The 121601-nt window shown below is 44.9% G+C and overlaps 2 protein-coding genes across 5 annotated transcripts; both read left to right on the top strand.

Moving 5' to 3' along the window:
- Positions 1-54499: 54499 nt before the first annotated feature.
- LOC106570694 (importin subunit alpha-7) lies at positions 54500-90701 on the top strand. 2 transcript variants are annotated; one of them, XR_006759015.1, is made up of 13 exons: positions 54500-54693; positions 68746-68879; positions 73939-74134; positions 74509-74603; positions 74884-75015; positions 75647-75735; positions 75862-75961; positions 81605-81768; positions 81879-82083; positions 82343-82470; positions 85735-85925; positions 86240-88599; positions 88630-90701. XR_006759015.1 is itself a non-coding variant. In XM_045695057.1 (12 exons), the coding sequence occupies exons 1-12, from the start codon at positions 54690-54692 to the stop codon at positions 86425-86427; spliced, it is 1626 nt and encodes a 541-aa protein (XP_045551013.1). In that variant the 5' UTR covers positions 54500-54689; the 3' UTR covers positions 86428-90701. The 2 variants fall into 2 exon arrangements, 1 of the variants encoding a protein (XP_045551013.1); XM_045695057.1 differs by having other exon boundaries at positions 86240-90701.
- Positions 90702-94860: 4159 nt separating this feature from the next.
- LOC106570693 (alpha-taxilin) lies at positions 94861-118324 on the top strand. Of its 3 annotated transcripts, none has more exons than XR_006759013.1 (13): positions 94861-94967; positions 95683-95858; positions 97661-98035; positions 98698-98789; positions 101085-101255; positions 106031-106096; positions 106277-106405; positions 107767-107886; positions 110407-110481; positions 110631-110723; positions 113976-114071; positions 115092-116156; positions 116217-118324. XR_006759013.1 is itself a non-coding variant. In XM_014143163.2 (12 exons), exons 2-12 carry the CDS (start codon positions 95693-95695, stop codon positions 115398-115400), a joined length of 1692 nt encoding a protein of 563 aa, XP_013998638.2. In that variant the 5' UTR covers positions 94861-94967; positions 95683-95692; the 3' UTR covers positions 115401-118324. The 3 variants fall into 3 exon arrangements, 1 of the variants encoding a protein (XP_013998638.2); XR_006759014.1 differs by having other exon boundaries at positions 115092-116516; positions 116577-118324; XM_014143163.2 differs by having other exon boundaries at positions 115092-118324.
- Positions 118325-121601: the final 3277 nt, after the last annotated feature.

The raw sequence follows: 121601 nt of genomic DNA, 5'->3' as shown, positions 1-121601 counted from the left end.
AAGCACACAAGTTTTGACCTCCTTGTCGCAATGAATAGAAAGCCCTCTAAAATTCCCAAATCACGTTGAAAAATTGTTTTCTTATTTTTTTCTCAAATACTGTATAGCTCAACACTTACCCAAAATATATTCGCTCTGACAGATGATGCTAAAATACTGTTTTCAAAATATACTTTTTTTTTTTTTTTTCGGGATTCAATAATATCTAATATCTTGAGAAGCATATCTCAATCGTATTTACTCCTGAATAGAGAGGTTGACTACAGTGAGTAGCAATCAGTCATTTCACTCAGCATTCGTCGGGCTGAGCTGTGCTTTGCCTTGTCAAGGGCACAATATATGTGATTTGTTAATGCCCTAAAGACAGTGTTAGTCTTCGTGTTAGCTAGTTTGTATCTGTACTGCTGCTATAGTAATAAGGGTGGCATAACGTTCACTGGGGACGTTCATTCTGAAATAGCCTTTTTGTCCGTCCCCCCCCCCTAGTTTTATCGTTGTAATGTGATACAAAAAAAGGCAGCGGTGTGTTTTAGGACCATGCAGACACCTCCGAGCGGTCAGGTAGGCTGTTTGGAGTGTTTATCCGACTGGATAAAAATAGAAATATATCCATATGTTAAGTCCTGCCGACTACCTCTGAAACCAAAGTAGCGTCCCTGGTAGCAGGCCTACCCATACCTGAGGTAGAGAGATCAATAGGCCTACCCATACCTGAGGTAGAGAGATCAATAGGCCTACCCATACCTGAGGTAGAGAGATCAATAGGCCTACCCATACCTGAGGTAGAGAGATCAATAGGCCTACCCATACCTGAGGTAGAGAGATCAATAGGCCTACCCATACCTGAGGTAGAGAGATCAATAGGCCTACCCATACCTGAGGTAGAGAGATCAATAGGCCTACCCATACCTGAGGTAAAGAGATCAATAGGCCTACCCATACCTGAGGTAGAGAGATCAATAGGCCTACCCATACCTGAGGTAAACAGTTCAATAGGCCTACCCATACCTGAGGTAGAGAGATCAATAGGCCTACCCATACCTGAGCTAGAGAGATCAATAGGCCTACCCATACCTGAGGTAGAGAGATCAATAGGCCTACCCATACCTGAGGTAGAGAGATCAATAGGCCTACCCATACCTGAGGTAGAGAGATCAATAGAACTCGACCAAAACAATGAAAATGCCATGGAAACGTGTGATGGAAAGAACCCAAATCTCCTCATTGCCCTCCAGCAAAATTAGCCTAAATTTAGGCTATTGTTAATATGTGTAATTCACACTAAGTTGAGGTAAAAAATACATGTTCATATCTGCTAAATTGCTAAAATATAATCGTCATCAATCGACTGCATTACAGTTAAAAATGACTGTGACTACAATTTGTGTATGCTAGTTATGCTACCAGTCTATACAAACAGGAGTTAGCATTTAGCAGTCACTTCTAAACCTGAAAAAGGGACATCTTCTAAATGTTATGCAGCAAAAACAGACAAATATATTAAAATCTGACTTTAGTAACCACATTATGGGGCCTGTTACAATACACCAATCATTACAAGACTGTTACAATACACCAATCATTACAGACTGTTACAATTCATCAATCATTACAGACTGTTACAATACATCAATCATTACCAGACTGTTACAATACATCCATCAATCATTACCAGACTGTTACAATACATCAATCATTACCAGACTGTTACAATACATCAATCATTACAGACTGTTACAATACATCAATCATTACAGACTGTTACAATACATCCATCAATCATTACACTCTTACAATACATCAATCATTACAGACTGTTACAATACATCAATCATTACAGACTGTTACAATACATCAATCATTACAGACTGTTACAATACATCAATCATTACAGACTGTTACAATACATCAATCATTACAGACTGTTACAATACATCATTACAGACTGTTACAATACATCAATCATTACAGACTGTTACAATACATCCATCATTACCAGACTGTTCTATTCATTCTATTTACCAGTCATATTACCAGGGTTAGAGGTTCCCAGCCTGTTCTATGCATTCTATTTCTATGTCTGCTGCTGCATTACCACATCTATAATACCTTCCCATTGGGACCTGAGACACAAATAGGCTTACCTCATGCTGCTGGGATAATGGTCAGTATTGTCAAATAACAAAGGTAAACAAAATCAACAACAATGGTACAGAGAAACTTGGTATTGGTTGGAGTTTGCCTTCACAGTGTGGTGCATTGATCTGGGTGGTCAAACTCTTACAGGTAGAATCCAAGTCCAACAAACTCTCTCAGACAAACCAATTACAAAAGTTAGATTCAAAACTTCCTATATCAGACCGACTGGCAATATTCTGCACATTGTTCCATTTTTAAATCATTGAGTATAAAAGTTTGCCCTAGACACCTCTCCAATTGATTAGCTTGTTCGTTTTGGAAGAAAATAACCAAATAACAAACAGAAACTGCTTCATTTGTTGTTATCAAGAGTAATTATCAGGAAGGCAATTAAAGGCTCTACAATGATGAAACTACCCAGGAAGAAATGATAAATGTTACACGGAACACTAGATAACGCACTAGACAACACACACACACACACACACACACACACACACACACACACACACACACACACACACACACACACACACACACACACACACACACACACACACACACACACACACACACACACACACACACACACACACACACACACACACCACACACACACACAACACGCATTCAGAGCACTAAACGCACACACGTACGCACAGACACACACACACACACAGATTCACACAGACACAGCCACAAACACACACACAGCCACAGTCACCGCAACACACACAGACACACACACACACACAGACTCACAGACACACACACACACACACAGATTCACACAGACACAGCCACAAACACACACACAGCCACAGTCACCGCAACACACACAGACACACACACACAGACACACACACACAGACACACACACGCAATTAAACACTGCAGATAGTAGAAACAATTAACAGGCTGATAAAGATAAAAGCGATTCTGTGCTGAATGGGCATGTTTACATAATAACAGGTATACGGAGAAAAGTGAGCTGCATCCCAAATGCACCCTATCCTCTATATAGTGCACAACTTTTCTAGTGCACTACATAGGGAATATGGTACAATTTAGGATCCTAACATAGAGTCACCCTCCAGTCCGTTTGGAGTGCGAGGGGGGGGGGGGGGGGTACTGTCACGTCCTGACCAGTAAAAGAGGTTGTTTGTTATTGTAGTTTGGTCAGGGCGTGGCAAGGGGTGTTTGTTTTATGTGTTTCGGGGTTTTATGTTAGTATATTTCTATGTCCGTGTTTAGTTTTTCTATTTTTATGTTTAGGGTTTTTGTTTGACCTTCAATTGGAGGCAGCTGTTTCTTGTTGCCTCTGATTGGAGGTCCTATTTAGTAGAGGTTTTTCAGCTTGTGTTTGTGGGTGGTTGTTTTCAGTCTAGTGTTTTGTACCTGACGGAACTGTTAAGCTGTCGTTCGTTTCTTGTTTTGTTTACGTGTACAATAAAAGTTAAAAATGAGCACTCAACCCGCTGTGCCTTGGTCTACTCCCTTCGACAGCCGTGACAGCCTAGCTATAACTCTGTCAACTACAGCCTAGCTAAACTCTGTCGACTACAGCCTAGCTAAACTCTGTTGACTACAGCCTAGCTAAACCTATGTCGACTATAGCCTAACCGTAACTCTGTCGACTATAGCCTAGCTGTAACTCTATCGACAATAGCCTAGATATAACTCTGTCTACTACAGCCTAGCTATAGCTCTGTCGACTATAGCCTAGCTATAACAGGTGTTTCAGCCTAGCTCAGTGCTTTCTGTGGTGGTGGGGCAGAAAATACGGAGCACAGGTGTTGGTAATGTTCTCTAGATGTGCCATTATTAGCTCAGTGTTCTGTCACTCGTGGGAAAGTATGTCACCGCCAAGTCTAAGGGTATACCTCGAAAATTCAAGCCCCTTGGGTGCTGCCGTAGAGTTACTGTAAGGTTCTGTATTTATTTTCTTAGTCAACCATGTGTTCTGTTTCTTTGTGTTCTTGAACGTAGCCCTGTCTTTAATTTTTGTTCATTGATTTCACCTGTGTTAGTTACTCACCTGGTCTCATCAGCTCCTTATTTAGTTCAGTTCATTCTGTTTGGGCCTTTGTGAGGTATTGTTTGTTTTGACACTACTAAGCCTTTTCCTAGCTCGTTTGTGAGAAGCAGTTATAGCCTTCAGTCCTAGTTTTCACCTGTGTCACAACTTCCTCCTAAGTCGGTCCCTCTCCTTGTTCGGGCGACGTTCGGCGGTCGACGTCACCGGTCTTCTAGCCATGCGTCTGACTTCTCTGCCGCCAGTATGCACCCCTTACAACTTGCCTGTTTGCCTACCTGTGCATGACCATTGCTTGCCTGTGACCACGATTCCTGCCTTCTGCGAGGGCGAAATAAACACCTGCCGCACTCTGCGCGTGAACCTTTCCTCCCTGAGTTTTCATTACAGAATACCTCACCTAAAAACAGAATTGATTCAGCGGAGCTACAGTGGCGCCTAACCCTGCAAGAGGAGCTCATGGAGGAAATCTGTCGTCTTCTCTGCCAACCTATCCCTACTCCTCCAATGCCAGGTATCGTAACCCATAGCCCTCCTTCATTCATATCCATGCCTGGAAAATATGACGGTTCACTTGGGAAATGTCAGGGATTTCTGATGCAATGCAGCAAATACATTCAGCACAACCCCACTAACTTCTCCACCGACAAGAGCAGGGTGGATTATGTTGCGTCTCTACTCACTGGCAAAGCCCTGGATTGGGCCACCGCCTGATGGACTGCCAACAGCACACACCTCGGATCCGAGACCCATTTCCACACCAAGAGGTATTCGATCACTCTCCTTCCGGTCATACTATAGGAGACCTCCTCATAGAACTTCAACAAGGATGCAATTCAGCTGCCGAATATGCCCTCGAGTTCCGCACCATGGCTGCAGGGAGTGGATGGAGTGAGGCTGCTTTACTTACCATCTCCCGAAGAGGGCTCAACAGGGAACTTCATGCGGAGCTGGCCTGTAGAGGTGACTTTCAGGATTTAAATCAATACAGTCATATGTCCATCTCAATCGACCACCTCATCGCCGACTGCCGTAGAACTCTGCCACCCAGGAACCCGAAACCTTCTCTTTCCATGATTCCGTCATCCCATCCGAGTCTTCCAGAGCCCATGCATTTGGGCCATGCTCCTCTCCCATGTATCGAATGTCAAAGACGGATCCAAGAAGGCCTCTGCCTCAGCCATTACACTGTTCGCCCCCCAGAAGCAATTCTCCATCCCTGTCTTGATAACTGGGAAGGGGGTTACTGAGTACTTAGAGGGATTGATAGATTCGGGAGCAGGAGGTATGTTTATCGATCACCAGCTAGTACAAGAGCTTGACATTGCTCTAACACCTGTCATCCCTCCCTTAAGGATTAACACCCTGGACGAGTAGCCATTGGGCACAGGCTTCATCACACACCTGACACAGAGCGCCACCCTCCAGATTGGAGTCTTCCACACCAAAATCATTCAAGTCATGGAACTCTCATCCCCCAAACAGCCACTCATCCTCGGACACCCCTGGCTTTGTCGTCACAACCCTGCCATCTCGTGGCGACAAGGTGAACTACTGTCCTGGTCGTCTACCTGCTTCTCCAGTTGTCTCAGCCTACCCTGCAGAGTCACCACCATTGAGGACTCTGCCTCTGCTGTGCCACCCACCATACCATCTGAATACGCCCAGTACTGCAATGTCTTCAGCAAAATCAAGGCCTCCACTCTGCCACCACATCGCCCAGAGGACTGTGCTATTAACTTACTCCCTGGAGTGTCCCCACCGAAGGGCCGTGTTTACCCCCTATCTATCCCAGAAAATGAGACAATGGAGAACTAGTCGAAAATGGTTTCATTCGTCCTTCTTCTTCCCCGGCTGCATCCAGCTTCTTCTTCGTTGGAAGAAAGGACGGTGGTCTCCATCCATGTATTGATTACCGTTCCCTGAATGACGTCGTGTTCAAGAACCGTTTCCCTCTTCCTCTGATCCCAGCGACCCTTCTATACAAAACTCGACCTGCGAAGTGCATATAACCTTGTCCGTATACGTGAAGGCGACAAATAGAAGACTGCCTTTATCACCGCACGAAGGCACTACAAATAACTGGTCATACCCTACGGCCTTACTAACGTCTTCCAATCCTTTATGAACAAGGCTTTCCAGGATATGATCAACTACTTTCTCATCGTCTACATTGATGACATCCTGATTTACTCCCACTCCCTGAAGGAACACATACGGCATGTGCAAAAGGTTCTTCAACGGCCCCTTGACCATAACCGTTATGTGAAGACAAAGAGTGCCTTCCATGTAACCTCGGTAAACTTCCTCGGTTTTGGTACTGACACCTGGAGGGGTCAGCATGGGTTGAGAACAAAGTCACCGCCGTCAGTAACTGGCCCAAACCCACGACCATTGAGGAACTCCCAACATTTCATTGGGTTCTCCAACTACTATCGCTGGTTCATTCGGGAACTTCAGTTCAGCTGCCGCTGCCCTTACCAGCCAAAAGACCCGGACCCTTCAATGGACTGATAACCACCCTGACTGCTTTCAACAACTTGAAATGCCTCTTCACCTCAGCTCCTGTCCTTCGCCAAACTGATCCGACCCTCGCTTTCATCCTGGAGGTGGATGTCTCTGAAGTAGGAGTAGGAGCCATACTCTCTCAGCGGGTGGGAACAATCGAAATTACGGATTGCATTTTATCCTGTCACGATTCTCTAAAGCTGAACCCAGAAGCAGACCAGGACAAGGTGAGTAAAATGAAGGTGAGTATTTATTTACAGACTCGTGGTGAAAATAGAATAATCCAGGAGACGGAGCGGCAGCGGAGGTGAGTTGATGAGTGAATAGGCAGATCCAATGATGTCACTGAAACCACCGACGACCAGGCAAGGGGAGTGAATGTTCCGGGAGGAAGACTGTAGACAGAGTAAACGGGGGTGAGTAACCGGCAAAAAGTACAGAACAACAAAACTAACTCATCAGATGGCTGATGAGATGCAGCTGCGGGTAATCGAGAGATCACCCGCCTAGCTTCGTCGCCCGACAACCAGACAGGGTGTGTTCAGAAACCTCAGGAAACAACTCCAAAACAGAAAACAGGCAGCTCAGGCAGAAAACAGACTCAGGAAACGGAATTCATGACATATCCGCTTGTCGTCTCCTTATGCCATAGTTTGTACATCTCAATTGTCATTAGAAACTACATTTATTTAAGCAAGTCAGCCATATCAGATATGTTTTTTTTTAAAGGCAGAAAATAAGGCTGAATGAACTTTTTTGCTGCCAGACGAGGCTGCATTGATAACCAGGTGTAACAGTGGTAAGGTGTTGGAACTGTTGTTAGCCTTAACAGTTTGTGGGCACTGTTTGCCAACGTTATAGTGCAATTCATGTATTGCTTAGTGTTGCGTTGTGTAGTGGCTTTGCTGGCATGCATCCCACTTGTATTTTTTTTTTAATTGCCCCACCAAGATGTACATGCTAAAATCGCCACTGTTTGTAACATCCGACCAATGTCGGACTCTATAGAGACCCATTCTAAAATCAATTGTCTTTCAGCTGTGTGTCATTGGTGCCCGAGTCAAACACTCACAGGTGGAGAAAATAGGATGTTATGCATCCCAAATGCCATCCTACTACCTATTTAGTTTACTATTTTTGACCAATAGGCCGATAGGAATTTGAGTATCAGGATGCCTCCCAAATGGCAATGAGTTCACCCCTGGCTGGCTCAGTTCACAAGGTGTCACCAACCAACGTTAATGAGGGGGATTTATGGAGGGAGGTGACTGTGATTATCAGACCAACAACCTCAGGGTCAGCAATGACTGTGTGTGTGTGTGTGTGTGTGTGTGTGTGTGTGTGTGTGTGTGTGTGTGTGTGTGTGTGTGTGTGTGTGTGTGTGTGTGTGTGTGTGTGTGTGTGTGTGTGTGTGTGTGTGTGTGTGTGTGTGTGTGGGGGGCTGCTCTACTCTAAGACCCTCATTAACACTACCTCCCTCTCCAATCACTGAGAGGATTTATGACCACTGTTATAGCAGAGAGGATTTATAACCACCGTTATAGCAGAGAGGTTTTATAACCACTGTTACAGCAGAGAGGATGTATAACCACCGTTATAGCAGAGAGGATTTATAACCACTGAAGCACAGTGAACAGCCACTGATCCAGTCACTGATCCATTTGATTACAGCAAACCTGATCTCAGAACATATAGCATTATTCTGTACGTCAAATCAAATGTTATTGTTCACATACACGTGATTAGCAGATGTTATTGCAAGTGTAGCGAAATGCTTGTGGTTCTAGCTTCGACAGTGCGGTAATATCAAGCTAGTAATATCTAACAAATTACACAACCAATACCCAATACACACAAATCTAAATAGGAACGAATTAAGACTATATACAAATATGGACGAGCGATGTCAGAGCGGAACGGACTAAGACACAGTAGAATAGTATAGAATACAGTTGAAGTCAGAAGTTTACACACACCTTAGCCAAATACATTTAAACTCAGTTTTTCACAATTCCTGACATTTAATCCCAGTAAAAATGTCCCTGTTTTAGGTCAGTTAGGATCTCCACTTTATTTTAAGAATGTGAAATGTCAGAATAATAGTAGAGAGAATGATTTATTTCAGCTTTTATTTCTTTCATCACATTCCCAGTGGATCAGAAGTTTATATACACTCAATTAGTATTTGGTAGTATTGGCAACTCCAATACCTTGACTTTGTTGTCCTTAAGCCATTTTGCCACAATATTGGAAGTATGCTTGGGGTCATTGTCCATTTGGAAGATCCATTTGCGACCAAGCTGTAACTTCCTGACTGATGTCTTGAGATGTTGCTTCAATATATCCACATCATTTTCCTCCCTCATGACGCCATCTATTTTGTGACGTGCACCAGTCCCCCCTGCAGCAAAGCACCCCCACAACATGATGCTGCCACCTCCGTGCTTCACGGTTGGGATGGTGTTCTTCGGCTTGCAAGCCTCCCCCTTTTTCCTCCAAACATAACGATGGTCATTATGGCCAAACAGTTCTATTTTTGTTTCATCAGACCAGAAGACATTTCTCTAAAAAGTATGATCTTAGTCCCCATGTGCAGTTGCAAACCGTAGTCTGTCTTTTTTATGGCGGTTTTGGAGCAGTGGCTTCTTCCTTGCTGAGCGGCCTTTCAGATTATGTCGATATAGGCCTCGTTTTACTGTGGATATAGATACTATTGTACCTGTTTCCTCCAGCATCTTCACAAGGTCCTTTGCTGTTGTTCTGGGATTGATTTGCACTTTTCGCACCAAAGTACGTTCATCTCTAGGAGACAGAACACGTCTCCTTCCTGAGGAGTATGACAGCTGCGTGGTCCCTTGGTGTTTATACTTGCGTACTATTGTTTGTACAGATGAACGTGGTACCTTCAGCCATTTGGAAATTGCTCCCAAGGATCAACCAGACTTGTGGAGGTCTACAATGTTTTTTTTCTGAGGTCTTGGCTGATTTCTTTTGATTTTCCCATTATGTCAAGCAAAGTGGCACTGAGTTTGAAGGTAGGCCTTGAAATACATGCACAGGTACTCCTCCAATTGACTCAAATGATGTCAATTAGCTTATCAGAAGCTTCTAAAGCCATGACATCATTTTATGGAATTTTCCAAGCTGTTTAAAGGCATTGTCAACTTAGTGTATGTAAACTTCTGACCCACTGGAATTATGATACAGTGAATTATACGTGAAATAATCTGTCTGTAAACAATTGTTGGAAAAATGACTTGTGTCATGCACAAAGTAGATGTCTTAACCGACTTGCCAAAACTATAGTTTGTTAACAAGACATTTGTGGAGTGGTTGAAAAACTAGTTTTAAATTATTATTTTTTAAACATTTTTTGACATTTTAGCAGACGCTCTTATCCAGAGCGACTTACAGTAGTGAATGCATACATTTCATACATTTTTTTTCCCCTGTGCTAAGTGTATGTAAACTTCTGACTTCAACTGTACATTTGAGATGAGTAATGCCAGATATGTAAACATTAAGTGACTAAGATACCAAAGAATAGTATAGAATACAGTATATACATATGAGATGAGTAATACATAGACTAAGATACCGTAGAATAGTATAGAATACAGTATATACCTATGAGATGAATAATGCCAGACATGTAAACATTATTAAAGTGACTAGTGTTCCATTCCTTAAAGTGGCCAGTGATTTCTAGTCTATGCCTATAGGCAGCAACTTCTAATGTGCTAGTGATGGCTGTTTAACAGTCTGATGGCCTTGAGATAGAAGCTGTTTTTCAGTCTCTCGGTCCCAGCTTTGATGCACCTGTACTGACCTCGCTTTCTGAATGATAGCGGGGTGAACAGGCTGTGGCTCGGGTGGTTGTTGTCCTTGATGATCTTTTTGGCCTTCCTGTGACATCGGTTGGTGTAGGTGTCCTGGAGTGCAGGTAGTTTGCTCCTGGTGATGCGTTGTGCAGACCTCACTACCCTCTGGAGAGCCTTGCGGTTATGGGCGGAGCAGTTGCTGTACCAGGCGTTGATACAGCCTGACAGGATGCTTTCAATTGTGCATCTGTAAAAAGTTTGTGAGGGTTTTAGGTGACAAGCCACATTTCTTTAGCCTCCTGAGGTTGAAGAGGCTCTGATGCGCCTTCTTCACCACACTGTCTGTGTGGGTGGTCCATTTCAGTTTGTCAGTGATGTGTATGCCGAGGAAGTTGAAGCCACCTTCTCCACTGAGCTCCCGTTTATGTAGATAGGGGGGTGCAGTATGATATGTTACGCTTGGTGTGGTTAGATGAGGCAGGACAACTTTAGTATTTAAGCTAATTAGCAACATTTCAACTACTTACTTCTTTTTAGCTATTTTGCAACTACTTAGCATGATAGCTAACCCTTCCCCTAATCCTAACCTTAACCCTTTAAACTAACTCCTAAACTTAACCTTAACCCTAACCCCTAACTCCTAGCCTAGCTAACGTTAGTGAGCTAGCTAACGTTAGCTTCTTAGCCACCAAGCTAGAATTCACAAGATATCATCCGTTTTGTAAATTCGTAACATATTGTACGTTTGGAAAATTTGTACCATATTATATGTTTTGCAAATTCGTAACATAAAATACGAATTGTAATTCATAAAATATCTTACGAAATGGGAATGGACAACCCCAAATTAATACATACCTTGTATTAATGTAGCATATCATGCTAAATGGAGTGTGTCAGATTTACGTACAGAGTAATACGAAATGCTCTCACAATATATCAGCAGCGAAAGGTCTAAGATAAAAACATTCCAAAGGGAAAGAAAATTATGACGCTCTTTGCTAAGTAAAACATTTAGTACAGACATAGAAGATAATTTCCAAAAGTCTGTTCATGTCTGTCTCTTAGTACATTATACCACTAGTGTGAGACACAAAAAATAAACCTACTTCGATGGTTGAATACCAATATTTGTTTATATATTCTAATGAAACCATGTTGCAAGTACACAGTAAGCAAGGTGCCTATAAAACCCCAGGGTTGAGTTGTGAAGACGCCACGTCAGCAGCCTCTTCCCTCTCAGGAGGTTGAAATGATTTGGCATCGGCCCTCTGATCCTCAAAAAGTTCAACAGCTGCACCATCGAGAGCGTCTTGACTGGCTGCATCACCGCTTGCTATGGCAACTGCAAGGTAACCGACCGCAAAGGCGCTACAGAGGGTGGTGAGTAGTACATCGCTGGGGCCGAGCTCCCTGCCATTCAGGACCTCTACACCAGGCCGTGTCAGTCAGAGTCAGGCCCAAAATGTTTTAAACTCCAGCCAGCCAAGCCATCTCTCTGCTATCGCACGGCAACGGGTACTGGTGCATAAGGTCTGGATCCAACAGGACCCTGAACAGCTTCTATCCCCAAACCATAAGACTGCTAAACAAGACTGCTAAACAAGACTGCTAAGCAACACTGCTAAACAACACTGCTAAACAACACTGCTAAACAACACTGCTAAACAACACTGCTAAACAACACTGCTAAGCAAGACTGCTAAACAACACTGCTAAGCAAGACTGCTAAATAGCTAATCAAATGGCTACCCGGACTACCTGCATTGAATCCTTTTTGCTCTGACTCTCTTGCACTGACTCTATGCACACACACTGGACTCTAGCCAACACACTGGACTCTAGCCAACACACTGGACTCTAGCCAACACACTGGACTCTACCCACACACTGGACTCTAGCCAACACACTGGACTCTAGCCAACACACTGGACTCTAGCCAACACACTGGACTCTAGCCAACACACTGGACTCTACCCAACACACTGGACTCTAGCCAACACACTGGACTCTAGCCAACACACTGGACTCTAGCCAACACACTGGACTCTAGCCAACACACTGGACTCTACCCAACACACTGGACTCTACCCAACACACTGGACTCTACCCAACACACTGGTCTCTAGCCAGCACACTGGACTCTAGCCAACACACTGGACTCTAGCCAACACACTGGACTCTAGCCAACACACTGGACTCTACCCACACACTACATATGCCCCCACACACATAGCATGCGCACAAATGCATACTGAAGCCACACACACACCCATACACACTCACACACACATTCACACTCACCACATACGCTGCTGCAACTGTCTTGTTATCTATCTTGTTGGCAAATACTTTACCCTTCCTACAGTATACTGCTGTTACTGTCTATTATCTATCCTTTACCCCTACCTACAGTATACTGCTGTTACTGTCTATTATCTATCCTTTACCCCTACCTACAGTATACTGCTGTTACTGTCTATTATCTATCCTTTACCCCTACCTACAGTATACTGCTGTTACTGTCTATTATCTATCCTTTACCCCTACCTACAGTATACTGCTGTTACTGTCTATTATCTATCCTTTACCCCTACCTACAGTATACTGCTGTTACTGTCTATTATCTATCCTTTACCCCTACCTACAGTATACTGCTGTTACTGTCTATTATCTATCCTTTACCCCTACCTACAGTATACTGCTGTTACTGTATATTATCTATCCTTTCCCCTACCTACAGTATACTGCTGTTACTGTCTATTATCTATCCTGTTGCCTAGTCCCTTTACCTGTATCTATATGTACATACAGTGCCTTTAGAAAGCATTCATACTACTTGACTTATTCCACATTTTAAGGACTCTGAATCAGCCTCCTTGTGACTCTCAGTCTTTCCTTTATATATATATATATATATATATATATATATATATGCATTTATTATATAGCGGTTAGAGGTCAAACATTAATCAGAGGCTTTCCTAATATGGACACCATATTAATTACAAGCTGTTCCCGGCATTCAGTCCGTACTGGGACTCAAGTCTCAGTATCTAACATCCTGCTGGTGGTATTATCGGTATTATCACTATGCATACTATCTTAACATCTTTGTAAATACACAGAACAGGAAAAGACTGGATCGATTCCATTTCCTTTTCCTGTCAGGAAGTTAACTCATCTTTATATGGATATTTTAATGGCTGCATGTGTTCCATAACATAACATTGTATTTAGAAAGAATGTTACACAATATACAGTACAACATAAAATTATGGATAGATTCAATATTAGAATGTTATTGTCATGTAATGATTAGTGCCAACATGGAGGACAGTTTTCTGAATCCTTTTGGCTCTGTCTATCTATGGCTGTGACCATTCCAGCCCTGGTGTGTGGTGAGATGCAAGTGTTCAGTGTTTTCTCATACCAGTCAGTCAGTTATTTTCAGTATTGAGAAGTGATTGAACGATCTGGGAGAGTATTTTAAATTCACTTAGTCAGCATCACTGCATCACTTATCTATTCTACCACCTGGCAGAGACTGAGATGGAGAGAGAGCGAGAAAGAGAGATTCATTTATTTATTTAAATACTTTCAGTGACCCAATAGCTACATCATTAAAAGCACAAACTTTACTTCAATTGAACAGAACTAGAAAGTTAGATCCAAGCCACCCTTCTTGTCCACTGTACATAAAACTCCCCTGACCCCACTATAAAGTCCCCCAGACGGTTCACCAGCCTCCCATATTCACGTCCTTACACCCCGCCCCCCTGTATCTCATGTTTCCTGGTCTTCCACACTGACATTTTTTTGCCTGCCCCAACAGGTAGTTTACTAGGCAGTCACTTTGTCTTTTAGCTAAGCTGTATCTAGGCCCTGTAATGTATAGGTTCACAGTTAGCCTTAACCCTAGGCCTGTATAACATCCACTCAGGACAGAAAACAGACTTGTCAGCCTGGAACACTAGGTTGCAATGGTAAAAGCAGGAAAGTTTGTGTCATTGGTGGTTAGATGGTCCAGTCTCTGCCTACTTCCCAGCGGTTCCCTGAATGAGTGTGGTAGTGCAGCATGGACCTCCTCCACCAGCTACTGCAGCAGCCTGATTGACTTTATGGAGGAAGCCTCCACCATGTCGCTGGCAGATATGCACCCAGCCTCTTCTTGCAGGTCAACCAACTTAGTGAACCCAGCCTTGGCCCGCAAGCTGGCAGAGGTCAGCACTCTGGTCTGGATGAGTGAGTTGTGAAACAGTGGCTCCTCCATTATCCACACCCAAAGCAGAGCACGGTAGAACGCAGTAAAGGCTGGAGAGAGAGAGAGAGAGAGAGAGACAGAGACAGAGACAGAGACAGAGACAGAGACAGAGACAGAGACAGAGACAGAGACAGAGACAGAGACAGAGACAGAGACAGAGACAGAGACAGAGACAGAGACAGAGACAGAGACAGAGACAGAGACAGAGACAGAGACAGAGACAGAGAGAGAGAGACTGACTTTCCTGAAACATTCTCATTTCATTTAAAACTCACCACCCAACCTCCCCCTTAAAAATAAAACCAAAAATACATCCTGTAATGCATACATGTACCATACTCGCCTTTCCAGCAACCACATGATACAAGCCAACATCACAATACTCAAGACAATACCCACTCCTACAACCGTATATCCAAAACATCTTCCCCAGCTATACAGACAGCCCCCCCAACACACCATATCTCCTGAAACATCTCCACACTTTTTATCATTTTATAGAACTCAAACTCAACCCTAAGGCGCGCAGAGACCATCCCATTAAACACTAGTAAAGGGTCTGTTATCCCCCCACCTTTGACCCTGTTCCTCCTTGTTAGCCAAATAGCTAACTTTGCCTGAGCAAACAGAAAATTCAACAAAACACATTTTTCCTTCTCCTTACTTGAATACCTGTATCCCATTATGAACACCCCAACAGTAAAGACCACCCCCAACCTCTCACACAGACATTCCAACAGAGACATTAATGGCATTAATCTGGTGCACACAGAAAACACATGAATCACAGTTTCTTTCATTTTACAGAAATGACACTCCTGCCCGACTCCCGGTTCAACCCGTGCCAACCAGCTGTTAGTGGCCAGGGCTCCATGTAGAACCCTCCACTGGAGGTCCCCTGACCTCTTTGGTACTGGGGGTTTGTAGAGCCCCCTCCATCTAAAACCCACCATACTCTCCACCCCACATACCCCCTGCCACTGATGTGCCTTCACTCCTGTTAGGCTCCTAATGTTCCTCACCTTAACACAGAGGTTGTAGAGGGCTTTACCTCCCACCCCTTCAAACTCCCCCAGGCTCGGAGTGTTAAAATCTAACAAGTCCTCCAGACCCCCTTGCCAGTCTCCAGTCTCTGCCGTCACTTGCAGTGGCGGAAACATTGGTGGCCCCTCTCCCTTTGGCTGCTCAAACATCCCCCTTACCGGCTCAGACAGTACCTCCTGGACCTCCTCCAGGAATCTCTCCAGCAGCCTAAGAGACGTTATTCCTGTTTGCTGTGCCAAGACTTCCGGGCTTTTCCACCCCTCCTCTCCCAGGAGTCTCAAGTCACCCATCCTTTTTACACCCCCTGCCATCAGTTGCCTCTGCAGGGTGGCCGACTGGACCGATCTCAAAGGGATGGCTGGGTTGTGGAAGATAGGCTCCTCCCACACCCACAGCCCAGGCTCCACACCCCCTTCTCGTGTGTGCCTTAGCAGCTGCCAGGCCCTCAGCACCGCAGAGTAAAAATCGGAGAGACCTGCTGTACTCAGCCTCTCCAGCTTCATGAGGAACAGCTGCCGGTCCAACCCTAAATCTCCAGCTCTCCTCAGCAGCGCATGCTGGTTCCCTCCAGCCAACATCAGTATGGTACAGCACTCTCTGTGCCGCCTTTAGCCGGAAAGCAGCCATCCTGCTCTCCAGTTCCACCAGGCCCTGTCCTCCTTCGTGGACGGTCATATACAACACCGCCGCCCTCAGCCAGTGATGGCCCGACCAGAAGAAGTCCACCAGCTTGCGTTGCAGGTCTGCGAGCAGACCGGCGGGGGGGTTGAGGACAGCCAGTTTATGCCACAGGGAAGATGCCACCAGGTTGTTAATTATCAGCACCCTCCCTCTATATGACACTTGGGACAGGAGCCACATCCACCTGGCCAGTCTTGACACCACTGCCTGTGACAGCCCCTCCCAGTTCTTCCTGACCCACCTCTCCGAGCCCAGGTACACCCCCAACACTTTAAGCCCTTCACAACCCCACGCAAACCCCCTGGAAGCAGAGGAGGAGCCCTATCCCCCCATGCCCCACATAACAGAGCTTTGCTCTTGCCCCAGTTTACCTTAGCTGATGAAGCTCCCTCGTACACCTTCAGACTGGTCTCCAGTGCCTGCATATCTTGACCATCCCTGACCATCACAGAGACATCATCTGCATATGCTGACACTGCTATGCCTGTCACCACACCCATACCTGTCCAGCACACTCCCTGCAGTCTCCTGCGTAGCAGGCCTAAAAAAGGCTCAATGGCTAATGCGTACAACTGCCCAGATAGAGGGCATCCTTGTCTAATGCCCCGTCTCACCCAGACTGGCCTACTGAGCCCCCCTCCCACCTTAACCATACATGATGCCCCAGCATACAACAGCTTCACACAGGTCAAAAAACTCCTCCCAAACCCAAACACAGACATCACATTAAACAGATATTCATGGTCCACTCTGTCAAAAGCCTTCTCTTGATCTAAAGAGACCAGTCCAAAGTTCACATTAGAACCTCTCGACAAGTCCAACATGTCCCTAATTAAGAACAGGTTGTCCGTGATTGAGCGTCCCGGTACACAATATGTTTGGTCCTTATGTACTATCGATTCCAAGTGGGACTTCAGTCTGTTAGAGAGGACCTTGGCAAATATCTTGTAGTCCGCACAGAGCAATGCCACAGGCCTCCAGTTCTTAAGTTCACACAAGTCCCCTTTTTTGGGCAGGAGAGTCAGAGCCGCCCGACGGCAGCTCATCGGCAACTCTCCTACCCCGATGCATTCACGCAACACGCAAAAGAAGTCCTGTCCAATTATTCCCCAGAATTTTTTATAAAACTCCACTGGGAGTCCATCGACCCCCGGTGCACGACCGGGGGACATCTGGGTTACGGCCTCTGCCAGTTCATGGGACAACAGAGGAACGTCCAAATCGTCCCTCTGTGCCAGAGAGAGTTTAGGGAGTTCTGTGAACAAGACCTGAGCACACAAAGGATCACACTCTTCTGCCCTATACAATTCAGTATAAAACTCCACAGTCCGCTCCCGCATCTCACCCACCACAGAGGTCACCCGCCCATCAGACAGCCGTAGACAATGCATACCCTTGGCTTCACTGCTCTGTCTTTCCAAACCAAAGAAGAAGGAGCTGGGAGCATCCATCTCCTTGAGCATGGAGAATCTAGCTCTTACAAGTGCTCCCTTTGCTTTAACCTGGAAAAAACTACCCAGGTCCCTGCGTAATTCAGCTAAATTAGCCTGGAGGCCTACATTGCCTTGCCCCACCATCTCTACCTCCATCTCACTAATACACCGCTCTAGTTCCCCCAATACTCTCCTAGCCTCTGAGGATGAGAGAGCTGTGTATTGTTGACAGAAAAGCCGAATTTGGATTTTCCCCACATCCCACCATTGGCTCAGAGACTCATACTCCTCTATTTGCTGCCTCCACCTTTCCCAGAAGGTCTGGAAACCTGCGCAAAAAGTGGCATCTTGTAAGAGCTTTACATTGAATTTCCAATAGGATGCCTGCCGGGGCCCTGGTGAAATAGACAGCCGAGCCATGGTTATGTGATGATCGGAAAACCCCACCGGGAGAATGGTAGCGCCCAACAGCCTATTGCTCCGATTCCTAGACATATAAAACCGATCAAGTCGGGCTGCACTCACCCTAGCCCCAAAAACCTTCACCCATGTGTACTGTCTTGTGTTCGGATGTTTAGTTCTCCAAACATCCACTAAGTCGAACTGATTAATAATGTCCCTTAACACTCCCACTGACACTGAATGAGGCTCTTCCCCATTTCTGTCTTTTGTAAAATCCATTGTGCAGTTCCAGTCCCCTCCGACCACCAGTGTCTCCTCAGGCGCTACCTGTGAGAGTTCCTGTCTAAGACTCCCAAATAGAACCCCCTCTTTCTCTCCCTGTGTTAGGCGCATACACATTTATAAAGACAAAACCCATGTTGTTAATTTCTGCTTTAACAACAAGGAGCCTACCCCTACACACCTCCTTTGAGGAGCACATTTTTACAGACAGACCCGGTGCAAAAAGGACTGCCACTCCTGCACTAAGATTTGTCCCATGGCTCAACACACTTGCCCCTTTCCACCAGAGCCCCCAATCGACTTCATTCAACACATCACTATGTGTCTCCTGCAGAAACAACACCTGTACTTTTTTTGTTTTACATATTCACCCAACACACTCATCTTTCCCGCATCTCTGGCGCCATTTATATTGAGCGAGCCTACCCGTAGAGTCTCCATAAGAAGTGGGAGAAAAGCCAGCAGAGAAAAAAGACCAATAGCAAAGCTCAAAAGTCCCAGTGTCAGAAAGAAAGTATACATCTAAACAGTGTCCGAAGGTAAACCCTTACGCACTGTTGTGACCCACTTCCTCAACCTAAACCGTTTCCTGGGTGAGAGGACACCATGCCCCTCATTTTTCACAGCATGTTGTACTGATCGTACAAACTTTCTTGAATCAGGGAAAAAAGCCTCAAGATTAACTTTTTTCCCTTGGTCTCATTCAGGAACCTTGTCAGTTCTCTCAATGTGTACTTAGACCCCTCTGCTTGACTGGCTGTCAGCTCCGGGCCTATTGAAGAGGAGTCTGAAAAAATATCTCCTCATCCTCTTCCTCAGACTCACTTTCCTCCTCATCTCTATCTCCCACCCTGACCACCTGCTCTTCCTCTCTGGTCATGGCATCTCCCACAGCAACAGGCAAAATTTCCATTGTGCCTTTAACCACACCCTTTTTCCTTTTCCGCTTGGCACCCTCCTCCTCCCCCCTAGTCTCTTACACTTCCCCACTATACTCTCCTCATCCACTAGCATAACCTGACTAGACCTAGCATCCTCTACACCACCCTCCATAGCATGACTAGGCCCAGCATCATTTACACCATCCTCCATATCATAGCTAAGCCCAGCCACCCCACCATCTCTAGCCTGACTAGGCTTAGCCTCCACTACCCCACCATCTCTAGCCTGACTAGACCCAGCCTCCGCTACACCACCATCTCTAGCCTGACTAGACCCAGCCTCCACTACACCACCATCTCTAGTCTGACTAGACCCAGCCTCCTCTACCCCACCATCTCTAGTCTGACTAGACCCAGCCTCCGCTACCCCACCATCTCTAGCCTGACTAGGCTTAGCCTCCACTACCCCACCATCTCTAGCCTGACTAGACCCAGCCTCCGCTACACCACCATCTCTAGCCTGACTAGACCCAGCCTCCACTACACCACCATCTCTAGTCTGACTAGACCCAGCCTCCTCTACCCCACCATCTCTAGTCTGACTAGACCCAGCCTCCGCTACCCCACCATCTCTAGCCTGACTAGGCTTAGCCTCCACTACCCCACCATCTCTAGCCTGACTAGACCCAGCCTCCGCTACACCACCATCTCTAGCCTGACTAGACCCAGCCTCCACTACACCACCATCTCTAGTCTGACTAGACCCAGCCTCAGCTACCCCACCATCCCTGGTATGACTAGGCCCAGCCTCTGCTGTCTGCATCTCATTTCCCCCTGCACTTTGACCTCGATTTCCCCCACCGGCGCTTGTACCCTCACTTTGTCTACGGCCTTTATGTGGGCACGCAAAGCTCTTATGCCCCAAATCCCCACACTCAAAACACCGTAGACTGTCTGTGCTGGCAAACCCTGCATAGAGCCCCTCCCCATGCCTCACTTTAAAATGCACATTTAGCTGTTGCTCATTGTTGTTCAGGAACATAAACACTTGCCTCCGGAACGAAACAACGTGCTTAACAGCAGCTGCCTGAAAACCTGCCGACAGTACACGAAACCCGCTAGCAAACTTACCAAAACGACTCAGCTCTTTCCTGATTTGATCGTCCGTAATAAACGGAGGTAAATTTGCAACAACTACTCTTGTCGAAGGGGTAGAAAGAGGTAAAACTGGCACCAACACATCCCTTACAAATATTCCGCTAGCAATTAGCCTACCAACCAAATTTTCTCTTTTCATGAACACCACCACCGCTTTGTTCATTCTAGAAGCAGAATGTATGAATTCAGCTCCTACCTGTTCGCTGACCGCGAGCAGAACCTCCTCCACCTTAACTCCATTCTCAGGAACACACCTGAATCCATGCCGTATCGACAGCGTCTCCTCCGCGCTAGGCTGAGAAGCCATCGCGCATACCACACCTTGCAAACCCCAGAAACCTTACTCTGTCTTCTTCCACCCTAACTCTGAAAAAAAACGGTGGATACCGCTAAAACAAATATTGCATTAACCCTCCACCATAGAAAAAAATGTAAGAAAAAGATCAAGAAAAGAGTCTAGAAAGTTAGTTAGGACAGAGTCCTCCGCACCAAACACTCAAACTCCAAAAAACTCCCAGCATGCAGAGAGAGAGAGAGAGAGAGAGAGAGAGAGAGAGAGAGAGAGAGAGAGAGAGAGAGAGAGAGAGAGAGAGAGAGAGAGAGAGAGAGAGAGAGAGAGAGAGAGAGAGAGAGAGAGAGAGAGAGAGAGAGAGAGAGAGAGAGAGAGAGAGAGAGAGAGAGAGAGAGAGAGAGAGAGAGAGAGAGAGAGAGAGAGAGAGAGAGAGAGAGAGAGAGAGAGAGAGAGAGAGAGAGAGAGAGAGAGAGAGAGAGAGAGAGAGAGAGAGAGAGAGAGAGAGAGAGAGAGAGAGAGAGAGAGAGAGAGAGAGAGAGAGAGAGAGAGAGAGAGAGAGAGAGAGAGAGAGAGAGAGAGAGAGAGAGAGAGAGAGAGAGAGAGAGAGAGAGAGAGAGAGAGAGAGAGAGAGAGAGAGAGAGAGAGAGAGAGAGAGAGAGAGAGAGAGAGAGAGAGAGAGAGAGAGAGAGAGAGAGAGAGAGAGAGAGAGAGAGAGAGAGAGAGAGAGAGAGAGAGAGAGAGAGAGAGAGAGAGAGAGAGAGAGAGAGAGAGAGAGAGAGAGAGAGAGAGAGAGAGAGAGAGAGAGAGAGAGAGAGAGAGAGAGAGAGAGAGAGAGAGAGAGAGAGAGAGAGAGAGAGAGAGAGAGAGAGAGAGAGAGAGAGAGTTGACTTTTTGTCTTTCTTTACTGAAACATTCTCATTTCATTTAAAACTCACCACCCAACCTCCCCCTTAAAAATAAAACCAAAAATACATCCTGTAATGCATACATGTACCATACTCGCCTTTCCAGCAACCACATGATACAAGCCAACATCACAATACTCAAGACAATACCCACTCCTACAACCGTATATCCAAAACATCTTCCCCAGCTATACAGACAGCCCCCCCAACACACCATATCTCCTGAAACATCTCCACACTTTTTATCATTTTATAGAACTCAAACTCAACCCTAAGGCGCGCAGAGACCATCCCATTAAACACTAGTAAAGGGTCTGTTATCCCCCCACCTTTGACCCTGTTCCTCCTTGTTAGCCAAATAGCTAACTTTGCCTGAGCAAACAGAAAATTCAACAAAACACATTTTTCCTTCTCCTTACTTGAATACCTGTATCCCATTATGAACACCCCAACAGTAAAGACCACCCCCAACCTCTCACACAGACATTCCAACAGAGACATTAATGGCATTAATCTGGTGCACACAGAAAACACATGAATCACAGTTTCTTTCATTTTACAGAAATGACACTCCTGCCCGACTCCCGGTTCAGGTAGGGGAAGATCAAAGCACTAGAGGGGGAGGAGCTGAGAAAGATGAGGTTTGACAGAGAACAACCCATGAAAGAGCTGACCACTCCCCCAGAGAACAGTCCACCTCAGACCCTGACCTCAGCCTCAACACCACAGCAGAACAGTCCACCTCAGACCCTGACCTCAGCCTCAAAACCACAGCAGAACAGTCCACCCCCTGACCTCAGCCTCAACACCACAGCAGAACAGTCCACCTCAGACCCTGACCTCAGCCTCAACACCACAGCAGAACAGTCCACCTCAGACCCTGACTTCAGCCTCAACACCACAGCAGAACAGTCCTCCTCAGACCCTGAGCTCAGCCTCAACATCACAGTCCACCTCAGACCCTGACCTCAGCCTCAACACCACAGCAGAACAGTCCACCCCATAGCCTCAACACCACAGCAGAACAGTCCACCTCAGACCCTGATCATAGCCTCAACACCACAGCAGAACAGTCCACCCCCAGACCCTGACCTCAGCCTCAAAACCACAGCAGAACAGTCCACCTCAGACCCTGAGCTCAGCCTCAACACCACAGTCGATCTCAGACCCTGACCTCAGCCTCAAAACCACAGCAGAACAGTCCACCCCCAGACCCTGACCTCAGCCTCAACACCACAGCAGAACAGTCCACCCCTGACCTCAGCCTCAACATCACAGCAGAACAGTCCCCCTCAGACCCTGACCTCAGCCTCAACACCACAGCAGAACAGGCCACCTCAGACCCTGACCTCAGCCTTAACACCACAGTCCACCCCAGACCCTGACCTCAGCCTCAACACCACAGCAGAACAGGCCACCCCCAGACCCTGACCTCAGCCTCAACACCACAGCAGAACAGTCCACCTCAGACCCTGAACTCAGCCTCAACATCACAGTCCACCTCAGACCCTGATCTCAGCCTCAACACCACAGCAGAACAGTCCACCTCAGACCCTGACCTCAGCCTCAACACCACAGCAGAACAGGCCACCTCAGACCCTGACCTCAGCCTCAACACCACAGCAGAACAGTCCACCCCCAGACCCTGACCTCAGCCTCAACACCACAGCAGAACAGGCCACCTCAGACCCTGACCTCAGCCTCAACACCACAGCAGAACAGTCCACCCCAGACCATGACCTCAGCCTCAACACCACAGCAGAACAGTCCACCTCAGACCCTGACCTCAGCCTCAACATCACAGTCCACCTCAGACCCTGACCTCAGCCTCAACATCACAGTCCACCTCAGACCCTGACCTCAGCCTCAACATCACAGGCCACCTCAGACCCTGACCTCAGCCTCAACACCACAGCAGAACAGTCCACCCCCAGACCCTGACCTCAGCCTCAAAACCACAGCAGAACAGTCCACCTCAGACCCAGAGCTCAGCCTCAACACCACAGTCGATCTCAGACCCTGACCTCAGCCTCAACACCACAGCAGAACAGTCCACCCCCAGACCCTGACCTCAGCCTCAACACCACAGCAGAACAGTCCACCCCCAGACCCTGACCTCAGCCTCAACACCACAGCAGAACAGTCCACCTCAGACCCTGAACTCAGCCTCAACACCACAGCAGAACAGTCCACCTCAGACCCTGGCCTCAACACCACAGCAGAACAGTCCACCTCAGACCCTGACCTCAGCCTCAAAACCACAGCAGAACAGTCCACCCCCAGACCCTGACCTCAGCCTCAACACCACAGCAGAACAGTCCACCCCCAGACCCTGACCTCAGCCTCAACACCACAGCAGAACAGTCCACCTCAGACCCTGACCTCAGCCTCAACATCACAGTCCACCTCAGACCCTGACCTCAGCCTCAACATCACAGTCCACCTCAGACCCTGACCACCAACAGCAGACCACAGCCCCAATGAAAACCCCTCGACACCCACCGAGGACACACAAAAGCCACAGATTGTACTCCTTATGGACTCGAATGTGAAATACACACAAGAAAAAATGTACTTTTCCCCAAACAAAGAGAGGTTAAACTCTGATGGTCAAACAACCCAGTGTACCATAGACCTGCTATCTGAGGACCAACTAGGGCCAGCCACATAATAATTCACACGGGTAGAGATTGGGCGGGCTGCCGAAGCAAAACATTTCTAATGCATATTTATTTTTGTACTACATTTATGTGATAGAAAAATGCTTAAAATGACTAAAAAACATATATAAAGATTGTTGAAAAGATAATGGACCTATATATATTTTTTTATAATATAATCTTTGACAACTAATAATCACCAGAATAAAAGATAAGACAGTCAGGGAGAATTGAAAATTACAAAAACAATTATTTTTGTTGTTGTTATGTTTGAGCATAGAACACAGCGTTATCCATGGCAAAATGCATAGAATTGCAGGAAATTATCTAAAAAAAAACAGCTAAATTTACTCTCAGCTGCATGGCAAAATATGTATAATAGTAGGAAATTAGCTTTAAAACTGCAGAAAATAAGATATAAAATGTATCTCACCCCCTCCTCCATAATGTATCTCACCCCCTCCCCCATAACGTATCTCACCCCTTCCCCCATAACGTATCTCACCCCCTCCCCCATAATGTATCTCACCCCCTCTCCCCATAATATATCTCACCCCCTCTCCCCATAATATATCTCACCCCCTCCCCATAACATATCTCACCCCCCTCCCCATAATGTATCTCACCCCCTCCCCCATAATATATCTCACCCCCTCCTCCATAATGTATCTCACCCCTCCCCCATAATATATCTCACCCCTCCCCATAATGTATCTCACCCCCTCCCCCATAATGTATCTCACCCGCTCCCCCATAATGTATCTCATCCCCTCCCCCATAATGTATCTCACCCCCTCCCCATAATATATCTCACCCCTCCCCCATAATGTATCTCACCCCCTCCCCCATAATGTATCTCACCCCCTCCCCCATAATATATCTCACCCCTCCTCCATAATGTATCTCACCCCTCCTCCATCATGGATCTCACCCCATCCCCCCTCTGTATCTCACCCCCTCCCTCATAATGTATCTCACCCCCTCTCCCATAATGTATCTCACCCCTCCTCCATCATGTATCTCACCCCCTCCCCCTCTGTATCTCACCCCCTCCCCCATAATGTATCTCACCCCCTCTCCCATAATGTATCTCACCCCTCCCCCATAATATATCTCACCCCTCTTCCATAATGTATCTCACCCCCTCCCCCATAATGTATCTCACCCCTCCCCCATAATGTATCTCACCCCTCCCCCATAATGTATCTCACCCCCTCCCCCATAATGTATCTCACCCCCTCCCCCATAATGTATCTCACCCCCTCCCCATAATGTATCTCACCCCCTCCCCATAATGTATCTCACCCCTCCCCATAATGTATCTCACCCCCTCCCCCATAATGTATCTCACCCCTCCTCCATAATGTATCTCACCCCTCCTCCATAATGTATCTCACCCCTCCCCCATAATATATCTCACCCCTCCTCCATAATATATCACACCCCCTCCCCCATAATGTATCTCACCCACTCCCCCATAATATATCTCACCCCTCCCCCATAATATATCTCACCCCTCCCCATAATGTATCTCACCCCTCCCCCATAATATATCTCACACACCCTCCCCTCTACATGTACCTCACACACCCTCTGCTCCCCATAGTCTCTCTCTCTCCCGTTATTAAAGCAAAGCGCTCTAAGCGGAGTCTTTCAGATGGTCTCTCTCTCTCTCCTGCATATGAGCCGTTTGTTCCCCAAGATTCTCACATTTCAATGAAGTGTACCTATTAGCATACTGGGTGTAATTGAATTAGGAGATTATACCGCGGGCTGCGTTTGAGTACGCACCACCAAACAAACCGTTTTAGACTGTTCAGAATCATGTAATTATCCCACTTTGAGTGGTTGGTTTGTTTCGTCTTGACGTGATTAGGCAATATGTAATGTGATTCGATTTATTTTTTGGGCCGAGCAGATTTCAACAATCATTTAAATCATGATGCAAGTACAGTACATGGGGGAGGTTTTTGTTGTGTAATTTACCCCCGGAGATTTGAGGCTTCATTGCTCAAAGATGGGTTATAATAAAATAAGCTGTTAGAGCCATCATGTAAAAACAGAACAGAGTTATAACGTATTATGCAAAGCTTCAAGATGTGTATGGTACCCCAATAAAGCCATCCAAAGCTTTCTACAGCCCTGGAAGTGTTGATCCCACAACCAAAAGGTTGGGAAAAAAATTGACAGCATCTAACGAGATGTAATTTAATATTTTATGTACTTCAGATCAGACCACCTACTCTGTATGCTGGGGATTTAGCTACAGCATCACACTACAGTAACAACCACATCCCTGCCTCTCACATAAAAAGCAGACTTTTGAAATCAAGTAGGCTATTTTCCGTAATTCTATTTTTCCTCTATGTCAGAACACAATTGCTACTATGGTTACAGGGGCGGCAGGTAGCCTAGTGGTTAGAGTGTTGGGCCAGTAACCGAAAGGTTGCAAGATCAAATCCCCGAGCTGACAAGGTAAAAATCTGTTATTCTGCCCCTGAACAAGGCAGTTAACCCACTGTTCCAAGGCTGTCATTGTAAATAAGAATTTGTTCTTAACTGACTTGACTAATTAAATAAAGGTTAAAGAAATAAATACTTGGAGCTCACGTATATGCACTTAGCAGTAGGCTATATTCCTTCAAATAAAGTATCTTTCAATACCCACATTCCTTATCTACTCTGTTTCGGACGAGATTACCATACTGGTTAAGCTGACAACATTCTGGAAATTATGCTCACCCTTCAACGGGGCAGAAGTCTGTGTGTTGTCGTGGTTCAGGATGGCCAGATAGCTAGCATCAATAACAATAAACTGTTATGGTTCTGGATGGCCAGATAGCTAGCATCAATAACAATAAACTGTTATGGTTCTGGATGGCCAGATAGCTAGCATCAATAACAATAAACTGTTTTGGTTCTGGCCAAAAAATAAATCGAATCACATTACATATTGCCTAATCACGTCAAGACGAAACAAACCAACCACTCAAAGTGGGATAATTACATGATTCTGAACAGATAGCTAGCAACAATGACAATAAACTCGTAAGTGGCTAGTTTTAGCTAGTTTAATCTTTTTCTTGATAACATGTCTTTGTCACGGATCCCTCCGGAACTTTCATTACGCACACCTGTCCCCTATTCCCACTGATTAGTACTTGTATAAGTGTGCCCTTTGGTTTCCATTGGGCTGTCGATTATTGTTACAATGTCCGTTGGTGCGTGTGAGTACCTGTGCTGTGTGTTTTGCGCTTTCGTGCCCTTGTGTATTGTGCAGATGGTTACGGATCTCGTCCCGTGTGTTATTTATTTGTTGTAATCCTCGCTCTTTTGTTTGGGTTTATTTGTGTTTTTGTTATGTGTTTGTTTGGTCTTCGTCCCTGTGCCTTTACACGGCACGCTGTAATTTGGGTACAATAAAAAATATATATTACGCATTCCTGCGCCTGTCTCCCGAATCATTCATACCAACGTGACAGTCTTACTATGAGACGTTTTGACTGATGCAATTTTTTAACTATTATGGCAAATATTCGCTAGCTAGCTAAGCAACAACTGTAACGATGTATTTGAGAGACAACAAGTGCTCATTGTGCAAATGTATTTATGTTTTTAATAAACATTGAAGACAAAATATGGTTTACAATTGTCAGTAATCTAAGCACACCCCATCTGATTTGCCCCATAGTTATGCACGTGTCGATTGTTTTTGTTAAACAACCAACCCATCTATATGGATACTGGAAACTTAGCTACAGTACCAACCACATCCTTTCTTTCCATTTTAGACTGCCTGTACTAGTTTGGAATGGGCTCTGATATCCTCAACAAATTATACAGCTGCACCATTAAGAGCATCTTGACTGGCTGCATCACCGCTTGGTAAGGCAACAGCGCTACCCTCCATCGCATGGTGCTACAGAGGGTGTTTCGGACAGCGCCTTGCGGTCGGAGGCCGAGCAGTTGCCGAACCAGGCAGTGATGCAACCTGTCAGGATGCTCTCGATGGTGCAGCTGTAAAACCTTTTGAGAATCTGAGGACCCATGTCAAATCTTTTCAGTCTCCTGAGGGCGAATAGGTTCTGTTGTGCCCACTTCACGACTGTCTTGGTGTCCAGTACATCACTGGGGTTGAGCTCCCTGCCATCCAGGACATATACAGTACCAGTCAAAAGTTTGGACACACCTACTCATTCTAGGGTTTTTCTTTAGTTGTACTATGTTCTACATTGTAGAATAATAGTGAAGACATCAAAACATTGTTATTGATTACTGCATTGTTGGGTTTAGAGCTGCAAGAAAGGCCTTTCATTGTACTTGTGCACCTGACATTAAAACTTGAAACTATAGATCCCTCCCTATTTAGTGTATTTCAGACTTACTATATAGCGACAATAGCCCTACAAACCACATTCCTTCCTTCCTTCCTCCCTTCCTCCCTTCCTCCCTAATCTAAATCCTCTATTAACCTCCATACATGGCTCTGATCTGCCCTGGTCCCCTCACCGCCTAGGCAACGTATTAATATCATAATGGCTCTGCCTCCCAGTTCTATTACAGTTGCAGGCTAGCAGCCTCTAAACCGTGACACTGACAAATGGATCTGGGTTATAAACGGTCACCTTTACAGCTCCAGAAGATGTAAGCTAGGCTACAGATGTGCTCTAATGGGCCTTTAAATGGGAAACACTGAGAAATCACACAACCTTGCTATGAAACTAGAGCCTGGGTGTCCCAAATGGCACCCTATTCATTATTTAGTGCACTACTAACCTTTTGACCAGGGTCTATAGGGTAGTAGTGCACTACTTTTGACCAGGGTCCATAGTAGTGCACTGTGTAGAGAACAGGGTGCAGCTCAGTAATAGCCATGAATAGCCTGTTCACTGCAATGAAAGCAGAGGTTTGCTTGCCAGGCTTTTAAGGCTCTGATGTTGTGAGTTACAAAGGCGAGACTAACATAGACTATTCCCCCATTCTTGTCCATAAAGCATGTCAATTCTTGCAGCATTAGTTTGACATGTAGAACGAAGAGGTGGACCATGTTCATGTGAGTAACATTATTATTTAAAAAAATTATACAAAAAAAAGAAATTTGTATTTGTTTAGTATTTTTTACACCCCGTTTTTTCTCCCCAATATTGGCGATATCCAATTGGTAGTTACAGTCTTGTCTCATCGCTGCAACTCCTGTATGGACTAGGGAGAGGCGAAGATCGAGAGCTGTGCGTCCTCCGAACCACGACCCCGATAAACCCGCACTGCTTCTTGACACACCCAGAAGCCAGCCGCACCAATGTGTCAGAGGAAACACCGTACAGCTGGCGACCGAAGTCAGCATGCATGCACCCGGTCCACCACAAGGAGTCGCTAGAGCACGATGGGACAAGGACATCCCGGCGCACAATTGGCCCAGCGTCGTCAAGGTTAGGGGAGGATTTTGCCACTGGTTATCGCCACTGGTTGACAACAAGCATTTCGCTACACTCTCATTAACATCTGCTAACCATGGGTATGTGACCAATAAAATTGGATTTGGTTCTATTTGTGACACTTGGCACACTACAAATTCCACCTCATCTCCTCATTGGTTTGTAGGAGCATATACACACGTGGGTGATTGAAAGATGAACTGAGGTCCACACTCCAGTCTGGTTGGTGGTGGTAATGCACCTTAAAGTTGGTGGCCAACCGCCATATAAAGTCCAAAGAAGAAGAAGCCTGAAGGAGGAGAGATTACTAGAAACAAACTTCCCAGTTTACCCTTTTATCTGTGGATTCATTGTTGGAGTAGAGGACCTTGTGCATTTCAGGTAAAATAACAATCAAATGTTTATATCCCAGGGCAGCTAGCTAGTTAAATTGCTATAAATGTTTAATGCTTTTCGAACCTGTCCCCATATTAATATAGTTGGTTCAGTTCGTTTAGGTATTTCAACATGAGTGTCCTGATCGCATCTGGTGTGGGTGGACAAAATCAATCTGAGTGTCCTGATCCCATCTGGTGTGGGTGGACAAAATCAACATGTGTGTCCTGATCGCGTCTGGTGTGGGTGGACAAAATCAACATGTGCATTTAACAGGGTTGGTTATGTTTCCACTTGCCTCTAAAGAAAGGTGTATTTAATGTTCAAGCATTCTAATTGGTTGGTTCAACTCTGATGAAAATAAGGCGTGTTGTGATTGGCCCCACTTGCAGATAGGGGGAGATCGCGAACGTCAGATCTTCCCAGTATGAAAATGTGATGCAAGGGGTAGGTCACGTTCTGAATACTGTTTCATATTTTATATTTTACAATGTGTACAAGTTTGCTGTACATTACTGATTTATACATGTGTGGGTATATGGTACCTGTGAGGGATTGAGGGGCTTTCTGGGATGTGCTTTGGCATATGATTGCTGTAAATAAGTGTGTTAGCTAGCAGACACCGACGTAAGGGTCACATAAGCCCACTGCTAACACAGTTGTCTTCATGCTACAGATTTTGCCATCGACAGCCATCAATACCGTTAAGTCCTGCACAACTAACGTGCTGTTTCCTATTTAACAACAGAAATAAATGATGCTCAACTGGGACCACTAGCTGATGTGATTTATTAGGAGAAAACACAACGCAAGGAGAGTACGATTTACATCTGTTACACTGGTGCCGTGACTCTTCTTCTTGTCTTCGCCGGACGTCACGTGGAGGGATCTGAGACCAGGCTTCAAGAAGTACTGTGGTTGCTGATGCACGCCAGAGGCCTAGGTTTCGCAGTCTGCACAAGTGGAATTCTCAGGGAGCTCCTGGTAGCATGAGTGAGTGGGGGAATATATAATATACTGTTTATTACTTGTATGTGGTGATGGTATGATTATTTAGTGATGTAATTGTGCTGTTACGCTAGTAACCTTCCGAAGCCAATTAACGTGAGGGCGACGCCATTTTCTACCACACGGTGGCGACAACTATGAAGGCGTTTCTTGTTACTTTTCTGTGTTGATTCTTGGTCTTGTTAGACAACTACTACTGAACTTTTATTTTGAGTGCATTATGTTCAAGCTGATTTTATAGAAGTGTTAATATTGATCGTGATAAAAAAGAAATTGACTGAATATTTACATTTTTTAAAATGTTTTATATATATATACACTGCTCAAAAAAATAAAGGGAACACTTAAACAACACAATGTAACTCCAAGTCAATCACACTTCTGTGAAATCAAACTGTCCACTTAGGAAGCAACACTGATTGACAATAAATTTCACATGCTGTTGTGCGAATGGAATAGACAACAGGTGGAAATTATAGGCAATTAGCAAGACACCCCCAATAAAGGAGTGGTTCTGCAGGTGGGGACCACAGACCACTTCTCAGTTCCTATGCTTCCTGGCTGATGTTTTGGTCACTTTTGAATGCTGGCGGTGCTTTCACTCTAATGGTAGCATGAGACGGAGTCTACAACCCACACAAGTTGCTCAGGTAGTGCAGCTCATCCAGGATGGCACATCAATGCGAGCTGTGGCAAGAAGGTTTGCTGTGTCTGTCAGCGTAGTGTCCAGAGCATGGAGGCGCTACCAGGAGACAGGCCAGTACATCAGGAGACGTGGAGGAGGCCGTAGGAGTGCAACAACCCAGCAGCAGGACCGCTACCTCCGCCTTTGTGCAAGGAGGAGCAGGAGAAGCACTGCTAGAGCCCTGCAAAATGGCCTCCAGCAGGCCACAAATGTGCATGTGTCTGCTCAAATGGTCAGAAACAGACTCCATGAGGGTGGTATGAGGGCCCGACGTCCACAGGTGGAGGTTGTGCTTACAGCCCAACACCGTGCAGGACGTTTGGCATTTGCCAGAGAACACCAAGATAGGCAAATTCGCCACTGGCGCCCTGTGCTCTTCACAGACGAAAGCAGGTTCACACTGAGCACGTGACAGACGTGACAGAGTCTGGAGACGCCGTGGAGAACGTTCTGCTGCCTGCAACATCCTCCAGCATGACTGGTTTGGCGGTGGGTCAGTCATGGTGTGGGGTGGCGTTTCTTTGGGGGGCCATGTGCTCGCCAGAGGTAGCCTGACTGCCATTAGGTACCGAGATGAAATCCTCAGACCCCTTGTGAGACCATATGCTGCTGCAGTTGGCCCTTGGTTCCTCCTAATGCAAGACAATGCTAGACCTCATGTGACTGGAGTGTGTCAGCAGTTCCTGCAAGAGGAAGGCATTGATGCTATGGACTGGCCCGCCCGTTCCCCAGACCTGAATCCAATTGAGCACATCTGAGACATCATGTCTCGCTCCATCCACCAACGCCACGTTGCACCACAGACTGTCCAGGAGTTGGCAGATGCTTTAGTCCAGGTCTGGGAGGAGATCCCTCAGGAGACCATCCGCCACCTCATCAGGAGCATGCCCAGGCATTGTAGGGAGGTCATACAGGCACGTGGAGGCCACACACACTACGGAGCCTCATTTTGACTTGTTTTAAGGACATTACATCAAAGTTGGATCAGCCTGTAGTGTGGTTTTCCACTTTAATTTTGAGTGTGACTCCAAATCCAGACCTCCATGGGCTGATAAATTGGATTTCCATTGATTATTTTTGTGTGGTTTTGTTGTCAGCACATTCAACTATGTAAAGAAAAAAGTATTTAATAAGATTATTTCTTTCATTCAGATCTAGGATGTGTTGTTTAAGTGTTCCCTTTATTTTTTTGAGCAGTATATATTTTTTATTTGTTTTATTTTAAAAATGGATAGTTTTGGGAGAGGTAGGGAGTTTTCATGTTTAACCCTTCACCGCCAGTAGATAGGGGGATAGCTATTTCTCCAGTTACTTCCACACCTCTGGCCAGGCCAACTGCACAGGCAAGTGTGCGCTTTCCACATGATTTAGAGCTACCTCAACTCAGTGCATTCGAGCCAGTTTCAGGAAGGAGGTTGTGTCTATGGATTTCCTGGCGGGCATTGTTAAGCAGATAGGTTACTCCATAGGTGAAAATATTGCCTTTTGTTTGGAATCAAAGGCTATGGGAGATGGGGTGGGACAGAAAGTTGATTATGTTGGTGGTACCAAGGCGGGGGCCAGCTCTAGTCTAAATGTAGTGGTGAAAAATGATGTCAGGGAACCAGTCTGTTTTCAGGGGGGGATGGTTCAGAGGAATGCACAGTGCATGAGTGGGAGGAGACCATGTTAGTGTACATGCAGGAGAAGGGCTATGGTGGGCAGGAGAGGTCAGATGAAGTTTTGGGGTAAGCTGTCAGGGCGAGCACGTGACGTGGTAAGAGTAAGCCTACGCAGTAACCCAGTTGACTTAAGCCAGGGCCCTAGACCGGTTTTTGACATTCTGAAGCATCACTTTAGTGACACAATCAACTCTGACATGCCCCTAGCTGATGTTTATTCTACGTTGCCAATGGAAGGGAAGACTCCATTTGATTACTGGATTAGACTGAACAGGGCCATAGAGGTGGCAGAGGACTGTTTGAAGAGGCAGAACAAGGAGCTAGACAATCCATCACGTGTTCTGACTGTCATGTTCATCAAGCACTGTCCGAACCCAGAGCTGTCATTGATATTCATGTGCAAACCATTGCATGAGTTGACGGCTGCGGAGGTCCATGGCAAGCTGGAGGAGTACCAGAAGAAGTGCAAGGCTCCACGTCCCTTACGGCTGGCCCCACTGGTCACCACACTGATGCAGGAAGTAAGTAGGCCAGTGTCGGCTGTTGCAAACTGCCCGGACCCCTTGCAGCAGCCCACAAATGGCTCATTCGAGGCATTGGATCGTGTGATGGGCATGCTTGAACAGGTCTTGGAGCAGAGGCCACAGCAACCTGTTGGCAGCTATGATAACCGTTTCCAAAGAAGGGCCCGGAGAAGGGAGAACCCGTCTTTGCAATGCAAAGTCTGTGGGGATGCGAATCACAGCACAATGGATCATTGTTATTCTAACCACCAATGCTTCCTCTGTTATGCAGCTGGGCACACACGTCAAGAATGCCCTCGCACTTCATCGGTAACTCCCGTCGCTCCATCAAACAGCAACACGACACAGCAGGCAGGAAAACTAGCTGGCCCGCACGGGGTGGGGGGAAGTACTGGGCCTTGTGAGGTGCCCCAATCAGATAGTGGTGTAGATTTAGAGTCAGTATATTCAAGTGTTTGTGATAAAGTCAAGTCGAAAGAAAAAGTCCATTATGCAAAATACACAGAGAGTGCTCCACAACGATGAACTCTTCTATACTAGTGTGTTACTGGGGGATGTTATAGAGGTGGGCGCTATGATTGACAGCGGTTCTATGGCATACACATTGAGCTCAACAGTGGTGCCACGCCTTGAGAAAGCAGGTGTGCTCAAGAGTGGTTCCCTCAGTCTGACTGAAGTGGTGTTGTTGGCTGCGGGGGGTTGAAGACCAAGCCTGTCGGTGTGTGTGAATTGAATCTGTCTGTGTATGGCAGCAGTGTCTCTGTCCCTGTTCTAGTAGTGGATGGCCAACGTGATGAGCTTATCCTAGTCAGCAACGTGATAAAACACTTCATCAGGGAGCTGAAGACGACTGGTGACTTCTGGGAGAAGATGTCATCATCTGAACGCAATGGAGATGACAAACTGTTCCGTCTGCTGGCTAATGTAGAGAGATGGAAAGGGACTGAAGTGCCAGAAAGAGTGGGCCACAGTAAGGCTGAAGCGGGCGGTCACATTGGAGCCTATGCAGGAACATTTAGTCTGGGGCCGGCTGTGTACGCCTCAAAATGTATCCGCGGGCAGTGCTGTCGTTATTGAGCCTACGAAGGCACGCTCAAGACCAAAAAAAAACATTCTAGTGGGGAGAACAGTAGCGACATTGTGGAGCGATGGCTGGGTCCCTGTCAAAGTTATCAATCCCTCACCAAAGCCAGTAACGGTGAGACGGAATGCCAAGATAGCGGATGTTTTTCCTTGCATGGCATTAGAGGACTTTGACACTGACTATATAGATGGGCCCACTGTCGAACCGGTCCCCCTGGTGCAGCAGGTACACAAAATGGATGACATTCCAGACTTTGACAATGGTAGTGGAGATAGCTTGACCGTTGACAGTACCGTCAAACCGCACAGAGTGACAAGTGAGGTGTTGCACGAGTTAGGGCAAGGTGACATTGACATTGAGTCCACTCAGTTGTCGCAACAGTGTAAGGCCAGGCTAGTTCAGCTTATAGCCCGCTACGAGTCTATCTTCTCTAGATTGCGGGAAGGCTACTGGATATGTAATTCGCATCAGACTCAGTGACACTAAGCCTTTCAGGCTACCTTACCGTAGGCTCTCCCCTAACCATTATGACAAGCTCAGGCAGGCCTTGGATGAGATGGAAGAGCGAGAGATAATCAGGAAATCCAGCAGTGAGTATGCCTCCCCGCTCGTGCTGGTCTGGAAGAAGTCTGGTGATCTGAGACTGTGTACAGACTTCCGATGGCTCAATGCTCGCACCGTAAAGGATGCTCACCCTCTACCTCACCAAGCTGATGCTCTGGCGGCCCTGGGTTGCAATGCCTTCTTCTCTACAATGGATTTGACCTCAGGCTACTACAATGTGGAGGTGCATGAAGACGACAAGAAGTTTACAGCTTTCACTTCTCCTTTTGGGTTATATGAATATAACCGTCTTCCACAAGGACTATGCAACAGCCCAGCTACATTCATGAAGATGATGTTGAGCATTTTTGGGGATCAACATTTTTCTAGCCTTCTATGCTACCCGGACGATGTGCTGGTTTTTGCCCCGACTGAAGAACTTGGATTGCAACGCTTGGAGTCAGTTTTTGAGCGTCTCAAAGCCCATAATCTGAAATTGTCTCCAAAGAAATGCCATTTCATGAAGAGGTCAGTGCGGTTCTTGGGGCATATCATCAGTGAAGGAGGTGTGGCCACAGACCCAGAAAAAGTGACGGCTATTGCAGGGATGACAGAGAAGGATCTCATGGAGGATAACACGGACGTGCCCTCCCAGGGGAAGATTCGGTCCTTTCTCGGAATGATAGTCTATTACCAGCAGTTCATTGAGGGGTGCTCCACCATCGCTAAGCCGTTGCATGGGCTGACAACGGGGACGAAGGCACCACGCCATAGGAAAGGCAAGAGGAAAAGAGGAATACATAGGAAACTCAAAGCAGCAGACTGGACTGGTGAGTGCAAACAGGCCTTTAGTCAGTTGAAACAAGCTCTCCTCAACCAGGTCATGCTAGCCCACCCTGATTTTAGTAGACCTTTCTTGCTGTCTGTAGATGCATCTAGTAATGGATTAGGTGCTGTCCTCTCCCAGGTGCCAGAGGATGGGTCTGCAGCATTCGCTAGCAAATCACTTACTTATGCACAGTCAAAGTATCCTGCCCATAGGTTAGAGTTTTTTGCTTTACGATGGGCCGGCTGTGAGAAGTTTAGTCATTGGCTAAGAGGCCAGCCTTTTACTGTATGGACAGACAACAACCCATTAACGTACATCCTGTCCAAGCCCAAATTGGACGCCTGTGAACAGAGATGGGTTGCTAAACTCGCTCCATTCGAGTTTGACATCAAGTACATCCCCGGTCCCAAAAATGTCATTGCTGATGCACTCAGTAGACAGCCATTTGTGCAGCCGAGCGCTCTCCACCGCATCACAAGGGTTCCATACAAGGCCTTGTTGGAAGAAGCTGCTGAGAAGGTGCAAGATGTGTTACGCTGGTCGAACCACCCATTCGACCTCGAAAGCTGCTCACCGTCAATTGAGGCAGATGCCTGTGAAATTGTCATGGACTGCCACACTACCTCCTATCCTTCTCCTGGTTCTCTGTCAAAGGAAGCGGTGTCAGCTGTCCTGAGGCCGCAAGGGGAGGCTGGTCTACAGAACTGTCTCGCTGCTACTGCCTCAGCTCACTCAGTCACTGGTGCCATCTGAGATGTCAGATGTGAGAGTGCTATCCCGTAACGACCTGATATCAAAGCAGCGCCAGGATGACGCACTCGCCAGAGTTGTCTTCTACGTGGACAGGGGCCGTAGACCTTCTAGGAGGGAACGTGGCCATGAACCACTCGAGGCTCTGCGGATTCTGAAGACCTGAGAGAAGCTCACTCTGAAAATGGGTGTACTATACCGCGTTACCAAAAGTTTGCTGTCAAAGAAGAAGACGTACCAGTATGTAGTACCCACCTCAATGAGGGCGACAGTTTTGAAGTGTCCACGATCAAGCTGGTCATCAGGGGCAACAGCGGACGTTGTACCTGACGAGACAGAGGTTCTTCTGGCATGGACTGGAGTCTGATGTGAGAGAGTACGTCAAGACCTGAAAGAGGTGTGTGTTCAGTAAGGCCCCCAAGCCAGAGGCCAGAGCTCCACTGAAGAACATCATCACGACTGAGCCCCTCGAGTGTGTGTGGACTTCTGGTCTGCTGAAGACTCCAACAACAAGTCCTTGGATGTTCTGGTCGACACTGATCATTTTACTAAGATGGCCCATGCCTTCTTGTGTCCGAACCATTCAGCTAAAGCAGTGGCCCTTCAGCTGTGGAACAACATCTTCTGTGTGTATAGTTTTCCTCATCGTATCCATTCTGACCAAGGGGACAACTTTGAAAGTAAATTGATTGCTGAGTTGTTGAGTGCTGCAGGAGTCCAGAAGTCGCACACAGCTCCCTACCATCCAATGGGGAACGGGGGAGTTGAAAGGTTCAATAGAACGCTGGGAAACATGATCAGGGCTTTACCTACGAGAGCAAAGCACAGGTGGCCCCAGAAGCTGAAGTCGTTGACCTTCGCCTACAACTGTACAGTCCATGAAACCACAGGCCACGCCCCTTTCCAGTTGATGTTTGGAAGAACCCCACGTCTGCCTGTTGACATGATGTTTGGTATGGTGCTGCAAGACTCAGAGGTTGTAGACTATGACGAGTACATCAAGTCCCTGACGAGAGACCTGAGGGAGGCCATGGAGACGGTACAGGTGTCGGCAATCAAACAGCTGAAGAGGCATGCAGGCCTCTACAACAGGAAGATCAGAGGAGCTCCAGTGGAGGTCGGTGATCGGGTGCTGCTGGTGAATAAGGGTGAACGTGGAAAGAGGAAGCTGGCGGATCATTGGGAGAACAACCTCTATATTGTTACGGAGAAGAATAGTGACATCCACATTTTCAAGATACAGAACATGTTGACTGGCCAGGAGAAAACGGTCCACCGTAATCTGATAATGCCTGTGAACTTCTTGCCTCTCCCTGACACTGCCTTGGAGACACCTAATACGGGAGACCGTGAGGATCCGAGTGAGGAGATGGAGGACTCATCCATGAACGATATACCAGAAGTGGACATGGGTGAGAGGACTAGTGTGTGGGTATCAGAACAGACCTCGGAGGAAACACAGTCGGAGCCCTCTGGAAAAGAGACCCCAGATGGGCCACTGGCGAGGGACCCTCAGAACTCACCACATTCTGAGGGTGCCGCTGGTGGCACAAGCATGTCAGAGCTAACCTTTGGAGAAGAAATGTCCGAACCCTCTGAGGAAGAAAGGCATTCTGAAGATGCTGCTGGTGGAACAAGTTCCAGCAACAGTCACAGAACCCTTGACCTTGACTATCCATCGACTGTGGACAGTGACCCACCAATGGTGGTTGTAGTTGAACAGGTTAAACGTAATGATAACTCTGTTAGGCCTGTCAGGTCAGGGGCTGGTTGGGTTAGGAAACGCCCAGTGAGACTCATAGAGACTAATGCAGACACACAGGGTTTTTCATACAGAATTCATTAGAATACCTGTGTGGGTGTAGGAATAGAATCCAAGTCTGTAGCCCATTTTTTTTATTTTAAGTTTTTACTTTCGAGAGACCCCATGGAGGTAATGGGTCTGAGGTCAAGTACGCCAAGGTTTTTCTGTCTGAGGTTCTTATTGTCACTGAGTGTACTGAACATGTAACAGGCATGTTTTCCTACGGGATCTTTGAATTCCCCTAATTCTCTTTAGAGAATAGTCTTTGCACTGGAAAATTTGGTGACATATGTATTGCAAGGTATTGCATACCTCATTTTGTTTCGTTATATTATGCAAGTGTAATTCAGCAGGGGAGAATGTAACAGGGTTGGTTATTTTTCCACTTGCCTCTAAAGAAAGGTGTATTTAATGTTCAAGCATTCTTATTGGTTGTTTCAACTCTGATAACAATAAGGCGTGTTGTGATTGGCCCCGCTTGCAGATAGGGGGAGATCGCAAACGTCAGGTCTTCCCAGTATGAAAATACACTGCTCAAAAAAAATTAAGGGAACACTAAAATAACACATCCTAGATCTGAATGAATGAAATAATCTTATTAAATACTTTTTTCTTTACATAGTTGAATGGGCTGACAACAAAATCACACAAAAATAATCAATGGAAATCCAATTTATCAACCCATGGAGGTCTGGATTTGGAGTCACACTCAAAATTAAAGTGGAAAACCACACTACAGGCTGATCCAACTTTGATGTAATTTCCTTAAAACAAGTCAAAATGAGGCTCAGTAGTGTGTGTGGCCTCCACGTGCCTGTATGACCTCCCTACAACGCCTGGGCATGCTCCTGATGAGGTGGTGGATGGTCTCCTGAGGGATCTCCTCCCAGACCTGGACTAAAGCATCCTCCAACTCCTGGACAGTGGCGAATTTGCCAATCTTGGTGTTCTCTGGCAAACGCCAAACGTCCTGCACGGTGTTGGGCTGTAAGCACAACCCCCACCTGTGGACGTCGGGCCCTCATACCACCCTCATGGAGTCTGTTTCTGACCGTTTGAGCAGGCACATGCACATTTGTGGCATGCTGGAGGTCATTTTGCAGGGCTCTGGCAGTGCTCCTCCTGCTCCTCCTTGCACAAAGGTGGAGGTAGCGGTCCTGCTGCTGGGTTGTTGCCCTCCTACGGCCTCCTCCACGTCTCCTGATGTACTGGCCTGTCTCCTGGTAGCGCCTCCATGCTCTGGACACTACGCTGACAGACACAGCAAACCTTCTTGCCACAGCTCGCATTGATGTGCCATCCTGGATGAGCTGCACTACCTGAGCCACTCTTAACTGCTCAACTGGGACCACTAGCTGATGTGATTTATTAGGAGAAAACACAACGCAAGGAGAGTACCATATACATCTGTTACATGCGCACGCAGACGCTCAGACAGTGTAGTCAGCATGTTAGACCGCTGCGCCACTCAGGAGACCCTTGTGAAAAACCGTATCTGAGACCAGGTTTTAATTTTAAATTTTTTTTTACCTTTATTTAACTAGTCAGTTAAGAACAAATTCTTATTTACAATGACAGCCTAGGAACAGTGCCTTGTTCAGGGGCAGAACGACAGATTTTTACCTTTTCAGCTCTGGGATTTGATCTTGCAACCTTTCGGGTTACTAGTCCAACTCTCTAACCAATAGGCTACGCTACCTGTAATCATTAGTCGGAATCTGTTGCAAAACCGTTTACTCTAAGAACCAAACGAAAGCAAACAGAGCACGAAACGGGGAGGGACCTACCTGCTTTTGTCTAATAGAAATTCTCTTTTTCATTGTAAAAGGCTTTTCCGTTTGGAGTAAACGGTTTCCGTTGCAAAACATTTTTCTAAAGGTTTTTCAATGGAATCCGACTAATGAACACACCCCAGAAGAGTCTTGTCGGCTGTCTCCATTCAGACATTCCACTCTATTGCATTTCCGGCTTAAACCCTCCTTTAGCGCCAAATTCAGATTGCAAATGTTTTCTAATGTTTATTAATGTTGTTAGCGATGTAAAACAGATGTCCTACTGCTAGTCGTGTCCCACATTTGTTAACCCACTGTTCCCCGGGCGGATGTCGATTAAGGCAGCTCTGATCCAGAGGGGTTGGGTTAAATGCGGAAGACACATTTCAGTTGAAGGCATTCAGTTGTACAACTGACTAGGTATCTCCCTTTTCCCTTATCAAAGAAACAGCTGTTTTTCTTCCATAGAGAATCATGTTAGTTCACTGCTTATACAACACTGCACCCTGCCGGTAGTTTTATATACTGCGACTCTCTGTAGGATGTCCCCGCAGGATGTCAGAGGACAAGGGTGCATCACAAAAGGGTGCAGTAATTTACCACCATCTGCTGAGGGCAAATTGACCTCAGATGCACCTCCACTGTATAACTCTGTCACATTCAATTAGTCCATAGAGGCTTGGTTATTAGCACATACAGCATTTCAAGGACAGAGAGAGCAGAGAACAGACAGGAGAGAAACAGAGAAAAAGAGAGAGAGAGAGAGAGAGAGCAGAGAACAGACAGGAGAGAAACAGAGATAGAGAGAGAGAGACTAGAGAGTGCAGAGAACAGACAGGAGAGAAACAGAGAGAGAAAGAGCAAAAGAGCGAGAGAGAGCAGAGAACAGACAGGAGAGAAACAGAGAGAGAGAGAGCAGAGTGGAGAACAGACAAGCAAAACACAGAGAGAGAGAGAGAGAGAGAGAGAGAGAGATTACTATCTCTTCATGGAATATACGGTCTGAGGTCAGCAGATATTGGGCTAAAGAGCAGGAACCCAGAAAAAACATGGTATAGAGGAGCTGGACCCACTGGTTGCCCTCTAGGTTACAGGGAGCTGGTAGTCCCATCCATCAAACATACCAGGTGTTACACAGGAACAATAATCAAACAGGAACATTTTACATTTAGTTAGAAATAAGGAAATTATCTCAACAGAGAAAAAGAGGGACAAACACCTACCTGGAAGTGACAGCATTCCCTCCCAAATATGCCCCCTTAGACACAACTATGACAATATAACGAACAAAAAGCAGCTCTGTCGCATGCTGGATCTGTACATAGTCACTGGTAGGCTTCGAGAGGACCAACAAATCCAATCCCTTTTAGACAACTGTAAAGTTTGGTGGACAAAACGTTTCACTGCAAGAGTGAAGGTGTGAAGCTGGCAGTAGAAAACCTAAACAGTATATTTCACCTCTCAGCTTCCCTATCAAATCTAAAAATGTCAAGCAGACAACCTAAGAAAAATTAACAGCAATGACAAATGGTTTGATAAAGAATGCAAAAACGTAAGAAAGAAATTGAGAAATCTACCCAATCAAAAACAGAGAGACCCAGAAAACCTGAGTCTACGCCTTCACTATGTGTAACGGCTGTCTTCTGTGGAAATGGACCAAGGTGCAGCAGGTTGCGTGTTCATCATGATAATTTATTAAATAAACGTGAACACGGGAAAAACAATAAACAAAAGAGAACGACAGACCGACAGTTTTACAGGCTAAGTACTTACATACAGCAGTGCAAAATCAACTACCCACAAAACCAAGTGACAAACATACTCCTACATATATGACTCCCAATCAGGAACAACGATCCCCAGCTGTTCCTGATCAGGAGTCACAAGACCAACACAGAACACAAGACTGCCACGTCCTGACCCCAAAACTACAACAACAGCTCCATCTGCTGGTCAGGACGTGACAGTACCCCCCCTCAAGGTGCAGACCCCGGAATGCACCTAACAACGAAAAAAACACCAACAAACAAAATCCCCAACAAAACCCATAAACAATAACCCCTAAACAATAAGGGAGGGAAGGGAGGGTGGCTGCCGTCAACGACGGCACTGTGCTACACCCTCCCTCCCCAACCCACCTATCCTGGAGGTGGCTCCGGTGCAGGACGTGGACCCTGCTCCACCCTCGGCGTCGCCCACTTCGGTGGAGCCGATAGCTGCGCCAGGCAGACGGACCCCTCGAGCCGGGCCGGAGGACAGGAGGGCCCCTCGGGCTGGGCCGGGGGCAGGAGGGCCCCTCGGGCTGGGCCGGGGGCAGGAGGGCCCCTCGGGCTGGGCCGGGGGGCAGGAGGGCCCCTCGGGCTGGGCCGGAAGGCATGCGGGCCCCTCGGGCTGGGCCGGAAGGCATGCGGGCCCCTCGGGCTGGGCCGGAAGGCATGCGGGCCCCTCGGGCTGGGCCGGAAGGCATGCGGGCCCCTCGGGCTGGGCCGGAAGGCATGCGGGCCACTCGGGCTGGACCGAAGGGCAGGAGGACCCCTCGGGCTGATCCTGACAGGCCGGGCACCCTGGCAGATCAGGGCAGGCGGGCACCTCTGGCAGATCAGGGCAGGCGGGCACCTCTGGCAGAACCGGGCAGTCCGGCCACTCTGGCAGAACAGGGCAGTCCGGCCACTCTGGCAGAACAGGGCAGTCCGGCCACTCTGGCAGAACAGGGCAGTCCGGCCACTCCGGCAGAACAGGGCAGTCCGGCCACTCCGGCAGAACAGGGCAGTCCGGCCACTCCGGCAGAACAGGGCAGTCCGGCCACTCCGGCAGAACAGGGCAGTCCGGCCACTCCGGCAGAACAGGGCAGTCCGGCCACTCCGGCAGAACAGGGCAGTCCGGCCACTCCGGCAGTTCAGGGCAGTCCGGCCACTCCGGCAGTTCAGGGCAGTCCGGCCACTCCGGCAGTTCAGGGCAGTCCGGCCACTCCGGCAGTTCAGGGCAGTCCGGCCACTCCGGCAGTTCAGCGCAGTCCGGCCACTCCGGCAGTTCAGCGCAGTCCGGCCACTCCGGCAGTTCAGCGCAGTCCGGCCACTCCGGCAGTTCAGCGCAGTCCGGCCACTCCGGCAGTTCAGCGCAGTCCGACCACTCCGGCAGTTCAGCGCAGTCCGGCCACTCCGGCGACTGTTGACTGGCGGGCAGCTCCGACGACTGTTGACTGGCGGGCAGCTCCGACGACTGTTGACTGGCGGGCAGCTCCGACGACTGTTGACTGGCGGGCAGCTCCGACGACTGTTGACTGGCGGGCAGCTCCGACGACTGTTGACTGGCGGGCAGCTCCGACGACTGTTGACTGGCGGGCAGCTCCGACGACTGTTGACTCCTGATGCGTGGGGCAGGTATTGGACGTACCAGCCTGGAGACACGCACCTCCATGCTAGTGTGTCTAGCGGGAAACACCGGACCGAAAGGGCGCACTGGCGGTCTTGAGTGCAGGGTTGGCATCACCCCTTCCGGCTCGATGCTCCCCTTGCCCTGGCACCTGCGGGGCGCTGGTACTGGGCGCACTGGGCTGTGCGTCCGTATAGGCGAGATGGTGCGCACCTCAGCGTAACATGACGCCCTCCACCTCGTACGCACCTCCCTGTAGTCACGGGTAGCTGGCTTACGGCTCTTCCCTGGCCTGGCCAAGCTACCCGTGTGCCCCCCCCCAAAAAAATCTTGGGGCTGCCTCTCGGGTTCCCTTAGCTCCCTTAACTTGTCCGCCCAGAATTTTCTTTCGTCCTGCCAGGTCCATTCTTCCATTTCCTTCTCCTGTGGCTTCCTCCTCTTCTGCTGCTTGGTCCTTTGGTGGTGGGTAGTTCTGTAACGGCTGTCTTCTGTGGAAATGGACCAAGGTGCAGCAGGTTGCGTGTTCATCATGATAATTTATTAAATAAACGTGAACACGGGAAAAACAATAAACAAAAGAGAACGACAGACCGACAGTTTTACAGGCTAAGTACTTACATACAGCAGTGCAAAATCAACTACCCACAAAACCAAGTGACAAACATACTCCTACATATATGACTCCCAATCAGGAACAACGATCCCCAGCTGTTCCTGATCAGGAGTCACAAGACCAACACAGAACACAAGACTGCCACGTCCTGACCCCAAAACTACAACAACAGCTCCATCTGCTGGTCAGGACGTGACACTATGGTGAATCACTAAAACAATACAGAAATACACTACGGAAAAAGAAGGAACAGCATGTCAGAAATCAGCTCAATGTTATTGAAGAATCCATAGAATCTAATTGGAAAACTCGAAACAAACAACATGAAGAATTATCTATCCAAAACAGAGATGTATGGTTAAACAGCTTCTCCAATCTTTTTTGGCTCTTTAACAAATAGCAAACTGCAAAAACATATACATGATTAAATACAAATCTTAAATACTAAAGACTACCAGAACCCACTGAATTCTCCAATTAAAATGAATGAACTACAGGACTAAAATCCAATTTCAGTATCATCAACCGCCAACGTCTCCTCAGCGAAAACAATGTCCTCAACAAATGTCAAATTGTCTTCTTATCAAAATACCAGATATACAGTTGAAGTCGGAAGGTTATAAACACTTATGTTGGAATCATTAAAACTCGTTTTTTCAACCACTCCACAAATTTCTTGTTAACAAACTACAGTTTGGGCAAATCGGTTAGAACATCTACTTTGTGTATGACACAAGTCATTTTTCTAACAATTGTTTACAGACAGATTATTTCACTTATAATTCACTGTATCACAATTCCAGTGGATCAGAAGTTTACATACACTAAGATGACTGTGCCTTTAAACAGCTTGGAAAATTCCAGAAAATTATGTCATGGCTTTAGAAGCTTCTGATAGGCTAATTGACATCATTTGAGTCAATTGGAGGTGTACCTGTGGATGTATTTCAAGGCCGTACCTTCAAACTCAGTGCCACTTTGCTTGACATAATGGGACAATCAAATGAAATCAGTGAAGACCTCAGAAAAAAAAATTGTAGACGTCCAATTCTGGTTCATCCTTGGGAGCAATTTCCAAATGGCTGAAGGTACCACGTTCATCTGTACAAACAATAGTACGCAAGTATAAACACCATGGGACCACGCAGCCGTCATACCGCTCAGGAAGGAGACGCATTCTGTCTGCTAGAGATGAACGTACTTTGGTGCAAAATGTTCAAATCAATCCCAGAACAACAGCAAAGGACCTTGTGAAGATGCTGGAGGAAACAGGTACAAAAGTATCTATATCCACAGTAAAACAAGTTCTGTATCGACATAACCTGAAAGGCCGCTCAGCAAGGAAGAAGCCACTGCTCCAAAACTGCCATAAAAAAGACAGACTACGGTTTGCAACTGCACATGGGGACAAAGATCATACTTTTTGGAGAAATGTCTTCTGGTCTGATGAAACAAAAATACAACTGTTTGGCCATAATGACCATCGTTATGTTTGGAGGAAAAAGGGGGACGCTTGCAAGCCGAAGAACACCATCCCAACTGTGAAGCACGGGGGTGGCAGCATCATGTTGTGGGGGTGCTTTGCTGCTGGAGGTACTAGTGCATTTCACAAAATAGATGGCATCATGAGGGGAAAAAATTATGTGGACATATTGAAGCAACATCTCAAGACATCAGTCAGGAAGTTAAAGCTTGGTCGCAAATGGGTCTTCCAAGTGGACAATGACCCCAAGCATACTTCCAATATTGTGGCAAAATGGCTTAAGGACAACAAAGTCAAGGTATTGGAGTGGCCATCACAAAGCCTTGACCTCAATCCTATAGAAGATTTGTGTGCAGAACTGAAAAAGTGTGTGCGAGCAAGGAGGCCTACAAATCTGACAAATCTGACACCAGCTCTGTCAGGAGGAATGGGCCAAAATTCACCCAATTTATTGTGGGAAGCTTGTGGAAGGCTCCCAAAAACGTTTGACCCAAGTTAAACAATTTAAAGGCAATGCTACCAAATACTAATTGAGTGTATGTAAACTTCTGACCCACTGGGAATGTGATGAAAGAAATAAAAGCTGAAATAAATCATTCGCTCTACTATTATTCTGACATTTCACATTCTTAAAATAAAGTGGTGATCCTAACTGACCTAAGACAGGGAATTTGTACTAGGATTAAATGTCAGGAATTGTGAAAAACTGAGTTTTAATGTATTTGGCTAAGGCGTATGTAACCTTCCGACTTCAACTGTACATCCTGCACACCATTATTGACAAGGAAACAAAACAAAAGCAGTTTTTTGACACAATTCGGCATGAGGGTCTGCTTGATACAAATTGATGGAAAGCGGTGTTGGGGGAAAAAACATTATGACATCATAAAATCAACGTACACAAACAAGTGTGGGGTTAAAATAGGCAATACACATACATGTCTTTCCTCAGGGCCGGGGTGTGAGACAGGGATGCAGCTTGAGGCCCACTCTCTTTAACATATAGATCAATCACTTGGCGAGGGCACTCGAACAGATTGCAGCACCTCTTCAACAACGACTACATGAGCGAAAGTTTGTGAGGTCTGTGGAGAGAAAGCAGCACCATGTAGTCAGCAGGTCTGTGGAGAGAAAGCAACACCATGTAGTCAGCCTGCAGGTCTGTGGAGAGAAAGCAGCACCATGTAGTCAGCCAGCAGGTCTGTGGAGAGAAAGCAGCACCATGTAGTCAGCCAGCAGGTCTGTGGAGAGAAAGCAGCACCATGTAGCCAGCAGGTCTGTGGAGAGAAAGCAGCACCATGTAGTCAGCCTGCAGGTCTGTGTAGAGAAAGCAGCACCATGTAGTCAGCCAGCAGGTCTGTGGAGAGAAAGCAGCACCATGTAGTCAGCCTGCAGGTCTGTGGAGAGAAAGCAGCACCATGTAGTCAGCCAGCAGGTCTGTGGACAGAAAGCAGCACCATGTAGCCTGCAGGTCTGGGGAGAGAAAGCAGCACCATGTAGCCTGCTGGTCTGTGGACAGAAAGCATTCAGAGGTAGTAAATATCAAACAAGGATTAATATGGCTGGGTGGCAGTATTGAGTAGTTTGGATGAATACGGTGCCCAGAGTAAACTGCCTGCTACTCGGGCCCAGAAGCTAAGATATGCATATTATTAGTAGATTTGAATGGAAAACACTCTGAAGTTTCTAAAACTGTTTGAATGATGTCTGTGAGTATAACAGAAGTATAACAGAACTCATATGGCAGGCAAAAAACCTGAGATCAAATCCAACCAGGAAGTGGGAAATCTGAGGTTTGTAGTTTTTCAAGTCTTGGCCTATCCAATATACAGTGTCTGTGGGGTCATATTGCACTTCCTAAGGCTTCCACTAGATGTCAACAGTGTTTAGAACCTTGTTTGAGGATTCTACTGTGAAGTGGGGGAGAATAAGAGCTGATTGAGTGAGGGGTCTGCCAGAAGGGCATGAGCTTCAGTCATGCGCGCTCCTGTGAGAGGTAGCTGAGTTCCATTGCATTTCTAAAGACAAAGGAATTCTCCGGTTGAAATCTTATTGAATATTTATGATAAAAACATCCTAAAGATTGATTCTATACATCGTTTGACATGTTTCTACGAACTGTAATGGAATTTCTTTAGTTTTTCGTCTGGCCTGCGCGTCGTGAATTTGGATTTGTGAACTGAAGGCGCGAACAAAAAGGAGGTATTTGGACAATAAGGATGGACTTTATCGAAAAAACAAAACCAATATTTATTGTGGAACTGGGATTCCTGGGAGTGCATTCTGATGAAGATCATCAAAGGTAACTGAATATTTATAATGTTATTTATGACTTCTGTTGACTCCAACATGGCGGATATATGTATGGCTTGTTTTTGTGTCTGAGCGCCGTACTCAGATTATTGCATGGTGTGCTTTTTCGGTAAAGCTTTTTTGAAATCTGACACAGCGGTTGCATTAAGGAGAAGTTTATCTAAAGTTCCATGCATAACACTTGTATTTTCATCAACATTTATGATGAGTATTTCTGTAAATTGATGTGGCTCTCGGCAAAATCACTGGATGTTTTGGAGGCAAAACATTACTGAACATAACGCGCCAATGTAAACTGAGATTTTTGGATATAAATATTAACTTTATCGAACAAAACATACATGTATTGTGTAACATGAAGTCCTATGAGTGTCATCTGATGAAGATCATCAAAGGTTAGTGATTAATTTTATCTCTATTTCTGCTTTTTGTGACTCTTCTCTTTGGCTGGAAAAATGGCTGTGTTTTTCTGTGACTAGTTGCTGACCTAACATAATCGTTTGGTGTGCTTTCGTAGTAAAGCCTTTTTGAAATTGGAAACTGTGGTGGGATTAACAACAAGTTTATCTTTAAAATGGTATAAAATACTTGTATGTTTGAGGAATTTTAATTATGAGGTTTCTGTTGTTTGAATTTGGCGCCCTGCAATTTCACTGGCTGTTGTCATATCGATCCCGTTACCGGGATTCCAGCCATAAGAAATTAACGGATTAATAACACCTTTAAATATCCCTCTAATACTCCCTAGTGCCGTCCCAAATGGCACCCTACTTCCTATACTGTATAGTGCACATCTGTTGACCAGGGCCCATATTGGGACTTCCCCCGTCTCTTGCCTCTCATCAAATGTCATCTATTTCTTCTTCTTCTCTATTCTCTCTCTTCTTCTTCTTGTTTCTCTCTTCTTCTTTATTCTCTCTTCTTCTTCTTCTTCTCTATTCTCTCTTCTTATTCTTTTTCTCTATTCTCTCTTCTTCTTTATTATCTCTTCTTTTTCTTGTTATTCTCTATTCTCTCTTCTTCTTCTTCTCTCTTCTCTCTTCTTCTTCTCTATTCTCGCCTTCTTCTTCTTCTCTATTCTCTCTTCTTATTCTTTTTCTCTATTCTCTCTTCTTCTTTATTCTCTCTTCTTCTTCTTCTTCTCTATTCTCTATTCTTCTTCCTCCTCTCTATTCGGTCTGTTTCACTGGTCTAACAGGGGCTGTGGAGGGAGGTATGGGAGATAAGACCCAGTCACAGACAAAAAACTCCCCACAGACTTTAATCTCTCTTTCCATCCTCTTTCTGTCAAAGTCTGACAGTGTTCTTTCTCCACTAGTCTTTGTGTGTGTGTGTGTGTGTGTGTGTGTGTGTGTGTGTGTGTGTGTGTGTGTGTGTGTGTGTGTGTGTGTGTGTGTGTGTGTGTGTGTGTGTGTGTGTGTGTGTGTGTGTGTGTGTGTGTACAGTGAGAGGAGAATCTGGGGACTTATATCCAGTAAGGAAGACAGAACCATCTTTACAATCAACCTGTACCTGATATTGAGACACACACATAGACACATGTTCACAGACCAAATATAAATATGATATGGAGCTGCTGCCAGGAAGTGGGGAGAGTTTTTTTTTACATGGGATCTCCAGTAAATGTCAGTTACGCCTGCTTGTATTTCACATTTAGTCTCTGTGGGACCTGCTGGTAGTTTATTTTACAGTAGGAATATAGGAAATGCAGCGTAAAAGTCATATTTTCTCCCTAACTGGTCTCTGGGGTAAATACACTACATTATCAAAAGTATGTGGACATCTGCTCGTCGAACTTCTCATTAGAATATCATGGGCATTATTATGGAGTTTGTCCCCCCTTTGCTGCTATAACAGCCTCCAGTCTTCTGGGAAGGCTTTCCACTAGATGTTGGAGCAATGCTGCGGGGACTTGCTTCCATTCAGCCACAAGAGCATTAGTGAGGTCGGGCACTGATGTTGGGCAATTAGGCCTGGCTAAGTCACCCCAAACTTTTGAACAGTAATGTATATATATTTTACCTTCACTGTATTTAACTAGGCAAGTCAGTTAGGAAGAAATTGTTATTTATAATGACGGCCTTCCCCGATGACACTGGGCCAACTGTGCACCGCCCTATGGGACTCCCAATCATGTGATACAGCCTGGATTCGAAGCAGGGACCGTATTGACGCCTCTTGCACTGAGATGGAGAGGTCTAAGATGCCTTAGACCGCTGCGCCACTCGGGAGATGCAATTATAAGCTGGGTGGTTTGAGCCCTGAATGCTGATTAGTCGTGGTATATTAGCAATATACCACACCTCCTCGGGCCATATTGCTTTAAATATAACACTTGAAATGTCTTTATCTTTTAAAAGTCTTTTTGAGTGCCATATTTACTGTTCATTTCTAGTATTTTTTGGTTGATGTTGTAAACATGTTCCCTATGCCAATAAAGCCTCTTTGAATATAGACAAAGAATTCCTAAAAATATATATTTTGGAACTTCTGTGCATGTAATGTTTACTGTACATTTTTGTTTATTTCACTTTTAACTACTTCACTTGCTTTGGCAATGCCACTTCCCATGCCAATAAAGCCCTGAGAGAGAGAAGAGAGAGAGAAGAGAGAAAAGAGAAGAGAGAGAGAGAGAGAGAGAGAGAGAGAGAGAGAGAGAGAGAGAGAGAGAGAGAGAATCCAATTGCAGATCAATAAAGGCCTCCCAAAAATGTACTTAGAATTACACTGAGTACACAAACAATTAGGAACACCTTCCTAATATTGAGTTGCACCCCCTTTTGCCCTCAGTACAGCCTCAATTCGTCAGGCATGGATTCTACAATGTGTCAAATGAGTTCCCCACGGATATTGGCCCATGTTGACTCCTATGCTTCCCACAGTTGTGTCAAGTTGGCTGGATATCCTTTGGGTGGTGGACCATTCTTGATACACACGGGAAACTGTTGAGCCTGAAAAAACCCAGCAACGTTGCAGGGTCTTGACACACTCAAACTGGTGCGCCTGACACCTACTACCATACCCCGTTCAAAGTCACCCTCTGAATGGCACTCATAAACAATCCTTCTCAATTGTCTCAAGGCTTTAAAAAAATCCTTCTTTAACCTGTCTGCTCCCTTCAAGACAAAGGAGATGATTATGGACTTCAGGAAGAAGAGGACCGAGCATGCCCACGTTCTAACTGACGGGGTTGTAGTGGACCAGGTTGAGAACTTCAAGTTCGCTGGTGTCCTCATCACCAACAAACTAACATGGTCCAAGTACACCAATAATGTCGTGAAGAGGGCACGACAAAACCTATTCCCCCACAGGAGACTGAAAAGAAAAGGTTCTACAGCTGCACCATCGAGAGCATCCTGACTGGTTGCATCACTGCCTGGTATGGCAACTGCTTGGCCTCCGACCGCAAGACACTACAGAGGGTAGTGCGTACAGCCCAGTACATCACTGGGGCCAAGCTTCCTGCCATCCAGGACCTCTATACCAGGCAATGTCAGAGGAAGGCCCTAAAAATTGTCAATGACTCCAGCCACCCTAGTCATAGACTGTTCTCTCTGCTACCGCACGGCAAGCGGTACCAGAGCACCAAGTCTAGGCCCAAGAGGCTTCTAAACAGCTTCTACCCCCAAGCCATAAGACTCCTGAACATCTAATCAAATGGCAACCTGGACTATTTGCATTGCCCCCCCCCCCACCTCTTTTACAAGTCTCTGTTGTTATTATCTATGCTTAGTCACTTAATAACTCTACCTACATGTACATATTACCTCAACTATTACCTCCACCATGGCCTTTTTTGCCTTTACCTCCCTTATCTCACATCATATGCTCACATTGTATATAGACTTATTTTTCTACTGTATTATTGACTGTATGTTTGTTTTACTCCATGTGTAACTCTGTGTTGTTGTATGTGTCGAACTGCTTTGCTTTATCTTGGCCAGGTCGCAATTGTAAATGAGAACTTATTCTCAACTTGCCTACCTGGTTAAATAAAGGTGAAATAAAAAAATGTTAAAGAAAGAAAGAAAACTAACCGGTGCCCCTGCACTCTGTAGCGGTCCCCCCTGTATATAGCCTCCACATTGACTCTGTACCGGTACCCCCTGTATATAGCCTCCACATTGACTCTGTACCGGTACCCCCTGTATATAGCCTCCACATTGACTCTGTACCGTAACACCCTGTATATAGCCTCCACATTGACTCTGTACTGGTACCCCCTGTATATAGCCTCCACATTGACTCTGTACTCGTACCCCCTGTATATAGCCTCCACATTGACTCTGTACTGGTACCCCCTGTATATAGCCTCCACATTGACTCTGTACCGTAACACCCTGTATATAGCCTCCACATTAACTCTGTACCGGTACCCCCTGTATATAGCCTCCACATTGACTCTGTACCGGTACCCCCTGTATATAGCCTCCACATTGACTCTGTACCGGGACCCCCTGTATATAGCCTCCACATTGACTCTGTACCGGGACCCCCTGTATATAGCCTCCACATTGACTCTGTACCGTAACACCCTGTATATAGCCTCTACATTGACTCTGTACCGGTACCCCCCTGTATATAGCCTCCACATTGACTCTGTACCGGTACCCCCTGTATATAGCCTCCACATTGACTCTGTACCGGTACCCCCTGTATATAGCCTCCACATTGACTCTGTACCGGGACCCCCTGTATATAGCCTCCACATTGACTCTGTACCGGGACCCCCTGTATATAGCCTCCACATTGACTCTGTACCGGGACCCCCTGTATATAGTCTCCACATTGACTCTGTACCGGTACCCCCTGTATATAGTCTCCACATTGACTCTGTACCGGGACCCCCTGTATATAGTCTCCACATTGACTCTGTACCGGTACCCCCTGTATATAGTCTCCACATTGACTCTGTACCGGTACCCCCTGTATATAGTCTCCACATTGACTCTGTACCGGTACCCCCTGTATATAGTCTCCACATTGACTCTGTACCGGTACCCCCTGTATATAGTCTCCACATTGACTCTGTACCGGTACCCCCTGTATATAGTCTCCACATTGACTCTGTACCGGTACCCCCTGTATATAGTCTCCACATTGACTCTGTACCGGTACCCCCTGTATATAGTCTCCACATTGACTCTGTACCGGGACCCCTGTATATAGTCTCCATATTGACTCTGTACCGGGACCCCCTGTATATAGTCTCGCTATTGTTATTTTACTGCTGCTCTTTAATTACTTGTTACTGTTATTTCTAATTCTTATTCATATTTTAAAATATATATATATTAAACTGCATTGTTGGTTAGGAGCTCGTAAGAAAGCATTTCACCGTAAGGTCTACTACACCTGTTGTATTCGGCGTGCATTTAACAAGTGACATCATTAAGGGATTATAGTTTTCACCTGGATTCACCTGGTCAGTCTATGTCATGGAAAGAGCAGATTTTCCTAATGTTTTGAACACTCAGTGTCGGCTGGGAATTTGTCTGCACAGCCAGTGACGTCTTTTCAATCATTGCTTGGATTTTGAATTACATTTGTTGATTTTTCATGAAAACAGTATGTACCTGTGCACGTAACATTAAGACTTTTAAACTTGATCAAATATCATAAAAAACATCCCACTGTTTGAATTTGTGACGAATGTATTGCGTAATAATTTATTATTATTATTATTATTATTATTATTATTATAATTATTTAATTAACCGTAGTGTCGTATTCGCGCCCCCTGGCGTCCGTGGGAAACAGTTGGATTAAATTTGTCCTCTCTCGCCCTCCGTATTTCTCTGACGACATATTGCCTGTGAAGAGCAAATTCTGGAAAGCCAAGAGAGAAAGAGGATTACTATTTATTTCTAAACAACACACGGAAGTATCTGTTATTTAAGACAAAAAAAACAAACAAACAAACAAACAAAAAAATGGGTAAGTTACGATGTTATGTTTCTAGGCCGTGTATGATTGTGTGCTTGATATACGGGGCGAGAGAATACCGAGCGGTCGAATACATTCTTGTCAAATCCCGGCTAGCTAAGTTAACTCCCTAGTTGACGTAGCTAGCTAGCAAGCTAGCATGATTGTTTATAATATCGTAATGTTATGTGTGTTCGTCTACAAATGATCACCTTTCCTGGTAAAAGTATTAGGTTGTTTATAGACGACGTTTCCTTCAAGAAAGTAACGTTAGAGACAGCGTTATAAGCTCATTTGGCTTATTTCAACAGCTAACGTTACATGCATCGCCTGTTAGTTAGTAAGCTTTTTGCTGTGTGTTGAGAAGGTAACGTTTACATGGAAGCTAACTAGTACGCAGGTGGTTAGCCATATAACAGGTTTTGCTAGTTAACTGTCAATTTAACTAGGTACTGAAGTTAGTAACCAGCCATACCACTGGTACCTTTATATTGACACTGTAGTTAACTAGGGCGGGCCACACCTACTTAATTTTTGTTGTTGTTGACAAGCTAACGTTAACTAGTTGGCTATCTAGCTAGCTACATATACTAAAACGTTGCTACCACATAAGGTTCATAACTGAACTAACTTAGCTTGCTCGCTCGCTAGCTATCATACTCCATTGAATTTAATGCATTGTCACATTTGTGTCACAACACTTGTGACCCAAGTGATGACTGCTGCTCAAGACCTCTAGCTAGCCAGAAGTTATTAGTAGTATATTTTATTTTGAACTCAATGTTAGCCACATGTCAAAACTCAGACACGTGGGGAAAAAGGCTCAATTTCTATTGATAGTGTAATAGAGATGTCTCAACTATTTAGGCAGGGAGGTGCCAGTTGTTTACTTCTAGTTTGAGAGGGGCAATGATAGAAAACACTGGTAGTGTGTGTGTGTCCAGTAGAGAGAACTAGCATTATCACCTAGCTATATGAGTATCATCACTTTTTTTTCAGGTTTTCTTTGTCCTCAACATATCCCTTCTCACTTGCTGCTTCTTCTATCTCCATCTTCCCCACCCTCTACTCCCTCTCTCCACTGACTAGTAGTGGTTCCCCTCTCTCCGCTGACTAGTAGTGGTTCCCCTCTCTCCGCTGACTAGTAGTGGTTCCCCTCTCTCTGCTGACTAGTAGTGGTTCCCCTCTCTCCGCTGACTAGTAGTGGTTCCCCTCTCTCCGCTGACTAGTAGTGGTTCCCCTCTCTCCGCTGACTAGTAGTGGTTCCCCTCTCTCCGCTGACTAGTAGTGGTTCCCCTCTCTCCGCTGACTAGTAGTGGTTCCCCTCTCTCCGCTGACTAGTAGTGGTTCCCCTCTCTCCGCTGACTAGTAGTGGTTCCCCTCTCTCCGCTGACTAGTAGTGGTTCCCCTCTCTCCGCTGACTAGTAGTGGTTCCCCTCTCTCCGCTGACTAGTAGTGGTTCCCCTCTCTCCGCTGACTAGTAGTGGTTCCCCTCTCTCCGCTGACTAGTAGTGGTTCCCCTCTCTCCGCTGACTAGTAGTGGTTCCCCTCTCTCCGCTGACTAGTAGTGGTTCCCCTCCTCTCCGCTGACTAGTAGTGGTTCCCCCCTCTCCGCTGACTAGTAGTGGTTCCCCCCCTCTCCGCTGACTAGTAGTGGTTCCCCCCCTCTCCGCTGACTAGTAGCGGTTCCCCCCTCTCCGCTGACTAGTAGCGTTTCCCCCTCTCTCCGCTGACTAGTAGCGTTCCCCCTCTCTCCGCTGACTAGTAGCGTTCCCCCTCTCTCCGCTGACTAGTAGCGTTTCCCCCCTCTCTCCGCTGACTAGTAGCGTTTCCCCCCTCTCTCCGCTGACTAGTAGCGTTTCCCCCCTCTCTCCGCTGACTAGTAGCGTTTCCCCCCTCTCTCCGCTGACTAGTAGCGTTTCCCCCCTCTCTCCGCTGACTAGTAGCGTTTCCCCCTCTCTCCGCTGACTAGTAGCGTTTCCCCCTCTCTCCGCTGACTAGTAGCGTTTCCCCCCTCTCTCCGCTGACTAGTAGCGTTTCCCCCCTCTCTCCGCTGACTAGTAGCGTTTCCCCCCTCTCTCCGCTGACTAGTAGCGTTCCCCTCTCTCCGCTGACTAGTAGCGTTTCCCCCCTCTCTCCGCTGACTAGTAGCGTTTCCCCCCTCTCTCCGCTGACTAGTAGCGTTTCCCCCCTCTCTCCGCTGACTAGTAGCGTTTCCCCCCTCTCTCCGCTGACTAGTAGCGTTTCCCCCCTCTCTCCGCTGACTAGTAGCGTTCTCCACATATCTAACTGTCCTTCACTTGCTCTCCCTCACTCTCTCGCTCTCTGCACTTTTAAAAGTGGTTAGATTCATCAAGCATGAGCTGAGCAACATCAACATGTCAATTGCCCGCTGTGCTTTGTGTCGTGTTTCAAGAGTTTAAGTTGTATTAATCATATGTACAGGATACACATAGTATACATAAATGATAAAATATCTGAATAAGAACAAAGTAAATGTCTTAGTAGAATAGAATATATATATTTTTAAGCATAACTATAATACAGGAAGTATAATATTTACACATATCAGGGAGGGGGGGATTTGTGGGGGCAAGTGTTTAAATTGTGCAATATTAGCAATAATAAACAAGAGTCTGGTAGCATCAGTTGTGGTGTGGGTATATGTGTACTGTTTTGTGTGGATCTAAATTGTTTTGTGTGGATCTAAACATCTAAATTGCAGTACATACATGTATATGTATGTGTGTACTGTTTTGTGTGGGTATATGTGTACTGTTTTGTGTGGATATATATATGTACTGTTTTGTGTGGATATATATATGTACTGTTTTGTGTGGATATATATGTGTACTGTTTTGTGTGGGTATATGTGTACTGTTTTGTGTGGGTATATGTGTACTGTTTTGTGTGGGTATATGTGTACTGTTTTGTGTGGATATATATATGTACTGTTTTGTGTGGATATATATATGTGTACTGTTTTGTGTGGATATATATATGTGTACTGTTTTGTGTGGATATATATATGTGTACTGTTTTGTGTGGATATATATATGTGTACTGTTTTGTGTGGATATATATATGTGTACTGGTTTGTGTGGATATATATATATGTACTGGTTTGTGTGGATATATATATATATGTACTGGTTTGTGTGGATATATATATATATGTACTGGTTTGTGTGGATATATATATATATGTACTGGTTTGTGTGGATATATATATATATGTACTGGTTTGTGTGGATATATATATATATGTACTGGTTTGTGTGGATATATATATATATGTACTGGTTTGTGTGGATATATATATATATGTACTGGTTTGTGTGGATATATATATATATATGTACTGGTTTGTGTGGATATATATATATATATATATGTACTGGTTTGTGTGGATATATATATATATGTACTGGTTTGTGTGGATATATATATATATGTACTGGTTTGTGTGGATATATATATATGTACTGGTTTGTGTGGATATATATATATATATGTACTGGTTTGTGTGGATATATATATATATATATGTACTGGTTTGTGTGGATATATATATATATATATATATGTACTGGTTTGTGTGGATATATATATATATATATATATGTACTGGTTTGTGTGGATATATATATATATATATATATGTACTGGTTTGTGTGGATATATATATATATATGTACTGGTTTGTGTGGATATATATATATATATGTACTGGTTTGTGTGGATATATATATATATATATATGTACTGGTTTGTGTGGATATATATATATATATATATGTACTGGTTTGTGTGGATATATATATATATATATATGTACTGGTTTGTGTGGATATATATATATATATATATGTACTGGTTTGTGTGGATATATATATATGTGTGTACTGGTTTGTGTGGATATATATATATATATGTGTACTGGTTTGTGTGGATATATATATATATGTGTACTGGTTTGTGTGGATATATATATATATGTGTACTGGTTTGTGTGGATATATGTATATGTACTGGTTTGTGTGGATATATGTATATGTACTGGTTTGTGTGGATATATGTATATGTACTGTTTTGTGGGTGTGGGTTTTGTGGGTGTGGGTTTTGTGGGTGTGGGTTTTGTGGGTGTGGGTGTGTGCTAAGTTGCGGAAGGTTAGGTTCAGAGAGTCACTGCAGGTGGTCAGTTCAAGTGTTCAGCTGTCTGATGGCTGGTAGATAGAAACTGTGTCTGAGGCTGTTTGTAACAGACCTCGTGCTCTGATACCGTCGGGCTGACTGCAAGGGAGTGAACAGCTCATGGCTGGGGTGTGTGCTAGTGATTTGGGGGGGGGGGGACAGGATATTATTTTATACAATATCACAACTTTTCTGCGCTAGTTGGCTGTATCTGTGCAAACCCCAGTATTTTATTCCTTCATAGCTTGTTCTAAAAACAAAACCCCCAAAAATGATGGAGCCAATTTGTTTTCAGTACTTTTATTTTCATGACTGATCAAAACTGTTTTTCTCATGGCTCTCTCTTGTCCCTCTGCAGCAGATATATGATGAGCAATATGTTTGGAACATTGAATTGCAATATAAATCACAGTATTGAATTGCAATACATATAGGATTGTGAGAATCTCTAATACAAATCATATCGGCACCTTAGTATCGTGATAATATCATATTGTGAGTTTCCTGGCAAATTTCCAGCTCTAATGGGTGTGGTCCTTGATGATGATGCTGCAGGACTTTCTCAGGTTCCGTTTCAAGTTGATGTCCTGGATGGGTGTGAATACGGCCCCGGTGATGTACTGGGCCGTCTTCACCACCTGCTGGAGGGCCTTGCGGTTGTGGGTGGAGCAATTCCCGTACAAGGCATTGACGCAACCGGTCAGGACGCTCTCGATGGTGCAGCAGTTGCTCACCTTTCCTCTGACTGGATTATGTTCGTGGTTGCCTCTGGAGATAGTCAATCAATACGCCGACTCAGTCACTGGATTCATAAAAATAAAAAAAATCCATAGATGATGTGATAAGGATAGTATCTTTCAAAACGAATCAAAAACTGTGGATTGAGAGCATTTGAGCAAGGCTGCTATGTGGTTAGCCTCTACTGGATCGGTGACCCCCCCCCTGCGGGACAGTAGAACTAATGTAGGGTCAGTCTAAAATTTTCCGCATGCAATGCTGCCATCTAGTGGTCAACATCTAAATTGCGCCTGGCCTGGAATAATACATTATGTCCTTTCTCTTGCATTTCAAAGATGATGGTACTAAAAAAAAAAAAATGTTTTATCTTCTACCAGATCTGTGTTATATTCTCCTACATTTAATTTCACATTTCCACAAAACTTCAAAGTGTTTCCTTTTCAAATGGTATCAATAATATACATATCCTTGCTTAAGGTCCTGAGCTACAGGCAGTTAGATTTGGGTGTGTTATTTTAGGTGGGAATTGAAAAAAAGGGTTGGATCCTTAATTAAGCAGGATTAGGCAGCCGCCTACAAACATGATCAAAATGATCATGATGAATTAATACTGATTCTAAATATAATTCTATGAATAGGCCCCATGGCCGGCCCGTCCGTGAGGCAGGATTAGGCACCCGCCTACAGTGGCAATTTTGACGATGACAGCGTTTTCCGAGATGTTGCCCAAGACGCACCTCCAACAAGATAAGATCTCACATTATTCTGCCCAAAAAACAATAACTTCTCTCACCCAGTGGCATTAGGGCTATATTGGTGAGCGCTGATGCTGCCACATGCAGTGCCCACTTTTGCCAAAGGCAGGAGCAAAATATTTATTTAGTTTGTCCTTGCCCAGCTTGCCTCCCCAGGGAGCTGTTGGAGAGACACAGTGCATCATCAATTTTGTTTAACATACACAGAACATGAATATGAACACAACATGTAAAGTGTTGGTCCCATGTTTCATGAGCTGAAATAAAATATCTAAAATGTTCCATACACACAAAATTCTTATTTGGGCACAACTTTGTTTACATTCCTGTTAGTGAGCATTTCTCCTTTGCCAAGATAATCCATCCACCTGACAGGTGTGGCATATTAAGAAGCTTATTAAACAGCATGATCATTACACAGGTGCACCTTGTGCTGGGGACAATAAAAGGCCACTCTAAAATGTGCCGTTTGTCACTACACAATGCCACCGATGTCTCCAGTTTTAAGGGAGCGTGCAATTGGCATGCTGACTGCAGGAATGTCCACCAGAGCTGTTGGCCGATTTTAATACGATTTTCATTTCTCTACCATAAGCCACCTTAGAATTTGGCAGTACGTCCAACCGGCTTCACAATCTCAGACCACGTATGGCGTTGTGTTGACAAGTGGTTTGCTGATGTCAATGTTGTAAACAGAGTGCCCCATGGTGGCGGTATGGGCAGGCATAAGCTACGGACAACAAAAACAATTCCGTTTTATCAATGGCAATTTTAATGTACAGAGGTCGAGGTCCATTGTCGTGCCGTTCATCCGCCGCCATCACCTCATGATAATGCACGACCCCATGTTGCAAGGATCTGTACACATTCCTGGAAACTGAATGTCCTTTTTTCTTCCATGGCCTCCATACTCGCCAGCCATTGAGCATGTGTGGGATGCTCTGGATTGACGTGTATGACAGTGTTTTCCAGTTAACTCCGTGATGCCTTGTGCTAGAAACAAGCTTTAAAATGCCCAGGTGACTGACGGGGTAGGGGTTATGTTGATTGGTTTCTGATCTTTCTGAAGCTGAGCTGCAGCCTTCAATATTCGAGGAGACAAAAGATGAACTGCTATTCTGTCCTTTTTTTTTTTTTCTTTCACTTTTCACTTTCTGAAAAGAGATGTTTAAATCCAGGCCGCTTTTAGGGAAGCATTTCTCTTGTTTGGTTAAGAAATGGACAAGTTAGCCAGCAGTTGAAGCTTGAAATTTCCATGCGTCGGTCAAGCCTCTGTCTGGGTGGAAAGGTTACTTTTGCCACCGTTTCCGTTGCAAGCAAGACACTTTGGTTTTACTTCGGAGAAATATGGCGAGAATGCCTTTCTCTGTCCATTCTTCCCTGAAATTTCTATTTTCATTATTCACCTTTTTTTCTTTTAAATTTTTTTTCATTTTCTCTTTTTATTGCAAGCTGTTTTTCAACACACAAAGTTATAAAAAAATATACATTTACATTTTAGTCATTTAGCAGACGCTCTTATCCAGAGCGACTTACAGTAGTGAATGCATACATTTCATACATTTAAAAAAAAAAAAATAATCCATACTGGTCCCCCGTGGGAATCGAACCCACAACCCTGGCGTTGCCAACACCATGCTCTACCAACCAGCTCAGTTGGTATAAGGCTAAGACCTAAGGCTCGGTGTATATACACTGCTCAAAAAAATAAAGGGAACACTTAAACAACACAATGTAACTCCAAGTCAATCACACTTCTGTGAAATCAAACTGTCCACTTAGGAAGCAACACTGATTGACAATAAATTTCACATGCTGTTGTGCAAATGGAATAGACAACAGGTGGAAATTATAGGCAATTAGCAAGACACCCCCAATAAAGGAGTGGTTCTGCAGGTGGGGACCACAGACCACTTCTCAGTTCCTATGCTTCCTGGCTGATGTTTTGGTCACTTTTGAATGCTGGCGGTGCTTTCACTCTAGTGGTAGCATGAGACGGAGTCTACAACCCACACAAGTGGCTCAGGTAGTGCAGCTCATCCAGGATGGCACATCAATGCGAGCTGTGGCAAGAAGGTTTGCTGTGTCTGTCAGCGTAGTGTCCAGAGCATGGAGGCCCTACCAGGAGACAGGCCAGTACATCAGGAGACGTGGAGGAGGCCAACAACCCAGCAGCAGGACCGCTACCTCCGCCTTTGTGCAAGGAGGAGCACTGTCAGAGCCCTGCAAAATGACCTCAAGCAGGCCACAAATATGCATGTGTCTGCTCAAACGGTCAGAAACAGACTCCATGAGGGTGGTATGAGGGCCCGACGTCCACAGGTGGGGGTTGTGCTTACAGCCCAACACCGTGCAGGAAGTTTGGCATTTGCCAGAGAACACCAAGATTGGCAAATTCGCCACTGGCGCCCTGTGCTCTTCACAGATGAAAGCAGGTTCACACTGAGCACGTGACAGACGTGACAGAGTCTGGAGACGCCGTGGAGAACTTTCTGCTGCCTTCAACATCCTCCAGCATGACCGGTTTGATGGTGGGTCAGTAATGGTGTGGCGTGGCATTTCTTTGGGGGGCCGCACAGCCGTCCATGTGCTCGCCAGAGGTAGCCTGACTGCCATTAGGTACCGAGATGAGATCCTCAGACCCCTTGTGAGACCATATGCTGGTGCGGTTGGCCCTGGGTTCCTCCTAATGCAAGACAAATGCTAGACCTCATGTGGCTGGAGTGTGTCAGCAGTTCCTGCAAGAGGAAGGCATTGATGCTATGGACTGGCCCGCCCGTTCCCCAGACCTGAATCCAATTGAGCACATCTGGGACATCATGTCTTGCTCCATCCACCAACGCCACGCTGCACCACAGACTGTCCAGGAGTTGGCGGATGCTTTAGTCCAGGTCTGGGAGGAGATCCCTCAGGAGACCATCCGCCACCTCATCAGGAGCATGCCAGGCGTTGTAGGGAGGTCATACAGGCACGTGGAGGTCACACACACCACTGAGCCTCACTTTGACTTGTTTTAAGGACATTACATCAAAGTTGGATCAGCCTGTAGTGTGGTTTTCCACTTTAATTTTGAGTGTGACTCCAAATCCAGACATTCCATGGGTTGATAAATTGGATTTCCATTGATTATTTTTGTGTGATTTTTGTCAGCACATTCAACTATGTAAAGAAAAAAAGTAATAAGATTATTTCATTCATTCAGATCTGGGATGTACACACCTAGGACATTGTTATACAATACATGCATGTTTTGTTCAATCAAGTTCATATTTATATCAAAAACCAGCTTTTTACATTAGCATGTGACGTTCAGAACTAGCATACCCCCCGCAAACCTCCGGTGACTTTACTAAATTACTCACAATAAAAAAACACAACAACTATTTTAAGAATTATAGATACAGAACTCCTTTGTGCAATCGAGGTGTCCGATTTTAAAATAGCTTTTCGGTGAAAGCACATTTTGCAATATTCTGAGTACATAGCCCGGCATCACAGGGCTAGCTATTTAGACACCCACCAAGTTTAGCCCTGACCAAACTCCGATTTACTATTACAAAAGTTTGATTTCCTTTGATGTTCTTCGTCAGAATGCACTCCCAGGACTGCTACTTCAATAACAAATGTTGGTTTGGTCCAAAATAATCCGTAGTTATATCCAAACAGCGGCGTTTTTGTTTGTGCGTTCAAGACACTATCCGAAAGGGTAAATAAGGGTGACGAGCATGGCGCAATTCGTGACAAAAAATGTCTAAATATTCCATTACCGTACTTCGAAGCATGTCAACCGCTTTTTAAAATCCATTTTTATGCAATTTTTCTCGTAAAAAAGTGTTAATATTCTGTTGATGATTAGTTATTTGAGAAGGAGACCAAGTCAAGACGTTGGACCGGGTGATTCAGTTTATAGTAAGGCAGTTTATTATGAGACAAAGATATTTGGCAAAGCATGCACGGACTCCTTCGTTTAGCTCATAGGGAACTAGCAGAAGAGAGCCCCGAAACATAGTGTGCATCTAATTTATACAATGAAATGACAGTGTGTTGACGTTGAGTCTAGTAGGTCCGCTCTCCTGACTGGTCGATGAGTGGAGGGACGGTCCAATCTCCAGGTGGTGTCGACTTCCCATTGGCCCTTGGCAGTGTCCGTTGTCCTCGGAGTCCAACACACCTAAGTGTGTGTATTTCTGGTAATTCGTGTCTGGGTGCTGACCATTGGTCAGTTCGTGTGGCTAGGGTGCTTTCATGTCTTGACATTTTTGTGTGAGTGCTTAGTCTGCCATCAGTCTCTGGGTGTGGTCGTGATTGGTATCAGTTGGTTGCTCAATATGTCTCTGGAATTTTGTTGTGTGCTGTTGTGAAACATGTTGTGCAAATGCCCTCCTTATATATCATTAGGTAAAACGTTAGATTATCTTTATTACAATTCCAACCGGGAATCTGCATTTAGGTAAACAGAGGAAAGAGAATAAAGCATTCGGTCGACTCGTGCACGCGCCTAAGCGCATAGTACTCTGATCGGCCACTTGCCAAAAGCGATAATGTGTTTCAGCCAGAGGCTGCCTCGATATCGTTCAGCTTTTTCCCGGGCTCTGAGAGCCTATGGGAGCCGTAGGAAGTGTCACGTTATTGCAAAGATCCTCAGTCTTCAATAAAAAGAGCCAAGATGAAACACAATTTGTCACACTTCCTGCATGGAATCTTCTCAGGTTTTGGCCTGCCATATGAGTTCTGTTATACTCACAGACACCATTCAAACAGTTTTAGAAACATTAGGGTGTTTTCTATCCAAAGCTAATAATTATATGCATATTCTAGTTACTGGGCAGGAGTAGTAACCAGATTAAAGCTGGTACGTTTTTTTATCCGGCCGTGTCAATACAGCCCCCTAGCCCTAACAGGTTAAATAAAGGTGTTTAAAACATTTTTTTACCTAGCATTCTCACATAGGTGTTGTTCTTCTCCAGATATTAGGATTGTGTGAACAGTTGGAAATGGCATCTTCCCCTGGATCTGTTGGAGCGGGTCCAGTGTGCCTGGCCTTGATGTGGGCCATGACCAGCTTCTCAAAGCACTTCATGATGAGTGCAACATAGGCGTTTAGTCATTTGGGCATGTCATCTTTTTTTGTTGTTTGCTTGGACACTAGGACGATGGTGGTCTCCTTGAAGCAAGTGGGGACTACAGCCTGGGACAGGGTGTGTGTGTGTGTGTGTGTGTTGGCTAGATCTGAATGCATTACATTTCTTCCAGTTCGCTGCCCTCTCAGTCATCCAGGACTTTCTGAATCTGCAGGCTCGAGGGGAGAAGTTCTCCATAGGCACAGATCTAGGATCAGCTTCATTCCCTCCAACTCTAACCTTAACCCATTAGGGTTAAGTTAAGGGTGAATGCTGATTTTTAAGTGCCAAAACGACCCTAGATCAGTGTCTGGGGGGGGGAATGACATCATCCTGCTTTGTTCCATAGGAGGGTTTCTCTCTTTAAAATCTCTTCCTGTGTCTAGTCTTGCCCGTCCTGGCTGTTTGTGAGGGCCATTACCAGAACAGGAGCATTCACATCAAGGACTCACCCAACACATGTTGGGTTAGATTTCCTAAATACTTAGAATACCCCTGGCTCAAACCAAAGTGTTGTCCCAAAGTTTCTAGTGTGGACTACAATTCTGTTGTGGGAGAAAGTGATTTTTCTTAATTTCGTTTTTTTATAATGATCTCACAGCAGACCTAAACATGGGAGACTAAACCCTCGCTCCTCACGCTGCTGTATCAGATAGAGGAAAGTCGAGGCTTCTTCCCATCCACAAGCTGTGGGCGGGCATGAGTGCATGGAACCATCTGGACACATCACGATCTCACACACACACACACACACACAATACTGCCTTGGGGTGAGGCAGCAGCATGACACAAATCATTACAGCAGGCCTCTGTGTGGGCTAAGAACTATTCTGATTTGAATGATACGTATTTTTAAGATCATGTGAACGTTATCCCGTCCCCTGTGGTGGTTGTTGTGGCTTGCAGACAGAATTCTCAAACTGGTGGCCCGCAGGTGTTTTTTTTACATTTATTTATTTATTTTCTTCCATCGCTTAGTCAGACTGCTCTATCAAATCATAGACTTAATTATAACGTAATAACACACAGAAATATGAGCCTTTGGTCATTAATATGGTCGAATCCGGAAACGAACATTTCTAAAACAGAACGTTTATTCTTTCAGTGAAATACGGTTCCATATTTTATCTAACAGATGGCAACCCTAAGTCTAAATATTGCTGTTACATTGTACAACCTTCCATGTTATGTCATAATTATGTACAATTCTGGCAAAGTAATTACGGCCTTTGTTAGGAATAAATGGACTTCACACAGTTCGCAACGAGCCAGGCGGCCCAAACTGCTGCATATACTCTGACTGCTTGCATGGAACGCAAGAGAAGTGACACAATTTCCCTAGATATAAGAAATTCATGTTAGCAGGCAATATTAACTAAATATGCAGGTTTAAAAATATATACTTGTGTATTGCTTTTAAAGAAAGGCATTGATGTTTATGGTTAGGTACACGTTGGAGCAACGAGTGCTTTTTTTCGCGAATGCGCGTGTTAAATCCCCTGTTTGGCGATGAGAAATTAACAGGCACCGCATCGATTATATGCAACGAAGGACACGCTAGATAAACTAGTAATATCATCAACCATGTGTAGTTAACTAGTGATTATGTTAAGATTGATTGTTTTTTTTTATAAGATAAGTTTAATGCTAGCTAGCACCTTACCTTGGCTTCTTGCTGCCCTCGGGTAACAGGTAGTCAGCCTGCCACGCAGGCTCCTCGTGGAGTGCAATGTAAGGCAGGTGGGTAGAGCGTTGGACTAGTAACCGGAAGGTTGCAAAAACGAATCCGCGAGCTGACAAAGTAAAAATCTGTCATTCTGCCCCTGAACAAGGCAGTTAACCCACTGTTCCTAGGCCGTCATTGAAAATAAGAATTTGTTCTTTAAATGACTTGCCTAGTTAAATAAAGGTAAAATACATTTTTTTTAATTGGCAAAATCGGTGTCCAAAAATACAGATTGTTATGAAAACTTGAAATCGGCCCTAATTAATCGGCCATTCCGATTAATCGCTCGACATCTAGTTCAGAGTCGCATGTATTTATTTTCCAAGCTATAGCAGACACTATTGTACATACAGCAGGTTTTTTTTTAAAGGATCAAAGACTTTATTCTGCTTCATGTTCAAATTTTTGCTCTGGTGCCGCTTCTGGTAACTGTTCTGGTGCCCGGTCTGGCTGCTTCTGGTGCCCGGTCTGGCTGCTTCTGGTACCAGGTCTGGCTGCTTCTGGTAACGGGTCTGGTGCCCAGTCTGGCTGCTTCTGGTAACGGGCCTGGTGCCATGACTGCACAAATGCTGAGTTGGGGCAGCTTGCCCAGTGGTCAGTCGGCTGGCTGATCAGGCACTTCCTGCTTACTCAGCAATTAACTCTCATGAATAAATGTTTTTGTCTGCCAGCTGAATGTTGGAGAATAGAGCTCTGTCTGTGGGGCAGTGTAGTCTGTGTCTGTGGGGCAGTGTAGTCTGTGTCTGTGGGGCAGTGTAGTCTGTGTCTGTGGGGCAGTGTAGTCTGTGTCTGTGGGGCAGTGTAGTCTGTGTGTGTGTGTGTATTAGGTTTGACAGTCAGAGAGAAGTTAACTTGGGCTACATGTAAGCCTCTATTTGCATATCTGGTGTGTGAGTGTGGACTCATCACATACTCTGGTGTATTTTTACCCATGTGGCGGTGCTCTGTTTCCAGGAGCTTGTTTTATACTGGGCTCATATACCCCTGTGTCCTCACCAAGTCTACACTTTGGGATCTGAGACATGCACACACACGCAATAGACTTCCTATGGAAGAGTCTTGTTCCTTGGAAAATGTGTTACTTCTCTTGACAGTGTTTTTCCTGTCCACTGTTGCTACACTTCATTTTGTTAAAGTTCTAACCTTCTATGATAACTCTTTTTTTTAAACAAAGTTTACGTCTAAGACAGTGTCTTACTTGCTATATTGTATTTACTTTGCCACCATGGCCTTTTTTTGCCTTTACCTCCCTTATCTCACCTCATTTGCTCACATTGTGTATATAGACTTATTTTTCTACTATATTATTGACTGTATGTTTGTTTTACTCCATGTGTAACTCTGTTGTTATATGTGTCGAACTGCTTTGTTTTATCTTGGCCAGGTCGCAATTGTAAATGAGAACTTGTTCTCAACTTGCCTACCTGGTGAAATAAATAAAATAAATAAAAAGATCGTATTAGTTGAACTTATTTTTTATAAAGAGGATCTAACGTGTGTGTGTGTGTGTGTGTGTGTGTGTGTGCTTCAGAGCCGTCAGCCAGTCCAGCGAAGGATAACCACAGGATGAACAGCTACAAGAACAAAGCCCTGAATGTGGAGGAGATGAGACGCAGGAGAGAGGAGGAGGGCATACAGCTGAGGAAGCAGAAACGAGAGCAACAGGTACACAACACAACCCACCTGTAGAACACCTAGCCTATAACACCTAGCCCACTGCTAGCCTATAACACCTAGCCCACTGCTAGCCTATAACACCTAGCCCACTGCTAGCCTATAACACCTAGCCCACTGCTAGCCTATAACACCTAGCCCACTGCTAGCCTATAACACCTAGCCCACTGCTAGCCTATAACACCTAGCCCACTGCTAGCCTATAACACCTAGCCCACTGCTAGCCTATAACACCTAGCCCACTGCTAGCCTATAACACCTAGCCCACTGCTAGCCTATAACACCTAGCCCACTGCTAGCCTATAACACCTAGCCCACTGCTAGTGTCTAAACAGGAGAGGTACAGAACATAACCCACCTGTATAACACCTTTAAATAAAACATGTATTTATTTATTCTTTATATACAGGTTTTTCTCATTGAGAACATCTCTTTTCCAAGAGAGACCTGGTCCAATAGCAGCAGGGGGAACAATGTTTCAGACAAAACAACTCGCATACACTAACACAACATTAAACATACATACACTAACACAACATTAAACACAACTATAAACACACATACACTAACACAACATTAAACACACATACACTAACACAACATTAAACACACATACACTAACACAACTATAAACACACATACACTAACACAACTATAAACACACATACACTAACACAACTATAAACACACATACACTAACACAACTATAAACACACATACACTAACAACTATAAACACACATACACTAACACAACTATAAACACACATACACTAACACAACTATAAACACACATACACTAACACAACTATAAACACACATACACTAACACAACATTAAACACAACTATAAACACACAAACAGTACAACAAAAATCATTTGACATTAAAAACATGAGTCTTGACTAAAAACAGCAGGCCTAAAAACAATTACACTCTTGATATATACATCGATCAAGTCATAGATATCATCCTAAATATACCTCTGCTGTTTTCAACCAAGATCTCAGCGATCACTGCCTCATTGACTACATCCGTAATGGGTCAGCGGTCAAACGACCTCCACTCATCACTGTCAAACACTCCCTGAAACATTTCAGTGAGCAAGCCTTTCTAATCGACCTGGCCCTGGTATCCTGGAAGGATATTGACCTCATCCCGTCAGTAGAGGATGCCTGGTTATTTTTTTTAAATGCTTTCCTCACCATCTTAAATAAGCATGCCCTATTCAAGAAATGTAGAACCAGGAACAGATATAGCCCTTGGTTCTCTCCAGACCTGACTGCCCTTAACCAGCACAAAAACATCCTGTGGCGTTCTGCATTAGCATCGAACAGCCCCCGTAATATGCAACTTTTCAGGGAAGTTAGAAACCAATATACACAGGCAGTTAGAAAAGCCAAGGCTAGCTTTATCTAGCAGAAATTTGCTTCCTGCAACACAAACTCTAAAGTTGTGGGACACTGTTAACTCCATGGAGAATAAGAAAACCTCCTCCCAGCTGTCCACTGCACTGAGGATAGGAAACTCTGTCACCACTGATAAATCTACTATAATTGAGAATTTCACAAAGCATTTTTCTATGGCTGGCCATGCTTTCCACCTGGCTACCCCTACCCCGGTCAACAGCACTGCACCCCCTACAGCAACTCGCCCAAGCCTTCCCCATTTCTCCTTCTCCCAAATCCAGTCAGCTGATGTTCTGAAAGAGCTGCAAAATCTGGACCCCTACAAATCAGCCAGGCTAGACATTTTTACATTTACATTTTAGTCATTTAGCAGACGCTCTTATCCAGAGCGACTTACAGTAGTGAATGCATACATTTCATACAATTTCATACATTTTTTTTTTTTGCTGGCCCCCCGTGGGAAAATGATTTCTATTTCTAAAATGATCTGCCGAAATTGTTGCAACCCCTATTACTAGCCTGTTCAACCTCTCTTTCGTGTCATCTGAGATTCCCATAGATTGGAAAACGGCTGCTGTCATCCCCCTCTTCAAAGGAGGTGACACTCTTGACCCAAACTGCTACAGACCTATATCTATCCTACCCTGCCTTTCTATAGTCTTCGAAAGCCAAGTCAAACAGATTACCGACCATTTCGAATCCCACCGCACCTTCTCCACTATGCAATCGGGTTTCAGAGCTGGTCATGAGTGCACCTCAGCCACGCTCAAGGTCCTAAACGACATCATAACCGCCATCGATAAGAAACAATACTGTGCAGCCGTATTCATTGACCTGGCCAAGGCTTTCGACTCTGTCTATCACCACATTCTTATTGGCAGACTCGACAGCCTTGGTTCTCAAATGATTGCCTTGCCTGGTTCACCAACTACTTCTCTGATAGAGTTCAATGTGTCAAATCGGATGGCCTGTTGTCCGGGCCTCTGGTAGTGTCTATGGGGGTTCCACAGGGTTCAATTCTTGGGCCGACTCTTTTCGCTGTATCCATCAATGATGTCGCTCTTGCTGCTGGTGAGTCTCTGATCCACCTCTACACAGACGACGCCATTCTGTATACTTCTGGCCCTTCTTTGGACACTGTGTTAACAACCCTCCAGACGAGCTTCAATGCCATACAACTCTCCTTCCGTGGCCTCCAACTGCTCTTAAATACAAGTAAAACTAAATGCATGCTCTTCAACCAATCGCTGCCTGCACCTGCCCGCCCGTCCAGCATCACTACTCTGGATGGTTCTGACTTAGAATATGTGGACAACTACAATACCTAGGTGTCTGGTTAGACTGTAAGCTCTCCTTCCAGACTCACATCAAACATCTCCAAAGTTAAATCTAGAATTGGCTTCCTATTTCGCAACAAAGCATCCTTCACTCATGCTGCCAAACATACCCTCGTAAAACTGACCATCCTACCGATCCTCGACTTCGGCGATGTCATTTACAAAATAGCCTCCAATACCCTACTCAATAAATTGGATGCAGTCTATCACAGTGCCATCCGTTTTGTCACCAAAGCCCTATATACTAGCCACCACTGCGACCTGTACGCTCTTGTTGGCTGGTCCTCGTTTTATACTCGTCGCCAAACCCACTGGCTTCAGGTCATCTACAAGACCCTGCTAGGTAAAGTTCCCCCTTATCTCAGCTCACTGGTCACCATAGCAGCACCCACCTGTAGCACGCGCTCCAGCAGGTATATCTCTCTGGTCACCCCCAAAGCCAATTCCTCCTTCGACTGCCTCTCCTTCCAGTTCTCTGCTGCCAATGACTGGAACGAACTACACAAATCTAAACTGGAAACACTTATCTCCCTCACTAGCTTTAAGCACCAGCTGTCAGTGCAGCTCACAGATTACTGCACCTGTACATAGACCATCCATAATTTAGCCCAAACAACTACCCCTTCCCCTACTGTATTTATTTATTTATTTTGCTCCTTTGTACCCCATTATTTCTATTTCTACTTTGCACTTTCTTCCACTACAAATCTACCATTCCAGTGTTTTACTTGCTATATTGTATTTACTTTGCCACCATGGCCTTTTTTTTGCCTTTACCTCCCTTATCTCACCTCATTTGTTCACATTGTATATAGACTTATTTTTCTACTGTATTATTGACTGTATGTTTGTTTTACTCCATGTGTAACTCTGTTGTTGTATGTGTCGAACTGCTTTGCTTTATCTTGGCCAGGTCGCAATTGTAAATGAGAACTTGTTCTCAACTAGCCTACCTGGTTAAATAAAGGTGAAATAAAAAGTGTTTAAACTCCACCAACGAAACTAGATCGTCACATTTTAAAATGTTCAGGAGAGAATTCCAGGACCACGGAGCTGAGTAACTAAAACTATTCCTACCATGACCTGTTCTAATTCTTGGTACTGTTAGAAGCAAATCAGAATGGGACCGTAATTGATATTTATTTACTGACCTGACTAAAAAAGAACAGAGATAAAATGGCATTTTACCCAATATGGCCTTAGAAATCAGTGTATACCAGTGTTTAAGCCTACGCAAGGTCAATGACGACCAGCCAACAGCGCTGTAGAGATCACAATGTGTTAGACGTTTTTGATTTGTAATGAACCTGAGGGCTGCATGATATACTGAATCAAATGCTCTCAGGGAAGTGGCTGAGGCCTGCATATATATATATAACATCACTAAAATCTAAAACCACCAGTTATGTACATCGGACCACCTCCTTCCTGGCCTCAAAGAAAAACAAGCCTTATGCTGGTAATAAAAACCTCTTTTCAGCTTGAGCTTCCTTATCAAGTTCTCTACATGCACAGCGAAGCTCAGCTTGTCATCAACCCACACACCCAAATATTTGTACACTTTAACTTGCTCTATATTATGTCCAGCCAATTTGAAAATACCATGCATTTTGTTTTACCTGAATTTAGAACCAGCTTTAAATCGTACAGATTCTGTTGTATGATGTTAAATTCTCTTTGGGCATTTTCAAAAGCTAACACCTAGCCTAGACCACCTAGCCTAGACCACCTAGCCTAGAACACAGCTAGCCTAGAACACAGCTAGCCTAGCCCTGAACACCTAGCCCACTGCTAGCCTAGCCCTGAACACCTAGCCCACTGCTAGCCTAGAACACCTAGCCCACTGCTAGCCTAGAACACCTAGCCCACTGCTAGCCTAGAACACCTAGCCTAGAACACCTAGCTCACTGCTAGCCTAGAACACCTAGCTCACTGCTAGCCTAGAACACCTAGCCCACTGCTAGCCTAGAACACCTAACCTAGAACACCTAGCCCACTGCTAGCCTAGAACACCTAGCCTAGAACACCTAGCCCACTGCTAGCCTAGAACACCTAACCTAGAACACCTAGCCCACTGCTAGCCTAGAACACCTAGCCTAGAACACCTAGCCCACTGCTAGCCTAGAACACCTAGCCCACTGCTAGTGTCTAAGCAGGAGAGGTACAGAACATAACCCACCTGTATAACACCTAGCACAGCTTACCACACATGGCCTAGGCAGAACACACACACACGCAGAACACACACACACACACACACACACACACACAGAAACTGATCTGCTGTTGCTCTCATGTATTTGGCAGCTGTTCAAGAGGAGAAACGTTGACATGTTGAACGAGGAGGGAGTCATGTTTGAGAGTCCACTGGTCGACTCGTATGTGGACTCCACAGCCACAGAGGAAGGAGTCCTAACTAGACGCCTGGTGGAAATGCTCTTCTCAGAGGACCCAGAGCTCCAACTCACTACAACACAGACATTCAGGAAACTACTGTCCAAAGGTACCAGGCTGTTCAGTGAATATTATCAGGATATTCTGTAACCTGTCTGTGTATAGCCGTGCCTTTCACTCCTTGTCCTGGGGGGGACCCTCGGGCTGTTGTCCCTCCTGGGGGGGACCCTCGGGCTGTTGTCCCTCCTGGGGGGGACCCTCGGGCTGTTGTCCCTCCTGGGGGGGACCCTCGGGCTGTTGTCCCTCCTGGGGGGGACCCTCGGGCTGTTGTCCCTCCCGGGGGGGATGTTGTCCCTCAGTCTCCATGCCCAGCACTAACTCGGCTGATTAGGCTACCTCCCTCTAGGGTGATAAAGGTTGTGAGTCCACGATGCTAATTGTTAGATCCATTACTCATATATATTCTGTCTGATCTGTTCCAAGAACCCAATCCACCTATTGATGAGGTCATCAACACCCCAGGCATTGTAGAGAGGTTTGTGGAGTTCCTCAAGATGAGCGTCAACTGCACATTACAGGTGAGACTTTTGGAAATATTAGGAAACAGTTTGTGTTGGTAAAATAGAAAAGTTAACCCGGACAAATACTAGAAACTTAGAGGATGTTCAGGCTTTTCATTTGCTACTAATACATTGTGGATGTCATTGTAAATGTATCGCTGTCTACAATAACATTTATAAAGTTTTATTACGCAATACCAATGTGTCATTAATAAAGTGTGTGTGTGTGTGTGTGTGTGTGTGTGTGTGTGTGTGTGTGTGTGTGTGTGTGTGTGTGTGTGTGTGTGTGTGTGTGTAGTTTGAGGCAGCCTGGGCCCTGACCAACATAGCATCAGGTACGTCCATGCAGACTAACATAGTAATCGAGGCTGGAGCAGTACCCATCTTTATAGAACTACTCAACTCGGACTTTGAAGATGTTCAGGAACAGGTAAAGGCCGACCCCTGTACATCTAAACAGTCACGGAAAAAATTTATTACAAGACCATCTATAATTTATACCTAGCTGTGGTGTTGGAGCTCGTATGATCAGAACCCGCTCTCTCTCTCTCCCCCGCTCTCTCTCTCTCTCCCCCGCTCTCTCTCTCCCCCGCTCTCTCTCTCCCCCCGCTCTCTCTCTCTCCCGCTCTCTCTCTCTCTCCCGCTCTCTCTCTCTCCCGCTCTCTCTCTCTCCCCCGCTCTCTCTCTCCCCCGCTCTCTCTCTCTCCCGCTCTCTCTCTCTCCCGCTCTCTCTCCCGCTCTCTCTCCCCCCGCTCTCTCTCCCCCCCGCTCTCTCTCCCCCCCGCTCTCTCTCCTCCCCCCGCTCTCTCCTCCCCCGCTCTCTCTCCCCCCCGCTCTCTCTCTCCCCCCCGCTCTCTCTCTCCCCCGCTCTCTCTCTCCCCCCGCTCTCTCTCTCCCCCCGCTCTCTCTCTCCCCCCGCTCTCTCTCTCTCCCCCCGCTCTCTCTCTCTCCCCCCCCGCTCTCTCTCTCCCCCCGCGCTCTCTCGCTCTCTCCCCCGCGCTCTCTCTCCCCCCCGCTCTCTCTCGCTCTCCGCTCTCACCTTACTCTTTCCTCTCTCTCAGGCAGTGTGGGCTTTGGGTAACATAGCAGGGGACAGTGCAGTGTGCAGAGACTACGTACTCAACTGTAACATCCTGCCACCACTATTAATGTGAGCACACACAATCACACTACTGTTTTTGTTGATGTGTCAGTGAAATCAGAGTGGAGGTCCTGTGATATCTACTACTCTACATAAGAAACTCACTCATGGTTCTTCTCCCCGCTTCCTCTCCAGGCTTCTGACTAAATCAACCAGACTGACCATGACCAGGAATGCAGTGTGGGCTCTGTCTAACCTGTGCAGGGGGAAGAGCCCCCCACCTGTATTTGAAAAGGTAACACCCTAACCACACCCACGTTCCAAACCCCCCCCCTTATAGAGATGGTTTCATTTAGACTTCCATAGGGCTCTTTGGATACATCTAATATAGAGATGGTTTCATTTAGACTTCCATAGGGCTCTTTGGATACATCTAATATAGAGATGGTTTCATTTAGACTTCCATAGGGCTCTTTGGATACATCTAATATAGAGATGGTTTCATTTAGCCTTCCATAGGGCTCTTTGGATACATCTAATATAGAGATGGTTTCATTTAGCCTTCCATAGGGCTCTTTGGATACATCTAATATAGAGATGGTTTCATTTAGCCTTCCATAGGGCTCTTTGGATACATCTAATATAGAGATGGTTTCATTTAGCCTTCCATAGGGCTCTTTGGATACATCTATTATAGAGATGGTTTCATTTAGCCTTCCATAGGGCTCTTTGGATACATCTAATATAGAGATGGCTTCATTTAGACTTCCATAGGGCTCTTTGGATACATCTAATATAGAGTTGGCTTCATTTAGCTGTCCATAGGGCTCTTTGGATACATCTAATATAGAGATGGTTTCATTTAGACTTCCATAGGGCTCTTTGGATACATCTAATATAGAGATGGTTTCATTTAGCCTTCCATAGGGCTCTTTGGATACATCTATTATAGAGATGCCCTATGGAAGTCTAAATGAAACCATCTCTATAGTAGATGTCCAACCAGGAAAGAGTCGAGGGGCTAGGGTAGGAGGATGTTAAGGTCTAGGGGTAAGGCAACCCTCTGCTTCATCGCCTCTGCATGTCTCCACTACGTTAACACAGCTTCTGTTGTCTGATTCCCCCGCCCACCCAGCTGAAAATAGACATGGTGTCAGACATAATTCACATTTGTAGAATGGTTTGGAGCCAGAGAAGCAATGTTGGTGGAGTCAGAACATTCTAATAGGATGAGGATTAGTGTTAAATACATCTGATTTGATCTCTGTGTTTGGTGGGTCCTTAATCATCCCTCTACCCCTCTGTGTGTCCTTAATCATCTCACTACCCCTCTGTGTGTCCTTAATCATCTCACTACCCCTCTGTGTGTCCTTAATCATCTCACTACCTCTCTCTGTGATTGGTGTGTCCTTAATCATACCACTACCTCTCTCTCTCTGTGATTGGTGTGTCCTTAATCATATCACTACCTCTCTCTCTCTGTGATTGGTGTGTCCTTAATCATATCACTACCTCTCTCTCTCTCTGTGATTGGTGTGTCCTTAATCATATCACTACCTCTCTCTCTCTCTGTGATTGGTGTGTCCTTAATCATATCACTACCTCTCTCTCTCTCTGTGATTGGTGTGTCCTTAATCATATCACTACCTCTCTCTCTCTCTGTGATTGGTGTGTCCTTAATCATATCACTACCTCTCTCTCTCTCTGTGATTGGTGTGTCCTTAATCATATCACTACCTCTCTCTCTCTGTGATTGGTGTGTCCTTAATCATATCACTACCTCTCTCTCTCTCTGTGATTGGTGTGTCCTTAATCATATCACTACCTCTCTCTCTCTCTGTGATTGGTGTGTCCTTAATCATACCACTACCTCTCTCTCTCTCTCTGTGATTGGTGTGTCCTTAATCATACCACTACCTCTCTCTCTCTGTGATTGGTGTGTATGCTACAATCTAAACAGTAACGCCTAGCTAAACCTAAAGAAGTAGGTTAACTCCATAATTGGTATAAAGACTTTCCAAAGCGCTTGGAGTTGAAAGCAGTGGCTCATTGAGTTCTGAATGTAAACCATAACCTCTAACTAGGTGAAGTCAGTCCTTTTGGCACCTAGACACCTATAGTGTACTACTAGTGACCAGGGCCCTATGTAGGAGATGAGGTGTCATTTGCCTCGGTCTGGGTTCCATGGTGCTTGTCTGTAATGCTGTGTTATATTCCTGCCTGTTAGCTAGCTAGCTAATGGTTTAATCTGCTAGTGACTCTAGCCAGCCGGAACATAAAAGCCCCAGTGACTAACTGTGACGCCATGTGACCCAGGGGCCGGTATGTGAAGAAGTAGGCGTTTCTCTCACCCTGTGACTCTCTCTGGGTGGGAGATCAGTCTGTGGCTGTGTCCCAATAGCCTACTCTTAGATGGTTCCCTTTTGACTGTCACCTTTCCCTTAGTGACAGTAACTCCATTTAATGGCCTGTTATAGTGTCAGAGAGGGCGTAGTATTCAGCCCTATCGGTTGTACTAAATGAGATGAGGAGGAGAGAGAGCGTGTTAAAGAGTGTCGGTTTCTCATATTGAAATCATTGACTTAGCACAGAATGCATCCCTACGCATTCTACAATGAGGATATCAGAGTTCACAGGGTGATGTCAGATCTGTCCTATCAGAATGAGGATATCAGAGTTCAGAGCGTGATGTCAGATCTGTCCTATCAGAATGAATGCTTCATTCAATATCACGTGTGACAGCTGTAATCAGCCAGCGGCATCCCCCTAACAAGCCATTACTCATTAAAAAAATCTAATTGGGGGGGGGGGGCACACAGCAAATTTCAGGTCTGCTGCAGGTCTGCTGAGCACCAACTTGAACGTTGTTAAAAATTCTGTGCAACTTCCAGTGCGTGTTTACTGTGCCTTAATTGACTGTTTTAACAGTAGCCCTGTAGACTAGTGTGGCTGGGATCATAACGTAGACCTACCGGTGTTTTATGGTAGGCCAATGGGGGGAAAAAAGATTTCCATAACATTTTAACATGTAAATAGCTGTTCTATCATTCAGCAACCAATGTGTGGTGTTCAATGTAGGCCTGCATTCCATGAGACTTCTGGAGAGAGAAAAAATAGTATTTCCTACTTAGACTTGAGTAAGGTGTCTCAAAATATAACACTGTCACTTTAAGATGTACATAAAAAAAAAAGCTCTTTACCTGACTCAAAGAAGTCTAGAAATGTAAACGTTTTGTGCTCATGCAGGAAGCAATCACTCCCCTATTGATGACTACAAATGATCTTTAAGTGGGCTAATAACTCAATAACTAGCAAAGGATATAAACAATGTGCAAACGTGGCTACATGCAGCTCTCGCTTTGATCTCTCAACAAGCACATCTACTCACGACCGCTCATGCTGTAAACTCAGACCAGTTCAGTGAATGGTACAAATCCATATACATTTGAAGTCGGAAGTTTACATACACCTTAGCCAAATACATTTAAAATCAGTTTTTCACAATTCCTGACATTTAGTCCTAGTAAAAATTCCCTATCTTAGGTCAGTTAGGATCACCACTTTATTTTAAGAATGTAAAATGTCAGAATAATAGTAGAGAGAATGATTTAGTTCAACTTTTTTTTCTTTCATCACATTCCCAGTGGGTCAGAAGTTTACATACACTCAATTAGTATTTGGTAGCGTTGCTTTTAAATTGTTTAACTTGGGTCAAACGTTTTCAGGGAGCCTTCCACAAGCTTCCCACAATAAGTTGGGTGAAACTTGGCCCATTTCTCCTGACAGAGCTGGTGTAACTGAGTCAGGTTTGTAGGCCTCTTTGCTTCCACACGCCTTTTCACTTCTGCCCACAAATTTTCTATAGGATTGATGTCAGGGCTTTGTGATGGCTACTCCAGTACCTTGACTTGGTTGTTCTTAAGCCATTTATCCACAACTTTGGAAGTAAGCTTGGGGTCATTGTCCATTTGGAAGACCCATTTGCGACCAAGCTGTAACTTCCTGACTGATGTCTTGAGATGTTGCTTCAATATATCCACATCATTTTCCTCCTTCATGATGCCATATATTTTGAAGTGCACCTGTCACTCCTGCAGCAAAGCACACCCGTAACATAATGCTGCCACCCCGTGCTTCACGGTTGGGATGGTGTTCTTCGGCTTGCAAGCCTCCCCCTTTTTCCTCCAAACATAACGATGGTCATTATGGCCAAACAGTTGTATTTTTGTTTCATCAGACCAGAGGACATTTCTCCAAATAGTACGATCTTTGTCCCCATGTGCAGTTGCAAACCGTAGTCTGGCTTTTTTTATGGCGGTTTTGGAGCAGTGGCTTCTTCCTTGCTGAGCGGCCTTTCAGGTTATGTCGATATAGGACTCGTTTTACTGTGGATATAGATACTTTTGTACCTGTTTCCTCCAGCATCTTCACAAGGTCCTTTGCTGTTGTTCTGGGATTGATTTGCACTTTTCGCACCAAAGTGCGTTCATCTCTAGGAGACAGAACGCGTCTCCTTCCTGAGCGGTATGACGGCTGCGTGGTCCCATGGTGTTTATACTTGCATACTATTGTTTGTACAGATGAACGTGGTACCTTCATGCATTTGGTAATTGCTCCCAAGGATCAACCAGACTTGTGGAAGTCTACAAAAAAGATTCTGAGGTCTTGGCTGATATCTTTTGATTTTCCCATGATGTCAAGCAAAGTAGCACTGAGTTTGAAGGTAAGCACTGAGTTTGAAGGTAAGCACTGAGTTTGAAGGTAAGCACTGAGTTTGAAGGTAAGCACTGAGTTTGAAGGTAAGCACTGAGTTTGAAGGTAAGCACTGAGTTTGAAGGTAAGCACTGAGTTTGAAGGTAAGCACTGAGTTTGAAGGTAAGCACTGAGTTTGAAGGTAAGCACTGAGTTTGAAGGTAAGCACTGAGTTTGAAGGTAAGCACTGAGTTTGAAGGTAAGCACTGAGTTTGAAGGTAAGCACTGAGTTTGAAGGTAAGCACTGAGTTTGAAGGTAAGCACTGAGTTTGAAGGTAGACACAGGAACACCTCCAATTGACTCAAATTATGTCAATTAGCCTATCAGAAGCCTCTAAAGCCATGACATAATTTTGGGGGGGATTTTTCAAGCTGTTTAAAGGCACAGTCAACTTAGTGTATGTAAACTTCAGACCCACTGGAATTGTTATCAAATGAAATAATCTGTCTGTTAACAATTGTCTGGATGAGACTTGATTGAGCCCAAACATTAACGTCTATAAATTACTTATTTTTAACTTTCATTATTCAGAACCTAAAAATGGGCCTGACTTTAAAATGGTCCTGACTTTAAAATGGTCCTGACTTTAACGTCTGGAAAATATGGATTTCCTTTCAACGTCTGGTGAAAAATATATTTTCACTTGATTCAGAACCTAAATTGAATCTAACTTCAAAGTCTGGAAAATGTGTTTTTGCCGTATTTTCAATGTAATTTAGCATTTTTTTTGGTCTCACCTAGTGCGGCAGAACGGCCAGGACCAGCCCTGACTAATGGGGAAGGTCAATCTTGTGCTTCTCTGCGAGGGCTGATGTTTCTAATAAGCTTTTAGACAGGGACACGTGCCAGGCTGGGACACTCCCACTACTGCGGAGCCTCCAGTGACGTCAGCATGGTCAACTTTGACCCCTTCAGAAGTGTTGGTCAGGTTCTCTTTAGTGACAGCTTGAAACGGTGACAGTGGACAGGTGGGGCAATGATGTAGTCAGGTGTAGACGTGTGTCAATGTGAAGATTTTGGCTGTAATTGTTCTGAGAAGTGTTGATCGTCATGTCATTATTCCTACTGAGTGGAAGAAAAAAAAATGTGGGTTCAGGGTCTCTTCGGGGAAAAAGTCAAACTTCACTCACACACTCTTAGAACCCAGACCAACAGTTCCTCTGTCCTACCTGTCTGTCCCCCCAGGTGTCCCCCTGTCTGCAGGTCCTGTCTAGACTGTTGTTCAGCAGTGATTCAGATCTGTTAGCAGACGCCTGCTGGGCTCTGTCCTACCTCTCTGATGGACCCAACGAGAAGATCCAGGCTGTCATCGACTCCGGCGTCTGCAGGCGCCTCGTAGAGCTGCTCATGTAAGTGTTTGTGTTTCTGGAGGTGCCTCGTAGAGTTGCTTGTGTGTGTGTGTGTGTGTAGACTTCAGGAGGTTCAGCGTAGTAACTTTTTTGAATGTTCTCTCTGTCAGGCACACAGACTACAAGGTGGCGTCTCCTGCTCTGAGAGCAGTGGGGAACATCGTTACTGGAGACGACATCCAGACACAGGTGGTGTTGAACTGTTCAGCCCTGCCCTGTCTGCTCCACCTGCTGAGTAGTCCTAAAGAGTCCATCCGGAAAGAAGCCTGCTGGACCATCTCCAACATCACAGCTGGCAACAGGGCTCAGATACAGGTGAGATCCAGACTTTACACACAGACATACGAACACTACAGATAAACAGATGGTTGTATTATCTCAGGGGTGAGATCCAGATACCGTTCTCTACAGTAACAGATGCATAACACAGACTGGTACAGACACTATACAGATCGCAAGGGGTCTTCAAGACCTGGGTCTGATCTCAGTCTTCAGTCTGAATAAAGGACAAAGGGCTTGTGTTGCATCTGTCTCCACTCAACCGTTTCACTTCCTCTCGTTTCTCCACTCCTAGACGGTGATCGACGCTAACATCTTCCCTGTGCTGATCGACATCCTGCAGAAGGCAGAGTTTAGAACCAGGAAAGAAGCAGCCTGGGCCATCACTAACGCCACCTCTGGAGGAACACCAGAACAGATCAGGTATAAAGCCACGCCCACCTCGCCAGAACAGATCAGGTATAAAGCCACGCCCACCTCGCCAGAACAGATCAGGTATAAAGCCACGCCCACCTCGCCAGAACTGATCAGGTATAAAGCCACGCCCACCTCACCAGAACAGATCAGGTATAAAGCCACGCCCACCTCACCAGAACTGATCAGGTATAAAGCCACGCCCACCTCACCAGAACAGATCAGGTATAAAGCCACGCCCACCTCACCAGAACAGATCAGGTATAAAGCCACGCCCACCTCGCCAGAACAGATCAGGTATAAAGCCACGCCCACCTCACCAGAACTGATCGGGTATAAAGCCACGCCCACCTCACCAGAACTGATCGGGTATAAAGCCACGCCCACCTCACCAGAACTGATCGGGTATAAAGCCACGCCCACCTCACCAGAACTGATCGGGTATAAAGCCACGCCCACCTCACCAGAACTGATCGGGTATAAAGCCACGCCCACCTCACCAGAACTGATCGGGTATAAAGCCACGCCCACCTCACCAGAAATGATCGGGTATAAAGCCACGCCCACCTCACCAGAACTGATCGGGTATAAAGCCACGCCCACCTCACCAGAACAGATCAGGTATAAAGCCACGCCCACCTCGCCAGAACAGATCGGGTATAAAGCCACGCCCACCTCGCCAGAACAGATCGGGTATAAAGCCACGCCCACCTCGCCAGAACAGATCGGTTATAAAGCCACGCCCACCTCGCCAGAACTGATCGGGTATAAAGCCACGCCCACCTCACCAGAACAGATCGGGTATAAAGCCACGCCCACCTCACCAGAACAGATCGGGTATAAAGCCACGCCCACCTCACCAGAACTGATCGGGTATAAAGCCATGCCCACCTCACCAGAACAGATCGGGTATAAAGCCACGCCCACCTCACCAGAACTGATCAGGTATAAAGCCACGCCCACCTCACCAGAACTGATCGGGTATAAAGCCACGCCCACCTCACCAGAACTGATCGGGTATAAAGCCACGCCCACCTCACCAGAACTGATCGGGTATAAAGCCACGCCCACCTCACCAGAACAGATCAGGTATAAAGCCACGCCCACCTCACCAGAACTGATCGGGTATAAAGCCACGCCCACCTCACCAGAACTGATCGGGTATAAAGCCACGCCCACCTCACCAGAACAGATCGGGTATAAAGCCACGCCCACCTCACCAGAACTGATCGGGTATAAAGCCACGCCCACCTCACCAGAACTGATCGGGTATAAAGCCACGCCCACCTCACCAGAACAGATCGGGTATAAAGCCACGCCCACCTCACCAGAACTGATCAGGTATAAAGCCACGCCCACCTCACCAGAACTGATCGGGTATAAAGCCACGCCCACCTCACCAGAACTGATCGGGTATAAAGCCACGCCCACCTCACCAGAACTGATCGGGTATAAAGCCACGCCCACCTCACCAGAACTGATCGGGTATAAAGCCACGCCCACCTCACCAGAACTGATCGGGTATAAAGCCACGCCCACCTCACCAGGACAGGATTAGGGAGGTGAACCCTAGTCCATGTCAGAAGAGGGAGGGGTCAAGGAGAGGTGGTGTTTCCTCCTGGAGTCTGAGATTCTTAGCAGTGTTTCCATGGTATGCATTCGGTAATACCCAAATTATCCTCGTTATATCAAACAGGAGCTATACTCTGGTGTGTGTGTGTGTGTGTGTGTGAGGCCTAGTTGAGAGCTTTTTGTCTATATTGAATTACGTTGCAGTTCTTTTTCCCTCCGTCAGTGGAATGTCACGAGACACTAACACACGTTCTGTCTCGGGCCGCTGCATTTGTCAGGCGTCTGGATTGTACCAAACGCATTCCGTATTCATTATCTAGGGTTCATGTTGCTGTCACTCACACAAGTCCTGCTCTCTCTCTCTCTCTCTCTCTCTCTCGCGCTCTTCTCTCTTCAAAGGGCTTTTATTGGCATGGGAAACATATGTTTACGTTGCCAAAGCAAGTGAAATAAACAATAGAAAATGAACAGTAGGCCTCCCAGAGTGGCGCAGCATTCTAAGGCACTGCATCGCAGTGTTGAGGCGTCAACTACAGCCTGGGGTTCGATCCCAGGCTGTAGTCATTACCAGCCGTGACCGGAAGTCCCATAGGGACAATTGGCCCAACGTCGCCCGGGTTAGGGGAGGGTTTGGCCGCGGGGGCTTTACTTGGCTCATCGTGATCTAGCGACTCCTTGTGGTGGGCCGGGCGCCTGCAGGCTGACCTCGGTTGTCAGTTGAGCGGTGTTTAAATTTTTTTATTTATTTTTTATTTATTTATTTATTTATTTATTTATTTAACCAGGTAGGCCAGTTGAGAACAAGTTCTCATTTACAATTGCGACCTGGCCAAGATAAAGCAAAGCGGTGTGACAAAAACAACAACAGTGTTACACATGGAGTAAACAAGCGTACAGTCAATAATACAATAGAAAAGTCTATATACAGTGTGTGCAAATGTAGGGAGGTAAGGCAATAAATAGGCCATAGAGGCGAAATAATCACAATTTAGCATTAACACTGGAGTGATAGATGTGCAGATGATGATATGCAAGTAGATATACTGGGGTGCAAAAGAGCAACAAAAAAATGACTATATGAGGTAGTTGGGTGGGCTATTTACAGATTGGCTGTGTGCAGGTACAGTGATCGATCGGTAAGCTGCTCAGATAGCTGATGCTTAAAGTTAGTGAGGGAGATGTAAGTCTCCAGCTTCAGTGACTTTTGCAATTCGTTCCAGTCATTGGCAGCAGAGAACTGGAAGGAAAGGCGGCCAAAGGAGGTGTTGAAATATACCTGCTGGAGTTTCATCCGACACATTGGTGCAGCTGGCTTCCGGGTTAAGCGGGCGGGTGTTAAGAAGCACAGTTTGGCTCTCCCGAGCCTGTAGGGGAGTTGCAGCAATGAGACAAGATCGTAATCACGAAATTGGGGAGAAAAGAAATATGAACATATGAATTTTATTTCCTTTGACGGATTAGAAGGCCCAGATCGTTCACAGCTTTGTGGTGGTGATGTTTAGGCCGAGGTATGTATAGTTTTTTTGTGTGCTCTATGGCAACGGTGTCTAGGTGGAAATTGTATTTGTTGTCATGGCAGCTGGACCTTCTTTTGGAACGCCATTATTTTTGTCTTTCTGAGATTTACTGTCAGGTCTGACAATCTCTTCTGTCTCTCTCCCTTTTTTTCTCCGTCTTTCATTCTCTGATCTCTCTCTCTAGGTACCTGGTGAACCTGGGCTGTATCAAGCCTCTGTGTGACTTGTTGACGGTGATGGACAGTAAGATAGTCCAGGTGGCTCTGAATGGTTTGGAGAACATTCTGCGACTGGGAGACCAAGAGGCCAAGCAGGATGCAGGACCCAGCGGTACTGGCATCAACCCTTACTGCTCTCTCATAGAGGAGGCCTATGGTACGTACATACATCAACCCTTACTGCTCTCTCAGAATATAGCGTTAACGTAACAAAATGTGGAAAAAGTCGAGGGGTCTGAATACTTTCTGAAATGCACTGTATAATACAAACAACCGCTACTGTTCTGAGGTACATGTAAACAAACACATTCGTACAGTATAGGTACATGTGCACCACCACACACACACACACACACACACACACACACACACACACACACACACACACACACACACACACTTACGCATACATACATACAATTGCATAATCTACTGTGGTGTATGAATAAATAAAACTCTCTCCGTCTCCAGGTCTGGATAAGATCGAGTTCCTTCAGAGTCATGAGAACCAAGAGATCTACCAGAAGGCCTTTGATCTGATAGAGCACTACTTTGGAGTGGAGGAGGAGGACCAGAGCCTAGCTCCTCAGGTAGACCAGGTCAACCAGCAGTTCCTCTTCCCGCAGCAGGAGGCACCCATGGAAGGCTTCCAGCTATAACGCCCTCCTTTCTCTTTGGTTCATCCAAACATCACTCATATACCCATAGGATCCCATTGGAAGGCTTTCAGTTAACTTCTTCCCCCCCCATATCCCCTACCAATGGAGGGTTTTGAGGTAAATTAGGGTCCCTGTGTCCCTCCAACCACCACCCATCCTTTATGCCCCAGCCCGTGGCTAGCTCTGCTACCCCAGGGTTTCCAGGGTTTCCTGTACCCCATCCTTTCTCCACTGTGACCTTCCAGGCTTAACCATGGAAGATAGAACGTTGTCCTCTCCATCCTATCCCCATGGAAGGCTTTATCCAACCTAATATTCCCCAATCCCCCGTGAACACCTCATCTCGTCTGAGGAGCCAATCGGAGAGCTGAACTCCTCCACCACATGACCTGATGACAAAGCTCTTCCAGATCAGTGATCACACACCAAGGCAGGTTTGAAACGCACAGATACATTGAGAAATACCGCCAGTACTGTTGAGAGTCCTGATTTTTCTTCTGACAGTAGCAGTGGCTTGTTGTGGTTTTTACTGCTTCCTGTCGGCCCATAGGGATGACCTTTAGGATGTGGGGGGGGGGGTCAAATCTGACCTAGTGTGAGGAGTGTTATTTCACTTATTTATCCTTTCCCCTTCATTTTAGCTTTTGTCAGCCCTGTTTTTTTATTTCCTTCTTGGCCTGTTGTGAAGCACATCTCAGTGTACCACCTGAAGGCCTGAAGACTTCTTTATTGTTAGCAATAGAACTGAGGCCAAACCCTCATTCACATTGGTTTCTGTCTTATCAAACATACAGGGTTCCACTAAAACAATTCTGGGGATTCTTAGTAATTCTAGAACTATTGTTTGGAGTGTTGACCCAAGGTTCTCTCCTTCTAGAACTAACAGTCCTTTCTCTACAATTTTATTTCCTACAACTTTTAGCAACTTTGTTTGCGTCAGATGATTTCTTGGACCTGGGGAGGGATGACAAGGGTGGATCAACATGTTGGGGTCTAAATCGTAAAATCAGGAAAACTTCTGGGCTAACGGATGGCGTCGAGTGGGATGGGGAAGGGGATTTAAGGTGGGTGGGTGGGTGGGGTCCATATTGAACCATATAAACAGTTAAAATACCTAGGTTACTAGCTTGATCTGAAGTTGATATAGCTAGAGATATAATGTTCGTTGTGTGCTGTGTTCTTAATAACGATAGATTTGAATTATGACGTGATTCTAACTATTAAAATGGCATACCGCTGGGGGGGGGCTACACTAATTTGAGAAAAAACATGTAACTCAGCTTCACTTAAATCAGACATTGATGTCAGATTCACTGTAACATCCTATTTACTCACCTGCATGTATGGTTTTGGGCTTTTTTTTTTTCTTTCTCTCTCTGTTCCATCGAAGCCCGGGATGCATTCTGAATGACACGCTAAGCCCAATGGGCCCTGGTCTAAAGTAGTGTACTATATAGGGAATAGAGCCCTGGTCTAAAATAGTGCACTATATAGGGAATAGGGCTCTGGTCTAAAGTAGTGCGTTATATAGGGAATAGGGTGTCATTCGGAACAGAGCTCCAGTGTAAATAGATATGTTGGTGCTGGCTGAGTTGCAGTAGGCCCTGGGATTTGGTGTCCCCCCCCGGTGTGTATGTATGCTAGGGTTTGCATGGTGTTCCTATTGCCCTACATACAGTCACGCACTATCCTTTTGCCAAACACCTGGAATTATTGTTGGGAGAGGGAGCGAGAGAGGCAGGGTGAGAAAGTGCCGTAATTTAAGTCTCTCTTTTCGAAAATCGAACAAGATATTATATTTAAGCAATAAGGCCCGAGGGGTTGTGGTATATGGCCAATATACCACGGTTAAGGGCTGTTCTTAAGCACGATGCAACGCGGAGTGCCTGGATACAGCCCTTAGCCGTGTTATATTGCCCATATACCACAAACCCCCGAGATGCCTTATTGCTATTATAAACTGGGTGGTTCGAGCCCTGAATGCTGATTGGCCCGACAGCTGTGGTATATCAGACCGCATACCACGGGTATGACAACATGTATTTTTACTGCTCTAATTACATTGGTCACCAGTTTATAATTAAGCAGTAAAGCCTGAGGAGGTGTGGTGTATATGGTCAATATACCACAGCTAAGGGTTGTGTCCAGGCCCTTGGCGATGCGTCGTACTAGGTATCATTGTGATGGCGATATACGTACTAGGTATCATTGTGATGGCGATATACGTACTAGGTATCATTGTGATGGCGATATACGTACTAGGTATCATTGTGATCGCGATATACGTACTAGGTATCATTGTGTTGGCGATATACGTACTAGGTATTGATATGTATTATTCACTGTCACATTAGAAAAATGTACAACTCCCCTTATTCTTCTCGTAGGGTGCATTTTAAATGGCACTGTATTGTTCTTAGTGCACTCGTTTTGACAGGAGCCATCCTGGGAGCCTCTGGTCGGAGGTAGAGGCACTATATCAGACAAGGTGTCATGCATCTAACGACAACCAGGGTTTGGCAAGGGGACAAGTCTTTTTAATTTAGACCGTGACAAACCTAACCGCAACAGAAATTAAGTTTAAGATGTATTTGCACAGACACTTCATGCACACATGCATACAACACCAGCAGACTGTACACAGCTCACACGGATGAGCGCTACATAAGGAGAAATAACTTCCATAATCCACCTTGTTGAAGGAACGTTATTGCATGTTTTCTTTCTGCTATGTTGGGTTTTCAATGCGGTATGGTCATTCAATGTTGTTTTCTTTCATCGTTTTTGCCGCTTCCTTATCGGCACTATTGAGATAATGCGCTGAGATTATAATTTTTTTTTTTAAGAATGCATTTACCCACAATGCATCACATTCACAGCATCCTTTAATATCTCAAATATATATTTTTTTTCTTCATATTTTTCTTGAAGTGCAGGGTGTACTTTCTGGTATTATGCTCAGATTTAAAAAAAATATACAGGACACAACAATGTAGTAATTTCATGTGGAGAGTTGGAAAATAAACACATTCATTAGATTAGCATTGAAAATGTGACCAGCGGTTAAGAAATCAACTAATAAAGTGGATGAAAAAAAAAAAACATTTCAAATTCATAGAATGACAGTAAAAGTTGTTTGCTGAGCAGTTAGCTGAAATTCATTGTTTATTTTCCACTCCGATGGTGAACTGCTTACATTCACTTTGTCATTTTCGCTCGCTAATCCTGTAGAATCAGCAACAGCGCTAATACAATTTTATTTTCAAACACTTTCCACATGTCAGTTATTACGTTGTCTTAACAAAAAAGGTTATCTTCAACCTAGGTATTATGGAAGCCTTTTCTCCTTTCTGTTACATGACTGAAGATGGTTAGATGATATGCCTTTAGACACAAATCTACGATCAGCTTGCCCTCCCTTAATCCTGACCTGTAACATTAAATGGGGCAAAAGCAAAACTGACCATAGATCAGTCTCTGGGTTGAGTGGAGGCTAAACAGTTTTGGTGGTGACAGTTTGACTGACCGGCACTGTGTGAGGAAGCGATACGTGTAAAAATGTTATGTCCTCATCAGTCACAGCTTCTTCTGTGGATCTACTATTTCCCCTGGTTGAGCAGAACCAACTGGTTTGAGGTAAACAAAATCAGAATATACAGAGCTGTTTAATTTCAAACTTAATACCTAAACTTTCATTTTGGAAGGGCATCTGTACCGCAGCTTTAAAAAAATAAAAAAATAATAATAATGTTTTTACTTGATATGCTAGCTATGAGGACCCTAGTCATTGCACATGTTTATATAGCAAATCATCCCCTATGGTTATATTGTCCTTCCTGACGTGATGTCTCGGTAGGTTGACCCTGTGAGGATGCGAGCCATGACTTTGTACAAAGTCATACCTTGTTATTATGTTCCATCTGCAATGGTGATTTTTTTTTCATGGTCTGCAATGGTGATTTTTCAATTTTTCATGGTCTGCAAAATTGTGATTTTTCATGGTCTGCAAAATGGTGATTTTTCATGGTTTGCAAAATGGTGATTTTTCGTGGTCTGCAATGGTTTTGGACACGTTGCTCTTTGGTTGACATGCAAAATGTATTGAAGTTGGTAAGAGACTAAGCTTGTCATTGATCTAACATGGACAGTTAGTAACAGTTATAGGCTATTATAGGAGTCTATGCACTTTGGTCCTCTAAAGGGAAATGGTTGTCCACAGAACAAGTGTTCCAAACTGACATTTTGAGACTAAATAAATCTTGGAAAACATGAAAGATTTGCTAAAGAACTTTTGACTCTACATCACTAACAAGTGGAGGAGAATTTATATATCAGAAGTCCTCTTCGGTTCTTGTTTTTCCGCTCTACTTTTGTGTGCAGTCTATCAACAGACTTCCAGAAAAGTAAAATATTTAAAAAAAATCTGTGGATTTAAAAAAAATTAAAAACACAAAATAAACAAATATATTTATATTTATGAAGAAAAACAAAATGCACTCATATTCACTGAAGTGCCAATCCTGACCAACTAAAGACTTGAGGGTGATTTACATATGTCTTTTGACTTATTGATTCATTTAATTTTCTTAATATTTCCTTGAATGTGCACACGTTTTGTGCAAAAACATTGCTGCTCTATTTTCCTGATCTTATAGTTCCATGATGTGGTTTCTCTGGAAGTGGCATTCTTTACTGCTTTTGCACTGTGGGATTGGGGCAGAACAGTCATTTTAATCGGCAAAAAAATAAGAATAATTTATTCCATCATGCTGATCCGTCTAGCTAAATATTGATGCTCTTTTCTTACAGTTTAATGCGTTGTTGATTTCACTGTGCAGACCTCACACTGATGCAGCTGTGGGACAGACAGTCCAGACGTTCGTTAGAAAGATACAGGGCCATCAAGTGTAATTTTAGCCTGAGGCAAAGACTGCACTGCACATTAGGGCCCTGACTTTTTCCTAGTCAGGTCACATGGTCTGGAAAAGCTCCCGGCCCAGTTTATCAGGTCAGTTATCGTATCAGGCCAATACAGGGCCACGTTCAGTAGCCAAACGTTGCAAATGGAAATGCCACAAATGGAGAGCCAACGTTATTCCATATTCAACATGTCATGTTTGTTTTTTACATAGAAATATTTCTATCTGAACGTTTGAAAATGTTGCGTTCCTGCTGAACGTGCCCCGGGGTTTCTCCACCTAAACTTCCATGTTTGCACATAATGAGTCTAACCCGTCTTCTCACAAAGAACTAAACAGCCAATTCAAAATGGACACTACTCACCAAAGTTTTTTTTTTTTTTACATGATTTTTTTTCTTGACTTTTTGAGCAGCATGGATATGGATGGTTCTAGAATATGTTTCAGTGGCATAATCTTCTTGGTTGTCCAGACCCAGTCAATCAACCAAACAACCAATCACTTGTCCTGAGACTTCTCTCAGCTATCTCGTGATTTAGCACAAGTAATCAGAAGCAGTTCTCTTGAGATGGGAAGCTAAATGGAAGCTATGTTATTGGCTGAGCATGAACAACCAGTAATGCAATAAATATTCGCAAAGTCCGTCATCCCCAGAGGGTTTAAGCTGCGTCCCGAAGTGCACCCTATTCCCTATTTAATGAACAACTTTTGACCAGGAGTCCATGGGATTCTGGTCAAAAATGGTGCACAATATTCCCCCGCAGTGGTGTCATAATACCCATAAAACCTAGTTGTCAAACAGGGAAATAGTTCTAATCGTTTTTTGCCACCATTTCATTTTTCCCCATAGGCGATTTTAGAAAAGCTTAAAATAAGGGCTGTGTTTTGTGTAGGCTTACCCTGGCGTGACATTTTGATAACCGTGTAGATCTCTCTCGGACAAGGTGGCTCAATATATTTGGCTCTTTTTACTCGCAGAATCGAAAATACTTAAAGTAGACATCATGCATGACTACAAATCCCTGCAAGCTCCTGCACATCGTCTCTATCTGACATCTTTGCTAACAGGTTTTGTGTCAATTTAAAACTTGCACAAGACAGTTCACAGAATTGTACATTTTAAAGAAATGTAGCTAATTTATTCATTAATCCATTTAGCGAGCATTAGATCATTAATCCAGAGAGTCTTACCTTTGCTGTGAGTTGGCAGTCTCGTTCAGATCACCAAGGCATTTGTAGTTCTTTATGATAGCCACATTAGCAGCCAATTAGCGTTTCATCTGGGTTTTTTGGGGGGGGCTGTACAGGCAAATATATTAAGTCACCTTGTCCGGAAGAGATTTACGAGGTTATCAAAACGTCACGCCAGGGTTAAGCCTCCACGAAACACAGCCCTTGTTTTAAGTGTTCCTAAAAAAAAACTATGTGGGGAAAACAATTGGTGCCATTTCCCTGTTTGACCACTATGTTTTACAGGCATTATGACTCATACTGTGGTACGTTTTTTTTTTATAGAGGGAATAGGGGCATTTGGGAAGGCGTTTAAGACTTCTTATTCAGGTTTTTGCCCTCTTCAAGAGGGCAATTAACAGAGATGACTAGTCAACAGTTTCCTAGAACAAATCTGGGATGCAGGAATGTGAAGTAATTTACTTAAAAAATGATAATCAATAGCCCAAGTGGAACTATGTGCATCTTCCGGACAAGATTTATAAATGGGGGTGCTTATATTTTGTTCTCTTACACACAAGTGTGTAATGGAATAATTTTTAGTATTTTTTTTTTTTTTTATATAATTTTTTTGCATATCCGACTCCCACTGAGACGACTGCAGGGATTTGGGTCACGGCCAGGGTCGCCATTGTACAGTGCCCCTGGAAATATGTACATTTAGCTGAAGGAATCATCCATATTTTGTAATGACTGCTGAAATGCTTTTTAAGGCATAGTAAAGGGATAGGAGTTTTTCCCCTGACCAAATGACAAGGAGAAACTGGCTGTGTCCCAAATGGGCACTATATATACCCTATATAGTGCACTACTTTTGACCGGAGACCTATTAGGTCTTGGTCAAAAGTTGTGAACCACATAGGGAATAGGGTGCCATTTGCTCTAGTGTCGGTTTCCCTGTCAGGCTCTTTGGTCAGGAACAACTCCTTGGCATGGATTTCAAAAATAATCAAGGTACATTTTGAAATGGGATCTTTTTGTTGTCTTCTGGCCTAGATTGTTTAACTGAGATAAAGTTATCCGAAAGTCCTAAGCCACGCCTTAGTGCTTGGCTTTGTCAAATAAATTATGCTATCTAGGCTATAATTGTTTACAATGCTACATGTTTATAAAGTGTTTTTTCATACGTCATAACTGACCAGTCCTGATGTATTCTCTGGTCCTCTCATTTCGCTCTCTTTCGATGTATTTATTTCCAAAACAAATCTTTTATTTTCTTTTTTTGTTGCTTACGATAACCCATATTATACTGTGACTTGACATTACCGACGGTATGAATGAGTGACTGATACACTTCAACTGAACATGACACACACAAACATGAACACAGAAACAAAACAAATGCATTAACAAATATTAGAAATGTATAAAAATAAACTTGTCCGGTGGAAACTGTACAACAAAAAAAAGAGAAATAAAATGTTGCAACCCTTTCTCTCCTGTTTTTCCAATTCTTTAACAAGTTTTGAATGACTAAAAGATACTAAAACGTAAATGTATTTTTGCTGCCGCATGTGTAACATGCTGACCAGACCAGACACGTCGTGTGCGCGACCATCACACAATAAATGTAGAAATCTGTTATTCAATTATTGCACCCACACTGCTCGTGCACGCCAATGAGCGTCTGTGTTGCCAAGGGCTAAAATAGAAGTCAGTTCTATTTCTGACGCAGATCGTGCTGAAAGTCCTGCCTCTCCATCTCCTCATTGGTTTATAGAAGCAGGTACCCACGTGCCTTCTCCTCATTGGTTAAACCCACGTGGGTGATTGAAAGATGAACTGTTTTGCCGGTCGTCGTGGTAATACTATGAAAGTTTAGATGCGATCACCATATAAGTTAAAAGATGAAAAGGCCTGGAAGAAGGAGAGATGACTGGAAATGATTCGGTTGGCCGTTTTATGTGTGGATTAATTGTCGGAGTAGAGGACCTTGTGCATTTCAGGTAAAATAACAACTCAATGTTTATATCCCAGGACAAATTAGCTAGCAACAGCAAGCTAGCTAAATAGGACAAATTAGCTAGCAAGTGCAAGCCAACTAGCTAAATTGCCATACATGTTTAATGCTTTCGACCTGTCCCCAAATTAATGTAATTGGTTCAGAGTTTGTTTTGATATTTTAACCTTGTGTCGTGATCACGTTTGGTGTGGGGGGACAAAATGCATTTATGCAGGATGGCGCACGCGCGCAGCCGTTTTGGGTTCCGTGTTAGATGCCGTTGAATTAACGTTTTTGTAGTTCTGAGTTGAGGGGTTGAACTACATAATATTTTCCCCCCAAGATTGTCAGTTACGCACTTCCGTGGTTCATGACGTGTTTCCTGTGTCGGTTGGCAGGAGGAAACGCAGCAGGCAACACAAGTGTATTTATTGAGTTGGATCAAGAAGGTAATCAGTCATTTTTATTTTCTAATAAAGTACCTAAAGCTTATTCCCAGTATGTATAATGACTGGGCTATATGTGAAGTGTCGTGTTTCTTGGGTGTGTTACATAGCGTAGAGCTAAGATAGCAAGCTAACTTAGCATTTAGCTTTCTAACTAACGTTATCTAAACGGTACGAATTTCTGTTTAAAGTGAAACTAGTTATGCATTTGGTTGCTAAGAGAAGAGGTCTTGTTTCACTTGCTAGACAAAGCTATTAAGTTCACTTACCAAAATGTCAACTATTCGCGTAGTTAGCTACACTTTGGCCGAGTTGAAATTTCACTTCGTTAGCATACCACATATATTTATTCTTTGCTTACTAGCTAGCTGTTGTTCGCCATTTCAGATAAATTAATATTGCTTATGTAAAATGTTTCAACACATTTTCTGGTAAGGTGTACTGTCTTGATTTCCGGTGACCAACTCCACTCCTTGGTGAATGACTGAGTTCACCATACAGTAGAGTTTAGTCCGCTAGCTAACTAATAGTTTTAGACTACACTAACACATCCTCATTGACGTTTGGCAGTTTAATTTGTTGCTTTTCTCAAGCACAGGTACGTGTTATAATCGTTAGCCAACACTTGCGTATTCGGATCTGTAACTCACGCCACAGTTTGACATTTCCCTATACAAATACAGTGCTCGATGAACATTCTGAATAATATCTGTCTCAGACATTTCATCATGAAGGAACAGGACACACAAGAGTCGTCCACGCAGGGCAGTGATGCAGCCCCTGGCACGGGAGAGATGGAGGGAAGCAAGGCGGAAAAAGATGTTACAGACGCTGACAGCCTTAAAGAGCAAGAGCAGGACATGCCTTCACAAGCTGATGGGGATGAAAGTGCAGGTAAAGTTAGGCTGTGTTTCATCGGTTGTCACAGATGTGATGGAACTAATGCCACGTTCATGTGCTAGTCTAGTCAGAACTAGGTAACTGAAATTTTTCACCTGCTATAACTGGTTGAATGCGGCATGTGTATAACTACAACCAGTAGGCAAGTCTGAAAATGTCAGAGTTCCAACTAGCATGTGAACGCGGCATAATGGCACTAGTCAAATGCAGTCATTTTACAGTGGACTTCTTGTGACTGGGCTGGCTCTTTCTCTCTCTAGCGTTGAATAGCTATCACTGCTCCTATCCACAAAGTCAAGTCTGGCAGTATTCAAATAATGAACATACCTCCTCCAGCTCTCAACTGAGCTGGGAACTTTCAACAACACTCATGACACTGAATTTCTACGTCCATATAGGCAGGACTGTTACGACCGCAGAGTATCACAACTATGGCAGCAGCATAGCTATACATTGTGACGTTGATATGTGAAGGCTTCCATACAGCCGTTACACCATAGCTAGTGTAAAGCACATTTTTCAACTAACCTTTACATGGCAGTTACCACTGAGGTGAAAGAAATGGTAAGAGGACGCCGTACCGGGAAAAAACGTGAGCCTATCACAAAAATTAAAACATTACTGGCTGTAACTCGCATGAAAGCGGAGTGAATGGACTTGAAAACATATGGAAATACGCTCCCAAATGTGAAGTGGATTCGACGATAACAGTTACATTTTGCCACAGCGTAGATGTGTGTTCGAGACGCGCGCAGACAGCAGTGGCCTATTTGACAATCACTGAATGTCATTCATTGTAACAATGTCTCTTTCCATTCATCAATGGCAGGTGTGCAGTTCTATGGATACAGGATGAACGTGTGCAGGTAGCCAGGCTTACAGGATCCCTGTGAAGCGTGTTTTTATTTTTTAATTTTTTTTGACAATTGGATGAAAAATGTCTAGCTAGTTTCATGGCACAATAAAATATTACATTTTAAAAGTTAAATGACACATCTTTACTATTAGATCAACTGAGTTCCTTTTTAAATGATTAGGGATTCTATATGGAATTATATCATTAGGCCCATAACAATTTTTCATAAAAGACCTCCCTTACCGGGAAGAAAAAAAATCTACTTTCGCCCCTGCTTACTTCTCAGCTTGGAACGTACCAATGTCTTCTCAACTCCCATCGCTAGTAGCAGGTGGAATTTAGAAAATATTCACTTTTGTTAATACATGAAATACATTTTTGCTCCATGAGGTCAATGTGTACGTCGCCATATTGTCTGTTTCAGACGTTCTCTGATTGGTGGAGACCGGTGGGTGCAGCTCGTCATGAGCACTGCTCCGAAATCAGGCGTCTCTTTGAATGACACTCACCAGTCTTGATCAATGAGTGATCTGAAAGAGAACATTTGGCGGTGTACACATTGTTGGATTTAATTTAATAACAGAGTATTTTCTAAATTCTAACGTTCCACCTGCAACTAGCGATGGGAGTTGGAAGACACCGGTATGTTCCAAGTAAAGAATGAAGTGAAGTATTACCATGTAAAGGTTAAATTGCTGCCTTTGCTTTACATCAGGTGTATGGAAGAACTCCCATGTCACCGTTTCCAAAGTGTAGCTAGCAGTGCAGCTTTGTGGGTTCTTTCTTTCTTTCTTGTTCTTGGAGTGTTTGTTTTCTTTGTTTATTATAATTCATTTTTGTTTTCCCCCTTGTTGTTCTTACATACTTCAAAGTCCAATAAGTAATTGTTATTGCTGCATTTAATTATTTTTTAACATCTTTCTCTCCGTCCTGTGTCTAGTGGCTGCCGTTTCCAACACAGCAGAGTCTGCAGCCGTCCCCACGGTCCCACCTGTAGCAGACCCTGTACCCCTCCCAGTCTCCACTGTAGGAGACCCTGTACCAGTCTCCACTATAACGGCGGTGGTGTCGTCTCAGTGTGACATGGCTGAGGAGCTGAGCCGCCAGCTGGAGGACATCCTCAACACCTACTGCCTGGAGGACAACGGGGAGGACGGAGTTAACCTGCCCAATGGCCAATCACACTGCCCCGTGCTCAATGGCCTGGCCAATGAGAAGGAGTTAGATGTCAAGCCGGGGGAGGTCAAAGTGAACGCCAGCGGAGTGGAGAAGGAGAAAGTGAGGATTCAAGAGAAGAAGAAGGTGAAGGGTCTGGGTAAGGACTGGTTCTGTTACTCTGTCTGAAACCAATCCCTCCTGGGGTTCTGTTACTCTGTCTGTAAACCAATCCCTCCTGGGGTTCTGTTACTCTGTCTGAAACCAATCCCTGGGGTTCTGTTACTCTGTCTGAAACCAATCCCTCCTGGGGTTCTGTTACTCTGTCTGAAACCAATCCCTCCTGGGGTTCTGTTACTCTGTCTGAAACCAATCCCTCCTGGGGTTCTGTTACTCTGTCTGAAACCAATCCCTCCTGGGGTTCTGTTACTCTGTCTGAAACCAATCCCTCCTGGGGTTCTGTTACTCTGTCTGAAACCAATCCCTCCTGGGGTTCTGTTACTCTGTCTGAAACCAATCCCTCCTGGGGTTCTGTTACTCTGTCTGAAACCAATCCCTCCTGGGGCGTATTCCTAGATGCTTGTCATTGATCTGAAATGATTGGCTGCGTGTTGGTCAGTGGCCTCCAATCCTGGAGACCGACTATGGTCTTCAGGACCAGGATTGGTCACTAATATCTAGCTGTCATCCATCAGATTCTTTTAGTCTTCCATGTGGTGGCTAGGAGTTTAAGGCTGTACAGCTTCCCGTTGTGTGTTGCTGAGTCCCAGTTGTGATGAGGTGGTGTTGCACTGAATGTGTTCCCCCTCCTGTGTGTTGCAGGTAAAGAGATCACCCTGCTGATGCAGACCCTGAACACTCTGAGTACACCAGAGGAGAAACTGGCAGGCCTCTGTAAGAAGTATGCTGAACTGGTAAGTAGTAACTCTCATAAACGCTTTGAGTCGGGTGTGTTTGATTTAGTTAATATCTTTTAATTTCAGCATGCTAGCCAACCTCTCTTTTCTAGCCTCCGTCTGTGTATCAGACAGTAGTAGTTTGTCTCCTTGTGTTGGGGAATGGTCAGGGCAGTGACCTATAGGGGAATGGTCAGGGCAGGGTGACCTATAGGGGAATGGTCAGGGCAGGGTGACCTATAGGGGAATGGTCAGGGCAGGGTGACCTACAGGGGAATGGTCAGGGCAGGGTGACCTATAGGGGAATGGTCAGGGCAGGGTGACCTATAGGGGAATGGTCAGGGCAGGGTGACCTATAGGGGAATGGTCAGGGCAGGGTGACCTATAGGGGAATGGTCAGGGCAGGGTGACCTATAGGGGAATGGTCAGGGCAGGGTGACCTATAGGGGAATGGTCAGGGCAGGGTGACACCTATAGGGGAATGGTCAGGGCAGGGTGACCTATAGGGGAATGGTCAGGGCAGGGTGACCCTATAGGGGAATGGTCAGGGCAGGGTGACCCTATAGGGGAATGGTCAGGGCAGGGTGACCTATAGGGGAATGGTCAGGGCAGGGTGACCTATAGGGGAATGGTCAGGGCAGGGTGACCTATAGGGGAATGGTCGCAGGGTGACCTATAGGGGAATGGTCAGGGCAGGGTGACCTATAGGGGAATGGTCAGGGCAGGGTGACCTATAGGGGAATGGGCAGGGTGACCTATAGGGGAATGGTCAGGGCAGGGTGACCTATAGGGGAATGGTCAGGGCAGGTGACCTATAGGGGAATGGTCAGGGCAGGGTGACCTATAGGGGAATGGTCAGGGCAGGGTGACCTATAGGGGAATGGTCAGGGCAGGGTGACCTATAGGGGAATGGTCAGGGCAGGGTGACCTATAGGGGAATGGTCAGGGTGACCTATAGGGGAATGGGCAGGGTGACCTATAGGGGAATGGGCAGGGTGACCTATAGGGGAATGGGCAGGGCAGGGTGACCCTATAGGGGAATGGGGCAGGGTGACCTATAGGGGAATGGTCAGGGCAGGGTGACCTAATGGGGAATGGTCAGGGCAGGGTGACGCCTATAGGGGAATGGTCAGGGCAGGGTGACCTATAGGGGAATGGTCAGGGCAGGGTGACCTATAGGGGAATGGTCAGGGCAGTGACCTATAGGGGAATGGTCAGGGCAGTGACCTATAGGGGAATGGCCAGGCAGGGTGACCTATAGGGGAATGGGCAGGGCAGGGTGACCCTATAGGGGAATGGTCAGGGCAGGGTGACCTATAGGGGAATGGTCAGGGCAGGGTGACACCTATAGGGGAATGGTCAGGGCAGGGTGACACCTATAGGGGAATGGTCAGGGCAGGGTGACACCTATAGGGGAATGGTCAGGGCAGGGTGACACCTATAGGGGAATGGTCAGGGCAGGGTGACCTATTGGGGAATGGTCAGGGCAGGTGACGCCTATAGGGGAATGGTCAGGGCAGGGTGACCCTATAGGGGAATGGTCAGGGCAGGGTGACACCTATAGGGGAATGGTCAGGGCAGGGTGACACCTATAGGGGAATGGTCAGGGCAGGGTGACACCTATAGGGGAATGGTCAGGGCAGGGTGACCTATAGGGGAATGGTCAGGGCAGGGTGACCTATAGGGGAATGGTCAGGGCAGGGTGACCTATAGGGGAATGGTCAGGGCAGGGTGACCTATAGGGGAATGGTCAGGGCAGGGTGACCCTATAGGGGAATGGGGGCAGGGTGACCTATAGGGGAATGGTCAGGGCAGGGTGAACCTATAGGGGAATGGTCAGGGCAGGGTGACCCTATAGGGGAATGGTCAGGGCAGGGTGACCTATAGGGGAATGGTCAGGGCAGTGACACCTATAGGGGAATGGTCAGGGCAGGGTGACCTATAGGGGAATGGTCAGGGCAGGGTGACGCCTATAGGGGAATGGTCAGGGCAGGGTGACCTATAGGGGAATGGTCGGGGCAACTGGCTGATGGAGCAACACAGAGGGGAAACTGCTGTACGGTGTCTTTACTGGACAAGGACATGGCTGACACACCCAGCTTCCCTTGGCAGCCTGACTTGTTTCCCTAGCCTTCCATCAGTAGACTTATAGGGGCCATTTTTTCATTTGGGTGTAATTGAACAGCTGCAATAGGATTTTCCTGCATTAAACTATTTTCCGTTTGTGCGCCTGCGTGTCCGTTTGTGTGCGTGTCCTTGTGTGTGTGTTGTGTGCATTCGTCCCCCTGTGTGTGTGTTTGCGCGTGTGTTTAGCTGGAGGAGCAGCGGAACAATCGGAAGCAAATGCGTGTCCTGCAGAAGAAACAGTCTCAGCTGGTGCAGGAGACGGACCACCTGAGGAACGAACACAGCAAGGCCATCCTGGCACGCAGCAAACTGGAGTCACTATGTAGGGAGCTGCAGAGACACAACCGCACACTCAAGGTAAAGGATCGTGAAGCCGGTGCACAGTACGCTTTCAGACCTGCAAACATGCACGCATTTTGCGTACCAGCTACGCAATTCTCTGTCCATGTACGAGATCCGAGTTAGAAGTACGTAGAAATGAATAGGGCCGGATAAAACATTTTTTATTTTTATATTTTAATATCCACTGAGTGAACCTAACGTCCCGATTCTCGAGCTGCAACACACAGACATGTACGGCGTTTGTCAACGGACATGGAGATGAATACATCATTATTGGACATAGCTGCCCCGTGGCTGCCCGGTGGCTGCCCCATGTTTGCCCCTCCTCCTGTTGTGATGCTGAGTTTGCCGGCTGTCGGCTGTACGTAAACACTTGTACAAATCTCTTTTGGACTTCGTGTGTTGTGGGAAGGTAAACACTAATTGTTTGAAGCTAACATTAGTAGAACAGAAGATGGACATTCAGTGGGCTCTGAAGTTCCAGCAGTTCACTCGCATTTGCTAGTGAAAGAAATGAAATGCAAATACGAAAAATAACTGGTCGCATTTGTGCGAGTGTGATACATTTAATTGTGCGTCCCATTTAGTTGTATTTTCCACGTAACATTACGAGGATCACGCAACCTGATTAGACTGTAATTATGATCCACATCACAAAAAGCATTACAAAAGTATAATCAAAAATAAATATAAACATTTTGGCATTAAATGGAGGCGGGAGTTTAGAAGATTGCGCGATGAAGAATGATTGATTGTCCAGTGGGGTTGCACATTTTGGGGAATATTCAGAGGTGGAAACATTCCATGGGAGTATATGGGAATTAACAGAAATGTATGCAAATTAATATGAATACCATTTAAATGTAGATATTTTTTGCATTGCATATATTTACCATATCATATGGAGACATAAACCTTTTACCTTATCATAAGTAGACATAAACCTTTTACCTTATCATAAGTAGACATAAACCTTTTACCTTATCATAAGTAGACATAAACCTTTTACCTTATCATAAGTAGACATAAACCTTTTACCTTATCATAAGTAGACATAAACCTTTTACCTTATCATATGGAGACATAAACCTTTTACCTTATCATAAGTAGACATAAACCTTTTACCTTATCATAAGTAGACATAAACCTTTTACCTTATCATAAGTAGACATAAACCTTTTACCTTATCATAAGTAGACATAAACCTTTTACCTTATCATAAGTAGACATAAACCTTTTACCTTATCATATGTAGACATAAACCTTTTACCTTATCATAAGTAGACATAAACCTTTTACCTTATCATAAGTAGACATAAACCTTTTACCTTATCATATGGAGACATAAACCTTTTACCTTATCATAAGTAGACATAAACCTTTTACCTTATCATAAGTAGACATAAACCTTTTACCTTATCATAAGTAGACATAAACCTTTTACCTTATCATAAGTAGACATAAACCTTTTACCTTATCATATGTAGACATAAACCTTTTACCTTATCATATGTAGACATAAACCTTTTACCTTATCATAAGTAGACATAAACCTTTTACCTTATCATAAGTAGACATAAACCTTTTACCTTATCATAAGTAGACATAAACCTTTTACCTTATCATAAGTAGACATAAACCTTTTACCTTATCATATGGAGACATAAACCTTTTACCTTATCATAAGTAGACATAAACCTTTTACCTTATCATAAGTAGACATAAACCTTTTACCTTATCATATGGAGACATAAACCTTTTACCTTATCATAAGTAGACATAAACCTTTTACCTTATCATAAGTAGACATAAACCTTTTACCTTATCATAAGTAGACATAAACCTTTTACCTTATCATAAGTAGACATAAACCTTTTACCTTATCATATGGAGACATAAACCTTTTACCTTATCATAAGTAGACATAAACCTTTTACCTTATCATAAGTAGACATAAACCTTTTACCTTATCATAAGTAGACATAAACCTTTTACCTTATCATATGGAGACATAAACCTTTTACCTTATCATAAGTAGACATAAACCTTTTACCTTATCATAAGTAGACATAAACCTTTTACCTTATCATAAGTAGACATAAACCTTTTACCTTATCATAAGTAGACATAAACCTTTTACCTTATCATATGGAGACATAAACCTTTTACCTTATCATAAGTAGACATAAACCTTTTACCTTATCATAAGTAGACATAAACCTTTTACCTTATCATATGGAGACATAAACCTTTTACCTTATCATAAGTAGACATAAACCTTTTACCTTATCATATGGAGACATAAACCTTTTACCTTATCATAAGTAGACATAAACCTTTTACCTTATCATATGGAGACATAAACCTTTTACCTTATCATATGGAGACATAAACCTTTTACCTTATCATAAGTAGACATAAACCTTTTACCTTATCATAAGTAGACATAAACCTTTTACCTTATCATAAGTAGACATAAACCTTTTACCTTATCATAAGTAGACATAAACCTTTTACCTTATCATATGTAGACATAAACCTTTTACCTTATCATATGTAGACATAAACCTTTTACCTTATCATAAGTAGACATAAACCTTTTACCTTATCATATGGAGACATAATTGCAAATGATTAAATCCTTTCGTATTGACCTTTAATTAAATGACTTGACTCGTCACATGGGATGATTTCACTGAACAACCAAAGAAAGGGAATATTGAATGATCCCCAATGATCCATCGCATCTCCCAAAAAATGTTTTCAACATCTGTAAAATGATAGTCTAGAAACTAAAGCTTTGGTTGTCTTCCTCTCAGGCTTCCATGTCTTCTCCCTGGACCTCCTCAATATCCACCTCTTGAACATCAGACTCTGACGGCCTCATCTTCACTGTCACTTTCCAACCTTGTTGAGGATGGCTCGTTGTAAGGCTCAAAAAGCCTCAAATGTACAGATGTAGTTAAGCAGTTAGATTAAATAACTCCTTTGCAAGATAAATGTTTTAAAATGAAATGTGTATGGAAGCAGGTGAATTAACACTCCTCAGTTAGCAGGCTCAAGCAAGCTAAAACCCACATGGTAGCAAAAACTAACTAGCAGAAATTGTTAAAAAGTTAGGAATGATTTAAACACACTTTGCTGTAGGCTGCTATTTACTAGTTAACAAAAATCATGTATGTCATATAAAATATATTCACCCCACCCAGTATTGTAATCAAAACTTACCAGAAAGCATGTAGTCCTTGGCTCAGACAGTGTATTAGTGTGGGCTCAATAGCATCTCATTAGTGTGCAAGATCTTGAGAATCAGCTGTACATGTGATGGAAGAATGCACTGTGCATGCAGAGGGTTGCAATTCCATTGAATTGGTGATAGCTTTACCAAAATATGCCACAAGACCTAGAATTGCCTTATGTGTATCCCACACAAAAAGTTCACTGTTATCAGCTAACTTTTTTTGATGAATTTAAGAAACATTCCCAAAATTCCCGGGCTTAACTAAGTTCCCATGAAAATGTCCAGAAATTTCCCAGAAAGTTTCCGACCCTTTGCAACCCTAGTGTCCGGTATTAGCTATAGAGGCAACGCTTCTAAAATGCCTTCGCACTAGATTTGAGATTTTATCAATTTCGAAAATCTCAAATGATGTATGCGCTGCAAAGAAATGAACAGCGGTTGGAGTCCCTTTGCGGTAGCCTGCTGAACGGCGGTCGGAGTCCCTTTGCGGTAGCCTGCTGAACGGCGGTCGGAGTCCCTTTGCGGTAGCCTGCCGAACGGCGGCCGGAGTCCCTTTGCGGTAGCCTGCCGAACGGCGGCCGGAGTCCCTTTGCGGTAGCCTGCCGAACGGCGGCCGGAGTCCCTTTGCGGTAGCCTGCCGAACGCCGGCCGGATTCCCTTTGCGGTAGCCTGCCGAACGGCGGTAGCCTGCTGAACGTGTAGCCAGTTTGCGGTAGCCTGCTGAACGGCGGTCGGATTCCCTTTGCGGTAGCCTGCTGAACGGCGGTCGGAGTCCCTTTGCGGTAGCCTGCCGAACGGCGGCCGGAGTCCCTTTGCGGTAGCCTGCCGAACGCCGGTCGGATTCCCTTTGCGGTAGCCTGCTGAACGGCGGCCGGAGTCCCTTTGCGGTAGCCTGCCGAACGGCGGTCGGAGTCCCTTTGCGGTAGCCTGCCGAACGCCGGTCGGATTCCCTTTGCGGTAGCCTGCTGAACGGCGGCCGGAGTCCCTTTGCGGTAGCCTGCTGAACGGCGGTAGCCAGTTTGCAGTCTGTGTTGATGTGATCATTTTGTTTTTATGTTTTCAAAATGATTTTGCTTTTAGTGTTGATTAGGAACTGTGACTAAAAAGCCAGTAACTTGTGATTGGCCCTGTTTGAGAAGTGACAAGTGTTCCCCTACATAGAGAATAAACTTGGAGGCATGTGCTAAGAAAAACGTCAATGATAATTATCTCCTTTCTACACTGTACATGTAGTGGCATAAACAGACAATCTGTGCTAATTCCACAACATATGTTTATTTTATATGTTCTGTACTTATCAGTATGAATCTTTTATGTTTTGTAAATACCTTTTTCAGAGGACTGAACCAGGTGTGATCCATAATGTTTGTTTAAGCACATGAATCTCCAATTTGCCATGCGCACCTGGTATTCTTAAAAAGTTGGACAGGGTTGGCAGGTCTGGGTCAGCCCTAATGCGAATCAGTTGTCTCAGATTCATGAAGTGAACAGCTTTCTGGAATAAAATGGAGCCATACATTTTAAACTTAACTTTAACCTGCTCTTGCAGGATGACGGGATGCAGCGTGCACGTGTGGAGGAGGAGAAGAGGAAGGAAGTGACATCACACTTCCAGGTGAGCCACTAGCGTCATGTAAAGAGGGGATGAATGTCAAGTCTTTCCTTGATGCCTTGATTTATTGCCGCCATCTTCTCCAATGAGGTGAGAAATCTAGGAAATACTTTGGACGTTCACCCAAGGATTTAACACCTGTTGGTGTCTATTGGGATGTAACATGTGTGTGTGTGTTCCCAGGTGACTCTGAATGACATCCAAGCCCAGATGGAGCAGCATAATGAGAGGAATGCTAGTCTGAGGCTGGAGAACTCTGAGCTGGCAGAGAAGCTCAAGAAACTCATCCAGCAGTACGAACTACGAGAGGAGGTGTGTTTGTCGTGGGGAGAACGGTGTGTTTGTAGTGGGGAGAACGGTGTGTTTGTAGTGGGGAGAACGGTGTGTTTGTAGTGGGGAGAACGGTGTGTTTGTAGTGGGGAGAATGGTGTGTTTGTAGTGGGGAGAATGGTGTGTTTGTAGTGGGGAGAATGGTGTGTTTGTAGTGGGGAGAATGGTGTGTTTGTAGTGGGGAGAATGGTGTGTTTGTAGTGGGGAGAATGGTGTGTTTGTAGTGGGGAGAATGGTGTGTTTGTAGTGGGGAGAATGGTGTGTTTGTAGTGGGGAGAACGGTGTGTTTGTAGTGGGGAGAACGGTGTGTTTGTAGTGGGGAGAACGGTGTGTTTGTAGTGGGGAGAACGGTGTGTTTGTAGTGGGGAGAATGGTGTGTTTGTAGTGGGGGGAATGGTGTGTTTGTAGTGGGGGAGAATGGTGTGTTTGTAGTGGGGAGAATGGTGTGTTTGTAGTGGGGAGAATGGTGTGTTTGTAGTGGGGAGAATGGTGTGTGTTTGTAGTGGGGAGAATGGTGTGTGTTTGTAGTGGGGAGAATGGTGTGTGTTTGTAGTGGGGAGAATGGTGTGTGTTTGTAGTGGGGAGAATGGTGTGTGTTTGTAGTGGGGAGAATGGTGTGTGTTTGTAGTGGGGAGAATGGCGTGTGTTTGTAGTGGGGAGAACGGCGTGTGTTTGTAGTGGGGAGAACGGCGTGTGTTTGTAGTGGGGAGAACGGCGTGTGTTTGTAGTGGGGAGAACGGCGTGTGTTTGTAGTGGGGAGAACGGCGTGTGTTTGTCGTGGGGAGAACGGCGTGTGTGTGTCGTGGGGAGAACGGCGTGTGTGTGTCGTGGGGAGAACGGCGTGTGTGTGTCGTGGGGAGAACGGCGTGTGTTTGTCGTGGGGAGAACGGCGTGTGTTTGTCGTGGGGAGAACGGCGTGTGTTTGTCGTGGGGAGAACGGGCGTGTGTGTTTGTCGTGGGGAGAACGGCGTGTGTGTTTGTCGTGGGGAGAACGGCGTGTGTGTTTGTCGTGGGGAGAACGGCGTGTGTGTTTGTCGTGGGGAGAACGGCGTGTGTGTTTGTCGTGGGGAGAACGGCGTGTGTGTTTGTCGTGGGGAGAACGGCGTGTGTGTTTGTCGTGGGGAGAACGGCGTGTGTGTGTCGTGGGGAGAACGGCGTGTGTTTGTAGTGGGGAGAACGGCGTGTGTGTGTGTTTCTAGGAGGAGCAGGTGGGAGGTCTGCTGCTCTCTGCTAGGACAAGTCCATTGACTTACACATCTAAAGCACAGAAGGTGCAACTGCAGTAAATGTCTGGCCAATGTTGTGGACATGTGAGTGTTAGCCGCCCCTGTCCTTTCTCTCAGCACATTGACAAGGTGTTCAGGCATAAGGAACTGCAGCAACAGCTGGTGGATGCTAAGCTACACCAGGCTCAGGAACTGCTCCTGGAGTCAGAGGACCGCCATCACAGAGAGAAGGACTTTGTGAGTAACAGTCAAATAATACGGTTGTTTGGTTAACGCTCTAGTCAACACATTCAACTCAATGAGTGTATTTATTTCTTTAACATTTTACATGATGCATCTCGTTTTCAAGAGCGTCCAAATGAAGACAAACTATACTTAGTCGCAATAATAATAATAATATGGCAACTAGAGGTCGACCGATTGTGATTTTTCAACGCCGATACCGATTAATCGGCAGATTTTTCTATTTGTGTGTGTGTGTAATAATGACAATTACAACTATTGAATGAACACTCTTATTTTAACTTAATATATTACATAAAATCAATTTAGTCTCAAGTAAAAACTGAAACATGTTCAATTTGGTTTAAATAATGCAAAAACAAAGTGTTGGAGAAGAAAGTAAAAGTGCAATATGTGCCATGTAAGAAAGCTAACGTTTAAGTTCCTTGCTCAGAACATGAGAACATATGAAAGCTGGTGGTTCCTTTTAACATGAGTCTTCAATATTCCCAGGTAAGAAGTTTTAGTTGTAGTTATTATAGGAATTATAGGACTATTTCTCTCTATATCATTTCTATTTCATATACCTTTGACTATTGGATGTTCTTATGGGCACTTTAGTATTTCCAGCCTAATCTCGGGAGTTGATAGGCTTGAAGTCATAAACAGCGCTGTGGATCAAGCTTTGCTAAGAGCTGCTGGAAAACGCAGTAAACTGCTGTTTGAATGAACGCTTACGAGCCTGCTGCTGCCTACCACCACTCAGTCAGACTGCTATGTCAAATCATAGACTTAATTAGAATAAATACACAAATACGAGCCTTTGGTCATTAATGTGGTCAAATTTCGAAAACAAAATGTTTATTTCGGGAACTGAAACCATAAGTGTAAATATTGCTGTTACATTGCACAACCTTCAATGTCATAATTCTGGCAAATTAATTACAGTCTTTGTTGGGAAGAAATTATCTTCACACAGTTCGCAACGAGCCAGGAGGCCCAAACTGCTGCATGTACCCTGACTCTGCTTGCACTGAACGCAAGAGAAGTGACTCAATTTTCCCTAGTTAATATCGCCTACTAACATAAAAGAAATTAAACTAAAAATGCAGGTTTCAAAATATATATTTCTGTGTATTGATTTTAAGGCATTGATGTTTATGGTTAGGTACATTTGTTCAACGATTGTGCTTTTGTTAAATAATCACCCGTTTGGCCAATTCGGAGTAGGCTGTGATTCGATGATAAATTAATAGGCACCGCATTGATCTTTAGAATAATCTTTGTTATGCTGTAGTAAAGGCTAAATCCTTTTGTCCATTACACCAGCCTGTCTGGTATTTATTTACTGTTTACACTGGTCCAAATAATAATAATAATAAAACCCCTCCTTTTTCCTTTATCTCCTTATTGTTGTTATGATTCAATACTTATCTAGGCTTATTTATTTGTTCATGTCATCACACAGCATAGGAGTCATTCATGATTTAGAAATGCAATCAAGCATTTTAGTTTTAAAATGACAAAGCAACCATTGAATAATTAGCTTAAACAATAAATAGGCCTAACCTGTTCCATTTCGGAAATTGCATTCATGAATTAATGCGACTGTTTTTTTTATAGTATTTGCTGTAATAAAGGCTTTAAAAAAAAATTAAAACGTTACAACAGACTCGCTTGTACGCTTATAATTTAGTGTTTACATTGTTCCAAACGGTCAGAAATGTTATTGTAATCTACACAGCACCTGTTTGGCACACACAATATGCCTGCACTGCTGGCTCCTTAACTTTATTCTTCATCTCCAGTATTTTCCACGAGTCACATTTACTCCACGCATCTGACATCCCCTTTACCTCCTGAGCAACCAGTAAACATTCCCGTTTCGAGTGTTAGTGTTCAGAGTTTGTTATAACCAATTTATTGACGTTTATGACAATGCTATAGGTCACATGCATGTGATGTATACATCTGTCATGTAAAGAGAGCAAGAGTTGAGGCAATGTTTTTCCTAAACAAATGAGGGATTTCGGTAACAGAACTTTTAGAAATGGCTCTAATTATGTTACAGCTTCAGTAACATGGACAGCGAGATAAATACTGATGTTCTGTCTGTCGCTGCAACAGGGAGGAGAGACAGACGATGGGTGCTAATCACAGTCACTCGTTGTTTTTTTGGTTTTTAGACGGCACAGCAAGTCTGAGCCCGGCCTGGTACAATCAAATCAATTGCGGTCGGACTCCCTCTAGTCATTTGACTTTGTCTTAATTATTTAATCAAACCGTGTGCTTAAAGCATCAGACAAGCTCAGTGTATATAGTTGATTTGATTTAAAACACAAGATAAATACACGTTTTAAAATTTCGACCAATCATTTGGTCAAAGGAGAAGACGACTCTTGGTAGACCCAATATTTTTTTAATTTTTTTTTTAGTCGAGAAAAGCCCAATCTCATGTCTCTCCAGCTGCTGAAGGAAGAGGTAGTTTCAGACGATGGGTTAGGGTTGGTCTCATGTTGTCTCATGTCTCTCCAGCTGCTGAAGGAAGCGGCAGAGTCTCAGAGGATGTGTGAGCTGATGAAGCAGCAGGAGGTCCATCTCAAACAACAGGTAACTATCTCTCTAGAACTCTGTAGGACAGAGTGGATGCTCTACGATAAACATCCTCGCTGTTTCCGCTGAGCTGTAAAGGTAATATGTGAATGAACTCTCCTCCCTCTGTTCCCCATTTCCCCTCTGTTCCCTGTTTCCCCATCCAGCTGTCCTTATACACAGAGAAGTTTGAGGAGTTTCAGACCACTCTTTCAAAGAGCAACGAGGTGTTCACCACATTCAAACAGGAGATGGAGAAGGTGAGCCTGTGCGTGTGTTAAAATGGAGGCTGACCCATGTTTTAGTCCGCAGACCTGCCAACCTACACACAGTTTGAGGTCAAAGAGCGCTGGTACGAAAAAAACTATCCAGAAAATAGGATTCAAGTTGGTACATTGTTGATTTTTGACTCAACCGTCTGAAGTTGGATCTGAGCCAACTACCCGTAACCATGGTACCGTTTTCTCCCTGGATGACAGCTCTCCACTTTGTTTGTTGATACCACTGATGTGTGAGGGGAAAAATGGAGAACAAACTGTTTGCCAAATACATTTTCCACTATGAATGTGTGTAAGTTAAGCACATAACCCAGGGTTTCCCAAAATCTGTCTAGTGGGTGCACGTTTTGGTTTGTGCCCTAACACTACACAGCTGATGGTAATAGTTAACTAATCATCAAGCGTTGATTATTGTTAGGGTTCAAACCAAAACGTTCACCCCTTGGGATCCCGAGGACCGAGTTCGGTAAACGTTGACATAACCACTTTCATAGTTAGCTCCTTCGCTAAGGCTTCATTACGACAAAAGGTAGTGAGCTACAGCATTTAGTCTACTAAGCAAGAACCATCTTGCCCGCACATGAGTGCCGCGAAGACGGTAGTAGGCGCGAGTGCATTGACGAGCAAGGAGACGTGCGGTACTTCAGTGCGCGTCGCTGCGTGGATGGAAACGGACATGGCAGAAAGCGGTTCTGCTAAATACAGACCTTCAGAAAGTAATGTAACACTGTTAAAGATTAGCAGGCTTTATGTTAACGAATCAGTCCTCTTCTGGAGTTCAACAGTAGGCTGCCAATGATGTCGTGATAATCAGGTCACCGATGACGACAAGGCATGTTGAATGAATGGTAGCCTAGTGGTCGGGTCCCCGGGGGGGTGAGGTCGGGACCCCGGGGGGGTGAGGTCGGGACCCCGGGGGGGTGAGGTCGGGACCCCGGGGGGGTGAGGTCGGGACCCCGGGTGGGTGAGGTCGGGACCCCGGGTGGGTGAGGTCGGGACCCCGGGTGGGTGATCGGGACCCCGGTGGGTGGGTGGGTGAGGTCGGGACCCGGGTGGGTGAGGTCGGGACCCCGGGTGGGTGGGTGGGTGGGTGGGTGAGGTCGGGACCCGGGTGGGTGGGTGGGTGAGGTCGGGACCCGGGTGGGTGGGTGAGGTCGGGACCCGGGTGGGTGGGTGGGTGAGGTCGGGACCCGGGTGGGTGAGGTCGGGACCCCGGGTGGGTGAGGTCGGGACCCCGGGTGGGTGGGTGAGGTCGGGACCCCGGGTGGGTGGGTGAGGTCGGGACCCCGGGTGGGTGGGTGAGGTCGGGACCCCGGGTGGGTGGGTGGGTGGGTGAGGTCGGGACCCCGGGTGGGTGGGTGGGTGAGGTCGGGACCCGGGTTCAGTTGTTTCATATTTCAAATAGTCTACACATACAGTAAGCTAGACTACTACATTACATCCAGTAATTGAATTGATTCTGAATTTTATCGTCAAATAAAACGAAGAAGCCAGTTTTACATTTTCACCGGACTATCTGCATAAAGACGCCTATTATTTCTAAAAGGTTCCTCTTCATGTTCATCTCCAGCAGCACCAACTTCCTGTACGTGAAAATGGTGTGTTTCTGTTGGGGTTTTTTTTTTTTTTTGATACAGGAAGATAAGTGTTTACAATGACATCATCAATCAATTAGCATGCAGCGCCTCCTCTGGTTAAAATCACACCGATGTCCTTGAACACTCATCTTCCTCACTCTTGCTGGAGGTGATGAATATGAAGTTGAAAATGTATGGAATTTCCTTTTTGAATTAGAATAATCATGACCCCTTAAATTTAACCTAGAATAATCCGGACCTTTTATTGAGATCAACTTAATGTAATTTATGATCAAACATAAGACTTCTGTGTTGGCTACATTGTTTGATATCATTTAAGATGCTAGGTTTCAGGAAATGGCAGGTTCAACTTCCTGAGGGGGAGGTTGACTGACCCCTTCCGGACCCCCCCCCCTCACCCAACCGTAGGCCTACAGAGGCTTCATACCCATAGGGGGGACGTGGCCACTCAGATTTGTCCTGTTAAAATACTACAAGCCACCTAGCAATGTTATGAAGTAGGCTTTAGCTATCACAGATAGGTTTCCAACCTTATAACTCAATACCCAGAAGCCATTTCAGGCTATCAATCAAGTTAGAGTAGCTAGCTTGTCTATAAAAATAATGTAAAAAAAATTTAAAGTAAGGAAACACTGTCATTGTAAAAAATGATTTGTTCGTAACTGACTTGCCTAGTTAAATAAAAGTTAAATTAATAAAATACACCAACATAGTCTCTTAATAGGACGTTGGGCCAAACACGAACCAGAACAGCTTCAATGCACCTTGTCATAGATTCTACAAGTGTCTGGAACTCTATTGGAGGGATGAGACACCATTATTCCACGATGTATTCGATCAGTCTGTGTTTTGTTGGTGGTGAAAAACGCTGTTGGGTTGAGATCTGGTGACCTGAGACGGCCATGGCGTATGGTTTACATCGTTTTCATGCTCATCAAACCAGTGACCGCTCATGCCACCCTCATTTACTCCAGTGTTTTCATTATTTTACCTGTAGTTACCTGTATTTTAGCTGGCATGCCTGCTGTCAAGATTGGTAGACTTTAGAAAACCAAGCAATAACTAAATGTACTGAATAAGACTCACATTCCTTTCAGTCTTTTACCCAGATTTTAGCAGAGATGCAGAGAAACATAATTATTGTCTTTAAAAATATATTTATATAACCAACAGCTCAAGATGTATGCTTAGATATGCAGAAAAATATACATAATTTTAGAATTAAGCATACTGATTATGGCTCTGGATTGCAGGGGGAAAAAAGCTATTTCAGGTGTTTAAAAAAATGCAAAATTAATGATTCTCCCCCCCCCCCAGCCATCCTCATGTACTTTGTGATTATACATTTCAGTGTATTTCTAGTTAGTTGCTGAGAGGCAGCCAATTACCAAGTACCCATAAGTCTATAGACTACTGAGGCAGTCTTCTGCCAACATCATATTATTAGGCAACAACAAAAAAAGGTGCATGCCAAATGATTTGTGAGGTGTGGGTGTTGCACGTGCGCCGTAGTGGGGCTGGGGGTGCCGCCGCCACCACCCTGAAGTGGTACTCATAAAAATGATTCCCGGGTTGGCAGGTCTGTGTCTATCTTCATTGTAGTCCGTGGTCATGTGACCTGTTTTGTGTCCTTTAGATGACAAAGAAGATCAAGAAGCTGGAGAAGGAGACGACCATGTATCGCTCCAGGTGGGAGAGCAGCAACAAGGCCCTGCTGAATATGGCTGAGGAGGTAGGCTGCACTCAGGATTTAGATCAATGAACGTGGCTGAGGAGGTAGGCTGCACTCAGGATTTAGATCAATGAATGTGGCTGAGGAGGTAGGCTGCACTCAGGATTTAGATCAATGAACGTGGCTGAGGAGGTAGGCTGCACTCAGGATTTAGATCAATGAACGTGGCTGAGGAGGTAGGCTGCACTCAGGATTTAGATCAATGAACGTGGCTGAGGAGGTAGGCTGCACTCAGGATTTAGATCAATGAACGTGGCTGAGGAGGTAGGCTGCACTCAGGATTTAGATCAATGAATGTGGCTGAGGAGGTAGGCTGCACTCAGGATTTAAATCAATGAACGTGGCTGAGGAGGTAGGCTGCACTCAGGATTTAGATCAATGAACGTGGCTGAGGAGGTAGGCTGCACTCAGGATTTAGATCAATGAACGTGGCTGAGGAGGTAGGCTGCACTCAGGATTTAGATCAATGAACGTGGCTGAGGAGGTAGGCTGCACTCAGGATTTAGATCAATGAACGTGGCTGAGGAGGTAGGCTGCACTCAGGATTTAGATCAATGAACGTGGCTGAGGAGGTAGGCTGCACTCAGGATTTAGATCAATGAACGTGGCTGAGGAGGTAGGCTGCACTCAGGATTTAGATCAATGAACGTGGCTGAGGAGGTAGGCTGCACTCAGGATTTAGATCAATGAACGTGGCTGAGGAGGTAGGCTGCACTCAGGATTTAGATCAATGAACGTGGCTGAGGAGGTAGGCTGCACTCAGGATTTAGATCAATGAATGTGGCTGAGGAGGTAGGCTGCACTCAGGATTTAGATCAATGAACGTGGCTGAGGAGGTAGGCTGCACTCAGGATTTAGATCAATGAATGTGGCTGAGGAGGTAGGCTGGACTCAGGATTTAGATTAATGAACATGGCTGAGGTGGTAGGCTGGACTTTTAGATTAGTGTGAGTGTGCGTTTTTGTTTTGTTGTGTAAAGTACAAGGTGTCTGTGACTGACTCTGTGTGTGTGTTCCCTAGAAAACTCTGCAGGAGCGTGAGTTTGACAGCCTCCAGGGGAAGGTAGGGAGGCTGGAGAAGCTTTGTCGGGCGTTGCAGAACGAACGCAACGAACTCAGCAAAAAGGTCCAGGACCTGAGCGCCGGCCCCGAGGACGACACCAACCCAGGAGATGAATCCACCTCCCTCCCCCCCATAGACTCCCAGGAGCCCAGCCCAGACCCTGACGACACCACCACCCCTAGCTCCCCCACACCCTGCTGCCACTTCAGCCCAGAGTTGGACACTGAGAACCAGGCCTGTGCAGTCCCCCTCACTGCCCAGGAATGAAACCTCTCGCCTGGGCAACAACGCTCACACTCTCCTCTTCACCAACCAACTACCAGCCTGCAAGCCAAGCCACGACTAATGTAGGCTTCAAGAGTGTGGGTGTGTGTAATTCCCTCAGGAATAAGATGAAGTTGTCCCCAAACCACAGATCTAGGATCAGTTTCCATTTCGTCCAGCCTAATTTAAAACCCAATAGGGCGGTGCAAGAAAATCTGGTCCTGGATCTGCAGTCAGGTAGCAGCTTCTACTTACTCTGGTTCTCCCCCCTGGAGAGTTGAAGGTGATGTCAGTCAGGGAAGATTGTGCCGCCTTGAAGGTTCTTATCCTGCGTTTTGGTCTTTTGTCCATTCCTTTGAGAACTCCTGTACACAATGTTCATGTAAATCACAAGCTAAAGAAAGTCTGTGCCCCAAATGTCACCCTATTCCCTAAATAGTGCCCTATATTTCACCAGAACCCTAGATAATGTTGGACCAGAAGAGTATTTAGTAGGTGTGTCTCCATCGGTCTTTTTGTGTGTGTGTGTGTGTGTGTCTGTCATATAGAGAGACGGTGAAGCTGCAGATGTCTGGCCACAGTTGGACTTCAACCCAGAGCATCATCATCAGTGTGTATATCTCTAGGTTGGGGATGTCTTGAAAATAGGCACTTTCTTTCATTCTGTTCTAGATATCGTTGTTTATCCCAGAACCAGAGGTCCAGAGCGTTAGTGGATTCATTCTGTTCTAGATATCGTTGTTTATCCCAGAACCAGAGGTCCGGAGCTTCAATGGATTCATTCTGTTCTAGATATCGTTGTTTATCCCAGAACCAGAGGTCCAGAGCGTTAGTGGATTCATTCTGTTCTAGATATCGTTGTTTATCCCAGAACCAGAGGTCCAGAGCGTTAGTGGATTCATTCTGTTCTAGATATCGTTGTTTATCCCAGAACCAGAGGTCCAGAGCGTTAGTGGATTCATTCTGTTCTAGATATCGTTGTTTATCCCAGAACCAGAGGTCCAGAGCGTTAGTGGATTCATTCTGTTCTATATATCGTTGTTTATCCCAGAACCAGAGGTCCAGAGCGTTAGTGGATTCATTCTGTTCTAGATATCGTTGTTTATCCCAGAACCAGAGGTCCAGAGCGTTAGTGGATTCATTCTGTTCTAGATATCGTTGTTTATCCCAGAACCAGAGGTCCAGAGCGTTAGTGGATTATGTACGTATTCTTTAGGAATTTTGCACAATCGGTGGATCCACACAAAGTACTCTTAAACCAGGGGTGTGTAATCTCTAGGAACCAACAGGAAGCAAATAAGGCAAACCAGGGAAGGGACTGATCTGAACTTGTCCAATAAGAAACTTGTTTTCCGTTGCAAAATGTTACGCTACGGTGTGCACTACTGAATACACCTGTGTTTTGGTTTGTTTCTTTATATCATGTTACACAGCAAGAGTTTGTAGACTGTTTGATATGTTAACACCAGTGTATCTAATGGAGAAACACCACGATAGATAGATGGATGGATGGATGGATAGATATATATCAGTCACATGTTTTCTTAATTGTTAAGTAATTGAGATTTTTTTTTGTTCGTCATCATTCCCACAATATGCATGTATCCATTCCACACGCTCATATTCCTTGTTTTCAAATTTAATTCTACAACATTTGATCCCATGGAATGTTTTTCATGCTGCCTTTCCTTGCTATCATGACCATGTATATGTTTAAGATGTAAGATTCCATAACCACTGAAACAGATATTGAAATGTACTGACCAAGGTGGCTACCAATAATGAATTCCTGTGTGTGGGTGAGTATACGCATCTTAGCAAGATTGTTGAATCACAACTCGGATAGTTCGATTTGTTAATCAGGTGCAGTAATAAAATATTTTAACTGATATTTCTATGCAACCCCAGCCTCGCTATTTAGTTTTGTGGCAGTTTGATTTGACAAGAACTTAACAGAGAATGTATTATCCGCTCCAGTCCTCGACACACTGTCCTGGGGTGTATTCACTAAGAACCAAACGTTAGGAAACAGAATGTAATCGGGAGGGAACTACCTGAATTCATCCAATAGAAACTTGTTTTCGGTTGTAAAATGGTTTGTGAAGGTGTACACACTAATGAATACACCCCCAGACGTAAACACTCAGCTGACCCGAACTACAGATCTAGGATCAGATTACTCTAGCCCATTCCTAACCACAGATCTAGGATCAGAATACTCTAGCCCATTCCTAACCACAGATCTAGGATCAGAATACTCTAGCCCATTCCTAACCACAGATCTAGGATCAGAATACTCTAGCCCATTCCTAACCACAGATCTAGGATCAGAGTACTCTAGCCCATTCCTAACCACAGATCTAGGATCAGAATACTCTAGTCCATTCCTAACCCTGACCATTGGGAAGGTGAAACAACTGACCCTGTATCAGTGGTTAGTGGCAATGTCTACCTTCTCCTATATAAACCGTGTAGTGTTCAAGTTGACATGGTTATGACTGGTGCCAGTCAGTGTGTTACCCATACTGTTTTAAAAAAGGAAGACTAATTTTCTCTTCTGTACACTTGTTGAACAGGAAGTTTATTTTCACTATCAAGAGTTATGTCGGAAAAAGAATAGGTGAAATTATTTCAATGAAAGTCTGCATAAATTGTCTTTCTGTCGTGTACACTTGCTGTGTCTTCCATGTTTCAGATTGTAGTCCAGGTCCGGGGGCTGCAGTTTGAGGAATGCAATATTTGTCTTTAAACTTATTTCTTTCATAATCACACAGTTTATCGTAATCACAAGACAACCCTTATTTCCTTTGTCTCCTAACACTGACTCAGCCATGTTGATCAATAACCAAATAGTGTTTCTATTTTCCTATACTTTTGTCTTATCCTGTGTACTTTAATTACTCGCTCATTAAAATATGTATCTGTTATGTGATTTCGTAATGGGTCTTTTATTTTTGACCCCCTATCGAAAGCTGCTATTTCGCTCTCTGGGGTTTTGATTTAGGGGTGAGAATGATTTAAAAATATTTGCTGCAATTACTGAGACATTTCACCATTTGACTTTGAATAACTTTACACTTCACCTGGCTACCACTGTACAACTTTTTCAAAGGCCTGTCCTGTGAATATTGTGAAGGTTTATCACATGCCATTATGAATTTATTCTAGTGACTTTAACTCAGAGCAAAATGCGCCTTTCAGAACGGTCATGCTGGTTTCACCGGAAGTACGGTCATTCCATTTCCGCTTTCGCCCTGGTGCTAAGCAACACGAGTCCTCGTCTTTTCTCGTTTTTTGGGGGGAGAAATAACGATTACAACGGATAAAGCGGACAAGGGTAAAGCTTTTGGCGATGATGAGTATATCCGATTTAAATGTCATTAGTCACCCATCAAAGTGCTAAACTTTGCTAGGATTTTCTGTACAATGTCAGTGTTTATATGCTAACCAGTTAGCCACGGAGAGAACTAGTTAACGTTGACCATAAGTGTCTCCCTGGAAAACACTTCACTCAGTACTGGGACACGTCTTCGTCAATGATGAAACAACTAGATATTCCTAATGTTTATTGTTCACATTTCTAACTAAAGTGGTCCCATATGTTTGATAACCATGTATACTGAACAAAAATATAAACGCAACAATTTATAAGATTTTTACTGAGCTCTGCTCACTAACAGGGATGTAAACACATTTGTGCACAACATTTTATATAAATAACCTTTTTTGTGCGTATGGAATATTTCTGCTATCTTTTATTTCAGCTGATGACACATGGGACCAACACTTTACATGTTGGGTTTATATTTTACTCCAGTGATGGCGCCTTGCAGTTATTCCGTTACAAGATGTTAGCTTTACATTTTAACACTATGGACACATAAAGGTATTGGCAATTAACTCATCATAAGCGATAGCCACCTTAAACACACGTCATTTTGTTGTTTCATAGATAGTTTGCTGGATACTTGGCAGTTTGCTAGCATTGTAGGTGGCTAGCCAGAATATATCACATCCTGACGCTCAGTGCTGGGGAAACTACTCAATTGTCATACCTGAGTAAAAGTATAGATACCTTAATATAAAATGACTCAAGTAAAAGTGGTCAACCAGTAAAATACTACTTGAGTAAAAGTCTAAAAGTATTTGGTTTTAAATACACTTAAGTATCAAAAGTAAAAGTATAAATAATTTCAAGTTCCTTATATTAAGCAAACCAGACAGCACAATTGTCTTTTTTTCTTTTTTTTTTAAATGTATTGACCCGACCCAAGCCATAAGACTCCTGAACAGGTAACCAAATGGCTACCTGGACTATCTGCATTGTGTGCCCCCCCCCCCCCCCCCCAACCCCTCTTTTACTCTACTGCTACTCTCTGTTCATCACATATATGCATAGTCACTTTAACCATATCTACATGTACATACTACCTCAATCAGCCTGACTAACCGGTGTCTGTATATAGCCTCGCTACTGTTATTTTTCACTGTCTTTTTACTGTTGTTTTATTTCTTTACTTACCTATTGTTCACCTAATACCTTTTTTGCACAATTGGTTAGAGCCCGTAAGTAAGCATTTCACTGTATGGTCTACTACACCTGTTGTATTCAGCATTTCACTGTGAGGTCTACTACACCTGTTGTATTCAGCATTTCACTGTGAGGTCTACTACACCTGTTGTATTCAGCATTTCACTGTGAGGTCTACTACACCTGTTGTATTCAGCATTTCACTGTAAGGTCTACTACACCTGTTGTATTCAGCATTTCACTGTGAGGTCTACTACACCTGTTGTATTCAGCATTTCACTGTGAGGTCTACTACACCTGTTGTATTCAGCATTTCACTGTGAGGTCTACTACACCTGTTGTATTCAGCATTTCACTGTGAGGTCTACTACACCTGTTGTATTCAGCATTTCACTGTGAGGTCTACTACACCTGTTGTATTCAGCATTTCACTGTGAGGTCTACTACACCTGTTGTATTCAGCATTTCACTGTGAGGTCTACTACACCTGTTGTATTCTGCATTTCACTGTAAGGTCTACTACACCTGTTGTATTCTGCATTTCACTGTGAGGTCTACTACACCTGTTGTATTCAGCATTTCACTGTAAGGTCTACTACACCTGTTGTATTCAGCATTTCACTGTAAGGTCTACACCTGTTGTATTCGGCGCACGTGACAAACTTTGATTTGATAGCTAGAGGCACTCTCCAACATCATTTGCAAACTAAGCATTTCTGTTTAGTAAGTCTGCCAGATCAGAGGCAGTAGAAATGACCAGGGATGTTCTCTGTTTAGTGAGTCCTCCAGATCAGAGGCAGTAGAAATGACCAGGGATGTTCTCTGTTTAGTGAGTCCTCCAGATCAGAGGCAGTAGAAATGACCAGGGATGTTCTCTGTTTAGTGAGTCCTCCAGATCAGAGGCAGTAGAAATGACCAGGGATGTTCTCTGTTTAGTGAGTCCTCCAGATCAGAGGCAGTAGAAATGACCAGGGATGTTCTCTTGATAAGTGTGTGAATTGGACAATTTTCCTGTCCAAATGTAACAAGTACTTTTGGGTATCAGGGAAAATGTATAATTTTCTTTGGCAATGTAGTGAAGTAAAAGTAGGCAAAAATATAAATAGTAAATTAACCCCAAAAAACTACTAAGTAAAAATAGTTTAAAGTACTACTTAAGTACTTTACACCACTGCTTACGCTTGCGTACGGCTGCACTGGGGTCGGATAAAAATTCTGTTTAGATTAAGACGCCGCGGAGCCGGCACGAGATACGACTCAGAAAACGTACCTCAACCCGGGGACGAAAACGTACCTCAGCCCAGGGACGAAAACGTACCTCAGCCCAGGGATAGTTACTGCGTTGTGCTACAAGTTGTCCCGTTATCCTGTTACACCGAGAAGATTGAGCGACTGACTGCCTCTGATCTGGAGGACTCACTAAACAGAGAACATCCCTGGTTGTCCCTACTGCCTCTGATCTGGAGGACTCCCTAAACAGAGAACATCCCTGGTCGTCCCTACTGCCTCTGATCTGGAGGACTCACTAAACAGAGAACATCCCTGGTCATCCCTACTGCCTCTGATCTGGAGGACTCACTAAACAGAGAACATCCCTGGTCATCTCTACTGCCTCTGATCTGGCAGACTCACTAAACAGAGAACATCCCTGGTCATCCCTACTGCATCTGATC

Source organism: Salmo salar, chromosome ssa14 (genome assembly GCF_905237065.1).
Source record: "Salmo salar chromosome ssa14, Ssal_v3.1, whole genome shotgun sequence".
Classification (NCBI taxonomy): domain Eukaryota; kingdom Metazoa; phylum Chordata; class Actinopteri; order Salmoniformes; family Salmonidae; genus Salmo; species Salmo salar.
The sequence above is the reverse complement of the archived record's forward strand: the minus strand, read 5'-3'. Positions and strand labels throughout refer to the sequence as shown.

Bases quoted from the DNA above. Each gene is read 5' to 3' on its own strand.
- LOC106570694 (XM_045695057.1), top strand. The intron at 75,016-75,646 runs GTAAAGGCCGAC...CCTCTCTCTCAG, and splicing joins TTGAAGATGTTCAGGAACAG to GCAGTGTGGGCTTTGGGTAA. The intron at 75,962-81,604 runs GTAACACCCTAA...CTGTCCCCCCAG, and splicing joins CCCCACCTGTATTTGAAAAG to GTGTCCCCCTGTCTGCAGGT.
- LOC106570693 (XM_014143163.2), top strand. From the start codon at position 95,693: ATGAAGGAACAGGACACACAAGAGTCGTCCACGCAGGGCAGTGATGCA. The intron at 98,036-98,697 runs GTAAGGACTGGT...TGTGTGTTGCAG, and splicing joins GAAGAAGGTGAAGGGTCTGG to GTAAAGAGATCACCCTGCTG. The intron at 106,406-107,766 runs GTGTGTTTGTCG...CCTTTCTCTCAG, and splicing joins AGTACGAACTACGAGAGGAG to CACATTGACAAGGTGTTCAG.